The 137,359-nt window shown below is 41.6% G+C and overlaps 16 protein-coding genes and 3 long non-coding RNA genes across 66 annotated transcripts in view; 2 read left to right on the plus strand and 17 right to left on the minus strand.

The window, feature by feature from the left end:
- LOC135347019 (uncharacterized) overlaps positions 1-30 on the minus strand; it is a 3,463-nt gene extending 3,433 nt beyond the window's left edge. The window contains exon 1 of the mRNA XM_064544838.1: positions 1-30. This exon is cut by the window's left edge and continues 113 nt beyond it. The gene's annotated coding sequence lies outside the window, so the exon portion shown is untranslated.
- The window catches only part of LOC135347004 (uncharacterized), a 20,573-nt gene extending 15,814 nt beyond the window's left edge, over positions 1-4,759 (minus strand). Inside the window, exons 1-9 of the mRNA XM_064544813.1 lie at positions 3,064-4,759; positions 2,940-3,014; positions 2,829-2,894; positions 2,517-2,766; positions 2,325-2,393; positions 1,771-2,113; positions 1,268-1,713; positions 1,076-1,184; positions 733-863 (exon numbers count right to left, since the gene is read on the minus strand). Coding sequence (XP_064400883.1) covers positions 1,665-1,713; positions 1,771-2,113; positions 2,325-2,393; positions 2,517-2,766; positions 2,829-2,894; positions 2,940-3,014; positions 3,064-4,605 — 2,394 coding nt within the window. The 5' untranslated portion in view covers positions 4,606-4,759 and the 3' untranslated portion in view covers positions 733-863; positions 1,076-1,184; positions 1,268-1,664. The remainder of the gene's footprint in view (positions 1-732; positions 864-1,075; positions 1,185-1,267; positions 1,714-1,770; positions 2,114-2,324; positions 2,394-2,516; positions 2,767-2,828; positions 2,895-2,939; positions 3,015-3,063) is intronic.
- Positions 4,760-8,784: 4,025 nt separating this feature from the next.
- LOC135347003 (uncharacterized) lies at positions 8,785-12,781 on the minus strand. Of its 4 annotated transcripts, XM_064544809.1 has the most exons (10): positions 12,575-12,781; positions 12,132-12,444; positions 11,852-12,045; positions 11,599-11,756; positions 11,212-11,502; positions 10,928-11,126; positions 10,499-10,837; positions 9,942-10,385; positions 9,622-9,826; positions 8,785-9,508 (listed from the first exon to the last, which is right to left on the minus strand). In XM_064544809.1, exons 2-10 carry the CDS (start codon positions 12,361-12,363, stop codon positions 8,952-8,954), a joined length of 2,619 nt encoding a protein of 872 aa, XP_064400879.1. In that variant the 5' UTR covers positions 12,364-12,444; positions 12,575-12,781; the 3' UTR covers positions 8,785-8,951. The 4 variants fall into 4 exon arrangements, with proteins under 4 accessions (XP_064400879.1, XP_064400881.1, XP_064400880.1 ...); XM_064544811.1 differs by having other exon boundaries at positions 11,852-12,039; positions 12,132-12,781; XM_064544810.1 differs by having other exon boundaries at positions 9,942-10,382; positions 12,132-12,781.
- Positions 12,782-14,080: 1,299 nt separating this feature from the next.
- Positions 14,081-29,725, minus strand: LOC135346991 (uncharacterized). The gene is made up of 21 exons (XM_064544770.1): positions 27,184-29,725; positions 26,978-27,019; positions 26,468-26,669; positions 20,890-23,082; positions 20,763-20,834; positions 20,584-20,661; positions 20,428-20,481; positions 20,298-20,369; positions 20,112-20,195; positions 19,996-20,058; positions 19,883-19,945; positions 19,465-19,583; positions 18,926-19,190; positions 18,699-18,764; positions 18,463-18,537; positions 17,791-18,133; positions 16,730-16,802; positions 16,515-16,673; positions 15,776-16,017; positions 14,661-15,384; positions 14,081-14,264 (listed from the first exon to the last, which is right to left on the minus strand). Exons 4-20 carry the CDS (start codon positions 23,027-23,029, stop codon positions 15,351-15,353), a joined length of 4,002 nt encoding a protein of 1,333 aa, XP_064400840.1. The 5' UTR covers positions 23,030-23,082; positions 26,468-26,669; positions 26,978-27,019; positions 27,184-29,725; the 3' UTR covers positions 14,081-14,264; positions 14,661-15,350.
- A 102-nt stretch (positions 29,726-29,827) lies between these two features.
- LOC135346994 (NACHT, LRR and PYD domains-containing protein 3-like) lies at positions 29,828-60,606 on the minus strand. Of its 13 annotated transcripts, XM_064544778.1 has the most exons (19): positions 60,477-60,606; positions 55,920-58,565; positions 55,792-55,866; positions 55,676-55,741; positions 55,362-55,617; positions 54,956-55,042; positions 51,397-51,449; positions 51,090-51,345; positions 50,896-50,991; positions 50,213-50,555; positions 49,712-50,153; positions 49,189-49,261; positions 48,974-49,132; positions 48,205-48,465; positions 47,686-47,770; positions 46,599-47,508; positions 46,352-46,483; positions 46,084-46,130; positions 45,467-45,915 (listed from the first exon to the last, which is right to left on the minus strand). In XM_064544778.1, the coding sequence occupies exons 2-11, from the start codon at positions 58,449-58,451 to the stop codon at positions 50,120-50,122; spliced, it is 3,798 nt and encodes a 1,265-aa protein (XP_064400848.1). In that variant the 5' UTR covers positions 58,452-58,565; positions 60,477-60,606; the 3' UTR covers positions 45,467-45,915; positions 46,084-46,130; positions 46,352-46,483; positions 46,599-47,508; positions 47,686-47,770; positions 48,205-48,465; positions 48,974-49,132; positions 49,189-49,261; positions 49,712-50,119. The 13 variants fall into 13 exon arrangements, 5 of the variants coding, with proteins under 5 accessions (XP_064400848.1, XP_064400851.1, XP_064400850.1 ...); XR_010398181.1 differs by lacking the exons at positions 45,467-45,915; positions 46,084-46,130; positions 46,352-46,483; ... (14 more) ...; positions 55,920-58,565; positions 60,477-60,606 and adding exons at positions 29,828-29,999; positions 30,418-30,502; positions 30,624-30,708; ... (12 more) ...; positions 41,570-41,684; positions 41,771-41,896; XR_010398179.1 differs by lacking the exons at positions 45,467-45,915; positions 46,084-46,130; positions 46,352-46,483; ... (14 more) ...; positions 55,920-58,565; positions 60,477-60,606 and adding exons at positions 29,828-29,999; positions 30,418-30,502; positions 30,624-30,708; ... (12 more) ...; positions 41,570-41,684; positions 41,771-41,896.
- Positions 48,385-49,893, minus strand: LOC135346458 (eukaryotic translation initiation factor 4E type 3-like). The gene is made up of 4 exons (XM_064544078.1): positions 49,712-49,893; positions 49,189-49,261; positions 48,992-49,132; positions 48,385-48,465 (listed from the first exon to the last, which is right to left on the minus strand). The coding sequence occupies exons 1-4, from the start codon at positions 49,891-49,893 to the stop codon at positions 48,385-48,387; spliced, it is 477 nt and encodes a 158-aa protein (XP_064400148.1).
- A 202-nt stretch (positions 60,607-60,808) lies between the features above and the next one.
- On the plus strand, positions 60,809-61,838 carry LOC135347087 (uncharacterized). Its single transcript, XR_010398254.1, has 2 exons — positions 60,809-61,136; positions 61,274-61,838. It is a non-coding gene; the product is annotated as an uncharacterized LOC135347087 (long non-coding RNA).
- Positions 61,839-62,042: 204 nt separating this feature from the next.
- On the minus strand, positions 62,043-69,321 carry LOC135347075 (dynein axonemal heavy chain 12-like). Of its 4 annotated transcripts, XM_064544948.1 has the most exons (10): positions 69,131-69,321; positions 68,885-69,061; positions 68,614-68,669; positions 67,576-67,695; positions 67,354-67,519; positions 67,183-67,298; positions 66,678-66,870; positions 66,172-66,364; positions 63,200-63,279; positions 62,043-62,301 (listed from the first exon to the last, which is right to left on the minus strand). In XM_064544948.1, the coding sequence occupies exons 7-9, from the start codon at positions 66,800-66,802 to the stop codon at positions 63,256-63,258; spliced, it is 342 nt and encodes a 113-aa protein (XP_064401018.1). In that variant the 5' UTR covers positions 66,803-66,870; positions 67,183-67,298; positions 67,354-67,519; positions 67,576-67,695; positions 68,614-68,669; positions 68,885-69,061; positions 69,131-69,321; the 3' UTR covers positions 62,043-62,301; positions 63,200-63,255. The 4 variants fall into 4 exon arrangements, with proteins under 4 accessions (XP_064401018.1, XP_064401016.1, XP_064401015.1 ...); XM_064544946.1 differs by lacking the exons at positions 62,043-62,301; positions 63,200-63,279 and adding an exon at positions 65,124-65,307; XM_064544945.1 differs by lacking the exons at positions 62,043-62,301; positions 63,200-63,279 and adding an exon at positions 65,124-65,310.
- A 205-nt stretch (positions 69,322-69,526) lies between these two features.
- LOC135347068 (protein disulfide isomerase CRELD2-like) lies at positions 69,527-85,996 on the minus strand. 3 transcript variants are annotated; one of them, XM_064544930.1, is made up of 10 exons: positions 85,915-85,996; positions 85,721-85,829; positions 85,377-85,507; positions 84,532-84,629; positions 84,024-84,122; positions 75,274-75,606; positions 71,307-71,358; positions 71,102-71,215; positions 70,030-70,103; positions 69,527-69,884 (listed from the first exon to the last, which is right to left on the minus strand). In XM_064544930.1, exons 6-10 carry the CDS (start codon positions 75,284-75,286, stop codon positions 69,658-69,660), a joined length of 480 nt encoding a protein of 159 aa, XP_064401000.1. In that variant the 5' UTR covers positions 75,287-75,606; positions 84,024-84,122; positions 84,532-84,629; positions 85,377-85,507; positions 85,721-85,829; positions 85,915-85,996; the 3' UTR covers positions 69,527-69,657. The 3 variants fall into 3 exon arrangements, 2 of the variants coding, with proteins under 2 accessions (XP_064401000.1, XP_064401002.1); XM_064544932.1 differs by lacking the exons at positions 69,527-69,884; positions 70,030-70,103; positions 71,102-71,215; positions 71,307-71,358; positions 75,274-75,606 and adding exons at positions 82,178-82,343; positions 82,658-82,827; positions 83,290-83,487; positions 83,896-83,970; positions 84,346-84,483; XR_010398234.1 differs by lacking the exons at positions 84,024-84,122; positions 84,532-84,629; positions 85,377-85,507; positions 85,721-85,829; positions 85,915-85,996 and adding exons at positions 75,660-75,760; positions 76,323-76,431; positions 76,515-76,744 and having other exon boundaries at positions 71,307-75,606.
- On the plus strand, positions 78,863-80,168 carry LOC135346419 (uncharacterized). Its single transcript, XM_064544035.1, has 2 exons — positions 78,863-78,997; positions 79,149-80,168. Exons 1-2 carry the CDS (start codon positions 78,992-78,994, stop codon positions 80,166-80,168), a joined length of 1,026 nt encoding a protein of 341 aa, XP_064400105.1. The 5' UTR covers positions 78,863-78,991.
- On the minus strand, positions 80,792-101,206 carry LOC135347066 (eukaryotic translation initiation factor 4E type 3-like). Of its 8 annotated transcripts, XM_064544925.1 has the most exons (13): positions 100,207-100,857; positions 99,582-99,677; positions 98,928-99,269; positions 98,423-98,868; positions 97,900-97,972; positions 97,693-97,851; positions 96,961-97,214; positions 95,336-95,533; positions 94,805-94,889; positions 82,149-82,340; positions 81,642-81,771; positions 81,280-81,326; positions 80,792-81,102 (listed from the first exon to the last, which is right to left on the minus strand). In XM_064544925.1, the coding sequence occupies exons 4-7, from the start codon at positions 98,545-98,547 to the stop codon at positions 96,993-96,995; spliced, it is 579 nt and encodes a 192-aa protein (XP_064400995.1). In that variant the 5' UTR covers positions 98,548-98,868; positions 98,928-99,269; positions 99,582-99,677; positions 100,207-100,857; the 3' UTR covers positions 80,792-81,102; positions 81,280-81,326; positions 81,642-81,771; positions 82,149-82,340; positions 94,805-94,889; positions 95,336-95,533; positions 96,961-96,992. The 8 variants fall into 8 exon arrangements, with proteins under 8 accessions (XP_064400995.1, XP_064400992.1, XP_064400993.1 ...); XM_064544922.1 differs by lacking the exons at positions 80,792-81,102; positions 81,280-81,326; positions 81,642-81,771 and adding exons at positions 100,873-100,981; positions 101,070-101,206 and having other exon boundaries at positions 82,178-82,340; positions 100,207-100,496; XM_064544923.1 differs by lacking the exons at positions 80,792-81,102; positions 81,280-81,326; positions 81,642-81,771 and adding an exon at positions 100,107-100,153 and having other exon boundaries at positions 82,178-82,340.
- LOC135347042 (NACHT, LRR and PYD domains-containing protein 3-like) lies at positions 86,209-93,165 on the minus strand. Its single transcript, XM_064544847.1, has 8 exons — positions 93,097-93,165; positions 87,692-90,337; positions 87,568-87,642; positions 87,456-87,521; positions 87,144-87,393; positions 86,961-87,029; positions 86,405-86,747; positions 86,209-86,347 (listed from the first exon to the last, which is right to left on the minus strand). The coding sequence occupies exons 2-8, from the start codon at positions 90,212-90,214 to the stop codon at positions 86,299-86,301; spliced, it is 3,375 nt and encodes a 1,124-aa protein (XP_064400917.1). The 5' UTR covers positions 90,215-90,337; positions 93,097-93,165; the 3' UTR covers positions 86,209-86,298.
- On the minus strand, positions 94,195-107,016 carry LOC135347059 (pre-mRNA splicing regulator USH1G-like). Of its 4 annotated transcripts, none has more exons than XM_064544903.1 (8): positions 106,851-106,917; positions 106,606-106,782; positions 106,335-106,390; positions 105,965-106,026; positions 105,270-105,404; positions 104,839-105,008; positions 104,200-104,412; positions 94,195-94,411 (listed from the first exon to the last, which is right to left on the minus strand). In XM_064544903.1, exons 4-8 carry the CDS (start codon positions 105,965-105,967, stop codon positions 94,210-94,212), a joined length of 723 nt encoding a protein of 240 aa, XP_064400973.1. In that variant the 5' UTR covers positions 105,968-106,026; positions 106,335-106,390; positions 106,606-106,782; positions 106,851-106,917; the 3' UTR covers positions 94,195-94,209. The 4 variants fall into 4 exon arrangements, 3 of the variants coding, with proteins under 3 accessions (XP_064400973.1, XP_064400975.1, XP_064400974.1); XM_064544905.1 differs by lacking the exon at positions 94,195-94,411 and adding an exon at positions 101,320-103,556; XM_064544904.1 differs by lacking the exon at positions 94,195-94,411 and adding an exon at positions 101,320-103,559.
- A 210-nt stretch (positions 107,017-107,226) lies between these two features.
- On the minus strand, positions 107,227-114,534 carry LOC135347082 (uncharacterized). Of its 5 annotated transcripts, none has more exons than XR_010398249.1 (6): positions 114,409-114,534; positions 113,583-114,322; positions 109,010-113,529; positions 108,800-108,915; positions 107,731-107,808; positions 107,227-107,589 (listed from the first exon to the last, which is right to left on the minus strand). It is a non-coding gene; the product is annotated as an uncharacterized LOC135347082 (long non-coding RNA). The 5 variants fall into 5 exon arrangements; XR_010398246.1 differs by having other exon boundaries at positions 107,703-107,808; XR_010398248.1 differs by having other exon boundaries at positions 107,703-107,808; positions 108,772-108,915.
- A 4,038-nt stretch (positions 114,535-118,572) lies between these two features.
- Positions 118,573-119,499, minus strand: LOC135347088 (uncharacterized). The gene is made up of 3 exons (XR_010398255.1): positions 119,376-119,499; positions 119,037-119,072; positions 118,573-118,867 (listed from the first exon to the last, which is right to left on the minus strand). It is a non-coding gene; the product is annotated as an uncharacterized LOC135347088 (long non-coding RNA).
- Positions 119,500-120,481: 982 nt separating this feature from the next.
- LOC135346420 (dynein axonemal heavy chain 12-like) lies at positions 120,482-124,612 on the minus strand. Its single transcript, XM_064544036.1, has 9 exons — positions 124,565-124,612; positions 124,343-124,508; positions 124,141-124,287; positions 123,646-123,838; positions 123,137-123,329; positions 122,045-122,129; positions 121,753-121,887; positions 121,494-121,574; positions 120,482-120,680 (listed from the first exon to the last, which is right to left on the minus strand). Exons 1-7 carry the CDS (start codon positions 124,610-124,612, stop codon positions 121,874-121,876), a joined length of 846 nt encoding a protein of 281 aa, XP_064400106.1. The 3' UTR covers positions 120,482-120,680; positions 121,494-121,574; positions 121,753-121,873.
- Positions 124,613-126,402: 1,790 nt separating this feature from the next.
- LOC135347070 (uncharacterized) lies at positions 126,403-130,077 on the minus strand. Of its 2 annotated transcripts, none has more exons than XM_064544938.1 (3): positions 129,892-130,077; positions 128,418-128,591; positions 126,403-128,098 (listed from the first exon to the last, which is right to left on the minus strand). In XM_064544938.1, the coding sequence occupies exons 1-3, from the start codon at positions 130,072-130,074 to the stop codon at positions 128,063-128,065; spliced, it is 393 nt and encodes a 130-aa protein (XP_064401008.1). In that variant the 5' UTR covers positions 130,075-130,077; the 3' UTR covers positions 126,403-128,062. The 2 variants fall into 2 exon arrangements, with proteins under 2 accessions (XP_064401008.1, XP_064401007.1); XM_064544937.1 differs by having other exon boundaries at positions 126,403-128,095; positions 129,892-130,032.
- LOC135347069 (uncharacterized) lies at positions 130,077-131,294 on the minus strand. 4 transcript variants are annotated; one of them, XM_064544933.1, is made up of 5 exons: positions 131,169-131,294; positions 130,977-131,051; positions 130,721-130,860; positions 130,507-130,665; positions 130,077-130,181 (listed from the first exon to the last, which is right to left on the minus strand). In XM_064544933.1, the coding sequence occupies exons 2-5, from the start codon at positions 131,039-131,041 to the stop codon at positions 130,081-130,083; spliced, it is 465 nt and encodes a 154-aa protein (XP_064401003.1). In that variant the 5' UTR covers positions 131,042-131,051; positions 131,169-131,294; the 3' UTR covers positions 130,077-130,080. The 4 variants fall into 4 exon arrangements, with proteins under 4 accessions (XP_064401003.1, XP_064401005.1, XP_064401004.1 ...); XM_064544935.1 differs by having other exon boundaries at positions 130,507-130,651; positions 130,716-130,860; XM_064544934.1 differs by lacking the exon at positions 131,169-131,294 and having other exon boundaries at positions 130,977-131,079.
- The window catches only part of LOC135347044 (uncharacterized), a 33,634-nt gene continuing 27,553 nt past the window's right edge, over positions 131,279-137,359 (minus strand). For 3 of the 10 annotated variants that reach the window (XM_064544856.1, XM_064544857.1, XM_064544848.1), the window contains 9 exons: positions 134,080-136,179; positions 133,958-134,023; positions 133,789-133,857; positions 133,651-133,722; positions 133,402-133,470; positions 133,029-133,100; positions 132,305-132,444; positions 131,773-132,037; positions 131,279-131,656 (listed from right to left, as the gene is read on the minus strand). In XM_064544856.1, coding sequence (XP_064400926.1) covers positions 131,406-131,656; positions 131,773-132,037; positions 132,305-132,444; positions 133,029-133,100; positions 133,402-133,470; positions 133,651-133,722; positions 133,789-133,857; positions 133,958-134,023; positions 134,080-136,150 — 3,075 coding nt within the window. In that variant the 5' untranslated portion in view covers positions 136,151-136,179 and the 3' untranslated portion in view covers positions 131,279-131,405. Of the gene's footprint in view, positions 131,657-131,772; positions 132,038-132,304; positions 132,445-133,028; positions 133,101-133,401; positions 133,471-133,650; positions 133,723-133,788; positions 133,858-133,957; positions 134,024-134,079; positions 136,180-136,838; positions 137,010-137,359 lie in introns of all 10 variants that reach the window. The other 7 variants (XM_064544855.1, XM_064544850.1, XM_064544849.1 and 4 more) reach the window with 7 other exon arrangements.

Raw genomic sequence — 137,359 nt, forward strand, 5'->3', positions numbered from 1 at the left:
GTGTGGGTGGAGAGTGATGTAAGAGGAAATAAAGAATGCCATGGCACAGAAAGTTAAGGGTTAGCTAATTTAAGGGGCAAATGCACAAAATTACCGTGTTCGATACCGTGTTCGATAGCTAAACTAAAACTAGAGCACTAAAGTGCAAACCCTCGGCTGGTGACATGATAATAGAGTGATAATGCAGTGCATGTAGCATGTATGACTAGCAAGAGCAACTCAAAAGCAATAAAACTAAACCAGACTGGAGGCATGCTGAAACATTAGACATGCACTGCGGACAGGGATCACAGCAAAGAAGCCTGGAGTCTTAGACTTAGAGAAGTATGGCTCAGGCCAGGCTGGAGTATAGGATCCAGACAGCCAACAACCAGTCACAATTTTAGCTTTCTACTATAATTATATCTGGTAAGGATCACTTCAGCTGCAACTACGTAATCAAGGCCATGTGTAGCTAGCTAGCTGCCAACGTGCAAGTTCAAGCTTCTTAGCTTTTGCTCGACAATGAAGCTTTAACATCAAAATCTGCCACTATTTAAACCAAGATATTGTTCTGTGAAGGCTATCTGTGCTGTAAACGCAGCGCTGTGGCACCCAGGTGAGTAGATATACCTGTGACAAACAAACAAACAAACAGACCAACAGACTACTATACCCGTGGCCGCCCACGCGCCTCGGGTAACAATACATTATCTGGTGAGCAATATACAGTCATGGTGTTTCAGTACTCACACTGGTTGTAGCTACTAGGAAGGGGTAGTAGAACACACCCTCTCATTCCTGGTGGTCACACTTGACGGTCTTCCTGATGGAGACTGCTTCTCCCCTGAGCTCAGTGGAGATAGTCTGACCATCTGCACACACTGCATGGGGAGAATACACGGATAACTGCAAACACGCTATAGTGGAAATTATAATAATACGGACACTTTAACTAATGGAAAGTGAACTGTTTATTGTAGTGTGTCTGCTAATTTCATGTGCTTCTATTGAGTTGGGACTTCCCTGATTATAATGCCTGATTATAAGAGGTGTCTTTATTTCAAGGGTGGTCAGTGTAGCCACACCCCCTCACCCGTAATGGCGTGCTGTATCTTCATCTTCCTCTCTAGGATGTTCCTCTCCTGGTCCTCCACTGACTTGTGATACAGCTACTCACCACACAGCCTCATCTGACAACACACCTGAAACAGGGGACAACAATTTGTTATAATTATGTTGGAGAACAATAAATACTGTAATAGTGCTGCTCACAAGCATCACTTACAGGAAGATAGAGCCTGCACTCAGTATCCTAGCTGTCTCTTGCTTTACTCTTCTCTTTCTTCAGTGATCCACCACGTGGCATGATTTCCAGCCCAGCGAAGTAGTGGGAGGGGGAGGGGCTGGTGTTTTATTCATTTCCCTTGAAGATAGCTTGATCCACTGGCCATGGTAGTTGTATACTAAGCTATAGCTAGAAAGAAATATTCTCACACTCAACATTTTTTGTCTCTATCTCAAAATTACTTCTTTCAGGACACAATGAGCACCAATAATCCTACGAAATCAAACGATCTGTACAAACACTGGGATCAACTAATGCAGCAAGAAAATATTGATTCAATAAAACCGTATTTTTATCTCGAGCTCTCTACCTAAAAGGGGCTGGGAATGTTTATTGTTCAAATAGATCTTCTCCTGTTGCACACCACATCACACATCATTGGTTTCCTGCATGTGAAATAATTGCATGATGAAATTTAATTATAGGCCTATTGGTTCACTTACGTAGCTGCTGTCTGACACATTTTAAAGGCCAATTCTTCCTTTCCCAATCTCAACAGTATCTCCACCAGAGCTCTGTAAGTAGCGGCCCCTGGATTATGCTGTTTCCACAGTCTCAAGGCCTTGTCCATCGCTACTTGTGTGCCATTAGCAAGTTGAGCAATTCTGACATCACTTTGCTCTGCAGGACTCAGTCCCAGTTGTACAGCATAGGTGTCCACATTGTCAAAGTGAGCTGCCAGAATGATCATGTCAGTCTCTTTAATTTCAGTGTCAAGTTGAGAGTCTGTCACTTTTGCATGCTCATTCAATTCCTCAATGGTCACAGTCCTCGGTCCACCAGCTCCTAGGAGAAGGAAAGGAGTGTGGTTAATGGGCGGAATCTCTGAGAGTGAACAGAACTGTTTGTCAATGACAGAGACATGAAATTCCTAGCTCTCTTAAAAGCAGAACACATTAAATTTCTATATAGTTCCTAAGAACATAATTAATTACCCCAAATTCAATTATTTTATGCATGCATGGTTAACTGTAATCACGTACTGATCCACACATACCTGAGTGACTGGTGTGTGGATATGAAGTGAGTCCTTCAGTGACATCAGATGGTACAGCATCTGTCATTGCTGCATGTATTAATAATAACTGCTATAATTAATGCAGTGTAATATAATGTGTTCTGCTTTTAAGAGAGCTAGGAATTTCATGAATACGTAGATGTATATGGATTACCGACAAAGATGACTCACCTGTTGTATGTTGGTCTGTTCTGTGTGTAGACTGCAGGGCTGTAGTACAAGTAGCCTCGTCACTAGCTGTGGGGTGGTGCTCTACTGGTGATGCTTGAGAGAAGCTCTGTTCATTGATGAGAGTGTCTGGATCAGTGACATCACTAGGAGTGTCCACTGTATCAACAACCTCATAAACAATTCTGTTGTATTCCGCTGGTTCGTTAGCGGTTGACCATGAAAGGATACTGTCGAAAACAGCTGAAGATATCTATAATGGATAAGATCACAGTAAAAAGTTAAAAATAATGATGTATTAATTGCTACACTCACCGTTTGAGCCTCATCAATCATCTTCGACAGTAGCGTATCCCAAAGAGAATGGAAAGTACGATTCATCTAGGAAATTATAAGATAATTTTTATGCATGAATCAAGAACTCACCTCTTCATTTAGTGGAGGTAAACATGTTCTCTCCCACTCAGTCAGCACTGCAGAATTCCTTGATTCTCGTATGGTCTGTGTATTAAGATAAATGCAACATAATCATGAACTATTGAGTGAGTACCTTCAACTGTTCATTGCACATGAGTATCAACTCCTCGTTCACAGGATTACCATAGTGTCTAACACCGTCCTCCAGGTAACTGAACCCCTCCAGACTAGGGAACAGCTCTGGTAGACACTCAGTGAGAGCTATCACTCCCTCATCATCAATGGAATTGTGGTTGAGATCCAACCTTTTTAAATTCTTACATATCACATTAGCGAACTTGAGATGGTGGATAAGCATTATGATGTCGGCAGAGGTGAGAGAATAACGCCACCAGTAAAGTTGTTCCAGATATGGAAATGCTTGAAGAAACTTTGCCAGTAAGAGAGTTCCAGCAGTTCCACTGAAATTGGAACCAGACAAGTCCATCACAGTTAAACTGTTAGGGTTGATATTCAGCATCTCACAGGTGACTGTGTATTGAGATTCAGAGTGAAATGAAGTGGTGAGATGGGTAGCTGATAATTCAATCTTAGTCAATCGTAACGGAATGTTCTCCACAACTGAACATAATCCAGGTAAACCAAGATTATTATCAGAGAGGAGTAATTTTACCAGATCAGGACAGTGAGGGGCAATCGACTGTAAGAGGGTGGTCAGTAGAGCTCCATTGACGTCAGCATCATCAGTGAGGGTTTTGGCTAGCTTCAGTACCTTCAGGTTGATAAGAGCATCAGACAGTACAGCTGTCTCTAATGACTGTATGCCAGACACTCCAAGAGGATTGTGGGATAAGTTCAGTGTTGTAAGGCTCATACAAGATGTGTGTATGAATGACGACGTGACGTTAGTGAAGTTGTTATAAGACAACGAGAGGTAATCTAAAGTTGTAAAAGCAGCTGAGGCTCTCCTGAATAGATCAGCAACACCTTTGTCAGACAACTTAGTCTGCTGGAGGGATAATCGTGTGACTTGCAGTTTACCATTCGCATTGGAAAGTATGTCAGTTAGTTCCTTCAACAGTTTATCATCGATTGCACAATGGGATATTATGATAACCATATCATCACAATTTACAGCATGACGAAGAACATAGAACCCAGCTACACAGTCAAAAGTGGTGCTGAAATTATCGTCTAATAAATTTGCTCCATACAAATTACAAACTTTTGTGCAGAATCCAGAGTCAGAAGCTTCGAAAGCAGCATGACATAATAAAACCAACTTTTTAAGCTTTCCAGCAAACACAAATTGATCCGTCAAACCATGATCCAAACTGATCACCTTATCGCTATGACTACCATTGTACTTACTAGCAATACCAAACATAAATCTCCACACCATGTCAAACCGGCCACTGTCAGCATTAGTCTCAACAATCTTCAGTTTCTCTTCATTCGGTAGAGTAGCAAGATGGAGGGCAGCCAAGAACTCCTGGATGGTCAGGTGAGCAAAGTGAAAAGACAGGCCATGACCAACAGGTAGAAGTGATCGTGCAGACTGCAACAGACCAAAGCACAGCAACTTGTCACCAACTTCGGGTAAGCGAAAGGACAAATCATCTTCTGAGAAAACCAGCTGATCTAATAATAAGCACTCGTAGGCAAACTCACACATCAACCAAAATGTGTTTTGTAGATCATTCGGAATCTTGTCAAAGCTATTGCAGCTAATAGGACAATCAGGGAACTTCTTTTTGACATTACGAAGGATAATGTTAAGAATAATTTGAGTGTACAGCTCAGTTAGCGTACGAGGAAGCTCTTGGTCTAAAGTGTGCCACAAGTTACAAACAATGGCACAATTGAGGGGCACAGAACACACACTCTGAATGACTGGGTTGTTCTCAAGCTGCTTGATGAGAGAACTGGAAATTGCTCAAACTCTGATTCTATGTATTGCTTGATATTCTCCTCATTGAAACCAACTACCTCAACCAAACGGTTTACAGAGGGAAGGTCATGAAGAGGAGCTGAAGCAGAAGGTCGTGAGGTGAGGAGAACAGAAGCAAAAGGAAGAACATCACCAAAGAGAAGGTCATATAGAAATGAGGTTTCTAATTGATTGTCTTCACTAAGCTCGTCCCAGCCATCAGCTATGATGAGGACACTTTTTCCTTCTTTTTCTTCCAACTCTTCTACAACAGATTGGCGAATCCTCTCATTGGCATGAAGAAGTTTGAACAGCTCAGCGAGACTTGTGGCAGAGGACACTCGATTCTCTCTCAGTGGAAGCAACAGAACACAGTTGAATTGTGTCAGGATCTTGCCCTCTGCCCACCCTTCAGCAAGCATGGTACACAGTGTGGTTTTACCAATCCCAGCATTGCCTTCAACGATGAGCTTCTTGACTGGTTTCTTGCTTTCTTCGACTTTGAATAGGTTGCCATGGAGAATTGGAGTACGCTTGACCTTATCATCAGGTGCACCATGTTGTGGCAAGCCGGCTCTAAATCCTTCTTCTTTTTCAGCCTCCACTAACTGCAAGTTGATGAGCCTGTCTCCTCTAACTGGTGGCCATTGCTTTTGACGATTCAAGAGTCTTTCTATGTATTTCTGGCGAATGCTAGTAATGAATTTATCCATGTTCTGATCAATTTAGGAATTGTTTACAGCAAATACGAAATATTTGTATAGATTGGTTATTACTAATTTCAAGAGCGTAGTCGGAAGTGACCTGAGATGATGTAATAAAAGCAGCAACAACCTAGCAGAGGATAGAGAATTGAGATTTGATTACCGTACTTTATCTGACACAGTGTAGGATATGCCCCACCTACAAGGAGGATATACGGGGTGCATAATTATCCTCCTCGTATATGTGTAGTATATATCTGCATGACTTAATTATACATCTATATAGCTGCATGTTCCAATAAGAGGTGACGTATCAGTGTGGTAGGATTCGAATATTTCAGCGAACACTCTGGTGCTTTAACATATTCAGACATGAAAAGTTATAAAATACATTCCAAGCAACATAGCCAACAAGAGTGCTGTAGTTGTTAGTGTACTATTCAGTCACACACTGTTCTATTAAACTTAGCTATCTTGCTTGCATATAGCTGCTTTCCCAGCCTCGTTGTCTCTAAAACAATGCTAGCTATAGGACGCCAACTATGTAGGCCTGGTATTGATTGATTCTGGACGTGCATGGTTATAGGAACCAAAAAACAAAAGCAGAGAGATTTTGCAAAAACAACACACCGGCAGTGTTAGTCCATAGATACTATAAATTACATGGATATGAAACGACCGTAGTTTACAGTTAGTATGCGCACATTTTCTGGGACACTCACTGCCATGCTGTCAATGAGTTAGACAGAGTTGAAAAAAGAGCTATAGCTGTATGAAAAGAGCTGCAAATTCAACTAAAACACGACTGACTCTGCAACTAACTATCTGAAGTAAGTTTTGTCCGTGATTAGCTCGCTTAGTGCTTTTACAGCTGATTAATCATGATGTTTTACTGTAAAGGTGTGTTTCAACCTTTGTGACTCGAAATCTTAGCTTATAAGCGGATTGCTGTGTTTGTTTTACATCAAGCTGTTAGCTAATATATTATTGTTGTGCCTTCCATTATTATGATTTGGTTTTGTATCTGCTGTAACTTTCTGGATAAATTGTCACAATAGATGCTGTCAAGTAGGTCTCTTTGTGTCACTTAATTTATATGACCATCAACCTTCAATGCCTATAATTGTTTTTATCAGGTAGTTCAAAGGCATCTTCATGCCTTGCAGAAGGTTTTTTAGTATTGCAGTTGTCTCATTGTGGCTAGAAATCAACAAAATGTACTAGATGTTTTTCACCTTCAATGAATATTTGTGGTTGATTTATAATTATTATGAACTGAAGTAGATTATTCTTTCGTAATGTTACAATGTCATGCTGTTGACTTCGTTTATGTTTTCTTTTACAGCAGACTCTCGCCTCACAGGAAAAAAAAAGTTGGCGAGATTAAGAAAGAAGGAAAACCATTCATTGACCGGCAAAAGAACGACATGAGAAAGTGATGTCCACTGTCCATGTCGTTTGAGTTCAAAGCCTCTACTCCATATCAACAATTACGACAGCCAAGCATACTCGTCATTCATTCATGTATAATAATTGTAGTAGAATCTCTGAGATCTACAGTGGCGTAGCCAGGATTTTGGGAAGGGTAGGGCTCAAATCCATTGAGCAGGGCCAGAGCAGGCGCTAAATAGCTTGGAATTTTACCTAAAAAAAAGGTCATCATTATTTTTTTCATCAGCAGTAAGCATGCGCAGTAGATGGCCCTGCCCACATTTCCATTGAATGACATCATTCTAGTAACTACGCATGCAGTACAGTGCAGAAAAGATTGACAGATAAGGTGATTCAAGCTGGTTTGGAGTTGATGAAACACAAAAGGGGGGGGCTCTAGCCCCGTCAGCCCCCCTCTGCCTACGCCACTGATCTATATACATGTAAAATGCATCCTTGTCATGACTCAAGGCTATCTTAGAGCCTCCATCATCATTATTCTCATTCATAAATTCGTCAAAACTCTCTCAAATAACGCTCTCAGTGCTGGAACAACTAGTGACTCTCTTTGAGTAGCCATTTTTATTTGGAATAATCGTATAATTATATACTATACTGTAAACTTCCGCTACATCCGATGCAATGAGTGGGACAGCCAAAACACCGGAAACTACCGTCGTTTCATATCCATGTAAATTATAGTATCTATATGGTTAGTCCTACTAGCTTGTACAAGGGGCAGTACTTGAGAGCATATACGAAGCTAAATTATTAATACGGGGAAATAATTATGACAGGAAACAAAATGTGAAGAATCTCTGCATTTGTTTCCGGTTCCTGTCACGCCCAGATATACAATCAATGTCAGGCCATATTTTTCAACTTCTTTCTATAACGGCTTGGGATCGAGGCTACTTGCATGCAGCTGCATGCTTGTTCTAATTATTCCGGACATCTCACGTGCGCTACATCCATGTATAAAGCAATTATACCGGGTTTTTGTACAGTATATCGTATAGCGGCCGGGTTAATTTCGTATATTATTTTGTATGGAAGAGCATCATAATTATACAAACATTAAAACTACAACTGCATGCAATAGGTCCTGAGCTGTACGAATAATATTTAAATGGTTATTCATACGAATATTTGCACCAACGAAAATTACTCACTATACGATACTATAAAGTTATACCTCTATGGTTTAGATCACAGGTATCACATTGTCTCTCTACTGAGCAAGGTTAATGACAGCAAGGACACATTCTGTACACAAGACTTGACATTTATATACATGCCTATAGTCTTGTGGACCCAGACCCAGAAAGAGGGATGCAACATCTGCGGCTTGCAAGACTAATACATGCCGGTGTCATAGGAATGAATGACTCCCCTAAATAATGACTCCCGGTCACTCCTACCTAGGCACCAGTGACTCCCGGTCACTCACGCCTAGGAATAAATGACTCCCCCGGTCACTGACTCCTAGTCACGAATGACTCCCCCCTGGAAAAAATGACTCCCCCGAAATTTATATATGAACACTGATCCATAGAGCTAAAGAGACTTCAGGGGCTATACTAAGTACATGCATCCTCAAAACCTGTCACAGTGTGACTATACAATCAAGCTCAAGACTGTTATCAGGACTGCATGCATGCTATCTGTGAGAGACCTGTTTAATACATAGTATGACTATAATTACAGCTGTTCCTTATATACTGTAAACTGGTTCAGTTTAGCTATTAGTACCTATAGTACTTATACTACATTGTACACTCTGTTCACATTTTCACACGTCTCACGGTCACTGTAAAGCAAAACTTATAATACAACAACATCCATCAAAATAACAAATAGATCTACAGTGCATGAAAAACAAACAAAACAACAGTGCAAATTAACAGTGTATAAACAAAAACAGCTAGTGGAAGATAACGAAATGCTAAAAAAATTCTATCTAGATCTACAAGTAGGACAAAACCAATCTCCAAGTGGAGATACTTTAATACGAACACATTTATAATGATACCACACAGTACATGTGTCGCACTGGACCATTTCATCATAACAGTCAGGGCGGAGACAAGGGCAGTATATCGTAATTACTATGCTGGAAAATCTTTCTGGTCTCTTGCGGCTACTAACATCTTTTGACTTTGGAAATCTTCTGAGTTTCTCATTTTCAAAGCAACGCACAAGATGTGGCCTCATTTTGTCTTCATTTAGGGTGATGGTATCCAGATTGTCTCCTTGCAATGCGTGGTATGCAGCGGCAATTGCAAACAAACCACAGTTGTTACTGCCACTGCTCTGCTGTTGAATGGAGGCCACAGATAGTAACAGCCCATTGTGCGCTATTAAAGGCTTATACATCTGTGCGATTTGCAGCTCAGCACTTGGCTCCAGGTCTTTCCCATATTGGAAGCAGCTATCAAAGAGGAAAAGTTCCCCCTTGATGAGTGCTGTCGCAATCCAGTGATGCCTCTCTGTTACAAAGAATATCTGCACGGCTGTATAGGATATATATGATATAATTATTATACGGTACGGCCAAGGATGAGGATGAGGTATAATTATACCAATACTATAATAATACTACTATTAATTTAAGTAGAAATTATACCTGTGGCTTCACTACTAGTGACTGCAGGAAAGGACATCTTCTGAACCAGAAGAGTAGAATAACAGCCTTCAATATTTGGAAATTGCATTCGCATCAGTTTGTGCGCAGCATACATATGACGGTCAGAAAGCATCCCGCTCTCAGCAAGAACTACATCCTTGTCTCCCGTCCTCAGGTCCAAATCCTTCACCCAGTAACTTGAATTCTGTCGAATGTGCACACAATAATTATAATGAACGGTTTATAGTGTGCATGCACATAATTATTAATAATAATTGTAATTAACGATAGCTCCTGTTAACAAGTATATAACTATATACCTTTCTTGTTACAGATTGAGTAGTCCTTTGCTTCTTCAAAGGTGGCTCCATAGAGGATGCAGTCTTAACCTGAGAGAAGGGGGCGTCTCGCTTGCGAGAGGAGTGAGCATCTGGCTTGTGAGAGGAGGGGACGTCTGGCTTGTGAGAGGAGGGAGCGGCTGGCTTGTGAGAGGAGGGGACGTCTGGCTTGTGAGAGGAGGGAGCGGCTGGCTTGTGAGAGGAGGGGACGTCTGGCTTGTGAGAGGAGGGGACGTCTGGCTTGTGAGAGGAGGGAGCGGCTGGCTTGTGAGAGGAGGGGACGTCTGGCTTGTGAGAGGAGGGAGCGGCTGGCTTGTGAGAGGAGGGGACGTCTGGCTTGTGAGAGGAGGGAGCGGCTGGCTTGTGAGAGGAGGGGGCGTCTGGCTTGTGAGAAGAGGGAAAATCACAATTTTTTTCCCACAGCTTCTAAAAATGGAGTGTATAATTATAAAGAAACATGAAACATTAAATTAATATCGTAAAGAGAAATGTAATGTAATTATAATTAGCTTCAAAATCTAGAGACACATGCATTATACCTTGCTTGGGTCTTTCATAGGAGTACTCGTCAAAGAAGGGTTAAACTGATCGAGAGATTCATCGTGATGGTTGTCTGATAATTCGGAAGGATCCGAGAGAGAACTATGTTGATCAAAGATAGGTTTTTCGGAGTCTGAGCCATGGTAATGCTTTAACCGCTGTTGGTTAACAGCCTTTTTTAAGGTCTTTCCAGTCTTAGGGTTGGCAATCTTAAAGACTCCCTTGTCCAAGCACTCCACCACCGTGTATGGGCCTAACCACCGAGGCTTCAGCTTGTCTCCCTTCTTACATTCCCTGGCTGAATTCCTCAGCCAGACCAAAGTCCCAGTCTTAAACACCTATATAATTAGAAAAATGACATGGCTATGACATTAAACGAGTAATGAAAATAGCCATGCTACGCTCATACAATGATATAGCCTGCTCACCCTCTTGTCTGCATGCTTCCGATCATAGTACATCTTGTCCTTTTCTTGGGCATTGTCAATGTTCTTCTTGGCTTTGCTGTGGATATCATCCTTTAACTTTGTAACAGCTCGAGCATGGGTCATAATGGCACTAATGTCCCAGCTCTGCTCAAGTTCACCCTCGCTGCCTAACTCCAGTTGAATAGGGAGTACAGGTTTCCTGCATGTGGAATGTTATAACAATAATGCATGCATGCCAGATTATCATGTAATTATTATAATAATTATAATTATGAACAACTCACCGACAGAACATCAACTCGAAAGGTGAATACTTCGTTGCCTTTTGCTTACTCGTCCTATAAGCAAAGAGAATAGCGGGCAAGTGGTAGTCCCAGTCGGTCTGTGAGTCATTCACATATTTGAGTAGTGCTGTTTGAAGTGTTTGATTGAAACGTTCAGTTAGCCCGTTGGTTTGTGGGTGGTAAGCTGAAGTGACCCTGTGCTCTGTTCCAGTGAATCGAAAAAGCTCTGTGTTGACCTGATTAACAAACTCACGGCCTTGGTCCGATATCAGCACCTCACAAAACCCAAACCTGCGTGCATGTATAACCATAATCATTAAATACGTGTTATTATAATTATGTGTAGAGATGCATGTGATTACAATTTCACACACATGCATAGCTTACCGACAAAACAAGTTGTACAGGAACATTGCCACTCCAAATGCAGTTTTGTCAGGGAGTGGGGCTGCTTCAGCCCATTTGCTAAAATAATCGACCAATGTTACCACATATTTGCTGCCATTGGGTGTAATCGGCAAAGGTCCTATCAAGTCTATGCCAACCTATAAAGTGAATTACATAATTATAATTAATATATGATTGTGCTCAAAACAAATAATTATTATGCAATGCCATAAAAATTATAGTGTACATATACCTGATGCCAGACTTTGGGTTGTACAGATATCGGATGGAGTTTGGCATTTGTCTTTACAAATGCTGGGTTCATTCTCTGGCACTGGCTGCAGTTCTTTACATACTCTCGAATCTCCTCCACCATCGACTTCCAGTAGAATCTAGAACATATCTTGTCTATAGTTCTATCTCTTCCAAAGTGGCCACCAGCTGTTCCTGCATGCATCAATAGATTACAAGCATACATACATGCTCTATTACCTACTATTATCATTTTACCAAAGCCATAATAATTATTATACCTGCATGGCAATCTTCGAGGATTCTTGATTTCTCCTCATTGCTGCGCACACATATCCTCCAGTCAGCTGCATCAGCAGCTTTGGTGTGCTTCTTGTAATATAGGCTACCATTTTCAAACTTAAAGTTCTGCCTGCATTTTCTTCTAAAGTTTGCCTTCTCTGTTTTGCTGTTAATAGTAGGAGGGTATTCTCCTTTTCGTAAATAGTTTTCAATCTCTTGTAAATTCTCCATTTCTTGCTGCCTTCTTCAAATGACATGACTGTGAACGATCACTGGTTTTATACCATAGATCTAGCTGTCACTTGCTGTCAACTACAGGATAGAACAATTAACCTTGCAACTCTGCTCTTCACACATTTATAGGTCTACATTCCAGCTGTCACTTGCTGTCTACTACAGGATGAACACTTGCTTCATTGCTACCTTGCATGCTACTACTAACCTTGCTCTTCATCCTGCATGGCTCTTCATTCTCTACTATATGTCTATGAGGAGTGCATGAATGTACTCTTGCTACTATATACTTACATTGATGGCAACATTGGCGGAACAAACATGCGCATAGGGGAGTCATTTATTCCTGGGGGAGTCACCCACACCTTAGGCAGGAATGACCGGGGAGTCACTCCCACCGGGGAGTCATTTATTCCTCTGACACCGGTATAAAAACATACGCTATAAATTTATAAATTATAGACTATAGCTAAAGAGGTATCATGGACATGCATATAATTTATAATCACTTCAAGTTCTAATTCTCTGTCTAATTTACTGGCTTACCAACTGGTCTCAGTGGCTCAGAATAAATTTTTCAGGGCTTGTTGTTTATGTAAGGGAATTCCCCAACCTGGATAGGTGGGGCTCATCTGACAAATATTTGTAGAGTCTATACCATTATACTTCATTTGCTCTTTTTAATTCAGGACAGTAATACAATTAATTGTGACATGAAACACAGTAAAGGGGTAGAAACAAATAAAGTGTGGAAATTATGTTCAGTAAAAACGAGTTCAGCTAAAAATGAAGATAATGTGTAGCAGCTGTACAGACTCTGACCAACTTCTTTGAGGAGGGCAGCTGGGTACTTTGTGAAGTGCACTGTTGGCAGAATATCATCCTGTGTGTGTGTGTGTGGGGGGGGGGCGCAGTCATAGTGTGTGTGTGTGAGGGGGTGCAGTCAAAGTGTGTGTGTGTGGGGGGTGCAGTCATAGTGTGTGTGTGTGGGGGGGGGGTGCAGTCAAAGTGTGTGTGGGGGGGGTGAAGTCAGAGTGTGTGTGTGTGTGTGTGTGGGTGGGGGGGGGCAGTCATAGTGTGTGTGTGTGTGTGTGTGTGTGTGTGTGTGTGTGTGTGTGTGTGTGTGTGAATGCAGTCAAGTGTGTGTGGGGGGGGGGTGCAGTCATAGTGTGTGTGTGCGTGCGTGCGTGTGTGTGTGTGTGTGTGTGTGTGTGTGTGTGTGTTGTGTGGGGGGTGCAGTCATAGTGTGTGTGTGTGTGTGTGTGTGGGGGGGTGTGCAGTCATAGTGTGTGTATAGGTACACTAGTTATAATTCAAGCACAGACATGTTGCAGTAGTTGAACATCTTTCAGCAGCCATAACTTTAGTACCGTGACCCCATTTTCAAAAATTTGATGATTTTCGAAAGCTTAGAAAGAGACCTTTCAAATGATGTATTTCAATCCAATATTTAGATGTGGCCATAATTCAACTTTGAACCATGGGCTATTATTACATGGTATCGTGCCAAAATTGTCATCTCCCAAATATCTGGTACCATTTTAAAGGTCTTTTTCGTAAGCTTTGGGAAAATCATAAAATTGGATCCACGGAATTCAAGTTATGGCGACTGAACAAGTCCACTAACCAATTGATTAAACGGGGGACATGTACATGTAGTACATACCTGCACATTAATTTATACTATTCACTCACTCTAACACTTCTTGGGGGGTGGCTGTTCGATAGTCAATGGTATTATGGTCCTCCCCTTTATCTGCCGCCTCATGACCTCTGTCCTTTGACCCTCGCGACCTCTTCTTAGCAGCAAGATCTGGGGGTACAGGGGGACGATTGGAGGATCGTTAGGGGTAGTGGGTGGTTCAGGGGGCGCCTTCCGCACAGGTACTTGACCCCTGCTGGGGGGAGGGGGTTGATAATTAGCACAAGAATAATAAGAAGCACTAACAAGCTACGTACATGTAGCTAGCTGCTAGTAATAATTGTTTTTGGCTGCCACGTGCAGAAATGCTAGAGTCAATTGCGTCGTAACAAGAGTACAGTAGAGTACAGTATGCTTGGCATAATAATTAAAAGTCATAACTTGAGTTGGTGAAATCCATTTAATAAAACATGCGCTCTCTTTATGTCCTACATGTATCACATGGTGTAATAAATCTACCACCTTTTTATCTGGTGGAAGGGACCTGGCTCTAGCCTTGGTCAAATTACCCAGTTGGGTACAAAACTATCTCTGAGATAATCATCTCATGTTATATTTCTTAGAGCTACAAAAGCTAATAACGAGCCTGTACCTGAATGAGATGTAGTCCTGGGTGGTTGAGGAAGGTGACGACTCTCTTACTGTCCTCCTTGGACACGCTACTTGATAATCTGGACCTATAGAGGAGGATACAGGCACTGAGGCATAAATATAGAACCTTTTTGCAGTGCCTTACTGGGAAACCTATAGAACTACATTACATAAGCACAAATCAACAGTACGTGCACTTGCAACAGAGATTTGCAGAGCAAAACCACAATTACATTGTTAAATAATTTCGGCCATTTCTACAAAAAAAAGAGACAGAACCTAGTCTACCAAAAAGGGTAAGTTGGGTCGTCGCCCGGTTTCCGTGAAACTTTGTTTCACAGAAACCGGGCGACACCCCAACTTGTATGTACTTGAGAAGGAGTATGATGACTTCAAAATTTAGGGATATTATTAACTGATTTGTAAAGAAAGTCCCCAAGAAGGAATCGAACCCACGCCTTATCTATCATCTAATCTACTAAGCCACCACCCTAACCACTAAGCCACACCTATTCTGTCCCTAGTTATTACACCTCTTAGTCATCACATGTTGTGCTCCTCAACACAGGAAATGGGTGTAGTCTGAAACCACCTCCCAGAGAGAGACTTGAGAATTATCTTTGCCCAGTGATGCTTCTTTATTGGAACTCTTATGTACCTCATTCTCCCCTCCCCGGCCCCACCAGCACGGCTAGCAGGGGTCAAAGTGCACCACACACTCACACCTGTACAGCAGAAACAAAAGTACAGTACATCGATCAGCTCTGAAACTAGAGCTCAGATCACGAATCTGAATTCTGAAAGCTCTCGTTCAGATGGTATGCTCAAAACACAAATTTGTAACAGGCTATTTTCATAAAGACTATGGCCATGGCATAACAAGCCCACACAATTCTTCTGAAATAGACTCTTTGCTTTTAGAAATAATGTTATCTCAGTCTTCAAACAGCTCCACCACACAGAGCTCATCTTAACATCCTTCATTTCTAGGGTACTATAATCCGTCTCTGTAACTAGAGTTCTGATGGTCTAAATTGAAAGGGTTTTCTGTTAACACATCATCAAAAGGCCTCTTCCTAAGCAGATACTGAAATTAACGTTATTGTACCAACGCACCCTTCCAACAACTCCACCCCAGAGCTGATCTCCTCAGTGTTGATAAAGTTGAGGACCATTTCCTGTCCAACAGAACAGTAGCTCTTTGAGAGGACAGGCATGTCTTCATTCCAGATCTGTACGATTTCTTGATCGAACCCTCTTATCTTCACACTCACACCACACACACAGTCACCACCGCCCACACACTCTGAGAACTGCTCACCCACAGCAGCCAACAACAGCTCCTGCCATACCTTGGTCTGAGGGGGCGGGGGATTATGACATGATTATGATTGTGATTTCAAATGTAAACATTTTTCAGTGCTTGTATCTAAGCACACCATTGGAAAGTAATTCTGAGCTATCAGGGTTTCATACAGAGGGGGGGGGGGGCTGGGATCGCCCCCAGCCAAAACCCCCCCTAGAACTTTGACTGATGTAATAGCAAAATGTAAAATATCATGATTTGAAACACACGAAAAGCCCAAATTGCACCTCAGACGTAAAATCATTTTGTAAAATTTTACGATGATCATTTCGTAAAAAAAGGAACAACATCAACGTTTCCCCCTCCCAGCTAACAATCCTGTATGAAACCCAGGGTCTATTGAATGCAGCAAATTGGACAATATGAACACAAATTACGGTCTCTCAAAGATAGCTACCAAAAGACTGAAATTTGAAAAACAGTGTAAGGCTATCATAACATAGCCGTTGCTTATCACAGAACTTGTATACTATAATCATGGCGCCTCACTGTGTGCATCTTTCTGACTTTGAATGACCACAATCCACCATGAGCATTATCAGAGTCCTCCCAAATAGGTCTCCTATTCTCATTCCTCATAAGATGGTAGCTCTCTCTCTCGCCCAACTGCTCTATGGGACGAATATTGTTGACCACACCCCAAAATGCCTGTTGGTGGGTAGGGGGCGATGTATTGATATTATAATGAACGTGATGGACATCACCTTGATGGTCTTGACTGTACACAAAGGTTTTAGATTCTCAAAGAAATCTTTGGCAGTTGCTCCTCTTCGTGTACTGTATGAATAATGAGAACATTCACAATATAATTATAATAACACGCACACACCATATTATAGTACAGGGGCACAGCACAAAATACACTATAGAGTACAACACTAGTAGTAGATACAGCATGGGACAGAGGGCCAGTTGCCTGTATGACTATTGCATAAAACACGAGGATTCCCATGCTACATCTGTTTTATATCACGATGACCCCGTACCAAATCATGCCTCGAGGCTATGCGTAATATAACAGGGAAGGGAGTGTATGACTTGACTGCACCTTGTTACCTGGACACAGCACAACGCCGGATACTTTACAAGGAGGGGGACAGCACAAACACAGAACTGGCATAACTAGCTACACACACACAATGGCCACCGCCAGATATATAACTACACCATTTTGTCCCCCTCTCAACTATCCAGTTTCTACACACACACACACGTACGTACACACACTCACGCGTCATGCCAAAACGTCCACGGTGAGTTAAGGAGATAATTATCAGGGTCACCCCCACTAGGCTCATTCACAGCCACGGCATCTTCCCTTGCCTTCCTTGATAGCCTGGGAGAGCTGGTCCGCATCTCTTCACCACCTTGCCCTGTTCTTAGAGTGTCTTCTGCCACTGTATATACCGTACCGTCAGCTAGCTAGCCTCTCACCTCTTGTATATAGGGAAACAAGTGGGCGAAACTAGCAATGTATGTACAGTACATGTAATGAGGACCCTTTCCTAGCTTAACAAACAGTTTGTTCCTTGGACGACCTTTACCATTATTCTTGCACACTGGACCAATTTTTGCAATGCAATTTTTTGGAGGAATTCACACAAATAGCACAAATCAAGGAAATAAATTAAATTGACTAAAACAGTACAAGTATGACATGCACAATAATGAGTTAGGTTCTACTGCACATCACAGCTTCAGGTTTTCTGTGTATGAAATAATTGCATAATGATACTGAAACGCGATGACAGCATGATTCACTTACCTAGCTGCTGACTGACAAATGTAAGTGGCCAATTCTTCCATTCTCATATCCAGTACAATGTCCACTAGTGCTCGGTACGTGGCTGCACCTGGATTATGCTGTCTCCACACCTTTAGAGTATGAAACATTGCTGTTTGCATGTCATTCAGAAACAAAGCGTATTTAACATCTTTCTGTTCAGCAGGGCTCAGCCCCAACATAGCAGGGTAGGTCTCCACATTGTCAAAGTGATCTGCCAGGTCCCACATGTCTGTCTCTTCAATTTCAGTGTCAAGTTGAGAGTCGGTCACTTTTGTACGCTCCTTCAATTCCTCAATGGTCACAGTCCTCAGTCCACCAGCTCCTGGGAGAAGGAAAGGAGTGTGGTTAATGTGCATACAATATTTATTATGTTTTACATATAGACATGAAATTCCTATGGCTGTACAGAACACTACCTTGTATTGGGTACTAATTTTAGCGAATTTGTAATTAACGCTAAATTAAGTCCCCACTAATAATAAACGCATTTAGTTCTTTTTTTTCAAACTCTTGCTTGTACATCTTTTGACAAATATTGTGCTAATGAATTTGCTATAAATCTGCCAAAATGAGTACCCTAAAAACTGAAAACGTTCAAATTACTACTGTCTATAAATAAGGTATATAATTATATACAATGACTGCACATACCTGAGGGAATGGTGTGTGGATATGAAGTGAGGACATCTTGTGAGGTATCTCCTTCAGTGACATCAGCAGCTGTGTCTAATATTGAGATACAGTATTCAGCTGTATCTACACAACAACTACGTATATATTAATGACAACATGCAAAACAGCGTAAAACCATTACGTTGTAGTCAATAATGTTCCACATCATAATAGAGGTACTTTATAATGATTGTACATACGCTGTATGTACTTACTAGAGTATTGCTGCTGATCACATTTTCTCTCAGTACAAGTACCTCCCGTAGCAGACGATGGTTTTCCTAATTATGAGTAAAAATATCAATAAGTATAAGTATACTGAATTTTGAAGTGTTAATTGATAGAAGAAAAGCCCAATGCATGTGTCTCACTGTCCAGTACCTAGTTACTACTGATACGTGGTGAAGTGAAAAAAATGCACAAACACTGAAAATATAGTTACCTGTGATGCTATCAGCCAAATTGATGAGATCCACAGTGGGCCTTTTGAGAGCGTCTGACAGGAGACTCCATGTTACATGTTGTGTACTCAGGAGCTTGGCCAACATTTCACGCAAGGATGATACATTATCTTCACAACACTTGATATTGATCTTGGTGAGAACAGGATAAGTTAGACCTAGAGCCAATCCCAGATCGAACCAGTGAGGGCTGGCACTTTCATGTAGTTTCTCGTAAACATGTTGTAGATCGTTGATTGTCAAAGCCTGTACAAAAACAACAATCATGCAACAGGGTTTCATTTGGTGGGGATTGCCTCCTCGGAAATACATTCTAGAGGAAACTCAATGGGAATACAATTGAGGGGTTCTGGTGAACAATATTCTTAACAGGGCAGATATAGTAATGAATTCCTGGGGTCACGAACCCTCTAGATATATACATATCATCAACACCCTAATATCATGCACGTGCACCATTTGCTCCCCTTGCCAAAATGTCAGGAGGATAAGTAGATACAAGATTTAGAGTACTGCCTACCTTGTGCACGTTCAGCAGGTGAGGACATTTCCCCGCGATTAGAATGATGTCACTCTCAGGGATTTCTTGATTGAGTTGTTGGTCCCTCACTCCAGTCTTCTTACACACATCTTCCATTACTGTAACAGAGGACAATTTACCGGAAGCGAAGAAAGAAAAATATAACAAAGAAACAAGTAAAAATAATTATTGGGCCAAAAGTAAAAGTATTCTTTATAAACAACAGAAAAAACTTAATTACAGCAACCATTGGAGATATTTTAGGACACAATAAACTGTTAAGTCTGAGTTGGTGCTACAATTACATCAACTACACAGTATCAACTACACAGGCACTGACTTATACACGAGGATTAACATGATCAGGCACAGGACAAATTAATGATCATAACCTGTCGACCAAACGGCACTTTCTTACTGGTATGTTGATGTGGATCACTCGTTGTATTGACCACATGTTCCATTGCAGGAGACAATTTGTCTGAGGAGGGAAATGTTATAATACAAAAGTGATTACAAAACAAAGCTTACCAGAAATAATGTGCTGATCATGATCATGTACTTCCGTGCACACATCTTCCATTACAGAATTACCTGAGGAAAAGCAGACACAGCAGTTACGCTCATGTGGTACGTTTGTCAATTAACATGCTCACTCAAACAAGGCTGTTGATCACTCATTCCAGATCCAGTGCTACTAACAACATTGGCCAGAGTCCCACATTGATTGACTGAAAACAACAAGAATTACTATAAATTGACATCATGCACATTGAACCCTGAACCCTCATACATATACAGGTATATTATACACGTACGCTGTATGTACTTACTAGAGTATTGCTGCTGATCACTCTTTCTCTCAGTCTTCGTACAAGTACCTCCCGTAGCAGACGATGGTTTTCCTAATAGAAGAATTTGAGGAGAAACAAAATAATACTTATCCACCGGAAACTTTCTTACTGGTATATTGATCACTCATTCTACACACAGGTTCCATTACAGGGGACGATGGACCTGAGGGGGATAATACAATGATACGAAAATACTTTGTTATACTAATGTAGTACACAAAATAATAAAAGCTGCAAATATTTACGTATAGTGCTACATAACTACCAGAGTATTGCAGCTGATGTCTCTTTCTTTCAGTGTTAACATCTGAGGAGCCTTCACCAGGGAAACAAAGATAAACTTCTAAATAGTATATAGTTGCAATTTACCGGAAGGTAACAGATTTTCAGAATCAGTAATTTAGTAAGTCCTAAAGTGATGTATATGCCAATGCATGTACTTACCAGATTGTGGCTGCTGATCACTCTTTCTCTCAGTACAAGTACCTCCCGCGTACGTAGCAGACAATGGTTTTCCTAATTATGAGTAAATAAATTAACTTTTAATTATACAAAAAACTACTGTACTCACCAGAACCTTCGCTACTGTCCAGCCAGATTTTATGTTCATCACTGAGCTCTCCCCACACACGTGTCTGAAGGGAGCACTTCCAAAACTTACAGCCACTCCGTTCGATCACATCAGCAAGATGTAATTTGCCAGTGCTCTTCTTGCATGGGCAAAAGATGGCTGTCTTGGGTGTGTCGTTGTTGTAATGCAACACTGCACAGGACAATTTAATGCTGTGCAAAATTTCGTTTCGAATCATAGGGCATACTTCATTGCGAAGAGAAACAGGGATGTCGATATACACTTCCATATATGAGAAGGAGTCGATCAGAGTCACGGTACACGGGAGATCGGAGATTTCATACTGGATACAATTTTTAGCAAAAATGCTTGTTTCGCCAGAAGGGAGCAAAACTTTCCAGCCCACCCTCTTGATCATGTCCACAACTAGACAGCAAAAGACTCCAGAGCGAATACACCCACTACGAAAGTAGACAGCAAGGGGCGCTATTGTGAACGACGAACGAATTTTGTCTAACTCAGCAGGTGGGATAGATGTGAGTAGAGATGGCATGAAGAACTCGGCTTGGTGGGTAGTGGCCTCCACTAGTGCAATGGGAGCAATCACGAGAAGCTCTTTCATGATCAACAGCATGTCTTCTGGAGAAAAGATACCTTCAACGTAATGCTTCTTGAAAGGTCGTAGGAACTCTAAACTGACTATGCCTTTGTCTCGAAATCTCTTCCACTTGGCCTCAGTCCCTCTTGTGCTTAGAGTAGAGGATGATTTGACTTCAGGAGTCCTCAGAGAGATGGCGTACTGTGAGAGCTCAGTGATCTTGTCTAGTGGAATCTGGGCATCCACAAACACTGTGTTGGGGAGAATGGAGGGATAGTAGTGCGCTATACACACGTTGTCAAAGAAGACCAGAGCAGCTTCAAGATCTTGGAGCACGTAATGAAATCGAGTGGCTAATCGGAGACATTCTTGCTTGCTCAGTACACCTCGCTCGAGAGTGGCAGATAAACTCTGGAGAAGTGAATCCAAGAAGGACCACCAGATGGGCATTTTGACTTGTAGCGGAATAGAGCATTCAACAGCACTTCTAATCCTATCGGCAGTGGCCAGTGAATCGTCATCTCGGCTGATCGTGTTGAGACCAAAAATCAGATTGTTCAACGCAAGATCGTTGTACACCAATAGCTTCTTGATATCGGGTGGCAGCATGTCGAGAATCTCTTGATTCCTCTTGATAAGAGTATCCAAGCTCTTGAGCTGATCTAAGAACGTGCCCACAAAGATCATCTTTGGCTTCTTGTCTTGTGAGGTATGGGACTCAATGGATCGAATGAGACTCTGAAGTGTCTCCTCGAGGGTCATGTGAGATGCATGAGGACTACCAACAAGCTGCCCATCCTTGTAGTACTCGTCAGAAGGGAAACTGGAGAGTTCGTCAATCAAACGTAGGACTATCAACGCCACTGAAATGTGCTTGATGAAGAGAGGGCTGATGTCGTGGAATTGCGGCTGACCGCCGCAGTCGGTAACGTACACCCAGTTGGAATCAAACAGTTCTCCTTCTTGCTGGTCACTGCTCGACAGTTTGCGAGTTCTCTGTGTGGCTGGCTTCAGCTCTTCTGCCACACCACTCACTACACTCGCTATCACTTCATCGATGGCTTCGTCCAAAAATCTTGCAGAGCCAGAAAGTTCATCGGAATCGTTCGATGGGCTGGATTTGGAACCAGATTTTGTCTTGGTTGTGGTCATCCTCTTGGGAATCCTTAATGCCGTGATCATCTTTTTCAAGCTCTTGGCAATTCTTGATGCCGTGGATTGATCGGTGCTTCTTTCAACTAAACGATCGGTACTTTTTCCAACTAGGTGATCGGTGCTTTCTTTTGGTAGCTTGGCGATGATTTGAGCTAGTAGATTGAGCAGCTTTGACTGAGACATCTCTTCCCAGCCTCTTCCAGTTGTTTTGAATTTTGCATTGGACACGGGGCGAATGCGTACTGGCTTTTCCATACAAGGAGTGCTGTCACGCTGTAGTGGAGGGGGCTTGTCAGTTAGCAGGTGCTTGAGGTTGGTCTTCCCTGTTCCCGCCGGTCCAAACACGAGCATGTTGACAATGTTGACCAAGACGTGTCCGTGCTTCATCGCCTCATCAAACAACCGCTTTGATTCTAAACGTGCTAGATGTGCTAGATGTGCTATAGATGTATGTGTATGTGTGTATGTGGTGTTAGAAATGTTATCTATTATGACAAGATGGACTACCATAAAAATTGGATTATCAGCGCTTATTCGATTATAAGAGTACGTTTATTTAAGCGCATGCTCAACTGCAGGTTTTTTGTTTGAATTGAAGCGCTTTTCTTAAGTAATTCTCCTTCTTGCTGATCACTGCTCGACAGTTGGTCAGTTTCCTGTGTGGCTGGCTTCAGCTCTTCTGCCATACCACTCACTACACTCGCTATCACTTCATCGATGGCTTTGTTCAACTTTCTTGAAAGTGCATCAGAATCGTTGTTTGACGGGCACGAATTTGAATCAAAAATACGCTCAACGGAATCAGAAATTGGCTCGGCTGTGGTCATCTTCTTCAAGCTCTCAGCAATCTTTGATGCTTTCTTTTGGTAGCTTTGCAATGATTTGAGCTAGTATAGCTTGCACAGCTTTGATTGAGACATCTCTTCCCAGCCTCTTCCTTTGAATTTTGCGTTGGACACTGGTCGAATGCGTACTGGCTTTTCCATACAAGGAGTGCTGTCGCTGTAGTGGAGGGGGCTTGTCAGTTAGCAGGTGATTGAGGTTGGTCTTCCCTGTTTCCGCCGGTCCAAACACGAGCATGTTGACAATGTTGACCAAGAGGTGTCCGTGCTTCATCCCCTCATCAAACAACCGCTTCGATTCTAAACAGGATGTGTAAATGTAACTAACTATATGCAATACTTCAGAGCTAGGTGACAAGATGGACTACCATAGAAACTGGATTATTAGCGCATGCGCTCATGCATGGGGTCAATAGCAGAGCTCTATAATGCAGTCATATTCTAGCCCCACCCAGTAACCAGATATCTCTGTGACGAGTAATGTTTCGAGGCAAGCTAACTCGATCTATATCATAATTAATATTATGTTACAGTTTATTTTACAGTTCATTTCACATAAATTCATAATTATTATAAAAACAATTATATTGACCATGCAAGAACTTGGAACAAAAGGACGTCTCACATTCTCTCAGCATGATCAGACAAGGTAACAGCATGCCCAGAGAGTCCTTCCAGATACATGGATATCACCAGCTATAATTATAGCTACCATGCACTGTACAAGCTAGCTCATAGAAATCAATTTAAAATGTTCATCAAATAATTATTATTATCTTTCGCATGCCGTGTAAACGTAGCGGGTCATTTTCGTGGGGGAAAAATCCGTTCAACTCGAACAGGTGATGTTTGTGATCTTGAGTGAAAATGTTCATTGCCTGCACTGCATTGCATGCGTTCCAGTAAACCACGCCTAGGTCAGCTTTCCCACGAAAATGATAACGAATATCTTACCCCACAAAAATTATCTGCTATATGGTAGTCTGTCAATTGGCTTGGCATAATCAACCCTACAGGTTAGGTAGTCCATTGGTTTGGATATAGCCTCAACAAAACAAGTTATTAGTGTTTCAGATTTTGATGTTAAAGTCCCCCACAGGCCTCAGGGTTAAATGTATTGACATTCTGCGCAACCAAGACAGTGTGAAAACACAATACAATAACAGTACTTGTGATCACACATACATGTTGTATTGTAAACAAAATTACATCAAATCATACGTAACTTGGTGCATGTACAATAGAGTACATTGAGTGTGGAAGGCAACTAGGTAGCTCTAGTTATACAATAGAAAAGCATTTAATGGAAGGACCGGCATCGATCTGCTACAAACAATGGATACAGCAGCTGTACGTACATAAACCTTTAAAGCTTGCTAAGTGAGTGACCCACCAATGACAGGGAATGTGGCTGATCATTACAGGAATGTGCTATGAATGAATTAACATGATGATGTCACTAAGTACACAGTACAACGTTACCAACCCAATCACTCAATCACAGTGACTGTACATGTATGTGTGCATATTGATGCAATGTCTGATAAACAGTATCCATAATTAATTATAACACATGTACCACAGTGTGTGGAATATAGTCAAAGGAACAATGCTCTAGCTTGATCAAACCAGGACCACATGGAAGGGAGTAAGCAACTAATACACACCATATAAATACATGTCAGGTATGTCAAACACACTTGTAGTAATGTAATTTGTGTGTGTTGACCAAGGCTAGGCAGGCTAATCATAGATTAAGTCTACGCATGTGCTTGTGCAATTAATTCATGATTTGAGTGGTTGCATACAAACCTTATTAAGGTAATGAAAGAGGTGAAGCCAACAGTTTAATAAGAGCGGGATTACCAACATTGAAACATTGAGACAGCTCGCAACAGCTGTACGTACACACTACATGTATACAGTAGAGGACAAATTAAAGTTTATGATGCGTTTGTTAACCCGAGGCACTCCACAGGCTATAGTAGTCAATCTGTGTGTCTGTGGATATGAGTCTATACTCACCCGGATGTGATAGCACTGTATTGGTACCATGGATAGCCTCAACACAACAAGGTTTTATAATATTAAAGGTTAAAGCTTTGTTGTCGAGCAAAAGCTAAAAAGCATGAACTGCACTGCAAGTTGTCCTAGATGTACACGTGACTTTGACTCGAGGCTGTAAACGTATAGACCTCAAACTAACACCGAGGGTTTGCACTTCAGTTTGATTTTGTTGCACAAACAAAATAATTGTTTTTGTGCATGTGCGCTCAAGCTTGCAATATATAGGTACTGAGAGCAAAAACATTTTAACTTTCCTCGTAAATAATTGGAAAATGCAGAGCGGGATTACAAACATTGTACAATGGATTTTGTACGTACAGTCTACTAATAACTATAGTCACGGTAGAGGACAAATTAACGTTTCTGTTCTGTTTGCATATAATTATAGTCTCTGCATTTGTGCTGATTCTGTTGCAAAAGCCAGTGGGAAATGCAGTAGCTAGGAAGGTACTGAGAGCGAGCGGAAAACATTTGAACGCCCAAGCACAGGAAGCCACACCCACTTTCCTGCGCATGACAGGTGTGGTCACTAAACGTACAAAAGCTCAATCTGAATACCTAGTGCTGCTCACTGCTTATGAATAGCTCCACTTTAGCTTATACTATAAGGCCTAGAGGGGTGCTCATCTCATAGCTGGATAAGCAAAACAATTGTTTTTGTGCATGTGCAATCAAGCTTGCAATATCAAACCACTAATCATATTCATAGTAATTAAGGCTGATAATGTAAACACAGTAATCACTAAACTATGCACAGGTGGTACAGTCAAATTCCTCAGTCACCAAATATTCCAGTTATATGGTACTATATGCGAACGAAACAGAAACTTTAATTTGGCAAGTTGCTACAGGTACGAGTGATTGCAACTATGAGCATCAACACTCACTGTACTATAAAGTTCCTTGCTCCCCTCACCTTCCTTTCTCCGCCTCTCCTCTGGTCTTCCTCGTATCTCAGCAATCTTATTCTCACTGTTATGTATGAACCCCTCACGCCTTTGTATCTCTGAGACACACTTCTTGATCTTCCCCTCCACCTCCTCCAGCTCTCCCTGCAGTTGTCTCCGGTCCTGGTCAGTGATGTCACCAGACAGTCTCTGTTGGAGGGCAGCTCTTCTCTGGGGGAGTAAAGAATATATATACGACTGAATGAACATTCCACCAAATAGAACATGCAGCTGATACAAATCACTACTGCACGTTATAAGGTTAACAAATTGCGTGCAATCCACATAACAAAATATAAAGGTCAGCAACCACTAACCTATTCAATCAGTAAAAGTGGACTTATAAAACATACACAAAGGTAGACAAAAAGCAACCATTCATCATACAATGGACAGTACATGTACACACATTGTCGTTCTGCTAGACTACGTGTACCACTCTAACCACGAGAGTAGTAAGTGCAACTGTCAACACTCACCGTCTTTTGACTCTTGAGTTTACTCTCATTAATAGCATTCCTCTGGACAAGGTGAACAAGACAAGAGTGATTAGACTGTGTGTTTATGGTCACACATTATGAGTTGTCTATAGGTGTCGCTACGAGGGTCAGGTAAGGATATGAGACTATTACAAACTGAATGCACATGAGGTGTACGGTATGTTTGCCAACATTGTTTGACTCACTCTCTATTGTTCCAGATATTCAGTAACCATGGAAATGTATGGAGAGAAAAGAATATAATCACAAACCTGTACACTATGATGTCAATAATTTATATTACACGGCATGTTCTCATACGTACAAATCAAACATTACTGACACAAGTACAGTCACAAGTCAGTGCAGTGTCCCGCTCACCTTCTGTTTAGTCCAATGAGACACCAGCGTAAGACACACATGGAAACAGAGAGAGGGGGATGATGGTAGGAGCAGTGAGTGCATTCATACATGTCTGTATACTGTAACTTACATTCTGTTGTTCCAGTAATCATTAGCAGTAGTCACATTAACAAGCAGTAGGACACGGACATGTAGAGAAATGAACATGTTCAAATACACGAATGCATTCACACACGTATACATCAATTATTGCAAGTACACGTCTGTACAGCATGAAACTATCAAGAGCAGTACCAATCCTAAATAAAGCCACACAATTTCTGCCTTCATGCAGTAGTACATGTACACAAGTCAGTCTAGTTTGCCATTAAATATATAATGCTCAGCTAGCGCACACTGACAATAATAAACTCACAGTCTGTTGTTGAGTAACAGTCCACAGAGGGTACATGTGAGAAGAGAGGGATATGAACACACTGGTAGTAAATCAGTACACACACTGGCTAGTACACACACAGGTACTTAGTACTAGCAATGGCAGATAATGGAAGGGTCAGTGGGTGGGTCAGTGAAAGGGACGGTAAACGGTACAACAAGCATCTTACATGTACAACTTTGATACGTATGATTTTGTTTGTCGTACAATACAACACACGCACTCCATGAGACACACACACAATCACAACATACCTCAATGGTACTCTGAGAGACATCAAATGGTACATGTGAGGGAGAGATTTAATCTTAACACACATACAAGACATCAGATCAGTTGAACGCTGGTGTGTATGGGACTGACTACACATAGCAACAAGTGGAATACATCTAGACCTGGCACATTAAAGCTCTTGGGAACAATCTTGAGAAACCAAGAACTTAATTAGTTGGGGAATTTACATGTACACAATGTACACAATGCATGTACATGTGTGGTATTTCTAAATTGTGCGTAAAAATAATTGGACTATGAATAGTACAAGGTTACTGTTCGGAAATTTACCTACATGCAGATTTAGGAAAGTTAGTCAGTACAAACATTTTGGGCAAGTTTGGAGCATGTGTAATGTGCCCTGGCCTACACCTGGGGTAACCACAAACTGGGAGGCTGATATCGTCCTCGTAGCCGTGGTCTACCCTATACGAGGGAGAGGGTCAGCTCTAGAGGACAAGGGACACACTAGTCATGCTAGGTAACCAGTACATCCGTACACATTGCAGCTGAACCATTTTAGTGTATGGACATTGAGTACCCGTAAGAAGCTCACCTTCTACAGTAGTCCAAATCAGTGTGAGGTCCAACATAGGAATGAGTGTGTGCATGGGAAGAGACAAACACGATAATGTACCAACTTAGATGCATATTCTATGAACCAACAAAAGTATTAAAAGTACAACCTAAATTAAATTAAATTAAATAAGTTTTGTAGTTGGCAATATGCAAATTGAGAGATAAAGACATTTTATGATTTCCTACAATTAGTGTAGGAGTTCCTATAGTAACCATTAAAATAAGTGTACACGTGCAAACACAACTTACATGCTGTTGATCCAGAGAGGGAGAGTCCACAGGGCAAACACGTGGGAAGATAGTAAATGAATGATTACGAGATTGAATGTGATCATACTAAATATTTCCCTATATAACACTATGGCACTGCACACACACAAGAGTAATAATGGGGAAGTAGAAACATCACAGAATATGCAACAGGCACTAAATACTCTGACAACACACACCAACTTACAATCTGTTGTTTCAGAGGGTCAGTCAAAGGTGAGGTGGAGATGCATGAAATGGAAGGAAGAGAACATTAGTGCAGTGATAAAGCCAAACATGCAGACTGAAACACTTGATTAACCATGCATACTTTCAGGGAATACTATACGAGTAGATCTACTGGTCTCAATTAAGGAATAGTATCACATTCAGTTATCCGTATGTGCTCTTCTTTACACTGTCTACCTCCTAACAACAAGTGCTCAGAGCACAAGCATGTCAGCTTGGTAGAATGTGATTGCACACAACGTACCTCAATGTTCCACTGTTGTCCATCCAGAGAGAGTGGTACATGTGGAGAGAACAACAACATGAGATAAAACACCTCACACTGACAGGGTAGAGTGTAGGCACTATACTGTGATGAATGAATGATGCCAAGTGTGTTTATGGGTGGTCAACAAGTACATCTAGGCACTAGGAGAATGAACTGATCATTGAATATCTATCTATCATGTGAATATCATACCCTATCCCAATCATCGGGAGTGAGTCCGTCCATCAACTGTGGGGAACTAGCAGCATTCAGTGTTGTAGATTCAGCCATTTTCAACCTCAAATTAGTTCTTTGTTGTTCAAGGGCTAGTTCAAAGATGGGCGTAGCTTGTAGGTTAAATGAGGGAATTCCCCACAGCAGCCAATTATGTAAGGGAATTCCCAGCAAGGAATTTGCTGAAATTTCATGCACATTAAAATTGTAGACCACAGTCAATAATTGTATCAAATGATCACTTGAGGACAACACAATGAATGAGGTATAATTATACAAAAACAAAGTGTGTAAATTATGTTCAGTTCAAGTCCTGGAAGCAGCTGTCACAGACTCTGACCAACTTCTTTGAGGAGGGCAGCTGGGTGCTTTGTGAAGTGCAGAATATCATCCTGTGTGTGTGTGTGTGTGTGTGTGTGTGTGTGGGGGGGGGATCCATTAATTAATTAATGTCTGAACATACGTAACAGTACATACATGACTGTACATGTAGACACGGCTTATAATAATCATCTGTTGGAATCTACAGGTAGGCAGTGGTATCCATTAGTATGTGTTACTGAGGTATGCACTAGAATAGCCGAGCGTATATAGACTAACAGGGAATTAGTATCTGTGAGGTATGCAACGGAATAATAGCCCATACACTGCATGTAGCAAACAGCCTTATTCTATACACTACTGCAATTACCAGCTAATTAAAAGCAGAACAGGGAGTTAGATACGTGTGCAATCCTGTACAATGATAGCGTTCTATTAGAGAAACATGGTCGAATAAGCACACGCCCACACACTCACACGCCCACTCACCCACACAGATGTTCTCCTCCATCCTGTAGCTACTCTTACACTCATCACAGCCCTCGCTCCAGAGCAGCTCAGCTGACAAGAGACGCTGTGTGTGTGTGTGTGTGTGTGTGTGAGTGTTAGCTAGTACCAGCCAATCAAGTCATAGCCTTCTATTAGAGAAACATGGTCGAATAAGAACATGCCCACACACTCACACGCCCACTCACCCACGCAGATGTTCTCCTCCATCCTGTAGCCACTCTTACACTCATCACAGCCCTCGCTCCAGAGCAGCTCAGCTGACAAGAGACGCTGTGTGTGTGTGTGTGTGTGTGTCCTAAAATCCTTATCATTACCACAAAATCATCATAGAATGTTGCTATTCTAACAACATCCTGAGCAATGATGGCTTCCAGAAGTTGTATGGTACTTTTTGAGGGCTAATACTTTCTGGCTAATCTGTGAGATAAAATTAGACCCTCGACAATTCCCCGCTATAAGGTGGTATCAATGGTAGATGCTCTTATCTACTCTTGGTGGTATGGAAACTCATATACAAATTATGGTGGGGATTTGAAGTAGAGTATGGGGTGGGACTAGCTTGCATATACCAGCAGATATACCTGTATAGCTACTAATCTGTCCACTGCATGTATGGAAAGCAGTGTGAAGGCTGAACAGCATGCAAGTCTCAGCATAAAGTGTTAATTGGTAGATCCCTACTGTTCTACATGGTCGAATAAGCACACGCCCACACACTCACACGCCCACTCACCCACGCAGATGTTCTCCTCCATCCTGTAGCCACTCTTACACTCATCACAGCCCTCGCTCCAGAGCAGCTCAGCTGACAAGAGACTGTGTGTGTGTCCTAAAATCCTTATCATTACCACAAAATCACTATACAATGTTGCTATTCTAACAACATCCTGAGCAATGATGGCTTCCAGAACTTGTATGGTACTTTTTGAGAGCTAATATTTTCTGGCTAATCTGTGAGATAAAATTAGACCCTCAACAATTACCCGCTATAAGGTGGTATCAATGGTAGATGCTCTTATCTACTCTTGGTGGTATGGAAACTCACATACAAATTAATTATGGTAAGGATTTGAAGTGGAGAATGGGCTGGGACTAGCTTGCATATACCAGCAGATATACCTGTATAGCTACTAATCTGTCCACTGCATGTATGGAAAGCAGTGTGAAGGCTGAACAGCATGCAAGTCTCAGCATAAAGCGTTAATTGGTAGATCCCCACTGTTCTATGAGTTCCCATAGTCTAGTTCTAGAAGCCATCATTGCTCTTCTTATTTATAACTATACTACATGCATGTACATGTATTTATACTATTTGCATAGCAACATTGTATGGTGGTTTGTGGTAATGCAGTGAATGATTTAGCAAGGTCTGTGCTAACATAGGGATTGGAAACGGAAGTAGCGTCACGTGACATTTTACATTGAATTTGCAGCATGGCACCAGAGAGCCTTTGATGTCAATCCGTGTTACGGTTGCTCAACACGCGGGAAACAATGTTTCATGAATTATGATCACTACAAGATATTCAGAGCCTCCCTAAAACGTCATTCTCATGCCCACTAATGATGAGCATAAGTTGGAAAAGAAAAATACAATTTTGACTTTGTGAAGATAGCTAGAGGTACAAAATGTTCTTCGTCACGCTATGAAATCTTTATGTACCTAGAATGTTTCTAATATAGCTAAGACTGTGCAACTCATCGGTGTACTGTGTCCCACCCCATATGGTCTCAAGTGTCAGTTGGAAGTGCAAGTTTTAGTACAAATGTAGTAGCAGACAGTCGAAGGTACTATCTAGCCTAGATTTTACTAACGTTAGATACACAGCCTCGATTACACCCCGGCGTAATGCGGATATAATTCGGGGAACTTCCGTTTCCAATCCCTCTCCCTATTCAATCTATAGTAGCACTCACTGTACCTGTAGTCCTGCCTGCAGCTGTTGGGTCTGTCCTGCCAGACAAGAACTCTCTTGTATCAGCTCCTGTCTTCCTCACTATCCTGTGAGGGTGTGTGAGGTATGTGTTGAGTGTGAGGGTGTGTGGAGTGTGTGTGGGGGTGTAGGGTGTGTGGAGTGTGTGGGGTGTGGAGTGTGTGAAGGTTACCAATTATATGACAGATTTTCATCAACAATTCAAGGACTAGTAAAAAACAAAAATTAAGAGGGAGGTTTTAGATGGTATAGTTGGTTATTTTCGAGGTTTTCGAGGATTGACCCAGAAACAGGCAGGCTGGTAAAAAAATTAAACGAAAAGGGACATCGAGTTTTTAGATAGTTTCTGCACATAGAGAATGTGTTAGGCTTTCCCGAACATGTTGTGGTAACAACAGTAGTTGTTGGGTTAACAAAAGGGACCATGAAACTTGTAGCTTCCAAAACAGGGAAGCTAAAGCTGCACCAAATAGCAGTGTGTGCTGACTGGAGGTCACAGGTCAAGTGCACCAAATTGAGTTGATTAAAGTATCAAGTCTCCAATGGATACGATAGATACATGTACAATGGAGACACAAGACTAACAACCAAAAGAGTCTGTTTTTACCCAGCGTATACGTTACATTAGAGACAAGTTGTCCTAGGAACAAGCAATGCAATAGCAACCTATAACTAGGTATACACACACGCATGAACAGCTAGTAGGACAATACGCACAATTAGCGAGTGCTACAACAATACACAAACAAACAAACTAACAACAACACATTGCTACCAATCAGCACACACTCACACTCATCAATACCATATAGCTATTTCAAAGGGATACAAAATGAATCTTTTGATCGTGAAAATGCATAATTCAAGTTATGAGCACTCAAAGTTAGCTATCAAAACGCAAAGCTTCTAATCAGAAAAATCACAAGCTACAAAGGAAGTCAGCCCTTTCTAGTAACCACGCTTCCTGTGTTAACTTACCATCGAGGTTAGTTGAGCACAACGACTACTTTAGATCATCATAGCCCTCCTCCTTATGTCTCCTGTGTGCAGGGACACTACATTAGTCACACCAACTACAACCCCAGAGGAGGATCGTCAGGGTCAAAAGGTCTAGTCTTAATCCTAAAACTGCTTCTGGGGACTTTCCACTCAGCTATTGACCCTGACAATCCTCCTCTGCTCCAACCGCATGTGCAAATTCAACAGTCTCTTGTACAACACTTAGTATAAGTCACTTAATTCAACACCAGTTTAACAACTTCCTTTCTCAAATTCAGGCGTTATTTTAACAACTTTACACACACAGTCAGAGTCACATATTCAACACAACCGTTGTATTACTGGCTGTTGTAAATGAACTCACAGCTTGAAGCACCATCTCTCAATATCCTCCTCATAATTCTCCAGCAGTCGATGGCACTGCATTGAAACACACACAGCTTTATACATACATTGCAGGCACTCGTGTATGTATGTATGTCACTATATAACTCCCTAACAACCAATGAGGAGCATGGATACATAGTGACAGAGCTTACACACATTTTTATACATTGCAGGCACTCGTGTATGTACGTATGTCACTATATAACTCCCTAGCAACCAATGAGGAGCATGGATACATAGTGACAGAGCTTACATCATAATCTGAATGTTTACAAACATCGTCCAGCATCTCGATCAATCGAACCTCACTGCAAGAAAATAAAATCAACTTTTTAAGAGTGTTAGTGCAATTAGATGGAGGCTACCTGTTAGCGTAGGAGCCGAGTTTCTCCTGCTCCTAATTCGTGTCCCCACCAGCAAAGTTTGACTTGGCCGTGTCGTCCATCCTCTGGGGGGAGGGGCAGCGTATGAATTACCCCATACACCTCAACACATTTTAATAGATGTTCACACTCACTTTGTTGAAGGCTTGGACAAAATCTTTGCATACTTTACATGATGGTTTGACAGCCAGAGAGTAGCTGCCAGGAGGAGGACAATGAGTACCAAGGATCTGTCGAGTGTATTCATACCCTTAAGCTGGCGTAGCTGTGATAGTCACTCAACTCAGTTTAGAATGTAGAAAATGTGAAGATTGGTACGGGTCGTTTCACCCACCTGAATATTATAGCCTCGATCCCAGGCCGCACTTCCTATGCATGGGGCCAGTGATGATGAAGGTACTCCAAACATGTGTTCAGTCTCTTGACTATAGAATCAATTGCAAGGCCAGGTCTTAGTGATTAATCGTGTGAGCGTTGCTATAGTGTTCATAATAATGATTGCGCATGCTCTTTTCACATTCCATCACAATAATTATAAGCAGACACATAAAACAGCATCAATAAAACAAAACGTTAAAGTAATTATTTCAGTTTTGTTCAGTTCTGCAATGAATCTACAAATGTGTGTAGCAGTGTCTCCTCTTTGCTACACTCTCAATGCATGAGCCACTCCAGTTTGATTGCCTTCGTACTTTCTCTTTCGAGTAGCATCGCTTTTTTCAGCAGTAGTGAGTTCGAGTCTTCCAAGCATGCTGGGTGTCATCTCAGCTACACAGTAGATGTCACTGTTGGGGATTTCTTGATCGAGCTGCTGATCAGTCACTCCAGTCTTCCTGCACACATCTTCATTACAGAGGATGATTGCAATTTACATGAAGTTCAAAATCACTTTAAAGTCCTCCAAAAATCGTAATTGACTATTTATTGAGCAATGTATATAGCGCTATGTACTTACTATGATCATACACGTACGCTGTATGTACTTACCAGAGTATTGCTGCTGATCACTCCTTCTCTCAGTCATTGTACAAGTTACCTCCCGTAAGCAGAGGATCGTTTTCCTAATTATGGGTAAGCAAGTACGTACATGACATTGTAAGTACTTGTAATTGCTGTACAAGTACTTGTATAGTTTACTCATAATTTGAATCTCATATCTGCACAGCAGGTCAGGTTAAACAGCTAGCCACCACACCTATTTGCAAAGCACCATAATGCATATAATTATGTATGACCTGCATAATTATAGCTTCAACAAAAATTATACAACTAGCTTCATAATTCCCAGCTCCTGAACCTCCATAAACATGCAGGACAAAGTTTATAGGCCTCTGAAGTGTTCTCTTCTAAGTATGAACTCCCCCCTGTGTTGCTACACCTAGCTTGAGGCATTATAATTAAGTTACTACCCACAGGCACTTGACTCAAGAGGTTGGTATAGTAGGTTGGTACACAATCATTATTGTAAGGAATGAGCAATATAACTTGGTATAGCACGTACACTATATATGCAGACTACAACTTGATCTACTCAAGAAGTGAAAAAGCAGTACTGTAACATACATAGCTATAGCAATCAAGCAATAACTTGATAGGAAATTTAGGTGGTAGCAATTCCACCATACACAAAACCAAGAGTTCATTAGGAAGAGTATGCAACTCCACTTAAAACTGTAGTATAGGCGTTTCTTCCAACCTACGTCACAACCACCTAATGAACCTCTTGGCAAAACTAACTTAGGAGCTAGACAATAATTATGTACCACTATAGCGTGTACAGTACTTGCATGTACTATTGATGTGCTTGCAGTCAGTGCTCTAACAAGGTCATCAGTTATCATCAAATCTTACTCTACAGCCCACCCTAATCCTATACGTGTACAGTGCTTTTCAAGTAGGCATGCACAGACATGTTCAACCCATCAACAAAAACTTGGAAAGACAATCACCCATTAAATGTGGATTCTGAAATAGCACCTTCTATATAAATCTTACAGGACATTCCCTATTATAACTTATGCTAGTACCAGCACAGCACCCACTGAAATATCATTTATAGGCTCCCTGTACCGTATTGTTGTCATGGTGAGTATATGGCCATGATGATTGCTGGCCCCATTCAGATCGTTACTATACGTACATGTACGTGGTGACCCTCAAGCTGTAATGTCCAAGTACTTGCAAATCTGCAGAGGAACAAACAAAATCATGAATAGGCCTAGTAGGTTTAGCAAGAAAAATTGAGCACAAGTATAGTGATGACACGAGAACAAAGAGCACCTGAGTGACTTGCAGAGAGCCAGCTTCTTCTTCAGTTCTGTGCATTGATTGTCTGATTGCAGATAGCAGGATGGAAACATACATTATTCTGTGTACAGCGGCACACCCACAAAATGATTGTGAGCGTATTTCAATATTATTATGAAAAGAAGTGGCAGTACTGAGGAATTGGTGTGCCCACGATGTTATATACAGCCTGGAGCTCCCGTGATCATAAGAAGCGCAAAATTAAACTTAGCACGCAGTCTAAGTTGATTTATAGCTATTTTATGTCATGTGCATGCGTACGAAATTGTGTCGCTATGATAAAGCTTGTATTTCATTCCATACAGACGAAGTTTACATGGAAAGATCCAATTGATACCAAGGATCATTCCTTTTGAACCGCCATGCAGTCTTCATAAAGCACTTGAAGGAAGTTCATAGTAAGTTTTGACTTTCATGGCAGATATTATAATGCCATTTCCATTACGCCGACTAATTGCATGGCTGCAAGCGTTGCACTGCTGGCGTATATGCGTAGACAACATTTTGAATTTCCCGCTTGCCATTTTTCTTTTTGCAAAGAGTCACGTGATGGTTGCTATAGCTAGATACAACGACAAATCCAGTTAATTTCAAGACATTGTATGTAAGCAAGCTTAGAGTGGTCAGGCCAACTTATGTCTAGGTATCAAGGCTAACTATTTTAATTACAAAATTTAAATTGACGATCATTACCAGGAAACCTGGCTACATGTATAGAATCTCGAACATAATATACAATTTTTGCCATTCCATCTTTTACTAATAATGTATTTTCTCCCAGGCATTTCTGGATGCTTGTAAGACTGGTAATGTGGGTGTGGTTCTGGAGCTCATAATTTCAACATAATCACGACCATTACCTATGATGTCAGTAACGACTGCATGCAGTTGGGATCCATGTAAAGCCGTATTTGCTAAGTTTGTTATGCTTGACAGTCCACTCCTTTAATTGTATGTGGTTAAGGACTGATCAACTTCCGAGCCTTTTTTTATCCGTGATCTTTTTATCTATGATTCTTCAATTTACAGACGCCCTCGTACCCAGCCCCAACATAAAGTTTGTTGAAAATCAACTCCGAAACTTAGACTATGCAATTTGGCTACGATCTACCAAATATCCCACGGACATAGAAGATCAAGGAGGTACGGACTTAGGCACGGCCGCGGGTTCGGGAGGGCAGGGACATAATTATAACAACAGTAGAGCGGCTTCTCGAAACTAACGTAAGTTTATTACAGACATGATCGATTATTCATCGCTATATAACATTTTTTTTACTCATGTTAACGATTATTTATCACAATATTTTATTTTCTTGCAGAGGGAGCTACTACGAGTAATACGAGAGGTAGTAAGTTTGGTCCCGTGCATACCTCCACGGCTTTCCACCAACATAAACTCTTTAAGAGACTACTCGTATTATAGTGGATCGATGGCAACAAACACCCCGACAACGACTACTACCAATAAGCCACTAGCTATGTGCGATGCTATTACTACTGATAAATCTACGACACACACCATCAAGGATCGGCCCACTCCCCAAAGTACAAGGCAAGATTACCAGATTGAGCAGAAGAACTAAATCCAAACTCGTCAGGGAGCCCCATGCATACTACAACATTATAAAATTAAACATCAAACAACTAAAAATCAAAAAATCAAGCAACAAACACAAACATGAAAATTACGGGAGGGCAGGCAATTACTATCAAAATCTTTTTTGGGGGGAATCTTTTTTTCCTTCTTTTTGCCTAGGCTTTTGAGGGGACCTCAAAATAATAATAAAGTTCAAACCAGCTACACCAGTTCAACGACAATGTTCAATCCACAATAGTCACAAGACATCTCAGGTTTCCAGGACATAAAGACCAGTTAACACATCTCAGAGATACAAGAGGACAATAAGACCATCATGCAGCTAACAACGCTCATAAGAGGTTTCCAGGACAACAATACCGTTAACACATCTCAGAAGTTTCCAGGACAACAAAGACCGTTTAATAACACATCTCAGAGGTTTCCAGGACAACAAGACCGTTAACACATCTCAGAGGTTTCCAGGACAATAAGACCGTTAACACATCTCAGAGGTTACCAGGACAACAAAGACCGTTTAATAACACATCTCAGAGGTTATACCAGGACAACAATACGGTTACACATCTCAGAGGTAGTTTTCAGTACAAGCACTATTATCAAATCATTTTACTTTAATGGCAGACCACACTACTATAACTTAAAATAGTAAAAAATGGGTAGTGACCCCATAATACTATAATTAGAATATGCACATGGCAATTGAGATGGTGAGATGCTGAGTCAGCTAGTAGATGTTGCCGTGCTCACGAGTTCAAGTTGTCTTCGTTTCAATCATCAGGGGAGGTGACCCAGTATTAGGTGTTGCCGTGCTCACGAGTTCAAGTTGTCTTCGTTTCAATCATCAGGGGAGGTGACCCAGTAGGTGTTGCCGTGCTCACGAGTTCAAGTTGTCTTCGCTTCAATCATCAGGGGAGGTGACCCAGTATTAGGTGTTGCCGTGCTCACGAGTTCAAGTTGTCTTCGCTTCAATCATCAGGGGAGGTGACCCAGTATTAGGTGTTGCCGTGCTCACGAGTTCAAGTTGTCTTCGCTTCAATCATCAGGGGAGGTGACCCAGTATTAGGTGTTGCCGTGCTCACGAGTTCAAGTTGTCTTCGCTTCAATCATCAGGGGAGGTGACCCAGTATTAGGTGTTGCCGTGCTCACGAGTTCAAGTTGTCTTCGCTTCAATCATCAGGGGAGGTGATTTAAAATTATGTTTATCCAGCGAAATGATCGACATATCCATATTGTGGTGGTGTCAAAGATTTGAGACTATTAGTGACGATCGAGACATCAGGAGATAGCGAAAATTAAGCCCCTCGAAATTTTTCCCTATACGGTAGGCTTCTGCTTTACATCAAAGAGCGATCGAGGTCCGGTGGTAAGTTGTGTGTACTTTCACTAGCATCAAGTTCATAAAATGTCCCAGTATAGCGTTGAGAAGTATTAGTGGCCATAGGTGGGAGGGGTCAGGGCTGCAATTGAGATTTATCCCACATGCACTGAATGATATAGCGGAGGTCTTACATCTGGAGGAGGCTTTTGCAACATCGTAAGGAGAGGGAAATTACATAATTATAGTCATATCAGTTGAAAGTTGAAATTTGAGATGAATCCGGTAGTTTCTGGCCTGACATCAGTTGAGCGATAGCATCGAAGAATGTCACCCAAGGAGAGTATGAGAGATGGAATGATATCACAAATGTGGAGCATAACATAATTATGACGAGGGGGGTGAAAGTAATCATGACTGTACAACGAATGCTGTAGTTTGCCTTAGTTAACATGAGAGATAGAAATAGCTCTAGGTTTTGCATGCTAATTATAAGGATGATCAAAAATAATGTGGAAGACAATGTGACATCAGGGATAAAGTCATGACAACACAAAGTGTTAGAGACAAAAATTAACAACGAGCTTGAAATGATATGGTCTATCACCGAATTACAAACTGATAATGTGGGTGAGTTAACGACAGTTAATGCATGTAATGATGTGTAGACCACATTGGAATTAGTATCAAAATAATAATAATAATAATAATAACAATATTATAGCACATGGCCTGCCTTATTTTTAGGGAGAAATTGAAGATTCCATTTTATATCTCTCCACGATCCCGAGAAACAACCAGTCCAAGAGACAGCTAAATTTAAGCAACCAGTCTAAGCTCGGCAATAAAAAGCACCTATCGTATAACAGAGTACGTTACATCTATTCCAGTCAGTGTAATCAACTTCCCGTCAAACGATATTCCGCAATAAAAAGTACCCATAACCTAATACTTACAAGCACAATCCATACGTAGGAATAGAGAGATCCACCAAAGAAACTGCACAACCTATGTATTCCATCGAAATAATTTATAATTAAACTTAAAATTGGTCCCCTTCTAATTATGAATATTAATATTTAGCCTGCCCTGAAATCAAACAACTTACAAACATCAATTGTCCCTCCCACAAGCACTGCTGTATATGTCCTTTGCGCGTATTCTTAGCGTGATATTCTTAGCGTGTATTATTCCGATATTTTTTTAAGTACAATCCGTACGTAGCAATGGAGATCCACCAAAGAAACTGAACAACCTATGTATTCCCTATACAATCGAAATAAACTTAAAATTGGTCCACTCCTAATTATGAACATTAACAAAAGCTTGCCCTCAAATCAAACAACTCACGAACATCAATTGTCCCTCCCATAAGCACTGCTGTATAATTATGTCCTTTGCGCGTATTCTTAGCGTGTACTATATTATTATAATATAACACCCTGACAGCGATGTTTCCCCGGGGTGTTGAGACAGTAGGTACCCCAGATGGAGTCATCTTCTCTACACTCATCAATATCTGGTGGGCCAGGGTGAGTCACACTGTGTACTAGTACAAGCCAGTCTCCTCACCTGTACAAGATCCCTCCACCTCCTCATATCACAGGGCACACTCCTTACAGCTGTCAGCCCCCAGACCACCACACTCTGTCAGGCATGCCCTATCACACACTGCATGGATGCATGTGCGTGGGTGTGCGTGGGTGTGTGTGTGGGGAGATGGTGAAAGTACATGTCACTGTGGGTCACATGTAAATTATGACATTATTATGTTGAAGAGCTTACGGTTGAGTCATGTGACCACCACCTTAGGGTCCCGCCCACACCACAAGATCTGGTGCATGAGTGAGAGTTTGAAATAAAAGTATCGCCATGGCACAAAAAGTTAAGGGTTAGCTAATTTAAGGGGCTCTCCCTGCAAGTGCAGAAAATTACCGTTCGATTAGTTAATGCTTAACTACATTTTCTGGTGAGCATATACAGTCAGTGGAGATAGTCCGACCATAGGGAGAATACACGGATGACTGCAAACATGTTATTAGCGGAAATTCTAAGACTTTAACTATGGAAAGTGAACTGTTTATTGAAGTGTGTCTGCTAATTTCATGTGCTTCTATTGAGTTGGGACTTCCCCTGATTATAATGCCTGATTATAAGAGGTGTCTTTATTTCAAGGGTGGTCAGTGTAGCCACACCCCCTCACCTGTAATGGCGTGCTGTATCTTCCTCTTCCTCTCTAGGATGCTCCTCTCCTGGTCCTCCACTGACTTGTGATAGAGCTACTCACCACACAGCCTCGACCTCATCTGACAACACACCTGAACGTCGAACAGGGGACAATGGCAATTTGATTATGTTGGATTAAATAAATGCTGTACTAGTGCTGCTCATAGACCACACTTACAGGGTAGACTCTCTTTAAGCCTGCAATCAATATCCTAGCTGTCTCCAGCTCTTCATCCTTCATTGATTCTTGCTTCTTTTGTTTCTGATCCACGTGGCATATCGCATGATGCTAGCCAGCAAAAGTAGTGGGAGGGGAGGGGCTGGTGTTTTATTCTTCATTTCCAAACACCAGCCCCTCCCCTCCCACTAGAAAAGGCCTGTATAGATCTATTTCTCTGGATCTATTTAGGCCTTTCTGTGATCTACAATTGTTAATTGTCTCTCAAAAATGATAGCTGCAAGAGAATGCAGTCTGCCGCCTTTATGCAGCTTTATGCAACTTATACTGCCTTTATGCAGCCTGTGCATACGCAGCCACTGCCTTTATGCAGCCGGGTGGACTGGCCATCCGCTTTGTTTTTACTTACGTATAATTATACGATCTCTTTTTTATTTCAAAAAAGGCGCCAGACATGAATAGAAGCAACATAAATTTATTGTAAGCAACATGATACTGCCTTGATGCAGTCTGTTGTGCCTTATATATGCAACCTGCTGCCTTGATTGCAGCCTGCTGCCTTATATGCAATTAACCTTCTGCCTTGATGCAGCCTGTTGCCTTGATGCAACCAAATTTATTGTAAGCAACATGATACTGCCTTGATGCAGTCTGTTGTGCCTTATATGCAACCTGCTGCCTTATATGCAATTAACCTTCTGCCTTGATGCAGCCTGTTGCCTTGATGCAACCTATACTGCCTTGATGCAGTCTGTTGCCTTTATAATTAACTAGATAACTTATAAGACAACAGAAAATGTATTACACTTTAGTATAGCTGACTGTTAGTGATACACCATTATATCCATAGATACTGTAATTTATAGTATCTATGATTATATCTATGGCAAAACTTCATTAATCCAAGTTTCCGGTAATCGCTATAATATACATGCATGTATATAGTTACACATAATGTTATTACAATAGTCACGCTTAGAAACAAATTTATGCAATGAATAAAGTAGCTATTATATGGAGCTAATAATCTGAGACCTGTAACAACACATTATTATAATAATTATTATTACCATACATGCACTTAAACTAGTTGAAGAAACTGTGTCACAGAGTTCAAAGCGTTCGTATCGAATTTTAGTGAGTTCCATTCTCTAATAAATATTATTCTTGGGAAACAAGAGTAATCATTATAGTATATACCGTATATAGCGGGTATATTTCGATGGTATATATTTTCGCGGATGTGGCTTTAGAAAGGTTTTCGCGGATTTAATTTTCGTTGAATAGCGCCTTTTTTGCAGCATGCATGATGAAATATTAAATTCGCGGTTATAAATGTTCGCGGTTCATGCCTAATCCGCGAAAACCACGAACATTTATACCGTCGAAATATACTGTGTTAGCATATCTGCATGTGATGATACTGGGCTCTCTGTATAATTATATAAAACCATGCAGTTTGTCTTTTTGCACTTTCCCTTATGTGCAGTGACCAATTCAAGATAGGTCTGCCGAAAAAATTATACCAAGGTATACTAACCAGTAGCTATTTGGTTGTTATTATCGTCGAGTGGAATAGCTGATTCGAAAAACCATGCGCTTAACAGCATTTATAATTACCATTTTTTCAATCGCATAAAGATAATAATACAGTAGATCTATTATAGCACACAATTTTGGAGGAAATGTTTTTAACAACAATCATGGTCATGCAATCATTACCCAACCGAACTTTTAACAGTGAATGTGTTCGGCATGCACACTTTGATGCCTGGCATGGCATGCAGCAATGCAAAAATGCTCATTTATGATAATTATAATAATACAAAAAAAACCTATTGCTAATAATTATATAATTATGCTAGCTATATATAATTATAGTAGCTTTATTTTTTTTAAATTGACATCTCTACCGAGGCATCAGCAACCGTGGTGCTTTCATTATAAGTGATATATCCTACAACAATTCAATATTAAACAAACATCTCTTTGGGAATAGCTATATTATGTCTCTTTAGTAATCATTTTTCAGATAGTTTCGTCAGTGCTGAAAAAGTTGTTAAAAAGTTGCTGAAGAGACGTGTGAAGAAAACGAGATCGCCTGATTGATACACTGCGCTTGATTTGATCATGATGTTTATCAAGATCAACACCATCTACTCGGCTATTGTTGGGATGACACAATCCACTGATTTCTGCAGCAGCACTGAAGTTGCTGCAAGCTCAGTTTTCCTGTCCATCTGTGTTCTACTGGGAATTGCTAGCGAGTTAATCGATGCTTTGGATACGAATTTAAAGAGCAGCAAAGAATACCGTATATATTATATATAGAGAGTATAATAATGTTCGTGGTTTTCGCGGATTAAGCATGAACCGCGAACATTTATAACCGCGAATTTAATATTTCATGCATGCATGCTGCAAAAAAGGCGCTATTCCACAAAAATTAAATCTGCGAAAACTTTTCTAAAGGCACATCCGCGAAAATTTATACCCTCGAAATATACCCGCTAATATACGGTATATCAATAAGTCATTCAATCAATTGGTAACTATCGGCATGATTCTTATTGTCACTATTTGCCTTCCCTTTTATTTACTGGCCGATAATTTCCAGCCTCTCGATTGTGCGTTCAGTTATGACACTATTGTTGCTAATGCGACCATCAGCACAACCACATGCAACCGGACGGCCAACAGTGGAGTTAGACTGGGGTTTACCCTAACCGCACTTATTATCGTCCTCATCTTCTCCGGTGTTTATTTCTATCATGTTCGATTAGCTGAAAAATAAATCGAAAAAAGCTGAAGAGTAATTACTGGAAAAGAAACAGTGGTGTAGAATTTTAAATTTTTCATTATAATTATCAAGTTGTATTGTCATAATTATATCCTTTTTCTCAGAATTAACTATAATCAGGAGTAGCTATACATAAAGCTAATTAAACTTAATGATTCAAAGTTCCTAATATGTAGGTATGCAGTGAAAGTGATATAAGGTCTGAAGTGGTGTGGTCCATATTGTGCCCCACATTATCACTCCTAAAAGGGGTGGGGCTGGTCTTGCAGGTACAGTAGACTTTCGCTATTCCGGCTCTCTGGAGTAAGGCCACCTCGATATACCGGCCATTTGGCTTGGCAAGGAATGCTAGCTATATGTTTACTGCAAACAACTCACCCTGAACTACGGCCACTCGCTATTCCGTTTACCGGCCAGTGCTGGCTGTCAGGTTTTCAACGTAATTTTATACGAATATTTCGGCCGGATATGACGTTTTGGGTGTGGTTTAGCAAATAAAATTGAGAACAGAATGATTCCTTATCCCTCGAGACAAGAACTGCAAAAGTAGTATTAGATTCGAGGTAAGGTCGTTAAGCCGCGGCTATTTCCTGAGCTGCAGCCACCTCGCTATTCCGGCCAAGCTGCGCTGCATGAGTGACCGAGAGTCTACTGTACACTGTTATAGGAATGCTATGAACTTTACTTCCAACTTTAGGTATTGAAGAGTCTCACACTAGGCCCTCATAACATTATTTTTACCATTATTCTATTAATTCTCAGATCGAAAAATGTGCTTATTATTAAAAATCCAAAAATTAATGCGACATAATAATTATAACATAAACACAGCACACATGCAAAGCTAACTGACACATGTACACGACATTATTAATATAATCATGATTCTCATAATATTGGTGATAATCCTTCAAGCCATGAAAAAATTGTTATGCAAAACTTAATGTAATGATCTTTACCAAAAATGGACATTGACGCTATTAATTTATCTACACCTATAATGCTAAAAATTATTCCGAGCATAATTTATCAGGGCCTACATTACACACTGTGCATATGGCAAATGACACTATCATTAGTAACATACAAATCTTGAGTATAAGCAATAAAAATAATGAACAGTTTGTGCTATGCTAATAATAATTTTTTTTTTCTGATGTGTTCCGAGCTTTCACCTTTGACCCTCAGCGAGTCCCCATCCAACTTGCCATGGTGACTATGGGACGGACTTTAACCTGGGCTTGATACTGATTTGATCTCTGTTGGGTTGTCATAGCGACTGTAGTCTGGAAACTCGGTAATAGTTTTAGAGAACTTGACTTTCGGAGCCGATCTCCTAGCGTCTCTACAGTGTGTGGGCGTGTGTGGGTGGGGGGTAATTTATAAAGAACAGAAATAATGCTGCAACTAAAGTGACTGCTATAGTGTACATACACGATTGGTAATACACAGTGACACTAGCAAGTGTATGCAATGGCCGAGTGGTCTCCCAGTAAAGTGTAGGATAACTCACTCTGTGTGTCTCTGGCTCCTGGAGGACCTCTCACTCTTGCTATCAGCCTGGGCACAGAAATCAAACAATGTAGGTAGCTACTAAAGTCTATACTGTTGGCTACATTGAAACCTGTCTATACCCTACAAGTAGCGTCTATAATACAGCCAGGTTAATGGACCTCCAAACCTCTGCCCGGTGCATGGCCACTACCAAACAGGTATGATACAGTGCGTACGTAACTCTACTGTATTGCACACAAGCTACACACATGTACAGTGTCTCTCACCTCATGTGACTTGCTGTAGAGGCGCTGTATGATAGGAGTGAGGGGGGAGAAGGTTCAGGTCATACCACCACCACATTTACGAGCCTCTCCATTAGCATTCATACGCTGAGCTACTGACGTCTTATATGCTTCCTGTGTGTGGTGGGAGGGTGTGTGTGTGTGGGAGGGTGTGTGTGTGTGTGGATGGGGGGGTATGCGTGTGAGTGTGTGGTGGGGGGGGGTGCAGTCATAGTGTGTGTATAGGTACCTAGTTATAATTCAAGCACAGACATGTTGCAGAAGTTGAACATCTTTCAGCAGCCATAACTTTAGTACTGTGACCCCAATTTGATGATTTTCTGAAAGCTTAGAAAGAGACCTTTCAAATGATGTATTTCAATCCAATATTTAGATGTTGCCATAATTCGACTTTGAACCATGGGCTATTATTACATGCAGGGTTTCATATAGTGGGGGGGGGGGCGGGAAGCTTCCCCCCCAAAAGAAAGGGGAGAGTTTGAGTACTAGACCCAACACACGTCTTTTGCTAGAGGATGATTGTCTGTCTTACCACAAATCTATTCATTGCTTTTGGTACATGTGGTTTCTAGTGTTGTATACGGTGCACAATTACAACCAGCATACCAAGTTACATGGAGTTGCTAATAGGCACCAACAACAAGGGTGTGGTAACCAGAAGTTGGCGTGGCCTCCAAACTTTCACGCTGGCGTGCGCGGTTTTCCCCCCCAAACTTAAAATCCTAGATGAAACTCTGACATGGTATCGTGCTAAATCTGACATCTCCCAAATATCTGGTACTATTTGAAAGGTTTTTTTCTAAGCTTTCAGAAAATTATAAAATTGGATCCACGGAATTCAAGTTATGGCAACTGAACGAGTCCACTAACCAATTGATTAAACGGGGGACATGTACATGTAGTACATACCTGCACATTAATTTATACTATTCACTCACTCTAACACTTCTTGGGGGGTGGCTGTTCGATAGTCAATGGTATTATGGTCCTCCCCTTTATCTGCCACCTCATGACCTCTGTCCTTTGACCCTTATGACCTCTTCTTAGCAGCAGGATCCGGGGGTACAGGGGAACGATTGGAGGATCGTTTAGGGTTAGTGGGTGGTTCAGGGGGCGCCTTCCGCACATGTACTTGACCCCTGCTGGGGGGAGGGGGAAGGTTGATAATTCAAATTAAAAGTCGTAATTTGAGTTGGTGAAATCCAAACATGCGCTCTCTTTATGTCCTACATGTATCACATGGTGTAATAAATCTACCACCTTAATCATCTTATGTTATATTTGTTAGAGCTACAAAGCTAATAACGAGGCTGTACCTGAATGAGATGTAGTCCTGGGTGGTTGAGGAAGGCGACGACTCTCTTACTGTCCTCCTTGGACACGCTACTTGATAATCTGGACCTATAGAGGAGGATACAGGCACTGAGGCATAAATATAGAACCTTTTTGCAGTGCCTTACTGGGAAACCTATAGAACTACATTACATTAGCACAAATCATTAATTATTTTAATAGTACAATAATAGTATACAGTACGTACACTTGCAACAGAGATTTGCCGATCAAAACCACAATTACATTGTCAGCTATAAAGATTAAATAATTTCAGCCATTTCTACAAAAAAAGACAGAACCTAGTCTACCAAAAAGGGTAAGTTGGGTCGTTGCCCGTGAAACTTTGAACTGGGCGACGCCCCAACTTGTATGTACTTGAGAAGGAGTATAATGATTTCAAAATTTAGGGAAATTACTAACTGTTTTGTAAAAAAAGTCCCCAAGAGGGAATCGAACCCATGCCTTATCTATCATCTAATCTACTAAGCCACCACCCTAACCTTCCAACAACTCCACCCCAGAGCTGATCTCCTCAGTGTTGATAAAGCTGAGGACCATTTCCAGTCCAACAAAACACGAGAGAATAGTGAAATCCTCGAGCTCTTTGAGAAGACAGGCATGTCTTCATTTCAGATCTGTACGATGTCTTGATCGAACCCTCTTATCCTCACACTCAAACTTCACACACAGTCACCACCGCCCACACACTCTGAGAACTGCTCACCCACAGCAGCCAACAACAGCTCCTGCCATACCTTGGTCTGAGGGGGCGGGGGATTATGACATGATTATGATTGTGATTTCAAATGTAAAATACTTTTTTTAGTGCTTGTATCTAAGCACACCATTGGAAAATTAATTCTTAGCTACATGTATCAGGTTTCATACAGAGGGGGGGGCTGGGATTTCCCCCCCCCTTGAACTCTGAATGATGTCATAATAAAATGTATACTAGTAAAATGTCATGATTTGAAACACACGAAAAGCCCAAGTTGCACCTCAGATGATCATTTCGTAAAATCATTTCGTAAAATTTTACGATGATCATTTCGTAAAAAAAGGAACAACCTCCCTGAAATAAACGTTTCCCCCTCCCAGCTAAAAATCCTGTATGAAACCCTGGGCCTGTTGAATGGACAATATGAACACAAATTACGGGCTCTCAAAGATAGCTACCAAAACGACTGAAATTTGGAAAACAGTGTAAGGCTATCATAACATAGCCGTTGCTTATCACAGAACTTGTATACTATAATCATGGCGCCTCACTGTGTGCATCTTTCTGACTTTGAATGACCACAATCCACCATGAGCATTATCAGAGTCCTCCCAAATAGGTCTCCTATTCTCATTCCTCATAAGATGGTAGCTCTCTCTCTCGCCCAACTGGTCTATGGGACGAATATTGTTGACCACACCCCAAAATGCCTGTTGGTGGGTAGGGGGCGATGTATTGATATTATAATGAACGTGATGGACATCACCTTGATGGTCTTGACTGTACACAAAGGTTTGAGATTCTCAAAGAAATCTTTGGCAGTTGCTCCTCTTCGTGTACTGTATGAATAATGAGAACATTCACAATATAATTATAATAACACGCACACACCATATTATAGTACAGGGGCACAGCACAAAATACACTATAGAGTACAACACTAGTAGTAGATACAGCATGGGACAGAGGGCCAGTTGCCTGTATGACTATTGCATAAAACACGAGGTTTCTCATGCTACATCTGTTTTATATCACGATGACCCCGTACCAAATCATGCCTCGAGGCTATACGTAATATAACAGGGAAGGGAGTGTATGACTTGACTACACCTTGTTACCTGGACACAGCACAACGATACTTTACAAGGAGGGGGACAGCACAAACACAGAACTGGCATAACTAGCTACACACACACAATGGCCACCACCAGATATATAACTACACCATTTTGTCCCCCTCTCAACTATCCAGTTTCTACACACACACACACGTACGTACACACACTCACGCATCATGCCAAAACGTCCACGGTGAGTTAAGGAGATAGTTATCAGGGTCCCCCCCACTAGGCTCATTCACAGCCACGGCATCTTCCCTTGCCTTCCTTGATAGCCTGGGAGAGCTGGTCCGCATCTCTTCACCACCTTGCCCTGTTCTTAGAGTGTCTTCTGCCACTGTACCGTCAGCCATCTTGTAGGGAAACAAGTGGGAGAAACTAGCAAAACACAGATGTAGTTTATTAGACTAACGACCTTTTCCTAGCTTAACAAACAGTTTGTTCCTTGGACGACCTTTACCATTATTCTTGCACACTAGGCCAAGCAATGGGCAATTTTTTAATGAATTCACACAAATAGCACAAATCAAGGAAATAAATTGACTAAAACAGTACAAGTATGACATGCACAATAATGAGTTAGGTTCTATTGCACACCACAGGTTCAGGTTTTCTGTGTGTGAAATAATTGCATAATTATACTGAAACACGATGACAGCATGATTCACTTACCTAGCTGCTGACTGACAAATGTAAGTGGCCAATTTTTCCATTCTCATATCCAGTACGATGTCCACTAGTGCTCGGTACGTGGCTGCACCTGGATTATGCTGTCTCCACACCTTTAGAGTATGAAACATTGCTGTTTGCATGTCATTGAGAAACAAAGCATATTTAACATCTTTCTGTTCAGCAGGGCTCAGTCCCAGCATAGCAGGGTAGGTCTCCACATTGTCAAAGTGATCTGCCAGGTCCAACATGTCTGTCTCTTCAATTTCAGTATCAAGTTGAGAGTCGGTCACTTTTGTACGCTCCTTCAATTCCTCAATGGTCACAGTCCTCGGTCCACCAGCTCCTGGGAGAAGGAAAGGGGTGTGGTTAATGGGTGGAGTCTCTGATACAATATTTATTATGTTTTACATAATTATAGATATGAAATTCCTATAGCTGTACAGAACACTACCTTGTAACGGGTACTAATTTTAGCAAATTTGTAATTAACGCTAAATTAAGTCCCCACTAATAATAAACGCATTTAGTTCTTTTTTTCAAACTCTTGCGTGTACATCTTTTGACAAATATTATGCTAATGAATTTGCTATAAATCTGCCAAAATGAGTACCCTAAAAACTGAAAACGTTTAAATTACTACTGTCTATAAATAAGATAATTATATATACAATGTATGCACATACCTGAGGGAATGGTGTGTGGATATGAAGTGAGGACATCTTGTGAGGTATCTCCTTCAGTGACATCAGATGGTACAGCATCAGTCAGTACAGTAGAGGCTGTGTGTATTCATTAATAATATAACTGTCATTGTGAAAATACACTATACATCCTGCGTGCAAGTATATAGATTGCCGACAAAGATAGCAACACTCACCTGTTGTATGTTGGTCTGTTCTGTGTGTAGACTGCAGGGCTGTAGTACAAGTAGCCTCGTCACTAGCTGTGGGGTGGTGCTCTACTGGTGATGCCTGAGAGAAGCTCTGTTCATTGATGAGAGTGTCTGGATCAGTGACATCACTAGGAGTGTCCACTGTATCCACAACCTCATCTATTGGGTGGTGTTCTACTGGTTCGTTAGTGGAATACCATGAATCAATGCTGTCATCATCATCATCATCATCGGAAGAGATCTACAATAAGATCACGATAAGTGTTAAAGAATGATATGACACAACACTCACTTGAGTATGCTCCTTCAATTCCTCAATGGTCACAGTCCTCGGTCCACCAGCTCCTGGGAGAAGGAAAGGGGTGTGGTTAATGGGGCGGAATCTCCGACAGTGAACAGACATTTAATATCCTAACTCTCTAAAAGTACACCCAGATATACAAATTCAATTTGAATTAACAGAAGCATACTTTACATCATTATAATAATTATTGTATACTGTATAGCGCGAAATTTTCAAGGGGCTTAACCCTTTCCCCGTTGAAGCCGTCATATGACGGCCACTCTAGTGGTCATTTTCAAAAATTCGTTGTGCCCACTGTGTTGGAGCTATGCACACACTGTAGGTAGCAGCACATGCGCATTGAGCTGCTCTTTCACATGGTATCTTTAATATGCTGCCTTGAGGTACGCTTTGTACAGTAATGTCGAAAGAAAAGTGACCGTTTGATAATGTTTCAAGATCTTCGTAGTACAATCTCAGTGAGGTTCTAAAGTAGCTAGACAGTGAGAATATCGATGCTTATGGCCTTGTTGAGTGAGAGGACTGTGACTGGGATCATAGCTAGATAAAAAGCTACCTCAAGCTAGAAAATATAGAGCCTGAAGGCCTGAGGAAGAAGCTCTTGCGATGGAACAACTTCTTGGATCTGGTAAGTCTAGAGTAGCATCTGTAGTCTTGATAGCTTCAGTATAACTGTATTTAGGCTAGTTAGTACAGCAGTGGACATCATGAGCCACCATTGAACTTGTAAACCTGTGTGTAGGTGAAGAAAACATTTCCCGGGAAAAGGGCGTCTGCTGATACGACCTCGCAGAGAACTTTCTGCAGATCCTGATTGAACCATGTCACTGTGAGAACATTGAGAACACTTATTTAGTGTCTTTAGCCACTCTGTGCCTTCATACAATATTATTTGTGTACATAGTTGTGAATGTTTGTAAACAATTGCTAATTAGTGGGGGTGGTCAGTTGCTAGGTAACGAAGATGGTGTTAAGATACCTCTGGGGTCTGCGCTACCTGTAGGAAATAGTTACAAGTCATTTCAATGTATGGTTCATGACATACAAATTTTTAAAGAAAATTGTTATTTATTCTGTATTTTCTTGTTTTAATTAAAACGGGGAAAGGGTTAATTTTCGTTGATTTCGTGGGTTAGCAATCCTACACGAAAATGAAGTCCACGAAAATTGTTTTTTAATTAGAATTATCTGCTATAACATGCAAAGATTTAAAGGCGTGGATTCCGGTAAGCAGCTATTTCCACGAACATTGTGCAACGAAATGCTTTAAGATCTATAGGCTATTCCACGAAATATAAGTGCCTCAAAAATTTTGCGCTATATATACGGTACGTAATTCACACCTACCTGAGGGATGGTGTGTGGATATGAAGTGAGGACATCTTGTGAGGTATCTCCTTCAGTGACATCAGCAGCTGTGTCTAATAATGAGATACAGTATTCAGTATCTACGTTACAACTATACGTATATATTAATGACAACATGCATAACAGCGTGAAACCATCACGTTGTAGTCAATAATGTTCCACATAATAATAGAGCTACATATAATAATTTTACATACACTGTTCTGTACTTACCAGAGTATTGCTGCTGATCACTCTTTCTCTCAGTCTTCGTACAAGTACCTCCCGTAGCAGACGATGGTTTTCCTAAAAATATAATTATGTATACTGAATTTTGAAGTGTTAATTGATAGAATTAAAAAAAGCCCAATGCATGTGTCTCACCGTCCAGTATCTAGTTACTACTGATACATGTGGTGAAGTGAAAAAAATGCACAAACACTGAAAATAGTTATATACCTGTGATGCTATCAGCCAATATGGTGAGCTTCACTGTGGGATTATTGAGACCATCTGACAGGAGACTCCATGTTACATGTTGTGTACTCAGGAGCTTGGCCAACATTTCACGCAAGCATGACACATTATCTTCACAACACTTGATATTGATGTTTGTGAGAATAGGATGAGTTAGACCTAGAGCCAATCCCAGATTGAACCAGTGAGGGCTGGCACTTTCATGTAGTTTCTCGTAAACATGTTGTAGATCGTTGATTGTCAAAGCCTGTACAATAAACAGAGTTTCATTAATTTTGGTGAGGGTTGTCCCCTCGGAAATACCTTCTAGAGGAAACTCAATGGGAATACAATTGAGGGGTTCTGTTGAACAATAGTTATGCCTCGGTGCGCATGCGCAAGAGAGGTATATACGGTAGTGTGTTTGTGTGTCTGTGTGTGTAGACTATTTCAGCTGCTCAAGGATCAATGAAGTGCAAGTAAGAGTTTCTATAGGCTTCTAGTCATGATTTCTTGGCTTGCAATGGTTGGATTTTGCAAAATAAAGCTTCGTTCTCGAGTTATGCCTAGTTTTGTTTACTTGGAATGCCATTGCAGCCTGTTCAGAAGAGTCCGTAGCAAAAATTTTTCACCGAGTGTTGCTACTCTACTTAGTAGTTAGCTCTGCACTAGAACGCTAGCTATATTGGTAGCTGCAAGAGTGAGAAGAGAGCTGCAAGGCTCTGCGACGTACTTGCCATCAGATTTTAACTTTTGGCATCGATCGTTTTTAACAACAATCATGGTCGATCATTACCCACTATTTCCCGCATACACAACATTTTCATCATGATAAATTAATTATAATCAATGTGTGTATAAAAGCTAGCTATAATTATGTTATGTAGCTTTGGCACCTCCACCGAGGCATCAACAACTGCGGTGCTTTCATCTTAACAGGGCAGATATAGTAATGAATTCCTGGGGTCACGAACCCTCTAGATATATACATATCATCAACACCCTAATATCATGCACGTGCACCATTTGCTCCCCTTGCCAAAATGTCAGGAGGATAAGTAGATACAAGATTTAGAGTACTGCCTACCTTGTGCACGTTCAGCAGGTGAGGAAATTTCTCTGCGATTAGAACAATGTCACTCTCAGGGATTTCTTGATTGAGTTGTTGGTCCCTCACTCCAGTCTTCTTACACACATCTTCCATTACTGTAACAGAGGACAATTCACCTCAAGAAAAGAAAAAAGAAACAAGTAAAAAATATTGGGCCAAAAGTACAAGTATTATTCTTTATAAGCGACATAAAAAACTTACTCACAACAACCATTGGAGATATTTTAGGACACAATAAACTGTTAAGTCTGAGTTGGTGCTACAATTACATCAACTACACAGTATCAACTACACAGGCACTGAATTATACACGGGGATTAACATGATCAGGCACAGGACAAATTAATGATCATAACCTGTCGACCAAATGTGCACTTTATTACTGGTATGTTGATGTTGATCGCTCGTTGCATTGACCACATGTTCCATTGCAGGAGACAATTTGTCTGAGGAGGGAAATTTTATAATACAAAAGTCGTTACAAGTATATAATTATAGCTAGCTCTCCAAAGTATGCAGATCGAACCTCCGACAGTGAACTTTTTAATTCTAACATACACCAAACAGGCTCTATAACTATGTTTATGATATACATGCATGCACTGTATAATCACGTAGATAATCCACACATACGTGAGTGTGGATATGAAGTGAGGACATCTTGTGAGGTATCTCCTTCAGTGACATCAGATGGTACGGCATCAATCAGTACAGTAGAGGCTGTGTGTAAACATAAATAATTATGCCTACTGGCAGATGCTTTATGGAGCATGATATTATTTCCAGTACATGCATGAGTTGGTATATCGATCAAGATGTGGTAGCAATATCACCCAAGTGGGTAATACATCACCATGTAACCACCGCCCTTGAACTTGCATCCCTTTGGAACCGGCTTTTGTGATTACCGAATGTAGTTTTACTAATAAGCAGGGAACATGGATAACTACGGCGAAATGATGTCATGCCCTGGCTCGTGCGTGAGTAATAACCTAAATCTATACGTATACAAAACACTGACAAAGATAGCAATGCTCACCTGTTGTATGTTGGTCTGTTCCGTGTGTAGACTGCGCACGCAGGGCTGTAGTACAAGTAGCCTCGTCACTAGCTGTGGGGTGGTGCTCTACTGGTGATGCTTGAGAGAAGCTCTGTTCATTGATGAGAGTGTCTGGATCAGTGATATCACTAGGAGTGTCCACTGTATCCACAACCTCATAAACTATTCGGTTGTATTCCGCTGGTTTGTTAGCGGTTGACCATGAAAGGATGCTTTCAGAAACAGCTGAAGATATCTATAATGGATAAGATCACAGTAAAAAGTTAAAAATAATGATGTATTGCAACACTCACCGTTTGAGCCTCATCAATCATCTTCGACAGTAGCGTATCCCAAAGAGAAGGGAAAGTACGATTCATCTAGGAAATTATGAGTATAGTTTTTAAGCATAAATCAAGAATTTACTGACCTCTTCATTTTGTGGAGGTAAACATGTTCTCTCCCACTCATTCAGCATTGCAGAATTCCTTGATTCCCGTATGATCTGTGTATTAAGCTAGATAAATGCAACATAATCATGAACTGTAGAGTGAGTACCTTCAACTGTTCATTGCACATGAGCATCAACTCCTCGCTCACAGGATTATGACTGACATCAACACCGTCCTCCAGGTAACTGACATGGAACCCCTCCAGTCTAGGAAACAGCTCAGGTAGACACTCAGTGAGAGCTATCAATCCCTCATCATCAATGGAGTTGTTGTTGAGATACAACCTTTTTAAATTCTTACATATCACATTAGCGGACTTGAGATGGTGGATAAGCATTATGATGTCAGCAGAGGTGAGAGAACAACCCAAGCAGTAAATATATTTAAGATATGGAAATGCTTGAAGAAACTTTGCCAGTAAGAGAGTTCCAGCAGTTCCACTGAAATTGGAATCAAACAAGTAAATTGTTGTTAAACTGTTTGGGTTGATATTCAGCATCTCACAGATGACTGTGTATTGAGACTCCGAGTGAAATGAAGTGGTGAGATGGGTAGCTGATAATTCAATGTCAGTCAATCCTAACGAAATATTCTTAACAACTGAACATAATCCAGGTAAACCAAGATTATTATTAGAGAGGTATAAGTATTCCAGTTTAGCACAGTGAGAGGCAATCGACTGTAAGAGGGTGGTCAGCAGAGCTCCATTGACGTCAGCATCGTCAGTGAGGGTTTTGGTTAGCTCCAGTTTCGTCAGGTTGATAAGAGCACCAGACTGTACAGCTGTATCTAATAACTGTATGCCGGACACTCCGAGAGGGTTGTGAGATAAGTTCAGCCGTGTGAGGCTCGTACAAGATGTGTGCATGAATGAAGACATGACGTTAGTGAAGTTGTTATGCTCCAACAAGAGTACACGTAAAGCTGTAAAAGCAGCTGAGGCTCTCCTGAATAGATCAGCAACACCTTTGTCAGACAACTTAGTCTGCTCGAGGGATAATTGTCCGACTTGCAGTTTACCATTCGCATTGGAAAGTATGTCAGTTAGTTCCTTCAACAGTTTATCCTCGATTGCACAATGGGATATTATGATAACCATATCGTCACAATTTACAGCATGACGAAGAACATAAAACCCAGCTACATAGTCAAAAGACTTCGTAGTTGTCCTGAAATTATCGAGTAATAAATTTGTTCCATACAAATTACAAACTTTTGTGCAGAATCCAGAGTCTGAAGCTTCGAAAGCAGCATGCCATAAAACCAACTTATTAAACTTTTCAGCCAACACAAATTGATCCGTCAAACCATGATCCAAACTGATCACCTTATCGCTATGACTACCATTGTACTTACTAGCAAGACCAAACATAAATCTCCACACCATGTCAAACCGGTCACTGTCAGCATTAGTCTCAACAACTTTCAGTTTCTCCTCATTGGGTAGAGTAGCAAGATGGAGGGCAGCCAAGAACTCCTGGATGGTCAGGTGAGCAAAGTGAAAAGACAGGCCATGACCAACAGGTAGAAGTGATCGTGCAGACTGCAACAGACCAAAGCACTGCAACTTGTCACCAACTTCAGGTAAGCGAGAGGACAATTCAGCTTCTGAGAAAACCAGCTGATCTAATAATAAACACTCGTAGGCAAACTCACACATCAACCAAAACGTGTTTTGTATATCATTCGGAATCTCGTCGAATCTATTTAGGCTAATCGGACAATCGGAGAATTTCTTTTTAACATTGCGAAGGATAATGCTAAGAACAATTTGAGTGTACAGCTCAGTTAGCGTACGAGGAAGCTCTTGGTCTAAAGTGTGCCACAAGTTACAAACAATGGCACAATTGAGGGGCACAGAACACACACTCTGAATGACTGGGTTGTTCTCAAGCTGCTCGATAAGAGAAGAAGCTTTCTCTGGGAATTGCTCAAACTCTGATTCTATGTACTGCTTGATATTCTCCTCATTGAAACCAACTACCTCAACCAAACGGTTTACAGAAGGAAGGTCATGAAGAGGAGCTGAAGCAGAAGGTCGTGAGGTGAGGAGAACAGAAGCAAAAGGAAGAACATCACCAAAGAGAAGGTCATATAGAAATGAGGTTTCTAATTGATTGTCTTCACTAAGCTCGTCCCAGCCATCAGCTATGATGAGGACACTTTTTCCTTCTCTTTCTTCCAACTCTTCTACAACAGATTGGCGAATCCTCTCATTGGCATGAAGAAGTTTGAACAGCTCAGCGAGACTTGTGGCAGAGGACACTCGATTCTCTCTCAGTGGAAGCAACAGAACACAGTTGAATTGTGTCAGGATCTTGCCCTCTGCCCACCCTTCAGCAAGCATGGTACACAGTGTGGTTTTACCAATCCCAGCATTGCCTTCAACGATGAGCTTCTTGACTGGTTTCTTGCCTTCTTCGACTTTGAATAGGTTGCCATGGAGAATTGGAGTACGCTTGACCTTATCATCAGGTGCACCATGTTGTGGCAAGCCGGCTCTAAATCCTTCTTCTTTTTCAGCCTCCACTAACTGCAAGTTGACGAGCTTGTCTCCTCTAACTGGTGGCCATTGCTTTTGACGATTCAAGAGTCTTTCTATGTATTTCTGGCGAATGCTAGTAATGAATTTATCCATGTTTTGATCAATTTAGGAATTGTTCACAGCAAATACGAAATATTTGTATAGATTGGTTTTAACTAATTTCAAGAGCGTAGTCGGAAGTGACCTGAGATGATAAGCAGCAACAACCTAGCAGAGGATAGAAAATTGAGATTTTATTACCGTACTTTATCTGACACAGTGTAAGATATGTGCCACACCTACGAGGAGGATATACCACACCTATGAGGAGGATGTGCCGCACCTACGAGGAGGATATACCGCACCTACGAGGAAGATATACCACACCCACGAGGAGGATATACGGGGTGCATATAATTATATCCTCCTCGTATGTGTAGTATATCTGCATACTTATACCATTATGACCAAAGCACTATAAAAGGACCTCCCCTTATAGCAACAATTCAATCCACGACAAGTTTTTGTACATGCAAATGTTGGTTTGAAATCTGTGCATGCCCTGTGGTTGTATGTTTTATTTTATCTATAGCAGCATGTTGACCAATGAGAGGTGACGTAAGTGAGGTATGACAGTGGCGGATCCAGAGAAGGGTCCATGGGGTCCCTTGACCCCCCCTTTTGAAGTTAACTTTAGAAGGCTTAATGACAGCAGCTATAGTTATTTATCAGTTTTTGTAGCTATTGTAATTTGATTCAATGATTGTACCTGTTGTTTTGATGTATCAACTGCCAAAGGAGTGTTCAGGTTAGCCTAGCGCCTAGGCAGCTAGCTAGCTCTTCTTACGCAAGTCTATTATGGGACTTCCCCTGGCTGAGTACGGGATTTTCCCTAGTCACGTGTGACCGGAAGTGGGTCTAACCCCAAAAAATTCACGCTGCGCGCTTGTTAGTTTGGAACCCCCCTTTCATTTTTCCTGGATCCGCCACTGTATGATTCGAATATTTCAGCGAACACTCCGGTGCTTTAAACATATTCAGACATGAAAAGTTATAATCCAAGGAACATAGCCAACAAAAGTGCTGTAGTTGTTGGTGTACTATTCAGTCACACACTGTTCTATTAAACATAGCTAGCTTGCTTGCATATAGCTGCTTTCCCAGCCTCGTTGTCTCTAAAACAATGCTAGCTAGGATACCAACTATATAGGCCTGCATGGTATTGATTTTTATCTGGGTGTGCATACATGGTTATAGGAACCAAAAAACAAAGGCAGAGAGATTTTGCAAAAACAACACCCTGCCGACAATGGCCGGCAGTGTTAGTCCTAGCTTGTACAAGGGGCAGTACTTGAGAGCATATACGAAGCTAAATTATTATACGGGTGAATAATTATGCAAAATGTGAAGAATCTCTGCATTTGTTTCCGGTTCCTGTCACGCCCAGATACAATCAATGTCAGGCCATATTTTTCAATATAACGGCTTGGGATCGAGGCTACTCGCATGCAGCTGCATGCTTGTTCCGGACATCTCACGTGCGCTACATCCATGTATAAAGCAATTATACCGGGTTTTTGTACAGTATATCGTATATTTTGTATAGAAAAGCATCATACAAAGTTGAACATTAAAACTACAACTGCATGCAATAGGTTCAAAGTCACTATCCTGAACTGTACGAATAATATTTAAATAGTTATTCAGAACATTTGCACCAACGAAAATTACTCGCTATACGATACAATAAAGTTATACCTCTATGGTTTAGATCACAGGTATCACAGTCATTAATTGTCTCTCTACTGAGCAAGGTTAATTGTAGAATGACAGCAAAGGACACATTCTGTACACAAGATTTGACATTTATATACATGCCTATAGTCTTGTGGAGTGGACCCTAGCCTCGAGACCAGGCCGATTAAAATACATATTTTAATCGGCCTGGTCTCGAGGCTATGTGGACCCAGACCCAGAAAGAGGGATGTAACGTCTGGCTTGCAAGACTAATACATGCCGGTATAAAAACATACACTATAAATTTATAAATTATAGGCTATAGCTAAAGAGGTATCATGGACATGCATATAATTGATAATCACTTCAAGTTCTAATTCTCTGTCTAATTTACTGGCTTACCAACTGGTCTCAGTGCTAGTGGCTCAGAATAAACTTGTTCAGGGCTTGTTGTTTATGTAAGGGAATTCCCCAACCTGGATAGGTGGGGCTCGTCTTCCACAATAAATATTTGCCCAACCTGGTAGGTGGGGCTCAGAGGAGGTACGACAGTAGCCTCGATCCCAGGCCGATCCGTCTCTAATTGAACGCTAGGTCGCCTCGTGAACGCTAGGTCGCCTCCTCAAGGAGGCGACCTAGCGTTCAATTAGAGACGGATCGGCCTGGGATCGAGGCTAGTACGACAGGAAGCGATGTATCACTGCTAAATTGACATTCTTTAAATAACGCGCACACTTGCCACAAACAAAATGTCTTCCCAGCAAAACGTAGACAGCGAGATTGCTAGTCCTTTGTCAGTCTCTAGTCCCTTTAGAAATTGGACTTGACAGATTGATCACTATTTTGAAGATAGGAATAAAGTTTGCTTATATCATCCCGTCCTTCTCAGTGATCTATGTGGCAAATCGACAAGTTAGAATTCAGTTCCTTGATAAAGAAGACCAAGACAGTGCTAGTGACTCTCCTGTTGTAATGATGGATGCCTTCATCAGAGCTGATCCCGAGCTAGACAAAATAGTACCTCCTCTCACTATTCAACTCAAAGATTACTGCTTCGTATCGGTAAGAATTCCGTCCACTACATTAAACTGATATAGTACTAGTGATCATACAAACTATAATTATAGAGACGCATAATTATATGAAATTGTGTACATCATACATGTAGTTTATAGTACAAATAATTATTCCGAATGTAGGTGTGTATGTCAAACACCTTGAATCTACACCAGATGGACTCTTCATTATCTGGGGATGGACAGAAGAGAGTATGGATGAGAAAAATGCCTCTGATGACGATCCAGCGTTGATGTCTGACAGTTTGTCAACAGAATCAGATAAAAGTGATGACGAGTGTGCAGTCTCAAAAGAAATTAGCTACCGTTAATTTTAAGTGTGTTGGTGTCACTCGTGACCCTTTGTATCAAGAAACTTTGAAGCTAGCATTTGATATGTTGATCAACGAAAAAAAGAATGTTCCAGTGAGATTAAATCCCGAACCTAACAATCCGTATGATTCTCATGCAGTGGCATTTGAGTGTGAGATAATTGCTGGCTGTTGGAAGGTGTTTGGGTATGTACCCAAGGAACTGTGTGATTTTGTATTGAGTGCTATCGACAAGGGGGACATTCTTAACGTTGAATTTTCATGGATTAAATATAAAATTATTCGAAGTACCACTCTAGCTCTATCAGTATGTGCACTGCAACTTCTGTCAGATCTACTTCCATTCCCAGTTCTTCTGCGTTTAGCTCTGTTCATTGCACTGTTTATTTCAGAGGTTATTTGGGGTTAATCTCTCCAAGTGTGTTGTTAGTAGAAGTACTTGCTTGGTACCAAATATCAACTGCTAATTGTGTACGTATTGAAGTAATACAAGAGCCAAATCCAATAATTATGTTTTCAATGTAAAAACAGAGCAACAAAACTAATTAAAATGGATCTCGTGACCGTGTCGCACCTCCTCTGGGTGGGGCTCGTTGGCTTCCATGCACAATGTTTCATTTGCTCTTTTTAATTCAGGACAGTACTACAATTAATTGTGACATTGAAACACAGTATATAAAGGGGTAGAAACAAATAAAGTGTGGAAATTATGTTCAGTAAAAACGAGTTCAGCTAAAAATGAAGAAAATAATGTGTAGCAGCTGTCACAGACTCTGACCAACTTCTTTGAGGAGGGCAGCTGGGTGCTTTGTGAAGTGCACTGTTGGACAGAATATCATCCTGTGTGTGTGTGTGTGTGTGTGTGTGTGTGTGTGTGTGTGTGTGTGGGGATCCATTAATTAATGAATGTCTGAACATACGTAACAGTACATACATGACTGTACATGTAGACACGGCTTATAATAATCATCTGTTAGAATCTACAGGTAGGCAGTGGTATCCAGTTACTGAGGTATGCACTAGAATAGCCGAGCGTATAATCTGATATTACCCGATACACAAAACAAGGAACTTAAGCTGCACCAAATAGCAGTGTGTGCTGACAGGAGGTCAGAGGTCAAGTGTATACCCAAAGGCAAATAAAACCAAATCGAAAGTATCAAGTCTCCAATGGATACGATAGATACATGTACAATGGAGACTCAAGGCTAACAACCAAAAGAGTCTGTTTTTACCGAGCGTATACGTTACATTAGAGACAAGTTGTCCTAGGAACAAGCAATGCAATAATGAGACAGACATTGTTTGCTATTGGCTGATAGTGAATACCGTATATGCTTGATCAGGAGCCGCGGCTACTAAATGTTTCATTTTGCTGGAAGAGGAGGCTACAATTCAAGAGAGGCCACTGTTCAAGAGCGGCGTTTATTAGCTCCAGATAATTTAGTTTGTCATCAAAAGTTGTTTTCACCTGCATAAACTTGAACTCTGCCATGATAAAGTCTTTGTGAAGCACTAACAAGCTGTAGCAACGTACATGTAGCTAGCTGCTAGTAATAATTTTTGTTGGCTGCCACGTGCAGAAATGCTAGAGTCGAAGTTCACTGAGGCTACTATTTGAGAGCGGCTACTAAATGTTTCATTTTGCTAGCAAGGGAGGCTACTATTTGAGTGCGGGCCTTTATACAAGAGCGGCCTCTGATCGAGCATATACGGTACCTAGTAGCACTCACTGTACCTGTAGTCGTGCCTGCAGCTGTTGGGTCTGTCCTGCCAGACAAGAGCTCTCTTGTATCAGCTCCGGTCCTCATCACTATCCTGTGAGGGTGTGTGAGGTGTGTGTGGAGTGTGTGTGTGGGGGGGTGTGTGTGGAGTGTGAGGGTGTGTGTGTGTGTGGGGTGTGTGTGTGTAAGGAGTGTGTGTGGGGGTGTGGGGTGTGTGAAGGTTACAAATCATAAGAAAGATTTTCAACAATAATTAATATTGATGGATCAGTAAAAACAGGAGCCCATAAATAAGAGAAGGAGCGGCTGACTACGGGGATCACATCTCGTAAGTGGTTATGACCGCATTTCCATATATGCAGGGTCACTAAGTGGTTGAATCCCTACACGTGTTATACGCAATGCAGGGGTGCGGTTTGCAAGCACTTAGTCACTTCCATACAAGGAAGTGCGGTTTCACCGGCAATTACGAGATGTGATCCCGAGTATACCTTGAAGTTAGCCGCTCCTTCTCTTATTTTGGGCTCCTGGTAAAAATAAGAGGGAGTTTTTAGATACCGTATAGCTGGTTATTTTAGAGGCAAGACATTTTCGAGGTTTTCGAGGATTGACCCAGAAACACAAACATTAAATGACTCGAAAATTGGTTTACATCCAGTATATTGAAACCTCTCTACTGTAGGGGTGTGGACATTTGAACCTCTATCCTCAAAATGTTTTGTTTGAACAATTTAGTGTCTTGAAAATAACCCGCTATACGGTAGCTCTTAGAGAATTTGTTAGGCTTCCCCAAACCACACTGGTATGTAACTAATAAGCCTTATAAGGAAGTCACATGTAGTGGCTGAAAAAGGGACCCCATGAAACTTGTAGCTTGCCTGAGTGTGTGAAACAGGTGAGTGTTTGGTAGGCAATGCAGGAGAGTGTCAGTACTGAAGTGACTCACTTGTTTAGTAGCGTCTTCTTGTCTTCTTGCAATGCATTGTTGATCCTGTTCAATTCTGAACAAACAAAAACAATATCACAACACATTACCATAGCAACCTGTACAGTGTCTCTCACCTCATGTGACTTGCTGTAGAGGTGCTGTATGATAGGAGTGAGGGGGGAGAAGGTTCGGGTCATACCACCACCACGTTTACGAGCCTCTCCATTAGCATTCATACGCTGAGCTACTGACGTCATCTGCTTCCTGTGTGTGGTGGGAGGGTGTGTGTGTGTGTGTGGGGGGGTGCAGTCATAGTGTGTGTGTGTGTGGTGGGAGGGTGTGTGTGTGGGGGGGTGCAGTCATAGTGTGTGTGTGTGGTGTGTGTGTGGGGGGTGCAGTCATAGTGTGTGTGTGGTGTGTGTGGGGGGGGTTGATAACAGTCAAATATTCGTGATGCACATACCTAGTTAGGGGTGGGGGGGGTGCAGTCATAGTGTGTGTGTGAGTGTGTGTGTGTGGGAGGGTGCAGTCATAGTGTGTGTGTGTGTGTGGGGGGGTGCAGTCATAGTGTGTGTGTGGGGGGGGGGGGGTGCAGTCATAGTGTGTGTATAGGTACACTAGATATAATTCAAGCACGGACATGTTACAGTAGTTGAACATCTTTTAGCAGCCATACTTTAGTACCGTGACCCATGGCCAATTTCAAAAATTTTATGATTTTCTGAAAGCTTAGAAAGTGACCTTTCACATGATGTATTTCTTTAGGTGTGGCCATAATTCAACTTTGAACCCTGGGCTATTATTACATGGTATCGTGCTAAAATTGTCATCTCCCAAATATCTGGTACCATTTGAAAGGTCTTTTTCTAAGCTTTCGGAAAACCATAAAATTGGATCCACGGAATTCAAGTTATGGCGACTGAACGAGTCCACTAACCAATTGATTAAACGGGGGACATGTACATGTAGCACATACCTGCACATTAATTTATACTATTCACTCACTCTAACACTTCTTGGGGGGTGGCTGTTCGATAGTCAATGATATTATGGTCCTCCCCTTTATCTGCCGCCTCATGACCTCTGTCCTTTGACCTCTTTGCAGCAGGATCTGGGGGTACAGGGGGATAATTGGAGGATCGTTTAGGGGTAGTGGGTGGTTCAGGGGGCGCCTTCCACACAGGTACTTGACCCCTGCTGGGGGGAGGGAGTTGATAATTCACTTTTGGCATCATTTGATAGGATATAAAGAGAGCTACAGAAAACTCTATTTATGACAATTACCGTATATGCTTGATCAGGAGCCGCGGCTACTAAATGTTTCATTTTGCTGGAAGAGGAGGCTACAATTCAAGAGAGGCCACGTACTGTTCAAGAGCGGCGTTTACTAGCTCCAAAATATTTAGTTTGTCATTAAATTGTTGTTTATAAACTTGAACTCTGCCATGAGAAAGTCTTTGTGAAGCACTAACAAGCTGCTACTTGTAGCTACGTACATGTAGCTAGCTGCTAGTAATAATTGTTTTTGGCTGCCACGTGCAGAAATACTAGAGTCAAAGTTCACTGTGGGGTTGTGAGGGTGCGAAGTTTACCAAGTACATGTATAAAAAATTATTTCATCAACAATTCATGGACTAGTAAAAAATAAAAATTAAGAGAGAGAGTTTTTAGATGGTATAGCTGGTTATTTTAGAGGCACAAACTTTTCGAGGTTTTCGAGGATTGACCCAGAAACAGGCAGGCTGGTAAAAAATTAAATGAAAAGGGACATCGAGTTTTTAGATAGTTTCTGCACATAGAGAATTTGTTAGACTTCCCCAAACTATGTTGTGGTAACTAATAAGCCTTATAAGGAAGTAACAGTAGTTGTTGGGTTAACAAAAGGGATCCATGAAACTTGTAGCTTCTAAAACAGCTGCATTTCTAACATCTTTATTAGATACAATAGTACAGCACTCACTGATCTAAGCACATCATTAGATAGACCAATCAATTCAAGCCCAAGCGGGGCCCAAGCCAGGCCAAGCGCAATTCAAGAGTGGTGTTATGTAGACTCACTGAGGCTTGTGACAGATCATCTGCTTCAAAGATGAGGTTCATACAGTTGCTCATTTGAATGATCTCCCCCGACATGAGACACAGCTTCTTGTTGTTATCCAGTACAGTGTTCATGGACTCCATCCACAGAGTGTCTATAGGACCATCAAACACCACCCACTTACGGTCATCACTTTGTGCAGGTGCAAACTCCCTACACACACAGATATAAGCACTGATCAACCACGCAATGATACGTACGTAGCTATCAAAATGGCTGTAAAAGCGCAAGGCTATTATATACTTTGCTTTTGCTAAAATTGCCAGATTTCTACTAATCGCAAACTTACATCTACATGTAAGCACACCATTGGAAAGGTTGTTCTCAGAGCTAGCAATTAGATTTGAAATTAGAGAATTTCAACAAAAATTACAGGCTACCAAAAACAGCTGAATTGTTGAAAAGCTATAGCCTTGTGCTTTTGTTACAATAGAGCGCAACTATATATGCACACGCTTAGGCTCACCTGAATGTGTTGGCTACCACACCATCAGTCCACTCGTGTGACACAGGGTCAAACTGACCAAACAGTTGACCCTTAGTGACAGTCTTGGGGTTGATGACTCTATAACCTGTCTTGTTCTCTTCCATCTGTCCCCTCTCATTGAGTAGTGTGAGTGTGTCAGCTAGTACATGTAACACTAGGATCTTGGTCTTGCCTGGTGTGTGTGTGTGTGTGTGTGTGTGTGTGTGTTATGGTAGATGAATAGCAATGGTATTGTATATAGGAGGGAGGTTGTTAAAACACTTTAAATTCCACTACAACATGACCTTAGAAAGTACAAGTGGCACTGGGGCTCTTAAAACGGCCATAACTTTAGTTGTAATTTCAAATTTTGGGGGATTTTCAGAAAGCTATGATTTGTTTAAATCCAAGATTTGGTAGGGGAACAGTTAGATCGCAAAGATTATTTACCGGCAAAATATTCTAGCCATACGGTAGGCCTCTCCTAGCTTATAGTATACCATACCTTGGGTAGGTTGACGTCCATGATGGATCTGAGCAGTAACACGTCTTCATGTTCGTTAGGGTACTTCAGTTTCAGATGACCGGCTGCCACCAACACTGACTGGACTGCACGCATGCCTACAGTGTACAATAGTGAGTAGGTCGAGTATACAGTACAGTGGGTTGTACCCACCATAGTCAGAATGGAGTTGGCTGGAGAGTTGCTCTCAACACAGTCCATAGGTCATGACAATCTTGACGGCCAGATTACGAGCATCCACAAAACCATAAGAGTAGAGAGAGATCTCTCCAATCATGGCATTGTCTGGCACCATCATGGCCACTGTACGAAACAACACCTACAGAGAGAAATATTGAAATGCATAGAGGCTAAATAGAAAGTACTGATACTTACCTTTAGATTGTCTGGTAGATCAGAGTAGCCAGTTCATGGTAATTGCCGCAGGTTCAGAGTAGTGCCCTCAAATACAAATGTCTTTAGATGAGTTTTCACTGCTCTCAAGATGGACAAAATCTATAGAGTAATTATAGGGATTGTTGAACGGCCATAATAATTATGTTATAGTTATAACACGGGCACAAGGGATGTATGGAATATATTGCACTGAAGCACGAGGGCGTAAGCCCCGAGGGCTGAGTGCAATATATTCCATGCAGCCCGAGTGCCCGTGTTATAACTAGTTTATATCCCGAGGGCATAGCAACATAACACTGTCCTAGTAACACAATATAAACTGCACAAAAAAGACAGAGACAACTCTAGACACAGCTCCATCTCTTCTCTCTGCTAGACGCCAGTATCTGCAGCGTATAAGATTGGCATGACCGACGAATGGCTTGACACAAAATTGTTGGAGTTCCAACGCTGAAATCTGCAAAACAGCCCCACCCCACTTCTGGTGCTGCAAAACAGCCCCGCCCCACTTACTGCTGCAAAGAAACAGCCCCACCCCACTACTCAGTGAATACATGTATTAGCTGCTGGTACATGGTCTACGCTCGGCCTCATAACCAAGCCAATTGCAAGAAAGCTCGCTTCTACACTGCTGCAAAACAGCTCATGCCCCCAGCAAAAAGAGCACAACCACTGCTTTAGATCATCATAGCCCTCCTCCTTATGTCTCCTGTGTGCAGGGACACTACATTAGTCACACCAACTACAACACCAGAGGAGGATCGTCAGGGTCAAAAGGTCTAGTCTTAATCATAAAACTGCTTCTGGGAGACTTTCCACTCAGCTATTGACCCTGACAACCCTCCTCTGCTCCAACCGCATGTGCAAATTCAACAGTCTCCTGTACAGTATAAGTCAACACCAGTTTAACAACTTCCATTCTCAAATTCAAGCGTTATTTTAACAACTTTACACACACAGGCAGAGTCACTTATTCAACACAACTGTTGTATTACTGGCTCTTGTAAATGTACTCACAACTTGAACCACCATCTCTCAATCTCCTCCTCATAATTCTCCAGCAGTCGATGGCACTGCATTGAAACACACACAGCTTTATACATTGCAGGCACTCGTGTATGTACGTATGTCACTATATAACTCCCTAGCAACCAATGAGAGCATGGATACATAGTGACAGAGCTTACACACAGCTTTATACATTGCAGGCACTCGTGTATGTACGTATGTCACTATATAACTCCCTAGCAACCAATGAGGAGCATGGATACATAGTGACAGAGCTTACATCATAATCTGAATGTTCGTCCAGCATCTCGATCAATCGAACCTCACTGCAAGACAACTTTTTGAGAGTGTGAGTGCAATTAGACGGAGGCTACCTGTTAGCGTAGGAGGCGAGTTTCTCCTCCTCCCAATTCGTGTCCCCATCAGCAAAGTTTGACTTGGCTGTGTCGTCCATCCTCTGGGGGGAGGGGCAGCGTATGAATTACCCCATACACCTCAACACATTTTAATAGATGTTCACACTCACTTTGTTGAAGGCTTGGACAAAATCTTTGCATACTTTACATTATGGTTTGACAGCCAGAGAGTAGCTTGCCAGGAGGAGGACAATGAGTACCAATGATCTGTCGAGTGTATTCATACCCTTAAGCTGGCGTAGCTGTGATAGTCACTCAACTCAGTTTAGAATGTGGAAGATGTGAAGATTGGTACGGGTCGTTTCACCCACCTGAATATAATTTTTGTATAGCCTCGATCACAGGCCACACTTCCTATGCATGGGGCCAGGCCAGTGATGATGAAGCAATATGTGTTCAGTCTCTTGACTATAGAATCAATTGCAAGGCCAGGTCTTAGTGATTAATCGTGTGAGCGTTGCTATAGTGTTCATAATAATGATTGCGCATGCTCTTTTCACATACCATCACAATAATTATAAGCAGACACATAAAACAGCATCAATAAAACAAAACGTTAAAGTAATTATTTCAGTTTTGTTCAGTTCTGCAATGAATCTACAAATGTGTGTAGCAGTGTCTCCTCTTTGCTACACTCTCAATGCATGACCCACTCCTGTTTGATTGCCTTCGTACTTTCTCTTTCGAGTAGCATCGCTTTTTCAGCAGTAGTGAGTTCGAGTCTTTCAAGCAGGCCAGGTGTCATCTCAATGTGTTCAGCTACACAGTAGATGTCCTCAATGTGTTCAGCTACACAGTAGATGTCACTGTTGGGGATTTCTTGATCGAGCTGTTGATCAGTCACTCCAGTCTTCCTGCACACATCTTCCATTACAGAGGATGATTGCAATTTACATGAAGTTCAAAATCACTTTAAAGTCCTCCAAAAATCGTAATTGACTATTTATTGAGCAATGTATATAACGCTATGTACTTACTATGATCATACACGTACGCTGTATGTACTTACCAGAGTATTGCTGCTGATCACTCCTTCTCTTAGTCTTTGTACAAGTTACCTCCCGTAAGCAGAGGATCGTTTTCCTAATTATGGGTAAGCAAGTACGTACATGACATTGTAAGTACTTGTAATTGCTGTACAAGTACTTGTATAGTTTACTCATAATTTGAATCTCATATCTGCACAGCAGGTCAGGTTAAACAGCTAGCCACCATACCTATTTGCAAAGCACCATAATGCATATAATTATGTATGACCTGCATAATTATAGCTTCAACAAAAATTATACAACTAGCTTCATAATTCCCAGCTCCTGAACCTATAAACATGCAGGACAAAGTTTATAGGCCTCTGAAGTGTTCTCTTATAAGTATGAACTTCCCCTGTGTTGCTACACCTAGCTTGAGGCATATAATTAAGTTACTACCCACAGGCACTTGACTCAAGAGGTTGGTATAGTAGGTTGGTACGCAATAATTATTGTAAGGAATGAGCAATATAACTTGGTATAGCACGTACACTATATATGCAGACTAGCAACTTGATCTACTCAAGAAGTGAACAAGCAGTACATGTATAGCTATAGCAATCAAGCAACAACTTGGTAGGAAATTTAGGTGGTAGCAAATCCATCATACAAAACCAAGAGTTCATTAGGAAGAGTATGCAACTCCACTTAAAACTGTAGTAGGCGTTTCTTCCAACCTACGTCACAACCACCTAATGAACCTCTTGGCAAAACTAACTTAGGAGCTAGACAATAATTATGTACCACTATAGCGTGTACAGTACTTGCATGTACTATTGACATGCTTGCAGTCAGTGCTCTAACAAGGTCATCAGTTATCATCAAATCTTACTCTACAGTCCACCCTAATCTTATACGTGTACAGTACTTTTCAAGTAGGCATGCACAGACATGTTCGACCCATCAACAAAAACTTGGAAAGACAATCACCCATTAAATGTGGATTCTGAAATAGCACCTTCTATATAAATCTTACAGGACATTCCCTATTATAACTTATGCTAGTACCAGCACAGCACCCACTGAAATATCATTTATATAGGCTCCCTGTACCGTATTGTTGTCATGGTGAGCATATGGCCATGATGATTGCTGGCCCCATTCAGATCGTTACTACGTACATGTACGCGGTGACCCTCAAGCTGTAATGTCCAAGTACTTGCAAATCTGCAGAGGAACAAAAAAAATCATGAATAGGCCTATAGTAGGTTTAGCAAGAAAAATTGAGCACAAGTGATGAAACGAGAACAAAGAGCACCTGAGTGACTTGCAGAGAGCCAGCTTCTTCTTCAGTTCTATGCATTGATTGTCTGATTGCAGATACCAGGATGGAAACATACATTATTCTGTGTACAGCGGCACACCGACAAAATGATTGTGAGCGTATTTCAATATAATTATGAAAAGAAGTGGCAGTACTGAGGAATTGGTGTGCCCACGATGTTATATACAGCCAGGAGCTCCCGTGATCGTAAGTATAGCGCAAAATTAAACTTAGCACGCAGTCTAAGTCGATTTATAGCTATTTTATGTCATGTGCATGCGTACGAAATAGTGTCGCTATGATAAAGCTTGTATTTCATTCCATACAGACGAAGTTTACATGGAAAGATCCAATTGATACCAAGGATCATTCCTTTCGAACCGCCATGCAGTCTTCATAAAGCACTTGAAGGAAGTTCATAGTAAGTTTTGACTTTCATGGCAGATATTATAATGCCATTTCCATTACGCCAACTAATTGCATGGCTGCAAGCGTTGCACTGCTGGCGTATATGCGTAGACAACATTTTGAATTTCCCGCTTGCCATTTTTCTTTCTGCAAAGAGTCACGTGATGGTAGCTATAGCTAGATATAACGACAAATCCAGTTAATTTCAAGACATTGTATGTAAGCAAGCTTAGAGTGGTCAGGCCAACTTATGTCTAGGTATCAAGGCTAACTATTTTAATTACAAAATTGAAATTGACGATCATTACCAGGAAACCTGGCTACATGTATAGAATCTCGAATATATACAATTTTTGTCATTCCATCTTTTACTAATAATGTATTTTCTCCCAGACATTTCTGGATGCTTGTAAAACGGGTAATGTGGGTGTGGTTCTGGAGCTCATAATTTCAACAGTCTCAAGGCTAACTATTTTCATTAATCGATTACAAAATTGACGATCATTACCAAAAAACCTGGCTATATAGAATCTTGAACAGTATTATAACATGTACATACAATTTTTGTCATTGGGTGTTTACTAATAATGTATTTTCTCCCAGGCATTTCTGGATGCTTGTAAGACAGGTAATGTGGGTGTGGTTCTGGAGCTCATAATTTCAACATAATCACGACCATTACCTATGATGTCAGTAACGACTGCATGCAATTGGCATCCATGTAAAGCCGTATTTGCTAAGTTTGTTATGCTTGACAGCCCACTCCTTTAATTGTATGTGGTTAAGGACTGATCAACTTCCGAGCCTTTTTTTATCCGTGATCTTTTTATCTATGATTCTTCAATTTACAGACGCCCTTGTACCCAGCCCCAACATAAAGTTTGTTGAAAATCAACTCCGAAACTTAGACTATGCAATTTGGCTACAATCTACCAAATATCCCACGGACATAGAAGATCAAGGAGGTACGGACTTAGGCACGGCCGCGGGTTCGGGAGGGCAGGGACATAATTATAACAACAGTAGAGCGGCTTCTCGAAACTAACGTAAGTTTATTACAGACATGATCGATTATTCATCGCTATATAACATTTTGTTACTCATGTTAACGATTATTTATCACAATATTTTATTTTCTTGCAGAGGGAGCTACTACGAGTAATACGAGAGGTAGTAAGTTTAGTCCCGTGCATACGTCCACGGCTTTCCACCAACATAAACTATAAACTCTTTAAGAGACTACTCGTATTATAGTGGATCGATGGCAACAAACACCCCGACAACGACTACTACCAATAAGCCACTAGCTATGTGCGATGCTATTACTACTGATAAATCTACGACACACACCATCAAGGATCGGCCCACTCCCCAAAGTACAAGGCAAGATTACCATTTTGAAGCAGAAGAACTAAATCCAAACTCGTCAGGGAGCCCCATACTACAACATTATAAAATTAAACATCAAACAACTAAAAATCAAGCAACAAACACAAACACGAAAATTACGGGAGGGCAGGCAATTACTATCAAAATCTTTTTTTGGGGGAATCTTTTTTTTCCTTCTTTTTGCCTAGGCTTTTGAGGAGACCTCGAAATAATAATAAAGTTCAAACCAGCTACAGTTCAACGACAATGTTCAATCCACAGTAGTCACAAGACATCTCAGGTTTCCAGGACAAAAAGACCAGTTAACACATCTCAGAGATACAAGAGTACAATTAAGACCATGCAGCTATATAACAACGCTCATAAGAGGTTTCCAGGACAACAAAAACAGTTTAATAACACATCTGAGAGGTTACCAGGACAACAAGACCGTTAACACATCTCAGAGGTAGTTTTCAGTACAAGCACTATTATCAAATCATTTTACTTTAATGGCAGACCACACTACTATAACTTAAAATAGTAAAAAATGGGTAGTGACCCCATAATACTATAATTAGAATAATAATGCGCATGGCAATTGAGATGGTAAGATGCTGAGTCAGCTAGTAGATGTTGCCGTGCTCACGAGTTCAAGTTGTCTTCGCTTCAATCATCAGCTAGGGGAGGTGACACAGTATTTGGTGTTGCCGTGCTCACGAGTTCAAGCTGTCTTCGCTTCAATCATCAGCTAGGGGAGGTGACCCAGTATTAGGTGTTGCCGTGCTCACGAGTTCAAGTTGTCTTTGCTTCAATCATCAGCTAGGGGAGGTGACCCAGTATTAGGTGTTGCCGTGCTCACGAGTTCAAGTTGTCTTCGCTTCAATCATCAAGGGAGGTGACCCAGTAGGTGTTGCCGTGCTCACGAGTTCAAGTTGTCTTCGCTTTAATCATCAGGGGAGGTGACCCAGTATTAGGTGTTGCCGTGCTCACGAGTTCAAGTTGTCTTCGCTTCAATCATCAGGCCGGGGAGGTGATTTAATGTTCATTATGTTTATCCAGCGCAATGATCGTCATATCCATATTATGGTGGTGTCAAAGATTTGAGACTTCCCACAGTATTTAGTGACAATCGAGACATCAGGAGATAGCGAAAATTAAGCCCCTCGAAAATTTTGCCCTATACGGTAGGCTTCTGCTGTACATCGGAGAGTGATCGAGGTCCGGTGGTAAGTTGTGTACATGTACTTCCACTAGCATCAAGTTAATAAAATGTCCCAGTATAGCGTTGAGAAGTATTAGTGGCCATAGGTGGGAGGGGTCAGGGCTGCAATGGAGATTTATCCCACGTGCACTGAATGATATAGCGGAGGTCTTACATCTGGAGGAGGCTTTTGCAACATCGTAAGGAGATAGCAATTAAATATAGTTGCAAGGGGAGTGCATGCCATATCAGTTGAAAGTTGGAGCGGCAAATTTGAGATGAATGTTACGGTCCGGTAGTTCTTGGCCTGACATCAATTGAGCGATAGCATCGGAGAATGTCACCCAAGGAGAGTATGAAAGATGAAATGATATTACAAATGTCATAATTATGACGAGTGGGATGAAAGTAATCATGACTGTACAACGAATGCTGTGGTTTGCCTTATATAGCAAGATAAGTAGTTGACGTGAAGGATAGAAATAGCTCTATAGGTATTGCACGCAAATATCTAATTATAAGGATGAACAAATAAAGTGGAAGACAATGTGACATCAGGGATAAAGTCATGACAACACAAAGTGTTAGAGACAAAAATTAACAACGAGCTTGAAATGATGTTGTCTATCACCGAATTACAAACTGATAATGTGGGTGAGTTAACGACAGTTAATGATGTAATGATGTGTAGACCACATTGGAATTAGTATCAAAATAATAATAACAATAATAACAATATTATAGCACATGGCCTGCCTTTTTTTTAGGAAGAAATTGAAGATTCCATTTTATATATATCCACGATCCCAAAAACACCAGTCCAAGAGACAGCTAAATTTAAGCAACCAGTCTAAGCTCGGCAATAAAAAGCATCTATCGTATAACAGAGTACGTTACATCTATTCCAGTGAGTGTAATCAACTTCCCGTCAAACAAAATATTCCGCAATAAAAAGCACGTACCCCATAACCTAATACTTACAAGCACAATCCATACGTAGGAATAGAGAGATCCACCAAAGAAACTGCACAACCTATGTATTCCCTATACCATCGAAGCAATTTATAATTAAACTTAAAATTGGTCCCCTCCTAATTATGAATATTAACAAAAGCCTTCCCTCAAATCAAACAACTCACGAACATCAATTGTCCCTCCCACAAGCACTGCTGTATAATTATGTCCTTTGCGTGTATTCTTAGAGTGTATTATAATATTATAATATAACACCCTGACAGCGATGCTTCCCCGGGGTGTTGAGACAGTAGGTACCATCAGAACAGATGGAGTCATCTTCTCTACACTCATCAATATCTGGTGGGCCAGGGTGAGTCACACTGTGTACTAGTGCAAGCCAGTCTCCTCACCTGTACAAGATCCCTCCACCTCCTCATATCCCAGGGCACACTCCTTACAGCTGTCAGCCCCCGGACCACCACACTCTGTCAGGCATGCCCTATCACACACACTGCGTGGATGCATGTGTGTGTATGTGGGCGGGTATGGGTGTGGATGTGTGTGTGTGGGGGTGGGGAGATGGTGAAAGTACATGTCACTGTGGGTCACATGTAAATTATGACATGCATTCACATTATTATGTTGAGGTTGAGTCATGTGACCACCGCCTTAGGGTGCCGCCCACACGACAAGATATGGTGTGCGTGAGTGATAGTTTGAAATAAAGTATGCATTTGCCGCCATGGCACAGAAAGTTAAGGGTTAGCTAATTTAAGGGGCTCTCCCTACAAGTGCAGAAAATTACCGTTCGATGAGTTAATGCTTAACTACATTTTCTGGCGAGCACATACAGTCAGTCGAGATAGTCCGACCATAGGGAGAATACACGGATAACTGCAAACATGTTATTAGCGGAAATTCTAAGACTTTAACTATGGAAAGTGAACTGTTTATTGAAGTGTGTCTGCTAATTTCATGTGCTTCTATTGAGTTGGGACTTCCCCTGATTATAATGCCTGATTATAAGAGGTGTCTTTATTTCAAGGGTGGTCAGTGTAGCCACACCCCCTCACCCATAATGGCGTGCTGTATCTTCCTCTTCCTCTCTAGGATGCTCCTCTCCTGGTCCTCCACTGACTTGTGATAGAGCTACTCACCACACAGCCTCATCTGACAACACACCTGAAACAAGGGACAACAATTTGTTATAATTATGTTGGAGAACAATAAATACTGTAATAGTGCTGCTCACAAGCATCACTTACAGCTAGACTCTTTAAGCCTGCACTCAGTCTTCTTGCTTTGAATACTTTTCTCTTTTGTTTCTGATCCACGTGGCACCATCAAAAGTCAGAAGTAAGGAGAGGAGGGGGCGGGGCTGGTGTTTAATTCATTTCCCTTTAGCCTAAGAGGGAAACACCAGCCACTAATTAATTGTCTCAAAAGTCAATGACAATGACAATAAGTAGCACCAATATAAATGAAAGCACCGCGGGTGCTGATGCCTCGGTGGAGGTGCCAAAGCTACATAACATAAAAAACTACTAATAGCTAGCTTTTATACACACATTGATTATAATTATCATGATGAATTTTGCTGCATGCGAATAGTGGGTAATGATCGACTATGATTGTTGTTAAAAACGATCGATGCCAAAAGTTCAAGTCTAAAATTAATGGCTGCAAGTCAGCAGAGCCTTGCAGCTCTCTGCTCACTGTTGCAGCTACCAATAGCTAGCGTTCTAGTGCAGAGCTAACTACTAAGTAGAGTAGTAACACTCGGTGAACAAGTTTTGCTACGGACTCTTCTGAAAAGGCTGCAATAGCATTCCAAGTAAGCAAAACTAGGCATAACTCGAGAACGAAGCATTATTTTGCAAATCCACGAATTAAAATCCAAGTAAACATGACTAGAAGCCTATAGAAACTCTTACTTGCACTTGATTCATCCTTGAGAAGCTGTAGCGGTCTACACACACACACAGACACACAGACACACAACCGTATCCTCGCTTGCGCATGCGCACCGAGGCATAATGATGAACAACAGACAAATAATAGCTGTAGATTTTACTATAAATTACAGTGATTGATCAAACTACTGATCTATGCAATCCCTATAATTTTTTGACAGTTTTTTGCTACCAACTCTTGCTAGCAACCTTGTTTTTATGCCTCGGTGCGCATGCGCAAGCGAGGTATTGTGTGTGTGTGTGTGTGTGTGTGTGTGTGTGTGTGTGTAGACTGCTACAGCTGCTCAAGGATGAATATCAAGTGCAAGTAAGAGTTTCTATAGCCTATAGGCTCTTAATCATGTTTATTGGACTTTAATTTGTGGATTTGCAAAATAATGCTTCGTTATGCCTAGTTTGTTACTACTTGGAATGCCATTGCAGCCTTTTCAGAAGAGCACGTAGCAAACTTGTTTACCGAGTGTTGCTACTCTACTTTAAGTCTTAGTAGTTAGCTCTGCACTAGAACGCTAGCAGCTGCAAGAGTGAGAAGAGAGTTGCAAGGCTCTGCTAATGTAGCCTCGATCCCAGCCCCTCTCACATCTTTCTCAATTGAGAGCGGCCTGGAATCGAGGCTACTGCTAATGCAGCCATAATTGTAGACTTGAACTTTTGGCATAGATCGTTTTTAACAACAATCATGGTCGATCATTACCCACTCCCTGAGATTTTGTGCAGCAAAATTAAATTATTTATCATGTGTATAAAAGCAGGGGCGTAGCTACCATTGTTTCCTGGTTGCCCAGAAACCCCCCCAGGAGCTGCTGAGAAAATTGGGCAGGGCTCCCTATAATTGAATCATGCAGCCCTGCCCATCTTTTCACACGTGGCTGCAAATCAATAATCAGAGCACCACCGTGAAGCGTTTCACTTTGGCTTTGTCTCAGCTAGTTAGTCTCAGCTAGCTAGCTACCTCAAACAAAGAAGACCAAGACTTAAGTTCTAGATCTAGTATCAATCCTGAATGCTCCAGTATTCTCAGACTCAGCTCTAAGCACAACTTTATTCAGGAAGTGTACAAGTTTAGAACAATCTCAGCCACATGAAACCTCTCAGGTAAATGACATTTAATTGTTGCTCAGCTAGACTAGCAATACACAATTGGCACCTGCATGCCTATAGTATGTTACGTCTATAGCTAGCTAGCTTCTCACAAACATGTAAAAAAGTCATGAACAATAGTCAATAAGCAGTAGGTGTGCCCCAATCAAGAGGGTGTGGTACCGGAAGTGGGCGTGACCAAAAATTTCGCGGCGCTATCGCGCCGCAGATTTTTCTAAAGAAACCCCTGTCTCAAAAGTCTGGCTACGCCCCTGAAAAGCTATTATATAGTAGCTTTATGTTATGTAGCTTTGACAATCTCCACCGAGGCATCGATCAGCACCTGCGGTGCTTTCATTTTTAATAACTTGTATTTGGGCTTTGTTCAACAAAGAAAGGAGTTGTTTGTTAGACTCGCAAGCCGTCACTGTTGCAAGCAAACAGTGACGGCTTGCGAGTCTAGTTGTTTGTTTCTATTAAAAGTAAGGGAATTCCCCAAACTGCACAGAGGTGGGGCTCATCCATAATTATGCATTCCGTATTTCTTGCGGCTGAGCACCCCTTAATCCCCTGCACCCACACCATCCTTTCTCCTTTCAACTTAACAACAATTTTAGGTCACTGTCACCAGGCAAAAGCAAAGAACTGATCAGCTCTAAATCTATGCAGTCTAAGTCCAGACATTAGCAATGCCAGTGAGTGCATATAATTACAGTACAGGCTACTGCATATAGATCTATTATAATTATTACAATTATATACAAGCTATAAAGTGGATGTGCATATGAGCATGACCTCCTATAAACTAATAGTCTTCTTAAGCTACAGCTCTCCCTCCCCATGTAGGGCAAGCGTCCGATAGCTCAGAGCAAGGTTGTCTTTATCTCACTCCTAGTGGTGGACATGCTCAACACCATCCTGCAAGAGACCATCACACTCTCCAAGGGTGATCGAGTAGCAAGTGCCCGAGCTGCCATCATTGTCTTTGTTCTCTGTATCATTATATTATTTGGCCCGTTAACGATTGGCCATTATGTCTATCTCTGCATAGCAAGAAAAAATCCAGTCAGTTTTATTACATCTCTCCTTGAAATTATGGGAGTGCTTTTCTTTTTCTATGGCAACAATATCACAAGTATTATCAACAACTGGAGAATTGAGTTAGGTTGTGACTCTCAATGCGTCCTTGATAATCAAATAGCAGCTGCTTTCTCTTTGGGAATGTCTCTAATCATTTTTCAGATAGTTCCGTCAGTTCTGAAAAAGCTGTTAAAGTTGCTGAAGAGAAAACAACAACATGTGAAGAAAACGAGATCGCCTGATTGGTACACTGCGCTTGATTTGATCACGATGTTTATCAAGATCAACACCATCTACTCGGCTATTGTTGGGATGACACAATCCACTGATTTCTGTAGCAGCACTGAAGTTGCTGCAAGTTCAGTTTTCCTGTCCATTTGTGTTCTACTGGGATTTGCTAGCGAGTTAATCGATTATTTCTATGCTTTGGACACGAATTTAAAGAGCAACAAAGAATACATCGACAAGTCATTCAATCAATTGGTAACTATCGGCATGATTCTTATTGTCACTATTTGCCTTCCCTTTTATTTACTGGCCGATAATTTCCAGCCTCTCGATTGTGCGTTCAGTTGTGACACTATTGTTGCTAATGCGACCATCAGCACAACCACATGCAACCAGACGACCAACAGTGGAGTTAGACTGGGGTTTACCCTAACCACGCTTATTATCGTCCTCATCTTCTCCGGTGTTTATTTCTATCATGTTCGATTAGCTGAAATAAATCGAAAGAAGCTGAAGAGTAACATTGTTATAATTACTGGGAAAGAAACAGTGGTGTAGAATTTTTAAATTTACCATTATAATTATCAAGTTGTATTGTCATAATTATATGCTTTTTCTCAGAATTAACTATAATCAGGAGTAGCTATACATAAAGCTAATTAAAATTAATGATTCAATAATTATGTATAGGTTTGCAGTGGGAGTGATATAGGTCTGAAGTGGTGTGGTCCATAATTATTGTGCCCATTATAATTATAGTCACTCCTAAAAGGGGTGGGGCTGGTCTTGCAGGTATACCTGCAAGACCAGCCCGCTGTTATAGGAATGCTATGAACTTTACTTCCAACTTTAAATTATTAGGTATTGAAGAGTCTCACACTAGGCCCTGATAACATTATTTTTACCCATTATTAACCCTATTCTCGAAAAATGTGCCTATTATATTAAAAATCCAAAAATGAATGCGACAAAAATAATAATTATAGACTAAATTAACATAAACACAGCACACATGCAAAGCTAACTGACACATGTACACGACATTATTAATATAATCATGATTCTCATAATATTGGTGATAATCCTTCAAGCCATGAAATGTCGTTATGCAAAACTTAATGTAATGATCTTTACCATTGATGCTTTAGACACTATTATGCTAAAAATTATTCCGAGCATAATTTATCAGGGCCTACATTACACACTGTGCATATGGCAAATGACACTATCATTAGTAACATACAAATCTTGAGTATAAGCAATAAAAATAATGAGCTATGCTAATAATAATAATTTTTTTCTGATGTGTTCCGAGCTTTCACCTTTGACCCTAAGCGAGTCCCCGTCTAACTTGCCATGGTGACTATGGGATGGACTTTGACCTGGGCTTGATACTGATTTGATCTCTGTCGGGTAGTCATAGCGACTATAGTCTGGAAACTCGGTAATAGTTTTAGAGAACTTGACTTTCGAAGCCGATCTCCTAGCGTCTCTACAGTGTGTGGGCGTGTGTGTGGGTGGGGGGTAATTTATAAAGAACAGAAATAATGCTGCAACTAAAGTGACTGCTATAGTGTACACACACGATTGGTAATACACAGTGACACTAGCAAGAGCAAGTGTATGCAATGGCCGAGTGGTCTCCCAGTAAAGTGTAGGGATAACTCACTCTGTGTGTCTCTGGCTCCTGGAGGACCTCTCACTCTTGCTATCAGCCTGGGCAGAGAAATCAAACAATGTAGGTGGCTACTAAATAAGTGTATGCTGTTTGTTACATCGAAACCTGTCTATACCCTACAACTAGCCTCTATAATACAGCCAGGTTAATGGGCTCCATAGCATGTGTTTGGACTTGTGTTAGCAGGCCACCCTCTATAATACAGCCAGGTTAATGGGCCCCTAAGTCTCCGGAGAGCATGTGTCCCTCTATAATACAGCCGGGCCCCAAATCTCTGCCCGGTGCATGGCCACTACCAAACAGGTATGATACAGTATTGCACAAAAGCTACACACATGTACAGTGTCTCTCACCTCATCTGACTTGCTGCAGAGGTGCTGTATGATAGGAGTGAGGGGGGAGAAGGTTCGGGTCATACCACCACCACGTTGACGAGCCTCTCCATTAGCATTCATATGCTGAGCTACTGACGTCATCTGCTTCCTGTGTGTGTGTGGGGGGGTGTGTGGTGGGAGGGTGTGTGTGTGTGTGTGTGTGTGTGATGGGAGGGTGTGTGCGTGTGTGTGGTGGGAGGGTGTGTGTGTGGGGGGGAGGGTGTGCGTGTGAGTATGTGTGTGTGGGGGGGTGGTGCAGTCATAGTGTGTGTATATTATTACATGACATGGTATCGTGCTAAATCTGTCATCACCCAAATATCTGGTACCATTTGAAAGGTCTTTTTCTAAGCTTTCGGGAAATCATAAAATTGAATCCACGGAATTCAAGTTATGGCGACTGAACGAGTCCACTAACCAATTGATTAAACGGGGGACATGTACATGTAGTACATACCTGCACATTAATTTATACTATTCACTCACTCTAACACTTCTTGGTGGGTGGCTGTTCGATAGTCAATGGTATTATGGTCCTCCCTTTATCTGCTGCTTCATGACCTCTGTCCTTTGACCTTCGCGACCTCTTCTTAGCAGCATGATCCGGGGGTACGATTGGAGGATCGTTTAGGGGTAGTGGGTGGTTCAGGGGGCGCCTTCCGCACAGGTACTTCACCCCTGCTGGGGGGAGGGGGTTGATAATTAGCACAAAAATAATAAGAAGCACTAACAAGCTGCTACTTGTAGCTACGTACATGTAGCTAGCTGCTGGTAATAATTGTTTTTGGCTGCCACGTGCAGAAATGCTAGAGTCAAAGTTCACTGAGGCTACTATTTGAGACTGAACTACGAATATTTTACCCCCCGAAAATTACCGGCTATACGGTAGACACTAGCAGTAGCAATTCTCCCAGTGACACACTCTCATACAGACTTGCACACACACCACCATACACACACACTACACAATCCCTAATTAAAGGGCCTCCACTTACATAGCGAGCTGCTCGGCCATGTGTGTCAGCTATCCGGAGAGTGCCCAACAAGTCTCGTACATCATGAGATAGAGGACACAGATATTCTGACCCATAACATCGGCCCAATCCACCGGCCTCTGGTTCTCCCTGTCCGTGTGGACCATGCTGTAGCCAAAGTCCATGAGCAGCTGTGTGTGTGTGTGTGTGTGGGTGGTGTGTGTGTGTGTGTGTGTGGGTGGTGGTGTGTGTGTGTGTGTGTGTATGTGTGGGTGGTGTGTGTGTGTGGGTGGTGTGTGTGTGTGGGTGGTGTGTGTGTGTGTGTGTGTGGGGAGTGATACAGAAACTAAATAACCAAAAATATGATAATCAGTTATCGTTGCTACAGTAGCTATGCAATCGAAACTTATGTTATGGAGCCACTGGAGGTGACTATAAATATACTAGCTTATGTTTTATTATCCCTGGGCTTACGTTATTGGTCTCACTTGTTAAGTTGGATTTGGCCGAATATAGTCAGCTACAGAATGCACTTTTATTGTGTGTAACTACTCTAACCAGGCTAAGCTTAAGTATGTCAGTCTAAATTAGCGACTAAATGTTAGTGTCAAACAGACAACCAGTAACTGCCTATTAGTAAGTGTGCCCTGTACCTGTATAGCAAGCATGTCGGGTGTGTCATCTGGTATCTGCAGTGCGGAGGAGGGCAGTCCACTCTCCACTAGGAACTGTATGTGGGCAGGCGGCCATGGAGGGCAGTCTTGTGGGCCAGACTGAAGTGGTGCTCGTTACTAGAATAGTGAAATCCTCGAGCTCTTTGAGAGGACAGGCATCCAGTTTAGCCCTCATACCTGCAGTGGGAAAACAAGAGTCTCAATTAAAGTGGATTAATCAATACATGTATAGGTACAGTGTAGGCAGGCCTTCATACTTGTGTACTAAGCAAAGCAATTAGTGAAGGAGCTTGTACATTAAAGAGCCCTAACAGATAGTTAACGCATGGAAACAGTACAGTACATGCACAGACTATAATTATGTAATACAATGTTTCTGATACCAATTAACAATATCCAACAATATCCTTCAGCTCATGAGGACAGTGAACGTTGCATCAACTAAACAGGAAAGCTGGAGCCTCCAAAATGCACGATTTACATATTGATTATTTAGCCTACTTGAATAAACAGTATTGAACATGTCACTAGAGAATTAGCTGCTTCCTCTGAATGTGAGGTGACTTGTGTTGAGTTATTACTCACCCTGACAGCCCGGGGTGTTGAGACAGTAGGTACCATTAGAACAGATGGAGTCATCTTCTCTACACTCATCAATATCTGGTGGGCCAGGGTGAGTCACACTGTGTACTAGTACAAGCCAGTCTCCTCACCTGTACAAGATCCCTCCACCTCCTCATATCCCAGGGCACACTCCTTACAGCTGTCAGCCCCCGGACCACCACACTCTTTCAGGCATGCCTTATCACACACTGCATGGATGCAGGTGTGTGTGGGGGTGTGTGCGTAGGGGGGGGGGGGGGCTGTGAAAGTAAATAGTTAATCAGTGCAGCTTGGCCGGAATAGCCACGTGGCTATTTTTCAGACAATATAGCCATGGCTAAAAAGCGGTCTCTACCTCGAATATAATGACTAATTTTGCAGTTCTGTCTCCAATGAACAATTAATTTATGCTCTCTATCTGCTAGACCTCACCTAAAATGTAATATTCAGCCGTATAAAATGACATCAAAAACCTAGTTTGGGCAGCCAGCATTGGCCAGTATACAGTGGCTGCATTTCAGAGTAGCAATCCGTGCCAGACCAAATTAATGGCCGGTATGTTGAGGTGGCCTTTAGAGAGCCAGAATAGAGAGAGTCTACTATAATTATGTTGATTACCTTCGTGAATTGTGAGTTTAGTGCTCGGGTCATGTGACCACCACCTTAGGATCCCGCCCACACATACTCATCATCCTTGTAAGTCTGGGCCGCAAGATCTGGTGTGTGTGTGTGTGTGGGTGGAGAGTGATGTAAGAGGAAATAAAGAATGCCATGGCACAGAAAGTTAAGGGTTAGCTAATTTAAGGGGCAAATGCACAAAATTACCGTGTTCGATACCGTGTTCGATAGCTAAACTAAAACTAGAGCACTAAAGTGCAAACCCTCGGCTGGTGACATGATAATAGAGTGATAATGCAGTGCATGTAGCATGTATGACTAGCAAGAGCAACTCAAAAGCAATAAAACTAAACCAGACTGGAGGCATGCTGAAACATTAGACATGCACTGCGGACAGGGATCACAGCAAAGAAGCCTGGAGTCTTAGACTTAGAGAAGTATGGCTCAGGCCAGGCTGGAGTATAGGATCCAGACAGCCAACAACCAGTCACAATTTTAGCTTTCTACTATAATTATATCTGGTAAGGATCACTTCAGCTGCAACTACGTAATCAAGGCCATGTGTAGCTAGCTAGCTGCCAACGTGCAAGTTCAAGCTTCTTAGCTTTTGCTCGACAATGAAGCTTTAACATCAAAATCTGCCACTATTTAAACCAAGATATTGTTCTGTGAAGGCTATCTGTGCTGTAAACGCAGTGCTGTGGCACCCAGGTGAGTAGATATACCTGTGACAAACAAACAAACAAACAGACCAACAGACTACTATACCCGTGGCCGCCCACGCGCCTCGGGTAACAATACATTATCTGGTGAGCAATATACAGTCATGGTGTTTCAGTACTCACACTGGTTGTAGCTACTAGGAAGGGGTAGTAGAACACACCCTCTCATTCCTGGTGGTCACACTTGATGGTCTTCCTGATGGAGACTGCTTCTCCCCTGAGCTCAGTGGAGATAGTCTGACCATCTGCACACACTGCATGGGGAGAATACACGGATAACTGCAAACACGCTATAGTGGAAATTATAATAATAAGGACACTTTAACTAATGGAAAGTGAACTGTTTATTGTAGTGTGTCTGCTAATTTCATGTGCTTCTATTGAGTTGGGACTTCCCCTGATTATAATGCCTGATTATAAGAGGTGTCTTTATTTCAAGGGTGGTCAGTGTAGCCACACCCCCTCACCCGTAATGGCGTGCTGTATCTTCCTCTTCCTCTCTAGGATGCTCCTCTCCTGGTCCTCCACTGACTTGTGATAGAGCTACTCACCACACAGCCTCATCTGACAACACACCTGAAACAGGGGACAACAATTTGTTATAATTATGTTGGAGAACAATAAATACTGTATAATAGTGCTGCTCACAAGCATCACTTACAGGAAGATAGAGCCTGCACTCAGTATCCTAGCTGTCTCTTGCTTTACTCTTCTCTTTCTTCAGTGATCCACCACGTGGCATGCGAAGTAGTGGGAGGGGGAGGGGCTGGTGTTTTATTCATTTCCCTTGAAGATAGCTTGATCCACTGGCCATGGTAGTTGTATACTAAGCTATAGCTAGAAAAAAATATTCTCACACTCAACATTTTTTGTCTCTATCTCAAAATTACTTCTTTCAGGACACAATGAGCACCAATAATCCTACGAAATCAAACGATCTGTACAAACACTGGGATCAACTAATGCAGCAAGAAAATATTGATTCAATAAAACCGTATTTTTATCTCGAGCTCTCTACCTAAAAGGGGCTGGGAATGTTTATTGTTCAAATAGATCTTCTCCTGTTGCACACCACATCACACATCATTGGTTTCCTGCATGTGAAATAATTGCATGATGAAATTTAATTATAGGCCTATTGGTTCACTTACGTAGCTGCTGTCTGACACATTTTAAAGGCCAATTCTTCCTTTCCCATTCTCAACAGTATCTCCACCAGAGCTCTGTAAGTAGCGGCCCCTGGATTATGCTGTCTCCACAGTCTCAAGGCCTTGTCCATCGCTACTTGTGTGCCATTAGCAAGTTGAGCAATTCTGACATCACTTTGCTCTGCAGGACTCAGTCCCAGTTGTACAGCATAGGTGTCCACATTGTCAAAGTGAGCTGCCAGAATGATCATGTCAGTCTCTTTAATTTCAGTGTCAAGTTGAGAGTCTGTCACTTTTGCATGCTCCTTCAATTCCTCAATGGTCACAGTCCTCGGTCCACCAGCTCCTAGGAGAAGGAAAGGGGTGTGGTTAATGGGCGGAATCTCTGAGAGTGAACAGAACTGTTTGTCAATGACAGAGACATGAAATTCCTAGCTCTCTTAAAAGCAGAACACATTAAATTTCTATATAGTTCCTATAAGAACATAATTAATTACCCCAAATTCAATTATTTTATGCATGCATGGTTAACTGTAATCACGTACTGATCCACACATACCTGAGTGACTGGTGTGTGGATATGAAGTGAGTCCTTCAGTGACATCAGATGGTACAGCATCTGTCATTGCTGCATGTATTAATAATAACTGCTATAATTAATGCAGTGTAATATAATGTGTTCTGCTTTTAAGAATTTCATGAATACGTAGATGTATATGGATTACTGACAAAGATGACTCACCTGTTGTATGTTGGTCTGTTCTGTGTGTAGACTGCAGGGCTGTAGTACAAGTAGCCTCGTCACTAGCTGTGGGGTGGTGCTCTACTGGTGATGCTTGAGAAAAGCTCTGTTCATTGATGAGAGTGTCTGGATCAGTGACATCACTAGGAGTGTCCACTGTATCAACAACCTCATAAACAATTCTGTTGTATTCCGCTGGTTCGTTAGCGGTTGACCATGAAAGGATGCTGTCGAAAACAGCTGAAGATATCTATAATGGATAAGATCACAGTAAAAAGTTAAAAATAATGATGTATTAATTGCTACACTCACCGTTTGAGCCTCATCAATCATCTTCGACAGTAGCGTATCCCAAAGAGAATGGAAAGTACGATTCATCTAGGAAATTATGAGTGTAGTTTTTATGCATGAATCAAGAACTCACCTCTTCATTTAGTGGAGGTAAACATGTTCTCTCCCACTCATTCAGCACTGCAGAATTCCTTGATTCTCGTATGATCTGTGTATTAAGATAAATGCAATATAATCATGAACTATAGAGTGAGTACCTTCAACTGTTCATTGCACATGAGTATCAACTCCTCGCTCACAGGATTACCATAGAGTCCAACACCGTCCTCCAGGTAACTGAACCCCTCCAGACTAGGGAACAGCTCTGGTAGACACTCAGTGAGAGCTATCACTCCCTCATCATCAATGGAATTGTGGTTGAGATCCAACCTTTTTAAATTCTTACATATCACATTAGCGAACTTGAGATGGTGGATAAGCATTATGATGTCGGCAGAGGTGAGAGAATAACGCCACCAGTAAAGTTGTTCCAGATATGGAAATGCTTGAAGAAACTTTGCCAGTAAGAGAGTTCCAGCAGTTCCACTGAAATTGGAACCAGACAAGTCCATCACAGTTAAACTGTTAGGGTTGATATTCAGCATCTCACAGGTGACTGTGTATTGAGACTCAGAGTGAAATGAAGTGGTGAGATGGGTATCTGATAAACCAATCTCAGTCAATCCTAACGGAATGTTCTCCACAACTGAACATAATCCAGGTAAACCAAGATTATTATCAGAGAGGAGTAATTTTACCAGATCAGGACAGTGAGGGGCAATCGACTGTAAGAGGGTGGTCAGTAGAGCTCCATTGACGTCAGCATCATCAGTGAGGGTTTTGGCTAGCTTCAGTGCCTTCAGGTTGATAAGAGCACCAGACAGTACAGCTGTCTCTAATGACTGTATGCCAGACACTCCAAGAGGATTGTGGGATAAGTTCAGTGTTGTAAGGCTCATACAAGATGTGTGCATGAATGATGACATGATGTCAGTGAAGTTGTTATGCTCCAACCACCAGAGTGAATGTAAAGCTGTAAAAGCAGCTGAGGCTCTCTTGAATAGATCAGCAACACCTTTGTCAGACAACTTAGTCTGCTGGAGGAGTAATTGTCGTACTTGCAGTTTACCATTCGCATTGGAAAGTATGTCAGTTAGTTCTTTCAACAGTTTATCATCGATTGCACGATTGGATATTCTGATAACCATATCGTCACAATTTACAGCATGACGAATAACATAGAACCCAGCTACACAGTCAAAAGTGGTGCTGAAATTATCGTCTAATAAATTTGCTCCATACAAATTACAAACTTTTGTGCAGAATCCAGAGTCAGAAGCTTCGAAAGCAGCATGACATAATAAAACCAACTTTTTAAGCTTTCCAGCAAACACAAATTGATCCGTCAAACCATGATCCAAACTGATCACCTTATCGCTATGACTACCATTGTACTTACTAGCAATACCAAACATAAATCTCCACACCATGTCAAACCGGCCACTGTCAGCATTAGTCTCAACAATCTTCAGTTTCTCCTCATTCGGTAGAGTAGCAAGATGGAGGGCAGCCAAGAACTCCTGGATGGTCAGGTGAGCAAAGTGAAAAGACAGGCCATGACCAACAGGTAGAAGTGATCGTGCAGACTGCAACAGACCAAAGCACAGCAACTTGTCACCAACTTCGGGTAAGCGAAAGGACAAATCATCTTCTGAGAAAACCAGCTGATCTAATAATAAGCACTCGTAGGCAAACTCACACATCAACCAAAATGTGTTTTGTAGATCATTCGGAATCTTGTCAAAGCTATTGCAGCTAATAGGACAATCAGGGAACTTCTTTTTGACATTATGAAGGATAATGTTAAGAATAATTTGAGTGTACAGCTCAGTTAGCGTACGAGGAAGCTCTTGGTCTAAAGTGTGCCACAAGTTACAAACAATGGCACAATTGAGGGGCACAGAACACACACTCTGAATGACTGGGTTGTTCTCAAGCTGCTTGATGAGAGAAGAAGCTTTCTCTGGAAATTGCTCAAACTCTGATTCTATGTATTGCTTGATATTCTCCTCATTGAAACCAACTACCTCAACCAAACGGTTTACAGAGGGAAGGTCATGAAGAGGAGCTGAAGCAGAAGGTCGTGAGGTGAGGAGAACAGAAGCAAAAGGAAGAACATCACCAAAGAGAAGGTCATATAGAAATGAGGTTTCTAATTGATTGTCTTCACTAAGCTCGTCCCAGCCATCAGCTATGATGAGGACACTTTTTCCTTCTCTTTCTTCCAACTCTTCTACAACAGATTGGCGAATCCTCTCATTGGCATGAAGAAGTTTGAACAGCTCAGCGAGACTTGTGGCAGAGGACACTCGATTCTCTCTCAGTGGAAGCAACAGAACACAGTTGAATTGTGTCAGGATCTTGCCCTCTGCCCACCCTTCAGCAAGCATGGTACACAGTGTGGTTTTACCAATCCCAGCATTGCCTTCAACGATGAGCTTCTTGACTGGTTTCTTGCTTTCTTCGACTTTGAATAGGTTGCCATGGAGAATTGGAGTACGCTTGACCTTATCATCAGGTGCACCATGTTGTGGTAAGCCGGCTCTAAATCCTTCTTCTTTTTCAGCCTCCACTAACTGCAAGTTGATGAGCCTGTCTCCTCTAACTGGTGGCCATTGCTTTTGACGATTCAAGAGTCTTTCTATGTATTTCTGGCGAATGCTAGTAATGAATTTGTGCATGTTCTGATCAATTTTTAGGAATTGTTTACAGCAAATACGAAATATTTGTATAGATTGGTTATTACTAATTTCAAGAGCGTAGTCGGAAGTGACCTGAGATGATGTAATAAAAGCAGCAACAACCTAGCAGAGGATAGAGAATTGAGATTTGATTACCGTACTTTATCTGACACAGTGTAGGATATGCCCCACCTACGAGGAGGATATACGGGGTGCATAATTATCCTCCTCGTATATGTGTAGTATATATCTGCATGACTTAATTATACATCTATATAGCTGCATGTTCCAATAAGAGGTGACGTATCAGTGTGGTAGGATTCGAATATTTCAGCGAACACTCTGGTGCTTTAAACATATTCAGACATGAAAAGTTATAAGATACATTCCAAGCAACATAGCCAACAAGAGTGCTGTAGTTGTTAGTGTACTATTCAGTCACACACTGTTCTATTAAACTTAGCTATCTTGCATTGCATATAGCTGCTTTCCCAGCCTCGTTGTCTCTATAACAATGGTAGCTAGGACACCAACTATATAGGCCTGGTATTGATTGTATCTGGACGTGCATGCATGGTTATAGGAACCAAAAAACAAAAGCAGAGAGATTTTGCAAAAACAACACACCGGCAGTGTTAGTCCATAGATACTATAGATTACATGGATATGAAACGACCGTAGTTTACAGTTAGTATGAAGACATTTTCTGGGACACTCACTGCCATGCTGTCAATGAGTTAGACAGAGTTGAAAAAAGAGCTATAGCTGTATGAAAAGAGCTGCAAATTCAACTAAAACACGACTGACTCTGCAACTAACTATCTGAAGTAAGTTTTGTCCGTGATTAGCTCGCTTAATCATGATGTTTTACTGTAATGGTGTGTTTCAACCTTTGTGACTCGAAATCTTAGCTTATAAGCGGATTGCTGTGTTTGTTTTACATCAAGCAGTTAGCTAATATATATTGTTGTGTCTTCCATTATTATGGTTTGGTTTTGTATCTGCCGTAACTTTCTGTCACAATAGGTGCTGTCAAGTAGGTCTCTTTGTGTCACTTAATTTATATGACCATCAACCTTCAATGCCTACAATTGTTTTTATCAGGTAGTTTAAAGGCATCTTCATGCCTTGCAGAAGGTTTTAGTATTGCAGTTGTCTCATTGTGGCTAGAAATCATGCAGTACTAGATGTTTTTCACCTTCAATGAACATTTGTGGTTGATTTATAATGATTATGAACTAAAGTAGATTATTCTTTCGTAATGTTACAATGTCATACTGTTGACTTCATTTATGTTTCCTTTTACAGCAGACTCTCGCCTCACAAGAAAAAAGAAGTTGGCGAGATTAAGAAAGAAGGAAAACCATTCATTGACCGGCAAAAGAACGACATGAGAAAGTGATGTCCACTGTCCATGTCGTTTGAGTTCAAAGCCTCTACTCCATATCAACAATTACGACAGCCAAGCATACTCGTCATTCATTCATGTATAATAATTGTAGTAGAATCTCTGAGATCTACAGTGGCGTAGCCAGGATTTTGGGAAGGGTAGGGCTCAAATCCATTGAGCAGGGCCAGAGCAGGCGCTAAATAGCTTGGAATTTTACCTAAAAAAAAGGTCATCATTATTTTTTTCATCAGCAGTAAGCATGCGCAGTAGATGGCCCTGCCCACATTTCCATTGAATGACATCATTCTAGTAACTACGCATGCAGTACAGTGCAGAAAAGATTGACAGATAAGGTGATTCAAGCTTGTTTGGAGTTGATGAAACACAAAAGGGGGGGCTCTAGCCCCGTCAGCCCCCCTCTGCCTACGCCACTGATCTATATACATGTAAAATGCATCCTTGTCATGACTCAAGGCTATCTTAGAGCCTCCATCATCATTATTCTCATTCATAAATTCGTCAAAACTCTCTCAAATAACGCTCTCAGTGCTGGAACAACTAGTGACTCTCTTTGAGTAGCCATTGGAATAATCGTATAATTATATACTATACTGTAAACTTCCGCTACATCCGATGCAATGAGTGGGACAGCCAAAACACCGGAAACTACCGTCGTTTCATATCCATGTAATTTATAGTATCTATATGGTTAGTCCTACTAGCTTGTACAAGGGGCAGTACTTGAGAGCATATACGAAGCTAAATTATTAATACGGGGAAATAATTATGACAGGAAACAAAAATTAATGTGAAGAATCTCTGCATTTGTTTCCGGTTCCTGTCACGCCCAGATATACAATCAATGTCAGGCCATATTTTTCAACTTTTTTCTATAACGGCTTGGGATCGAGGCTATACTTGCATGCAGCTGCATGCTTGTTCTAATTATTCCGGACATCTCACGTGCGCTACATCCATGTATAAAGCAATTATACCGGGTTTTTGTACAGTATATCGTACAGCGGCCGGGTTAATTTCGTATATTATTTTGTATGGAAGAGCATCATAATTATACAAACATTAAAACTACAACTGCATGCAATAGGTCCTGAGCTGTACGAATAATATTTAAATGGTTATTCATACGAACATTTGCACCAACAAAAATTACTCACTATACGATACTATAAAGTTATACCTCTATGGTTTAGATCACAGGTATCACATTGTCTCTCTACTGAGCAAGGTTAATGACAGCAAGGACACATTCTGTACACAAGACTTGACATTTATATACATGCCTATAGTCTCGTGGACCCAGACCCAGAAAGAGGGATGCAACATCTGCGGCTTGCAAGACTAATACATGCCGGTATAAAAACATACGCTATAAATTTATAAATTATAGACTATAGCTAAAGAGGTATCATGGACATGCATATAATTTATAATCACTTCAAGTTCTAATTCTCTGTCTAATTTACTGGCTTACCAACTGGTCTCAGTGGCTCAGAATAAATTTTTCAGGGCTTGTTGTTTATGTAAGGGAATTCCCCAACCTGGATAGGTGCTCATCTGACAAATATTTGTAGAGTCTATACCATTATACTTCATTTACTCTTTTTAATTCAGGACAGTAATACAATTAATTGTGACATGAAACACAGTAAAGGGGTAGAAACAAATAAAGTGTGGAAATTATGTTCAGTAAAAACGAGTTCAGCTAAAAATGAAGATAATGTGTAGCAGCTGTACAGACTCTGACCAACTTCTTTGAGGAGGGCAGCTGGGTACTTTGTGAAGTGCACTGTTGGCAGAATATCATCCTGTGTGTGTGTGTGGGGGGGGCGCAGTCATAGTGTGTGTGTGTGAGGGGGTGCAGTCAAAGTGTGTGTGTGTGGGGGGGGCAGTCATAGTGTGTGTGTGTGGGGGGGGGGGTGCAGTCAAAGTGTGTGTGGGGGGGGGTGAAGTCAGAGTGTGTGTGTGTGTGTGTGTGGGGGGGCAGTCATAGTGTGTGTGTGTGTGTGTGTGTGTGTGTGTGTGTGTGAATGCAGTCAAAGTGTGTGTGGGGGGGGGGGTGCAGTCATAGTGTGTGTGTGTGTGTGTGCGTGCGTGTGTGTGTGTGTGTGTTGTGTGGGGGGGGGTGCAGTCATAGTGTGTGTGTGTGTGTGGGGGGGGGGGGAGTGCAGTCATAGTGTGTGTATAGGTACACTAGTTATAATTCAAGCACGGACATGTTACAGTAGTTGAACATCTTTCAGCAGCCATAACTTTAGTACCGTGACCCCATTTTCAAAAATTTGATGATTTTCGAAAGCTTAGAAAGAGACCTTTCAAATGATGTATTTCAATCCAATATTTAGATGTGGCCATAATTCAACTTTGAACCATGGGCTATTATTACATGGTATCGTGCCAAAATTGTCATCCCCCAAATATCTGGTACCATTTTAAAGGTCTTTTTCTTAAGCTTTCGGAAAATCATAAAATTGGATCCACGGAATTCAAGTTATGGCGACTGAACGAGTCCACTAACCAATTGATTAAACGGGGGACATGTACATGTAGTACATACCTGCACATTAATTTATACTATTCACTCACTCTAACACTTCTTGGGGGGTGGCTGTTTGATAGTCAATGGTATTATGGTCCTCCCCTTTATCTGCCGCCTCATGACCTCTGTCCTTTGACCCTCGCGACCTCTTCTTAGCAGCAAGATCTGGGGGTACAGGGGGACGATTGGAGGATCGTTAGGGGTAGTGGGTGGTTCAGGGGGCGCCTTCCGCACAGGTACTTGACCCCTGCTGGGGGGAGGGGGTTGATAATTAGCACAAGAATAATAAGAAGCACTAACAAGCTACGTACATGTAGCTAGCTGCTAGTAATAATTGTTTTTGGCTGCCACGTGCAGAAATGCTAGAGTCAATTGCGTCGTAACAAGAGTACAGTAGAGTACAGTATGCTTGGCATAATAATTAAAAGTCATAACTTGAGTTGGTGAAATCCATTTAATAAAACATGCGCTCTCTTTATGTCCTACATGTATCAGGTGTAATAAATCTACCACCTTTTTATCTGGTGGAAGGGACCTGGGCTCTAGCCTTGGTGAAATTACCCATTTGGGTACAAAACTATCTCTGAGACAATCATCTCATGTTATATTTCTTAGAGCTACAAAACTAATAACGAGGCTGTACCTGAATGAGATGTAGTCCTGGGTGGTTGAGGAAGGCGACGACTCTCTTACTGTCCTCCTTGGACACGCTACTTGATAATCTGGACCTATAGAGGAGGATACAGGCACTGAGGCATAAATATAGAACCTTTTTGCAGTGCCTTACTGGGAAACCTATAGAACTACATTACATTAGCACAAATCATTAATTATTTTAATAGTACAATAATAGTATACAGTACGTACACTTGCAACAGAGATTTGCCGAGTAAAACCACAATTACATTGTTAGCTATGAATATCACATTATCTATATATAATTTCTGCCATTTCTACAAAAAAAGACAGAACCTAGTCTACCAAAAAGGGTAATTTGACGCCCCAACTTATATGTACGTACTTGAGAAGGAGTACGATGACTTCAAAATTTAGGGAAATTATTGTAAAGAAAGTCACCAAGAGGGAATCGAACCCATGCCTTATCTATCATCTAATCTACTAAGCCACCACCCTAACCACTAAGCCACACCTATTCTGTCCCTAGTTATTACACCTCTTAGTCATCACATGTTGTGCTCCTCAACACAGGAAATGGGTGTAGTCTGAAACCACCTCCAGCCCGTCATGTGACTTGAGAATTCTCTTTACCCAGTGATGCTTTTTTATTGAAACTCTTATGTACCTCATTCTCCCCTCCCCCGGCCCCACCAGCGCCGGCTAGCAGGGGTCAAAGTGCACCACACACTCACACCTGCACAACAGAAACAAAAGAACAATAGTAAATCGATCAGCTCTGAAACTAGAGCTCAGATGGTGTGCTCAAAACACAAATTTGGAACAGGCTATAACATGGCATAACAGGCCACACAATTCTTCTGAAATGGACTCTTCGCTTTCAAAAAATAAGGTTATCGAACTCTTCAAACAACTCCACCACAGTGTTCATCTTAACATCCTTCATTATGCCTCGGTGCGCATGCGCAAGCGAGGTATACGGTAGTGTGTTTGTGTGTCTCTGTGTGTGTAGACTGCTACAGCTGCTCAAGGATGAATCAAGTGCAAGTAAGAGTTTCTATAGGCTTCTAGTCATGTTTCCTTGGATTTTAATTCGTGGATTTGCAAAATAATGCTTCGTTCTCGAGTTATGCCTAGTTTTGCATACTTGGAATGCCATTGCAGCCTTTTCAGAAGCACGTAGCCAAACTTGTTTACCGAGTGTTACTACTCACTTAGTAGTTAGCTCTGCACTAGAACGCTAGCTATTGGTAGCTGCAAGAGCGAGGAAGAGAGCTAAGGCTCTGCTGATGGCAGCCGTTATAATTTTACACTTGAACATTTGGCATTGATCGTTTTTAACAACAATCATGGTCGATCATTACCCACTCTTTGAGTTTGCATGCAGTATTGCAAAAATGTTCATCAGCTATTAGTAGCTTTTATGTTATGTAGCTTTGGCATCTCCACCGAGGCATCAGCACCTGCAGTGCTTTCATTATGCCTCGGTGCGCATGCGCAAGCGAGGTATACGGTAGTGTGTTTGTGTGTCTGTGTGTGTGTGTAGACCGCTACAGCTGCTCAAGGATGAATCAAGTGCAAGTAAGAGTTTCTATAGGCTTCTAGTCATGTTTACTTGGATTTTAATTCGTGGATTTGCAAAATAATGCTTCGTTCTCGAGTTATGCCTAGTTTTGCTTACTTGGAATGCCTTTTCAGAAGAGCCCGTAGCAAAACTTGTTCACCGAGTGTTATTACTCTACTTAGTAGTTAGCTCTGCACTAGAACGCTAGCTATTGGTAGCTGCAAGAGTGAGCAGAGAGCTACAAGGCTCTGCTGACTTGCAGCCATTAATTTTAGACTTGAACTTTTGGTATCGATCGTTTTTAACAACAATCATGGTTGATCATTACCCACTAGATTTATATTTGGCATGCAGCAAATTATGATAATTATAATCAATGTGTGTATGAAAGCTAGCTATTAGTAGTTTTATGTTATGTAGCTTTGGCACCTCCACCGAGGCATCAGCACCCGCGGTGCTTTCATTCTAAAGTACTATAATCCGTCTCTGTAACTAGAGTTCTGATGGTCTAAATTGGAAGGGTTTTCTGATTGATCTTAACACATTATCAAAAAGGCCTCTTTCTAAGCTTTTACTAAAATTAACGTTATTGGACCAACCTTCCAACAACTCCACCCCAGAGCTGATCTCCTCAGTGTTGATAAAGTTGAGGACCATTTCCAGTCCAACAAAACACGAGAGAATAGTGAAATCCTCGAGCTCGGACAGGCATGTCTTCATTCCAGATCTGTACGATGTCTTGATCGAACCCTCTTATCCTCACACTCACACCACACACACAGTCACCACCGCCCACACACTCTGAGAACTGCTCACCCACAGCAGCCAACAACAGCTCCTGCCATACCTTGGTCTGAGGGGGCGGGGGATTATGACATGATTATGATTGTGATTTCAAATGTAAAATACTTTTTTCAGTGCTTGTATCTAAGCACACCATTGGAAAGGTAATTCTGGGCTACATGTATCAGGTTTCATACAGAGGGGGGGGGGGGGCTGGGATCCCCCCCTCCCTCTAGAACTCTGAATGATGTCATAACAAAATGTATTAAGAAGCTTACTAGTAAAATGTGAAACACAAAAAAAGCCCAAATTGCACCTCAGATGATCATTTCGTAAATTTTTTTCCAGGGAGCGGCCTCCCTGATATAAACGTTTCACCCTCTCAGCTAAAAATCCTGTATGAAACCCTGGGTCTATTGAGTGCATCAAATTGGACAATATGAACACAAATTACGGTATCTCAAAGATAGCTACCAAAACAATTGAAATTTGGAGAACAGTGCCGTTGCTTATCACAGAACTTGTATACTATAATCATGGCGCCTCACTGTGTGCATCTTTCTGACTTTGAATGACCACAATCCACCATGAGCATTATCAGAGTCCTCCCAAATAGGTCTCCTATTCTCATTCCTCATAAGATGGTAGCTCTCTCTCTCGTCCAACTGCTCTATGGGACGAATATTGTTGACCACACCCCAAAATGCCTGTTGGTGGGTCTGTATTGATATTATAATGAACGTGATGGACATCACCTTGATGGTCTTGACTATACACAAAGGTTTTAGATTCTCAAAGAAATCTTTGGCAGTTGCTCCTCTTCGTGTACTGTATGAATAATGAGAACATTCACAATATAATTATAATAACACGCACACACCATATTATAGTACAGGGGCACAGCACAAAATACACTATAGAGTACAACACTAGTAGTAGATACAGCATGGGACAGAGGGCCAGTTGCCTGTATGACTATTGCATAAAACACGAGGATTCTCATACTACATCTGTTTTATATCACGATGACTCTTTACCAAATCATGCCTCGAGGCTATGCGTAATATAACAGGGAAGGGAGTGTATGACTTGACTACACCTTGTTACCTGGACACAGCACAACGATACTTTACAAGGAGGGGGACAGCACAAACACAGAACTGGCATAACTAGCTACACACACACAATGGCCACCACCAGATATATAACTACACCATTTTGTCCCCCTATCAACTATCCAGTTTCTACACACACACACACGTACGTACACACACTCACGCGTCATGCCAAAACGTCCACGGTGAGTTAAGGAGATAATTATCAGGGTTGCCCCCACTAGGCTCATTCACAGCCACGGCATCTTCCCTTGCCTTCCTTGATAGCCTGGGAGAGCTGGTCCGCATCTCTTCACCACCTTACCCTGTTCTCAGAGTGTCTTCTGCCACTTGCACTGTACCGTCAGCCGGCCATCTTGAGCTTGTAGGGAAACAGGTGGGCGAAACTAGCAAAACACAGATGTAGTTTATTCTAATGACGACCCTCTCCTAGCTTAACAACAGTTTATTCCTTGGACGACCTTTACCATTATTCTTGCACACTGGGCCACTTTATAATGACAAATATATAGCACAAATCAAGGAAATAAATTGACTAAGACAGTACAAGTATGACATGCACAATAATGAGTTAGGTTCTATTGCACACCACATGCAGGTTCAGGTTTTCTGTGTGTGAAATAATTGCATAATGATACTGAAACACGATGACAGCATGATTCACTTACCTAGCTGCTGACTGACAAATGTAAGTGGCCAATTCTTCCATTCTCATATCCAGTACGATGTCCACTAGTGCTCGGTACGTGGCTGCACCTGGATTATGCTGTCTCCACACCTTTAGAGTATGAAACTTGCTGTTTGCATGTCATTGAGATACCAATCAAGTTTAACGTCTTTCTGTTCAGCAGGGCTCAGCCCCAACATAGCAGGGTAGGTCTCCACATTGTCAAAGTGATCTGCCAGGTCCAACATGTCAGTCTCTTTAATTTCAGTGTCAAGTTGAGAGTCGGTCACTTTTGTACGCTCCTTCAATTCCTCAATGGTCACAGTCCTCGGTCCACCAGCTCCTGGGAGAAGGAAAGGGATGTAGTTAAATGGGCGTACAAGTTTTACATATAGACATTAAATTCCTATAGCTGTACAGAACACTACCTTGTATTATAAACGGGTACTAATTTTAGCGAATTTGTAATTATTAAGTATCCGCTAATAATTTCTTCTTTTTCTAACGTTTAAAACTCTTACTTATACATCTATAATTATTGTGCTAATGAATTTGCTATAAATCTGCAAAAATGAGTACCCTAAAAACGGTGAAAACGTTCAAATTACTACCCATCTATAAATAAGGTATATACAACTGATATAATTATGCATACCTGAGGGAATGGTGCGTGGATATGAAGTGAGGACATCTTGTGAGGTATCTCCTTCAGTGACATCAGATGGTACAGCATCAGTCAGTACAGTAGAGGCTGTGTGTGTATTCATTAATAATATGAAAGCACCGCGGGTACTGATGTCTCGGTGGAGGTGCCAAAGCTACATAACATAAAACTACTAGCTAGCTTTTAAATTATCAATATCATGATGAATTTTGCTGCATTGCAATCACAGGGAAACTCAAATAGTGGGTAATGATCGACCGTTAATTAATGGCTGCAAGTCAGCAGAGCCTTACAGCACTCTTCTCACTCTTGCAGCTACCAATAGCTAGCGTTTTAGTGCAGAGCTAACTACTAAGTAGAGTAGCAACACTCGGTGAACAAGTTTTGCTACGGACTCTTCTGACAAGGCATTCCAAGTAAGCACAACTAGGCATAACTCGAGAACGAAGCTTTATTTTGCAAATCCACAAATAGCATGCCAAGAAAACATGACTAGAAGCCTATAGAAACTCTTACTTGCACAGATGGAGTCGATCATCTTCTCTATATACACTCATCAATATCTGGTGGGCCAGGGTGAGTCACACTGTGTACTAGTGCAAGCCAGTCTCCTCACCTGTACAAGATCCCTCCACCTCCTCATATCCCAGGGCACACTCCTTACAGCTGTCAGCCCCCAGACCTGTCAGGCATGCCCTATCACACACTGCATGGATGCATGTGCGTGGTGTGTGGGTGTGTGTGGGTGTGTGTGTGGGGGTGTGTGTGTGGGGGTGGGGAGATGGTGAAAGTACATGTCACTGTGGGTCAAACGTAACTTATGACATGCATTCACATTATTATGTTGAAGAGCTTATGGTTGAGTCATGTGACCACCGCCTTAGGGTCCCGCCCACACCACAAGATCTGGTGTGTGTGAGTGAGAGTTTGAAATAAAGAATGCATCGCCGCCATGGCAAAGGGTTAGCTAATTTAAAATTTAAGGGGCTCTCCCTGCAAGTGCAGAAAATTACCGTTCGATTGCTTAACTAAAACAATACATTTTATGGCGAGCACATACAGTCAGTCGAGATAGTTCGACCATAGGGAGAATACACGGATAACTGCAAACATGTTATTAGCGGAAATTCTAATACTTTAACTATGGAAAGTGAACTGTTTAATGTAGTGTGTCTGCTAATTTCATGTGCTTCTATTGAGTTGGGACTTCCCCTGATTATAATGCCTGATTATAAGAGGTGTCTTTATTTCAAGGGTGGTCAGTGTAGCCACACCCCCTCACCTGTAATGGCGTGCTGTATCTTCCTCTTCCTCTCTAGGATGCTCCTCTCCTGGTCCTCCACTGACTTGTGATAGAGCTACTCACCACACAACCTCGTCTGACAACACACCTGAAACAAGGGACAACAATTTGTTATGTTGGAGAACTTTTAATACTGTAATACTTATATCATAGTGCTGCTCACAAGCATCACTTACAGGAAGATAGACTCTTTAAGCCTGCACTCAGTATTGTATTCATTCTTGCTTTGAATACTTTTCTCTTTAGTTTCTGATAGATCCATGTGGCACCATCAAAGCAAAGCAAAACTCAAAAGTAGGGAGGGAGCTGAGGGGGAGGGGCTGGTGTTTTATTCATTTCCCTTTAGCCTATGAAGGGAAATGAATAAAACACCAGCCCCGCCCCCTCCCACTAATTAATTGTCTCTCAATTAAGAACTTATGACAATGACAATTTATAGCACCAATAGAACAACAGACAAATAGTAATAATTAATGTCCAAAATTGTAGACCACAGTCAATAATTGTATCAAATTATCACTTGAGGACAACACAATGAATGAGGTATAATTATACAAAAACAAAGTGTGTAAATTATGTTCAGTTCAAGTCCAGGAAGCAGCTGTCACAGATTCTGACCAACTTCTTTGAGGAGGGCAGCTGGGTGCTTTGTGAAGTGCACTGTTGGCAGAATATCATCCTGTGTGTGTGTGTGTGTGTGTGTGTGTGTGTGTGTGTGTGTTTGAGAATGGTATATACAGAAGTATAGGGGGTGGGATCGGGCTTTCCGACACATAATTACTGACTCAGCCTAAAACTTAGAAACAGCTCAAAGTTATAAATGCAATCCGATCTGTATCTAGGTTATTTTGCATATAGTCTATCACAGTGTGTCTACATTATTTTGGGAAGCTCTTCAGTAATAGTTAAGGGACTATAGAAAAAAAAAAGGAAACAAAAGAACAAACAGCACAAAACCATACTGGTAGAAAAAAAGCAATCAGATGCCCGACCTTGAGAGTCGAGAATGATGGGTTAAAGAGTCTTTAACGGTGCACCAACCCTCCCCATTCATCTGTTGCATTCAGAACGACTAGTATACTCAATAATTATTGTTAGCTACTCACTTGGGGCCATGCTGATTGTAAGCTATATTCACATTGGAGGTAATGCTGACATAAAGTATAGAACTTATCTTAGACTTGATATTGGCTGCTGTAATACTTTAACTTAGCTTGTGCATGGCTTGTGTCAACTAAATCTGACCTTGAGGGAGGCTTAATTTATAAGGTACAGGCCTGTATTGTCTGGGCCAGGTTTTGTGGTGGTAGAATCTGATAATGGGGATGGGTCTATGTGGTTCTTCTATAGGTGGCAAGCACAAAACAATCTAATTTTGGTTCTTAGAATTAGCACAAGGCATTAGTCAAAATAAATAGATAGTAGTGTGTGTGTGTGTGTGTGTGGCTAAATCTGACCTTGAGGGAGGCTTAATTTATAAGGCCTAGGAACAGGCCTGTATTGTCTGGGCTAGGTGGTTTTGTGGGGGTATAGTATCTGATAATGGGGATGGGTCTATGTGGTTCTTCTATAGGTGGTGGCAAGCACAATCAACCTCTTCTTAGAAATTAGCACAAGGCATTAGTCAAGATAGTAGTGTGTGTGTGTGTGTGTGTGTGTGTGGGGTGTCCTAAAATCCTTATCATTACACAAAATCACCATAGAATGTTGCTATTCTAACAACATCCTGAGCAATGATGGCTTCCAGAACTTGTATGGTACTTTTTAGGGCTAATATTTTCTGGCTAATCTTCGAGACCCTCGACAATTCCCCGCTATAAGGTGGTATCAATGGTAGATGCTCTTATCTACTCTTGGTGGTATGGAAACTCACATACAAATTATGGTGAGGATTTGAAGTGGAGAATGGGCTGGGACTAGCTTGCATACATGTATACCAGCAGATGTGGTGGGAGGGGGGCGCAGTCATAGTGTGTGTGTGTGTGTGTGGTGTGTGTGTGGTGGGAAGGTGTGTGTGTGGTGTGTGTGTGTGGGGGGGGGGGTGCAGTCATAGTGTGTGTATAGGTACACTAGTTATAATTCAAGCAAGGACATGTTGCAGCAGTTGAACATCTTTCAGCAGCCATAACTTTAGTACCGTGACCCCGATTTCAAAAATTTGATGATTTTCTGAAAGCTTAGAAAGAGACCTTTCAAATGATACATTTCAATCCAATATTTAGATGTGGTCATAATTCAACTTTGAACCCTGGGATATTATTACATGGTATCGTGCTAAATCTGTCATCTCCCAAATATCTGGTACTATTTGAAAAGTCTTTTTCTAAGCTTTCGGAAAATCATAAAATTGGATCCACGGAATTCAAGTTATGGCGACTGAACGAGTCCACTAACCAATTGATTAAACGGGGGACATGTACATGTAGTACATACCTGCACATTAATTTATACTATTCACTCACTCTAACACTTCTTGGGGGGTGGCTGTTCGATAGTCAATGGTATTATGGTCCTCCCCTTTATCTGCCGCCTCATGACCTCTGTCCTTTGACCCTCGTGACCTCTTATTAGCAGCAGGATCCGGGGGTACAGGGGGACGATTGGAGGATCATTTAGGGATAGTGGGTGGTTCAGGGGGCGCCTTCCGCACAGATACTTGACCCCTGCTGGGGGGAGGGGGTTGATAATTCACTTTTTGTATCATTTGATAGGATATAAAGAGAGCTACAGAAAACTCTATTTATGACAATTACCGTATACGCTTGATCAGGAGCCGCGGCTACTAAATGTTTCATTTGCTGGAAGAGGAGGCTACAATTCAAGAGAGGCCACGTACTGTTCAAGAGCGGCGTTTATTAGCTCCAAAATATTTTGTTTGTCATTAAATTGTTGTTTATAAACTTGAACTCTGTCATGAGAAAGTCTTTGTGAAGCACTAACAAGCTGCTACTTGTAGCTACGTACATGTAGCTAGCTGCTAGTAATAATTGTTTTTGGCTGCCACGTGCAGAAATGCTAGAGTCAAAGTTCACTGAGGCTACTATTTGAGAGCGGCTACTAAATGTTTCATTTTGCTAGCAAGGGAGGCTACTATTTGAGTGCGGCCTTTATACAAGAGCGGCCTCTGATCGAGCATATACGGTAATACAAGAGTGCTCTTGTTTGATAAAATTGGGTCAAATGGACCACGGATAATTACTAACTTTGGGCACAAAATAATTTCTGAGATACACCCACGGTTATATATACGAACACAAGGAAATAATTACGTGTGTAGAATAATCATTACAGAGTGATTGCACTTACTTCTTATTGGCTGATGGTGTAGTAGCCCCTCCCCCTCCAGTGGGCGGAGTGTCCTGGTTCATGTGCAGTATTGATGCCATGAGGTCGACGTGATGTTCCCTCATCTTAGTCAGTCTCTCCTCGTGACTAGTCAGCAGTTTAGTAATGGCAGATTCATGCTCTTTCTCTAGACTGGAGAATGCATCTCGTAACTGTCCATTCTCCTTCTGTACACTGAGGGGGTGTGTGGGTGTGGCAAGGGGGAGGGGCTTATTACAGTAACAGTGCAGACAATTGAGTGGTGTAGTTAGGTTATCAAAAAATAACAAATACCGTATAGCGGGTAATTTTTATGGGGCAAAATATTCGTGGTTTTCGTGATTGAACACTAGCTGGACCACGAATATTTTACCCACGAATGAAGCGACCTTGACCACCTTTACACTGTACCTGCAGTGAAAGCAGCAACTACGAACATACTATCCACAAAGTGACTAAATATTGCTCAACCACGAATATTTTGCCCCTACTGAAAATTACCGGCTATACGGTAGACACTAGCAGTAGCAATTCTCCCAGTGACACACTCTCATACAGACTTGCACATACACCACCATACACACACACTACACAATCCCTAATTAAAGGCCCTCCACTTACATAGCGAGCTGCTCGGCCATGTGTGTCAGTTCTCCGGAGAGTGCCCAACAAGTCTCGTACATCGTGAGATAGCGGACACAGATATTCTGACCCATAGCATCGGCCCAATCTACCGGCTTCTGGTTCTCCCTGTCCGTGTGGACCATGCTGTAGCCAAAGTCCATGAGCAGCTGTGTGTGTGTGTGTGTGTGTGTGTGTGTGTGTGTGTGTGTGTGTGTGTGTGTGTGTGTGTGTGTGTGGTGTGTGTGAGCGGTGTGTGTGTGTGTGGGTAGGGGAGTGATACAGCTAGACTTAGAACTCTAAAACCAAAAACATGATTGGAGTTATCGTTGCTACAGTAGCTATGTGATACACACGTTTCAGACTTGAGCAAGCACTTATTACACTAACAGCACACATCCACCCACCCACTCATACATCCGCCCACTCACCTGTAGATAGTCGAGGTGTCCTCCCTGTGCTGCAAAGTGGGCGGGGGTCACACCGGACTCATCCAGTATCTCCGTCACTTCCGACTGTTCGTTCCTCTTCTTCACCGTCTTGAGAAGCCACTCAAGGCACTTGGCCTGTCATGTGACGAGCACGTATACCATATTAATATCATGTGACAAATAGAATAAGTTATGGACAGTCTAAGTTAGCAAATAATTATTTCGAAAAGTAGTGGCTATTTTTATTTCTAAATCTCCCCTAAAATGTAGAGGCCGGTGGTTAGTACCAATCACCACCACCGACCAGTGTGGGCACATCAATAGCAACCTATAACTAGGTATACACACACGCAAGAACAGCTAGTCGGACAATACGCACAATTAGCAAGTGCTACAACAATACACAAACAAACAAACTAACAACAACACATTGCTACCAATCAGCACACTCATCAATACCATATAGCTATTTCAAAGGGCTACAAAATGAATCTTTTAATCGTGAAAATGCATAATTCAAGTTACATACAAAAATTAAAATTCATGAACCATGGCACTACAATACTTGAACAATATTTGAATATTTGCGAGCACTCAAAGTTAGCTATCAAAATGTAAAGCTTCTAAACAGAAAAATCACCAGCTACAAAGGAAGTCAGCCCTTTCTAGTAACCACACTTCCTGTGTTAACTTACCATCAAGGTTAGTTGAGCACAACCACTGCTTTAGATCATCATAGCCCTCCTCCTTATGTCTCCTGTGTGCAGGGACACTACATTAGTCACACCAACTACAACACCAGAGGAGGATCGTCAGGGTCAAAAGGTCTAGTCTTAATCATAAAACTGCTTCTGGGAGACTTTCCACTCAGCTATTGACCCTGACAACCCTCCTCTGCTCCAACCGCATGTGCAAATTCAACAGTCTCCTGTACAGTATAAGTCAACACCAGTTTAACAACTTCCATTCTCAAATTCAAGCGTTATTTTAACAACTTTACACACACAGGCAGAGTCACTTATTCAACACAACTGTTGTATTACTGGCTCTTGTAAATGTACTCACAGCTTGAACCACCATCTCTCAATGTCCTCCTCATAATTCTCCAGCAGTCGATGGCACTGCATTGAAACACACACAGCTTTATACATTGCAGGCACTCGTGTATGTACGTATGTCACTATATAACTCCCTAGCAACCAATGAGAGCATGGATACATAGTGACAGAGCTTACACACAGCTTTATACATTGCAGGCACTCGTGTATGTACGTATGTCACTATATAACTCCCTAGCAACCAATGAGGAGCATGGATACATAGTGACAGAGCTTACATCATAATTTGAATGTTCGTCCAGCATCTCGATCAATCGAACCTCACTGCAAGACAACTTTTTGAGAGTGTGAGTGCAATTAGACGGAGGCTACCTGTTAGCGTAGGAGGCGAGTTTCTCCTCCTCCCAATTCGTGTCCCCATCAGCAAAGTTTGACTTGGCTGTGTCGTCCATCCTCTGGGGGGAGGGGCAGCGTATGAATTACCCCATACACCTCAACACATTTTAATGATGTTCACACTCACTTTGTTGAAGGCTTGGACAAAATCTTTGCATACTTTACATGATGGTTTGACAGCCAGAGAGTAGCTTGCCAGGAGGAGGACAATGAGTACCAATGATCTGTCGAGTGTATTCATACCCTTAAGCTGGCATAGTCACTCAACTCAGTTTAGAATGTGGAAGATGTGAAGATTGGTACGGGTCGTTTCACCCACCTGAATATAATTTTTGTATAGCCTCGATCACAGGCCACACTTCCTAGGGCCAGGCCAGTGATGATGAAGCAATATGTGTTCAGTCTCTTGACTATAGAATCAATTGCAAGGCCAGGTCTTAGTGATTAATCGTGTGAGCGTTGCTATAGTGTTCATAATAATGATTGCGCATGCTCTTTTCACATTCCATCACAATAATTATAAGCAGACACATAAAACAGCATCAATAAAACAAAACGTTAAAGTAATTATTTCAGTTTTGTTCAGTTCTGCAATGAATCTACAAATGTGTGTAGCAGTGTCTCCTCTTTGCTACACTCTCAATGCATGACCCACTCCTGTTTGATTGCCTTCGTACTTTCTCTTTCGAGTAGCATCGCTTTTTCAGCAGTAGTGAGTTCGAGTCTTTCAAGCAGGCCAGGTGTCATCTCAATGTGTTCAGCTACACAGTAGATGTCCTCAATGTGTTCAGCTACACAGTAGATGTCACTGTTGGGGATTTCTTGATCGAGCTGTTGATCAGTCACTCCAGTCTTCCTGCACACATCTTCCATTACAGAGGATGATTGCAATTTACATGAAGTTCAAAATCACTTTAAAGTCCTCCAAAAATCGTAATTGACTATTTATTGAGCAATGTATATAGCGCTATGTACTTACTATGATCATACACGTACGCTGTATGTACTTATCAGAGTATTGCTGCTGATCACTCCTTCTCTCAGTCTTTGTACAAGTTACCTCCCGTAAGCAGAGGATCGTTTTCCTAATTATGGGTAAGCAAGTACGTACATGACATTGTAAGTACTTGTAATTGCTGTACAAGTACTTGTATAGTTTACTCATAATTTGAATCTCATATCTGCACAGCAGGTCAGGTTAAACAGCTAGCCACCATACCTATTTGCAAAGCACCATAATGCATATAATTATGTATGACCTGCATAATTATAGCTTCAACAAAAATTATACAACTAGCTTCATAATTCCCAGCTCCTGAACCTATAAACATGCAGGACAAAGTTTATAGGCCTCTGAAGTGTTCTCTTCTAAGTATGAACTTCCCCTGTGTTGCTACACCTAGCTTGAGGCATATAATTAAGTTACTACCCACAGGCACTTGACTCAAGAGGTTGGTATAGTAGGTTGGTACACAATCATTATTGTAAGGAATGAGCAATATAACTTGGTATAGCACGTACACTATATATGCAGACTAGCAACTTGATCTACTCAAGAAGTGAACAAGCAGTACATGTATAGCCATAGCAATCAAGCAACAACTTGGTAGGAAATTTAGGTGGTACCATACACAAAACCAAGAGTTCATTAGGAAGAGTACGCAACTCCACTTAAAACTGTAGTATAGGCGTTTCTTCCAACCTACGTCACAACCACCTAATGAACCTTTCGGCAAAACTAACTTAGGAGCTAGACAATAATTATGTACCACTATAGCGTGTACAGTACTTGCATGTACTATTGACGTGCTTGCAGTCAGTGCTCTAACAAGGTCATCAGTTATCATCAAATCTTACTCTACAGCCCACCCTAATCCTATACGTGTACAGTGCTTTTCAAGTAGGCATGCACAGACATGTTCAACCCATCAACAAAAACTTGGAAAGACAATCACCCATTAAATGTGGATTCTGAAATAGCACCTTCTATATAAATCTTACAGGACATTCCCTATTATAACTTATGCTAGTACCAGCACAGCACCCACTGAAATATCATTTATAGGCTCCCTGTACCGTATTGTTGTCATGGTGAGTATATGGCCATGATGATTGCTGGCCCCATTCAGATCATTACTATACGTACATGTACGTGGTGACCCTCAAGCTGTAATGTCCAAGTACTTGCAAATCTGCAGAGGAACAAACAAAATCATGAATAGGCCTAGTAGGTTTAGCAAGAAAAATTGAGCACAAGTATAGTGATGACACGAGAACAAAGAGCACCTGAGTGACTTGCAGAGAGCCAGCTTCTTCTTCAGTTCTGTGCATTGATTGTCTGATTGCAGATAGCAGGATGGAAACATACATTATTCTGTGTACAGCGGCACACCCACAAAATGATTGTGAGCGTATTTCAATATTATTATGAAAAGAAGTGGCAGTACTGAGGAATTGGTGTGCCCACGATGTTATATACAGCCTGGAGCTCCCGTGATCATAAGAAGCGCAAAATTAAACTTAGCACGCAGTCTAAGTCGATTTATAGCTATTTTATGTCATGTGCATGCGTACGAAATTGTGTCGCTATGATAAAGCTTGTATTTCATTCCATACAGATGAAGTTTACATGGAAAGATCCAATTGATACCAAGGATCATTCCTTTCGAACCGCCACGCAGTCTTCATAAAGCACTTGAAGGAAGTTCATAGTAAGTTTTGACTTTCATGGCAGATATTATAATGCCATTTCCATTACACCGACTAATTGCATGGCTGCAAGCGTTGCACTGCTGGCGTATATGCGTAGACAACATTTTGAATTTCCCACTTGCCATTTTTCTTTTTGCAAAGAGTCACGTGATGGTTGCTATAGCTAGATACAACGACAAATCCAGTTAATTTCAAGACATTGTATGTAAGCAAGCTTAGAGTGGTCAGGCCAACTTATGTCTAGGTATCAAGGCTAACTATTTTAATTACAAAATTGAAATTGACGATCATTACCAGGAAACCTGGCTACATGTATAGAATCTCGAATATATACAATTTTTGTCATTCCATCTTTTACTAATAATGTATTTTCTCCCAGACATACATTTCTGGATGCTTGTAAAACGGGTAATGTGGGTGTGGTTCTGGAGCTCATAATTTCAACAGTCTCAAGGCTAACTATTTTCATTAATCGATTACAAAATTGACGATCATTACCAGGAAACCTGGCTATAGAATCTTGAACAGTATTATAACATGCACATACAATTTTTGTCATTGGGTGTTTACTAATAATGTATTTTCTCCCAGGAATTTCTGGATGCTTGTCTTGTAAGACAGGTAATGTGGGTGTGGTTCTGGAGCTCATAATTTCAACATAATCACGACCATTACCTATGATGTCAGTAACGACTGCATGCAGTTGGCATCCATGTAAAGCCGTATTTGCTAGTTTGTTATGCTTGACAGCCCACTCCTTTAATTGTATGTGGTTAAGGACTGATCAACTTCCGAGCCTTTTTTTATCCGTGATCTTTTTATCTATGATTCTTCAATTTACAGACGCCCTCGTACCCAGCCCCAACATAAAGTTTGTTGAAAATCAACTCCGAAACTTAGACTATGCAATTTGGCTACGATCTACCAAATATCCCACGGACATAGAAGATCAAGGAGGTACGGACTTAGGTACGGCCGCGTGTTCGGGAGGGCAGGGACATAATTATAACAACAGTAGAGCGGCTTCTCGAAACTAACGTAAGTTTATTACAGACATGATCGATAATTCATCGCTATATAACATTTTGTTACTCATGTTAACGATTATTTATCACAATATTTTATTTTCTTGCAGAGGGAGCTACTACGAGTAATACGAGAGGTAGTAAGTTTAGTCCCGTGCATGCCTCCACGGCTTTCCACCAACATAAACTCTTTAAGGGACTACTCGTATTAGTGGATCGATGGCAACAAACACCCCGACAACGACTACTACCAATAAGCCACTAGCTATGTGCGATGCTATTACTACTGATAAATCTACGACACACACCATCAAGGATCGGCCCACTCCCCAAAGTACAAGGCAAGATTACCAGATTGAAGCAGAAGAACTAAATCCAAACTCGCCAGGGAGCCCCATACTACAACATTATAAAATTTAACATCAAACAACTAAAAATCAAGCAACAAACACAAACACGAAAATTACGAGAGGGCAGGCAATTACTATCAAAATCTTTTTTTGGGGAATCTTTTTTTCCCTTCTTTTTGCCTAGGCTTTTGAGGGGACCTCGAAATAATTAAAGTTCAAACTAGCTACTACTATTGTTCAACGACAATGTTCAATCCACAGTAGTCACAAGACATCTCAGGTTTCCAGGACAAAAAGACCAGTTAACACATCTCATGCAGATCGAGATACAAGAGGACAATAAGACCATCATGCAGCTAACAACGCTCATAAGAGGTTTCCAGGACAACAATACCGTTAACATATCTCAGAGGTTTCCAGGACAACAAAGACCGTTTAATAACACATCTCAGAGGTTACCAGGACAACAAGACCGTTAACACATCTCAGAGGTAGTTTTCAGTACAAGCACTATTATCAAATCATTTTACTTTAATGGCAGACCACACTACTATAACTTAAAATAGTAAAAAATGGGTAGTGACCCCATAATACTATAATTAGAATAATAATGGACATGGCAATTGAGATGGTGAGATGCTGAGTCAGTAGGTGTTGCCGTGCTCACGAGTTCAAGTTGTCTTCGCTTCAATCATCAGGGGAGGTGACCCAGTATTAGGTGTTGCCGTGCTCACGAGTTCAAGTTGTCTTCGCTTCAATCATCAGCTAGGGGAGGTGACCCAGTATTAGGTGTTGCCGTGCTCACGAGTTCAAGTTGTCTTTGCTTCAATCATCAGGGAGGTGACCCAGTATTAGGTGTTGCCGTGCTCACGAGTTCAAGTTGTCTTCGCTTCAATCATCAGGGGAGGTGACCCAGTATTAGGTGTTGCCGTGCTCACGAGTTCAAGTTGTCTTCGCTTCAATCATCAGGGGAGGTGACCCAGTATTAGGTGTTGCCGTGCTCACGAGTTCAAGTTGTCTTCGCTTCAATCATCAGGGGAGGTGATTTAAAATTATGTTTATCCAGCGAAATTGTTTATCCAGCGAAATGATCGACATATCCATATTGTGGTGGTGTCAAAGATTTGAGACTTCCCACAGTATTAGTGACGATCGAGACATCAGGAGATAGCGAAAATTAAGCCACTCGAAATTTTTCCCTATACGGTAGGCTTCGATCTGCTTTACATCGGAGAGCGATCGAGGTCCGGTGGTAAGTTGTGTGTACTTTCACTAGCATCAAGTTCATAAAATGTCCCAGTATGCGTTGAGAAGTATTAGTGGCCATAGGTGGGAGGGGTCAGGGCTGCAATTGAGATTTATCCCACGTGCACTGAATGATATAGCGGAGGTCTTACATCTGGAGGAGGCTTTTGCAACATCATAAGGAGAGGGCAATTACATAATTATAGTCATATCAGTTGAAAGTTGAAATTTGAGATGAATCCGGTAGTTTCTGGCCTGACATCAGTTGAGCGATAGCATCGAAGAATGTCACCCAAGGAGAGTATGAGAGATGGAATGATATCACAAATGTGGAGCATAACATAATTATGACGAGGGGGGTGAAAGTAATCATGACTGTACAACGAATGCTGTAGTTTGCCTTAGTTAACATGAGAGATAGAAATAGCTCTAGGTTTTGCATGCTAATTATAAGGATGATCAAAAATAATGTGGAAGACAATGTGACATCAGGGATAAAGTCATGACAACACAAAGTGTTAGAGACAAAAATTAACAACGAGCTTGAAATGATATGGTCTATCACCGAATTACAAACTGATAATGTGGGTGAGTTAACGACAGTTAATGCATGTAATGATGTGTAGACCACATTGGAATTAGTATCAAAATAATAATAATAATAATAATAACAATATAGCACATGGCCTGCCTTATTTTTAGGGAGAAATTGAAGATTCCATTTTATATCTCTCCACGATCCCGAGAAACAACCAGTCCAAGAGACAGCTAAATTTAAGCAACCAGTCTAAGCTCGGCAATAAAAAGCACCTATCGTATAACAGAGTACGTTACATCTATTCCAGTCAGTGTAATCAACTTCCCGTCAAACGATATTCCGCAATAAAAAGTACCCATAACCTAATACTTACAAGCACAATCCATACGTAGGAATAGAGAGATCCACCAAAGAAACTGCACAACCTATGTATTCCATCGAAACAATTTATAATTAAACTTAAAATTGGTCCCCTTCTAATTATGAATATTAATATTTAGCCTGCCCTGAAATCAAACAACTTACAAACATCAATTGTCCCTCCCACAAGCACTGCTGTATATGTCCTTTGCGCGTATTCTTAGCGTGATATTCTTAGCGTGTATTATTCCGATATTTTTTTAAGTACAATCCGTACGTAGCAATGGAGATCCACCAAAGAAACTGAACAACCTATGTATTCCCTATACAATCGAAATAAACTTAAAATTGGTCCCCTCCTAATTATGAACATTAACAAAAGCTTGCCCTCAAATCAAACAACTCACGAACATCAATTGTCCCTCCCACAAGCACTGCCGTATAATTATGTCCTTTGCGCGTATTCTTAGCGTGTATTATATTATTATAATATAACACCCTGACAGCGATGTTTCCCCGGGGTGTTGAGACAGTAGGTACCCCAGATGGAGTCATCTTCTCTACACTCATCAATATCTGGTGGGCCAGGGTGAGTCACACTGTGTACTAGTACAAGCCAGTCTCCTCACCTGTACAAGATCCCTCCACCTCCTCATATCCCAGGGCACACTCCTTACAGCTGTCAGCCCCCAGACCACCACACTCTGTCAGGCATGCCCTATCACACACTGCATGGATGCATGTGCGTGGGTGTGCGTGGGTGTGTGTGTGGGGAGATGGTGAAAGTACATGTCACTGTGGGTCACATGTAAATTATGACATTATTATGTTGAAGAGCTTATGGTTGAGTCATGTGACCACCACCTTAGGGTCCCGCCCACACCACAAGATCTGGTGCATGAGTGAGAGTTTGAAATAAAAGTATCGCCATGGCACAAAAAGTTAAGGGTTAGCTAATTTAAGGGGCTCTCCCTGCAAGTGCAGAAAATTACCGTTCGATTAGTTAATGCTTAACTACATTTTCTGGTGAGCATATACAGTCAGTGGAGATAGTCCGACCATAGGGAGAATACACGGATGACTGCAAACATGTTATTAGCGGAAATTCTAAGACTTTAACTATGGAAAGTGAACTGTTTATTGAAGTGTGTCTGCTAATTTCATGTGCTTCTATTGAGTTGGGACTTCCCCTGATTATAATGCCTGATTATAAGAGGTGTCTTTATTTCAAGGGTGGTCAGTGTAGCCACACCCCCTCACCCGTAATGGCGTGCTGTATCTTCCTCTTCCTCTCTAGGATGCTCCTCTCCTGGTCCTCCACTGACTTGTGATAGAGCTACTCACCACACAGCATCATCTGACAACACACCTGAACGTCGAACAGGGGACAATGGCAATTTGATTATGTTGGATTAAATAAATGCTGTACTAGTGCTGCTCATAGACCACACTTACAGGGTAGACTCTTTAAGCCTGCAATCAATATCCTAGCTGTCTCCAGCTCTTCATCCTTCATTGATTCTTGCTATCTTTTGTTTCTGATCCACGTGGCATATCGCACGCTAGCCAGCAAAAGTAGTGGGAGGGGAGGGGCTGGTGTTTTATTCTTCATTTCCAAACACCAGCCCCTCCCCTCCCACTAGAAAAGGCCTGTGTATAGATCTATTTCTCTGGATCTATTTAGGCCTTTCTGTGATCTACAATTGTTAATTGTCTCTCAAAAGTGATAGTTGCAAGAGAATGCAGTCTGCCGCCTTTATGCAGCTTTATGCAACTTATACTGCCTTTATGCAGCCTGTGCATACGCAGCCACTGCCTTTATGCAGCCGGGTGGACTGGCCATCCGCTTTGTTTTTACTTACGTATAATTATACGATCTCTTTTTTATTTCAAAAAAGGCGCCAGACATGAATAGAAGCAACATAAATTTATTGTAAGCAACATGATACTGCCTTGATGCAGTCTGTTGTGCCTTATATATGCAACCTGCTGCCTTGATTGCAGCCTGCTGCCTTATATGCTTCTGCCTTGATGCAGCCTGTTGCCTTGATGCAACCAAATTTATTGTAAGCAACATGATACTGCCTTGATGCAGTCTGTTGTGCCTTATATGCAACCATAGATTGAAGAGTTAGAGGGATAGGAAACGGAGTGGTGCACGTGATGATTTTACATTGAATCTGCAGTGGAGCCTCGAAAATTATCCGCGCTACGCCCTATGAACGAGGCTATTAACCACATTTTTGCCGGGTAACTCCCAAAGCTGTGTTTCCTCGAGACATCATCTCTTTCAGCAACTTATAACACGCCTAGTCCATGAGCCACATGTAGTACTTGCTAATGACTGACCACACCCAGTAAAAAGAGACTTTCCAATAAAGTTATATGTTCCCAATGCTGTTTTAGAGCTATTGGAACATGTAACGTGTAAGCGTGCTGGTTATGACTACTACAATAGGTATAGACCTTGAAATATAAGTGAGTTGCACGGACTAAGCACAGTTACTTGTAGTTTATTATGCACTGAGTGTAGAAATAGATATTGTTGTGATGGCCTCGATTAAACCGCAGCGTAGCGCGGATGTTACTCGAGATACCAACCGTTTCCTATCCCTCTAACTCTTCAATCTATGATGCAACTAGCCTCCTACAAGGCCTAATTATTAGAGGAAGAGCGGCCTGGGATCGAGGCTAATATGCAACCTGCTGCCTTATATGCAATTAACCTTCTGCCTTGATGCAGCCTGTTGCCTTGATGCAACCTATACTGCCTTGATGCAACCTATACTGCCTTGATGCAACCTATACTGCCTTGATGCAACCTATACTGCCTTGATGCAACCTATACTGCCTTGATGCAACCTACTGCCTTGATGCAACCTACTGCCTTGATGCAACCTATAGCTACTGGCTTGATGCAACCTACTGCCTTTATGCAACCTACTGCCTTGATGCAACCTATACTGCCTTGATGCAGCCTGTTGCCTTTATAATTAACTAGATAACTTATAAGACAACAGAAAAGTACTACACTTCAGTATAGCTGACTGTTAGTGATACACCATTATATCCATAGATACTGTAATTTATAGTATCTATGATTATATCTATGGCAAAACTTCATTAATCTAAGTTTCCGGTAAGGTTTTCGCTATATATATATACATGCATGTATATAGTTACACATAATGTTATTACAATAGTCACGCTTAGAAACAAATTTATGCAATGAATAAAGTAGCTATTATATGGAGCTAATAATCTGAGACCTGTAACAACACATTATTATAATAATATTATTACCATATACATGCACTTAAACTAGTTGAAGAAACTGTGTCACAGATTTCAAAGCGTTCGTATCGAATTTTAGTGAGTTCCATTCTCTAATAAATATTATTCTTGGGAAATAAGAGTAATCATTATAGTATATACCGTATATAGCGGGTATATTTCGATGGTATAAATTTTCGCGGATGTGGCTTTAGAAAGGTTTTCGCGGATTTAATTTTCGTTGAATAGCGCCTTTTTTTTGCAGCATGCATGATGAAATATTAAATTCGCGGTTATAAATGTTCGCGGTTCATGCCTAATCCGCGAAAACCACGAACATTTATACCGTCGAAATATACTATGTTAGCATATCTGCATGTGATGATACTGGGCTCTCTGTATAATTATATAAAACCAGTTTGTCTTTTTGCACTTTCCCTTATGTGCAGTGACCAATTCTAGCCTCGATCCCAGGCCGAGTTTTCGCTTTTAGCCTAACCGTTATAAAAGCGAAAACTCGGCCTGGGATCGAGGCTATGACCAATTCAAGATAGGTCTGCCGAAAAATTATACCAAGGTACTACTAACCGTGCAGTAGCTATTTTCGGTTGTTATTATTGTCGAGTGGAATAGCTGATTCGAAAAACCATGCGCTTAACAGCATTTATATACCATTTTTTCAATCGCATAAAGATAATAATACAGTAGATCTATTATAGCACACAATTTTGGAGGAAATGTTTTTAACAACAATCATGGTCATGCAATCATTACCCAACCGAACTTTTAACAGTGAATGTGTTCGGCATGCACACTTTGATGCCTGGCATGGCATGCAGCAATGCAAAAATGCTCATTTATGATAATTATAATAATACAAAAAAACCTATTGCTAATAATTATATATGCTAGCTATATATAATTATAGTAGCTTTATTTTTTTTAAATTGACATCTCTACCGAGGCATCAGCTACCGTGGTGCTTTCATTATAAGTGATATATCCTACAACAATTCAATATTAAACAAACATCTCTTTGGGAATAGCTATATTATGTCTCTTTAGTAATCATTAATTTTTTCAGATAGTTTCGTCAGTGCTGAAAAAGTTGTTAAAAAGTTGCTGAAGAGACGTGTGAAGAAAACGAGATCGCCTGATTGGTACACTGCGCTTGATTTGATCACGATGTTTATCAAGATCAACACCGTCTACTCGGCTATTGTTGGGATGACACAATCCACTGATTTCTGCAGCAGCACTGAAGTTGCTGCAAGCTCAGTTTTCCTGTCCATCTGTGTTCTACTGGGAATTGCTAGCGAGTTAATCGATGCTTTGGATACGAATTTAAAGAGCAACAAAGAATACCGTATATATATATATAGAGAGTATAATAAAATTCGTGGTTTTCGCGGATTAAGCATGAACCGCAAATTTAATATTCCATGCATGCATGCTGCAAAAAAGGCGCTATTCCACAAAAATTAAATCCGCGAAAACTTTTCTAAAGGCACATCCGCGAAAATTTATACCCTCGAAATATACCCGCTAATATACGGTATATCAATAAGTCATTCAATCAATTGGTAACTATCGGCATGATTCTTATTGTCACTATTTGCCTTCCCTTTTATTTACGGCCGATAATTTCCAGCCTCTCGATTGTGCATTCAGTTGTGACACTATTGTTGCTAATGCGACCATCAGCACAACCACATGCAACCGGACGGCCAACAGTGGAGTTAGACTGGGGTTTACCCTAACCACGCTTATTATCGTCCTCATCTTCTCCGGTGTTTATTTCTATCATGTTCCATTAGCTGAAATAAATCGAAAGAAGCTGAAGAGTAATTACTGGAAAAGAAACAGTGGTGTAGAATTTTAAATTTTTCATTATAATTATCAAGTTGTATTGTCATAATTATAATTATGCTTTTTCTCAGAATTAACTATAATCAGGAGTAGCTATACATAAAGCTAATTAAACTTAATGATTCAAAGTTCCTAATATGTAGGTATGCAGTGAAAGTGATATAAGGTCTGAAGTGGTGTGGTCCATATTGTGCCACACATTATCACTCCTAAAAGGGGTGGGGCTGGTCTTGCAGGTACAGTAGACTTTCGCTATTCCGGCTCTCTGGAGTAAGGCCACCTCGATATACCGGCCATTGGCTTGGCAAGGAATGCTAGCTATATGTTTACTGCTTCAAGCCATGAAAAAATTGTTATGCAAAACTTAATGTAATGATCTTTACCAAAAATGGACATTGACGCTATTAATTTATCTACACCTATAATGCTAAAAATTATTCCTAGCATAATTTATCAGGGCCTACATTACACACTGTGCATATGGCAAATGACACTATCATTAGTAACATACAAATCTTGAGTATAAGCAATAAAAATAATGAACAGTTTGTGCTATGCTAATAATAATTTTTTTTTCTGATGTGTTCCGAGCTTTCACCTTTGACCCTCAGCGAGTCCCCATCCAACTTGCCATGGTGACTATGGGACGGACTTTGACCTGGGCTTGCATGATACTGATTTGATCTCTGTTGGGTTGTCATAGCGACTGTAGTCTGGAAACTCGGTAATAGTTTTAGAGAACTTGACTTTCGGAGCCGATCTCCTAGCGTCTCTACAGTGTGTGGGCGTGTGTGGGTGGGGGGTAATTTATAAAGAACAGAAATAATGCTGCAACTAAAGTGACTGCTACAGTGTACACACATGATTGGTAATACACAGTGACACTAGTAAGTGTATGCAATGGCCGAGTGGTCTCCCAGTAAAGTGTAGGGATAACTCACTCTGTGTGTCTCTGGCTCCTCACTCTTGCTATCAGCCTGGGCACAGAAATCAAACAATGTAGGTGGCTACTAAATAAGTGTATGCTGTTTGTTACATTGAAACCTGTCTATACCCTACAAGTACATGCAGCCTCTATAATACAGCCAGGTTAATGGGCCCCAAAGTTTCCATAGCATGTGTTTGGACCTGTGTTAGCAGGCCACCCTCTATAATACAGCCAGGTTAATGGGCCCCAAACCTCTGCCTGGTGCATGGCCACTACCAAACAGGTATAATACAGTGCGTACGTAACTCTACTGTATTGCACACAAGCTACACACATGTACAGTGTCTCTCACCTCATCTGACTTGCTGTAGAGGCGCTGTATGATAGCAGTGAGGGGGGAGAAGGTTCGGGTCATACCACCACCACGTTTACGAGCCTCTCCATTAGCATTCATACGCTGAGCTACTGACGTCATCTGCTTCCTGTGTGTGGGGGGGGGAGGGTGTGTGTGTGTGGGGGGGGGGTGCAGTCATAGTGTGTGTGTGGTGTGTGTTTGGGGGGGGGGTGCAGTCATAGTGTGTGTGTGGTGTGTGGGGGGTGCAGTCATAGTGTATGTGTGGTGTGTGTGGGGGGGTGCAGTCATAGTGTGTGTGTGGTGTGTGGGGGGGGGTGCAGTCATAGTGTGTGTGTGGGGGGGTGCAGTCATAGTGTGTGTGTGGGGGGGTGCAGTCATAGTGTGTGTGTGTGGTGTGTGTGTGGGGGGGGTACACTAATTACATTAATTAATTCAACTTTGAACCCTGGGCTATTATTACATGGTATCGTGCTAAAATTGTCATCTCCCAAATATCTGGTACCATTTGAAAGGTTTTTATACCTCGGTGTGCATGCGCAAGCGAGGTAACTTACGTACGGTAGTGTGTTTGTGTGTCTGTGTGTGTGTAGACTGCTACAGCTGCTCAAGGATGAATCAAGTGCAAGTAACAGTTTTAAGTTAGCCAAACTTGTTTACTGAGTGTTGCTACTCTACTTAGTAGTTAGCTCTGCACTAAAACGCTAGCTATTGGTAGCTGCAAGAGTGAGAAGAGAGCTGCAAGGCTCTGCTGATGGCAGCCATTAATTTTAGGCTTGAACTTTTGGTATCGATCGTTTTTAACAACAATCATGGTCGATCATTACCCACTCCTTGAGTTTCCCTGGATTTTGCATGCAGTAAAATAATGATAATCATGATAGAATCAATGTGTGTAGCTTAGTAGCTTTATGTTATGTAGCTTTGGCACCTCCACCGAGACATCACTATGACTGCGGTGCTTTCATTTTTTCTAAGCTTTCGGAAAATCATAAAATTGGATCCACGGAATTCAAGTTATGACGACTGAACGAGTCCACTAACCAATTGATTAAACGGGGGACATGTACATGTAGTACATACCTGCACATTAATTTATACTATTCACTCACTCTAACACTTCTTGGGGGGTGGCTGTTCCATAGTCAATGGTATTATGGTCCTCCCCTTTATCTGCCGCCTCATGACCTCTGTCCTTTGACTCTCGCGACCTCTTCTTAGCAGCAGGATCCGGGGGTACAGGGGGACGATTGTTTAGGGGTAGTGGGTGGTTCAGGGGGCGTCTTCCGCACAGGTACTTGACCCCTGCTGGGGGGAGGGGGTTGATAATTAGCACAAGAATAAAATAATAAGAAGCACTAACAAGCTGCTACTTGTATCTACGTACATGTAGCTAGCTGCTAGTAATAATTGTTTTTGGCTGCCACATGCAGAAATGCTAGAGTCAAAGTTTACTGAAGCTACTACAGGGATTTGAGGAGTTCTTGCAACTGTGATGTCGAGAGCGGAAGTACCTGTCACGTGAACCGTTACGTAACAAGATTAAATTTTGGCTCATTCCAATCCAATTTTTCTCCAATAGAGCCTATTTAATTTATTAAACTGGGAAAACATCGACTTACATAAGCTTTGGCAAAGGCTTTGCACCACCACAGTATGCCGCTGAAGCTATCCTTGAGATTCTAATCGTTTTGTGAGCTACTACTTGCCCCAGCATGCCCGTAAGCTGTTGAAAAGTGTATCATTACTAGTGACTTTACTGACACTAAGTACGTCTCAGTAAAATCTCTCTTAGCAGCTGGATACACAGTTCTGTGACACAGGTTGTGTGACAGACTAATAGTAGTAGCTCACAAAACGATTGGAAATGCTCAAGGATAGCTTTAGCTAGCTAGCTAGCTGTGGTGCAAAGGCTTGCTCGATTTTTTCCCAAAATAAATAAGGCCTAAATGCTTTATTGGAGAAAAATTGGTTTGGAATGAGCCAGAATTATGTAACTGTTCACGTGACAGGTACTTCCGCTCTCGACATCACAGTTGCAAGAACTCCTCAAATCCCTGTATTTGAGACTGAATATTGCTCAACCACGAATATTCCCCCCCCCCCCTCGAAAATTACCGGCTATACGGTAGACACTAGCAGTAGCAATTCTCCCAGTGACACACTCTCATACAGACTTGCACACACACCACCAAAGTCCTGTGTGTGTGTGGGTGTGTGTGGGTAGGGGAGTGATACAGCTAGACTTAGAACCTAAAACCAAAAACACGATTGCAGTTATCGTTGCTACAGTAGCTATGCGATACACACGTTTCAGACTTGAGCAAGCACTTATTACACTAACAGCACACACCCACTCACACATCCGCCCACTCACCTGTCGATAGTCGAGGTGTTCTCCCAGTGCTGCAAAGTGGGCGGGGGTCACACCGGACTCATCCAGTATCTCCGTCACTTCCGACTGTTCGTTCCTCTTCTTCACCGTCTTGAGAAGCCACTCAAGGCACTTGGCCTGTCATGTGACGAGCACGTATACCATATGAATATCATGTGACAACTAGAATAATATTTTAATCAATGCTGTCAGTGTAGTGTACAAGAACAGTGGATTTGACTAATTTTTGCGTTCTATTAGACAAACATGGTCGAATAAGCACACGCCCACTCACCCACGCAGATGTTCTCCTCCATCCTGTAGCCACTCTTACACTCATCACAGCCCTTGCTCCAGAGCAGCTCAGCTGACAAGAAACGCTGTGGGAATGTGTGTGTGTGTGTGTGTGGGTGTGAGATACCACACAAGTCTTGTGTGTGTGTGTGTGTGTGTGTGTGTGTGTGTGTGTGTGTGTACCACGGTACACCAGATTATTTGGGCCTGAAGGCAATCACTGATCTCTAAACATATCATTATTTCACTGATCTCCATTAGATGGTATTTCAAAGGGAAATGAAAATAATTCTAGTTCAAGGTTATACTGTACAGCTCAGGTATACAGCTGTTTGCATACAACTTGCAAACCTAAAATACTAACTGCATTACCACAAAACCATCATACAAGTGTGTGTGTGTGTGTGTGTGTGTGTGTGTGTGTGTGGGGTGTGTGTGTGCGTGTGTACCACAGTACACCAGAATATTTGGGCCTGAAAGCAATCACTGATCTAGAAACACAATCATCATTAGATGGTATTCCAAATGGAAACGGATCTTTTAACTAATACCAGTACAGCTGTTTGTATAGACCTTGCAAATGCTAATACATTATCATAATCAATATCACCATACAATGTTGAGCAATGATGGCTTCTAGAACTTGTATGGTTACGCCCACGCTCAACGTTATTGCAGAGTACGAAATGTTCAAGGTTTTCGAGGATTGACCTAGCCTCGATTCCAGGCCGGCCTTGAGAAGGAGGCTAGGATTGACCCAGAAACAGGCAGGCTGGTAAAAAAATTAAATTAAAAGGGAGATCGAGTTTTTAGATAGTTTCTGCACATAGAGAATTTGTTAGGCTTCCCTGAACATGTTGTGGTAACTAATAAGCCTTATAAGGAAGTAACAGTAGTTGTTGGGTTCACAAAAGGGACCCATGAAACTTGTAGCTTCTAAAACAGCTGCATTTCTATTATAGTACAGCACTCACTGATATGATCTAAGCATATGCATCATTAGATAGACCAATCAATTCAAGCCCAAGCGGGGCCCAAGCGCAAGCCAAGCGCAAACCAAGCGCAATTCAAGACTGGTGTTATGTAGACTCACCGAGGCTTGTGACAGATCATCTGCTTCAAAGATGAGGTTCATACAGTTGCTCATTTGAATGATCTCCCCCGACATGAGACACAACTTCTTGTTGTCATCCAGTACAGTGTTCATGGACTCCATCCACAGAGTGTCTATAGGACCATCAAACACCACCCACTTACGGTCATCATTTTGTGCAGGTGCAAACTCCCTACACACACAGATATAAGCACTGATCAACCACGCAATGATACTTTACGTAGCTATCAAAATGGCTGTAAAAAGCACAAGGCTATTATATACTTTGCTTTTGCTAAAATTGCCAGATTTCTACTAATCACAAAACTTACATCTACATGTAAGCACACCATTGGAAAGGTTGTTCTCAGAGCTAGCAATTAGATTTGAAATTAGAGAATTTGAACAAAAATTACAGGCTACCAAAAACAGCTGAATCGTTGAAAAGCTATAGCCTTGTGCTTTTGTTACAATAGAGCGCAACTATATATGCACAGGCTTAGGCTCACCTGAATGTGTTGGCTACCACACCATCAGTCAACTCGTGTGACACAGGGTCAAACTGACCAAACAGTTGACCCCTAGTGACAGCCTTGGGGTTGATGACTCTATAACCTGTCTTGTTCTCTTCAATCTGTCCCCTCTCATTGATTAGTGTGAGTGTGTCAGCTAGTACATGTACCTCTAGGGCCTTGGTCTTGCCTGGTGTGTGTGTGTGTGTGTGTGTGTGTGTGTGTGTGTGTGTGTGTGTGGGGGGGGGGGTTACTACGGTAGATGAATAGCAATGATATTGTATATAGGAGGGAGGTTGTTAAACACTTTAAATTCCACTGCAACATGACCTTAGAAAGTACAAGTGGTACTGGGGCTCTTTAAACGGCCATAACTTTAGTTGCAATTTCAAATTTTGGGGGATTTTCTGAAAGCTATGATTTGTTTAAATCCAAAATTTGGTAGGGGAATAGTTAGATCGCAAAGATTTTTTACCGGCAAAATAGCCATACGGTAGGCCTCTCCTAGCTTATAGTACCATACCTTGGGTAGGTTGACGTCCATGATGGATCTGAGCAGTAACACATCTTCATGTTCGTTAGGGTACTTCAGTTTCAGATGACCGGCTGCCACCAACACTGACTGGACTGCACGCATGCCTACAGTGTACAATAGTGAGTAGGTCGAGTATACAGTACAGTGGGTTGTACCCACCATAGTCAGAATGGAGTTGGCTGGAGAGTTGCTCTGAACACAGTCCATAGGTCATGACAATCTTGACGGCCAGATTACGAGCATCCACAAAACCATAAGAGTAGAGAGAGATCTCTCCAATCATGGCATAGTCTGGCACCATCATGGCCACTGTACGAAACAACACCTACAGAGAGAAATATTGAAATGCATAGAGGCTAAATAGAAAGTACCGATAGTTACCTTTAGATTGTCTGGTAGTTCAGAGCGGCCAGCATAACCTGGGTTCATGGTTCATGGTGATGCAGACAAAGCACGATGGCCGCAGGTTCAGAGTAGTGCCCTCAAATACAAATGTCTTTAGATGAGTTTTCACTGCTCTCAAGATGGACAAAATGTATAGAGTAATTATAGGGATTGTTGAACGGCCATAATAATTATGTTATAGTTATAACACGGGCACAAGGGATGTATGGAATATATTGCACTGAAGCACGAGGGCGCACAATTGCAAGAAAGCTCGCTTCTACACTGCTGCAAAACAGCTCATGCCCCCAGCAAAAAGAGCCACTTCTAGTGCTAGGGTGAAGCAGAATTGACATGCATCATGAGGTCGAGGACTAGGTCGATCTAGGAACACAGAATCTTCCACAAAATGAATCTTGGACAATTTTAAAACCTGCATGGTTGAAAGAAGAAACTCCAGCAGTGCTGAACATTCATTCCTGCATGGCTGCATGGACATACTTTGATACTTGTTATTTCTCATGCGTATTAATTTAATTTTAATTTAATTATCTGTCTATAATGCCAGAGGGGCGTTTTGTGGTCAGTGCAATATGACTTTCAGCAGTGCATTATGCTGCATATTGCACTTGGCAACAACGTAGCAACGGGATATAAATATATAGATAATAAAATTATACTATGATTGAAACAATTAAATGGCTACAAAATGCATCTCTTAATTGTGAAAATGCACAATCCTAACTCAAGTTATGAGCACAGGCAAAGTTAGTGGATCATGTGCCTACCTTTACAGTCATGTGACCTGGCAGTATTCTCACAGTAGGTACCACTAGAGCACAACGACTCCACCTCACACTCGTCCACATCTGGGGAGATAGTCTGATCATCTGCACACACTGCATGGGGAGAATACACGGATAACTGCAAACACGCTATAGTGGAAATTACAATAATACGGACACTTTAACTATGGAAAGTGAACTGTTTATTGTAGTGTGTCTGCTAATTTCATGTGCTTCTATTGAGTTGGGACTTCCCCTGATTATAATGCCTGATTATAAGAGGTGTCTTTATTTCAAGGGTGGTCAGTGTAGCCACACCCCCTCACCTGTAATGGCGTGCTGTATCTTCCTCTTCCTCTCTAGGATGCTCCTCTCCTGGTCCTCCACTGACTTGTGATAGAGCTACTCACCACACAGCATCATCTGACAACACACCTGAAACTAGTTGGGCGGAGCCCGACCGTCCCTGACGGGAGGTCGGGTTGCAAGCCTATCTGAAATTTGTTCTGCGCATTATGTAGTACTGCTATGAATATTATTATTCTCAAGTGGGTGTTAACCGACTTGATGACGTGTAAACCACAGCAATACTGCATGCGGTTTTGCAACTCTGAAGTGTAACCAAGCCACGTGAAAAATGCTGCAATCTGATAGGGCGCCACTATAGTGGCGCTAGAACAAATCCCAGATAGGCTTGCAACCCGACCTCCCGTCAGGGACGGTCGGGCTCCGCCCAACTAACCTGAAACAAGGGACAACAATTTGTTATAATTATGTTGGAGAACAATAAATACTGTAATAGTGCTGCTCACAAGCATCACTTACAGGAAGATAGACTCTTTAAGCCTGCACTCAGTATTGTATTCATTCTTGCTTTGAACACTTTTCTCTTTCTTTTCTGATCCACGTGGCACCCATCAGCAAAACTCAAAGTAGGGAGGGAGCTGAGGGGGAGGGGCTGGTGTTTTATTCATTTCCCTTTAGACTATGAAGGGAAATGAATAAAACACCAGCCCCTCCCCCTCCCATTAATCAATTGTCTCTCAAGAACTTATGACAATGACAATTTATATATATATAGCACTATTGATGATGAACAACAGACAAATAGTAATAATTAATGTCCAAAATTGTAGACCACAGTCAATAATTGTATCAAATTATCACTTGAGGACAACACAATGAATGAGGTATAATTATACAAAAACAAAGTGTGTAAATTATGTTCAGTTCAAGTCCAGGAAGCAGTTGTCACAGACTCTGACCAACTTCTTTGAGGAGGGCAGTTGGGTGCTTTGTGAAGTGCACTGTTGGCAGAATATCATCCTGTGTGTGTGTGTGTGTGTGTGTGTGTGTGTGTGTGTGTGTGTGTGTGTGTGTGTGTGTGTGAGAGTGTGTGTTTGTGGGTGTGTGTGTTAGGGTGTGTGTGGGTGGGTGAGAGTGTGTGTGTGTGTGTGTGTGTGTGTGTGTGTGGCTAAATCTGACCTTGAGGGAGGCTTAATTTATAAGGCCTAGGAACAGGCCTGTATTGTCTGGGCCAGGTTTTGTGGTGGTAGTATCTGATAATGAGATGGGTCTATGTGGTTCTATAGGTGGCAAGCACAATTAACCTCTAATTTTGGTTCTTAGAAATTAGCACAAGGCATTAGTCAAGATAGTAGTGTGTGTGTGTGTGTGTGTGTGTGTGTGTGTGTGTGTGTGTGTGTGTGTGTGTGTGTGTGGCTGGGGTGTCCTAAAATCCTTATCATTACACAAAATCACCACAAAATGTTGCTATTCTAACAACATCCTGAGCAATGATGGCTTCTAGAAGTACTTTTTGAGGGCTAATATTTTCTGGCTAATCTGCGAGATAAAATTAGACCCTCAACAATTCCCCGCTATAAGGTGGTATCAATGGTAGATGCTCTTATCTACTCTTGGTGGTATGGAAACTCACATACAAATTATGGTAAGGATTTGAAGTAGAGAATGGGCTGGGACTAGCTTGCATATACCAGCAGATGTGGTGGGAGGGTGTGTGTGTGTGGAGGGGGGCGCAGTCATAGTGTGTGTGTGGTGTGTGTGTGTGTGGGGGGCGCAGTCATAGTGTGTGTGTGTGTGTGTGTGGTGTGGTGTGTGTGGGGGGGGGTGCAGTCATAGTGTGTGTATAGGTACACTAGTTATAATTCAAGCACGGACATGTTACAGTAGTTGAACATCTTTTAGCAGCCATAACTTTAGTGCTGTGACCCCAATTTCAAAAATTTGATGATTTTGTGAAAGCTTAGAAAGTGACCTTTCAAATGATGTATTTCAATCCAATATTTAGATGTGGCCATAATTCAACTTTGAACTCTGGGCTATTATTACATGGTATCGTGCTAAAATAGTCATCTCCCAAATATCTGGTACTATTTGAAAGGTATTTTTCTAAGCTTTCGGAAAATCGATCCACGGAATTCAAGTTATGGCGACTGAACGAGTCCACTAACCAATTGATTAAACGGGGGACATGTACATGTAGTACATACCTGCACATTAATTTATACTATTCACTCACTCTAACACTTCTTGGGGGGTGGCTGTTCGATAGTCAATGGTATTATGGTCCTCCCCTTTATCTGCCACCTCATGACCTCTGTCCTTTGACCCTCGTGACCTCTTCTTAGCAGCAGGATCTGGGGGTACGGGGGGACGATTGGAGGATCGTTTAGGAGTAGTGGGTGGTTCAGGGGGCGCCTTCTGCACAGGTACTTGACCCCTGCTGGGGGGAGGGGGTTGATAATTAGCACAAGAATAATAAGAAGCACTAACAAGCGGCTACTTGTAGCTACGTACATGTAGCTAGCTGCTAGTAATAATTGTTTTTGGCTGCCACGTGCAGAAATGCTAGAGTCAAAGTTCACTGAGGCTACTATTTGAGACTGAATATTGCTCAACCACGAATATTTTACCACCCAAAAATTACCGGCTATACGGTAGACACTAGCAGTAGCAATTCTCCCAGTGAAACACTCTCATACAGACTACACCACCATACACACACACACTACACAATCCCTAATTAAAGGCCCTCCACTTACATAGCGAGCTGCTCGGCCATGTGTGTCAGTTCTCCGGAGAGTGCCCAACAAGTCTCGTACATCATGAGATAGCGGACACAGATATTCTGACCCATAGCATCGGCCCAATCCACCGGCTTCTGGTTGGTTCTCCCTGTCCGTGTGGACCATGCTGTAGCCAAAGTCCATGAGCAGCTGTGTGTGTGTGTGTGTGTGTGTGTTTGTGTGTGTGTGGGTGGTGTGTGTGTGTGTGTGTATGCATGGTGATACAGGTTGACTTAGAAACTAAATATCTAAAAACCAAAAATATGATTGCATTTTTTTCAGTTATCGTTGCTACAGTAGCTATGCGATACACACGTTTTAGACTTGAGCAAGCACTTATTACACTAACAGCACACATCCACCCACCCACTCACACATCCGCCCACCCCTATAACGCAGCGTGATGCATGAGAGTCTCTCCCCCAGTGTCCCTCACTTGGAAGGGGATCTTAGCCTCCTCCACTAACCATTGGAGACACTCCACTGAACCACCCTAGTGGAGGGGGGGCAATGGTAGTCAATTATTAGGAGACTGAACACAAAATTGCAAAATAATTTTCAAACACAATTAATTTTATGATAGCGGGTTATTTTCAAGGCATTAATTTTTCAGGCTGCCCAAACTAAACATTTCGAGATTTTCAATGATATACAGAAATGTCAGTGTCAAACGGACAACCAGTAACTGCCTATTAGTACCGTACCCTCACGAAAATACGCCCACCCTTTTCTGCAAGAAGTCTAGGCTTATTAGGGGACTGGGCGTTTAATCGCAAATGGCGAGTTTTCATTCGAACATACGCCCACCCGCGGCCTCAAATCGAGGTTTACACTTGCTCTATGCCAATTCTTTATTAATTTATTGTATTTTCATTTTAATACATAGTATGAACATTTTATCGACAACAACAATGTTATAAACTAATGCATGAGTATGATTAAAGCATGACAAGAGAATGAACATGAAGAAGTGGACTCTGACTCTATTCGTTGATGTTAGATGTATATGTAGCAGAAACTTCTCAAAGGATGGTAGGTCATACTCTTACAGAGCAGCTATTAGGTACTTTGTTTCAGAAAACCAAGGCAAGGTAACCTGCAAAATTAGCCTGTGTGATAACTTTCTTGGACTTGTGTTTTCCGCATATAGGACTACTTGTTCCCTGCATCTTCATCTTCAGGGGGCAAACAGATCCATACAGAGAAAGTTATAATGTCTGATCTTGGTCCAGCAAGGAGTATAGTCTTACTAGCTACTACCTAAAACTTCCTTTCTTTAATAGTGAACATGTGGCATTCAGCTACTGCGCATGCTCAACTTCTTATTCTGGGTGGGCTTATAATCGAGTGAAAATACCCTTGTGCAAGAACTTCGAAGCAAAAGAGGGGATGGGCGTTTATTCAAGATGGGCTTATTTTCGCGAGGGTACGGTAAGTGTGTTCCCTGTACCTGTATAGCGAGCATGGCGGGTGTGGTGAATGAGTCATCTGGTATCTGCAGTGCGGAGGAGGGCAGTCCACTCTCCACTAGGAACTGTATGATGGGCAAGCGGCCACGGAGGGCAGTCTTGTGGGCCAGACAAAAGTGGTGCTCGTTACTACCGTACGTGTCCACCTCGTGACTGCCCAACATGTGATGCTATGTGGGGGGTAGGACCATTTCCAGTGCAACAAAACACGAGAGAATAGTGAAATCCTCGAGCTCTTTGAGAGGACAGGCATCCAGTTTAGCCCTCATACCTGCAGTGGGAAAACAAGAGTCTCAATTAAAGTGGATTAATCAATACATGTATAGGTACAGTGTAGGCAGGCCTTCATACTTGTGTACTAAGCAAAGCAATTAGTGAAGGAGCTTGTACATTAAAGAGCCCTAACAGATAGTTAACGCATGCATGGAACCATTGTCTAGTGTAGCATCTTCAGACGCCCATAACTTGTTACAATGATCTAATTTCAACCACTTTTGGAAAGCTATATAAAAGGAGCACTGTTTAACGTTACACACACATGTACATTAATAAAGAGCCCTAAACTGAGCTACTACAATTAAGACAACTATCATCACCTGACAGCAACTCCCGGGCGGTGTAGAGGGAGCGAAATGGTTCCTCTGGTGGATCTTTCTTACTCTCCTCCATCCTGAGTTGAGTGACAGTCGTCCAATCGGCTGCTAGATGGTCCGCTATCCACTCCCAGAGGTCACTGTGAAGGTCACTCTCCATAACTTAGGTCAAATGAACACGACTGTCTTTAATGATGTAACTGATTAGGGAGCTCACTCTCGAGTAGTGGTTCTCTCCACGTCTCCTCAATCTGACGGAGGCTCAGGTTGTCTTGGTGAAGTTTCTCCTCACCCACACCATCTGGTAATGGCAGCTCGTATGTACGTAGGTACCTCAATGTCCACCACTGGAAGCCTGCACATGAGGATCACATGATCATTACTATACATACGGACATTGAACAAACGTACACACAACATAGAATGTTTAGGGTAGGTGTGATTGTGCTATAATGAAGGAGCTGCTTTCACTAGTCTTTTCTCCAGGCCTTGTCCACAACTCTCTCTCCAGGAGCCCAGAATTATATACGGTGTGCATAAGACAACTTGCTGGCCATTAGCCTCGATCCCAGGCCGATCCGTCTCCAATTGAACGCTATATAGGTCGCCTACTAGTATTTTCAACTTCGTTCTATTAAAAAAAAATCGGCCTGGAACCGAGGCTAGCTGGCCATGTGTTCAGTCCTCTTTGATCGAGTCTTTGATTGACCTATGAGAGTTGATTGTGTGGGTGTTGCTAATAAGTACGTGTACATACTGCGCATGCTCAGTTCAATTTAATTTTCACAGACTATAATTCTACCACAACAATTCGAAAAAAGCACAGCATCACTAATAAGCTCACACATTATAATTACAGAGACACAAACAACATCAAAGTAAAGAACAGTTAATTATCAGTTTCAGTTTCGGTCCGTATTGTCTACAATGAATCTACAAATGTCTGTAGCAGTGTCTCCTCTTCTCAGTCCTATGGCAATTTCCACCAAGGCCCTGAAGGTAGCTCTGGAAGGATTCACTCTTTGCCACGCTCTCAATGCATGAGCCACTCCAGCTTGATTGCCATAACGACGTGTAACATCAGTTACATCACCGAGGTCGGCTGGGGTGAGGTTGAGTCCATCGAGCAGGTTAGGAATTGCAGATTGATTGACTGCATGAAGAAATAAAGACATCACTAAAACGACAATTTACAATTTTCGTGATAGTCTATAATATCTAAAAATGACACAGGCGAATAAAAAAATGCACGAAAATGAAAATAGTTACCTGTGATGCTGTCAGCCAAATTGATGAGCTCCACTGTGGGCTTTTTGAGACCATCTGACAGGAGACTCCATGTTACATGTTGTGTACTCAGGAGCTTGGCCAACATTTCACGCAAGCACGATACATTATTTCCACGATGCTCGCTATTGATGTTGGTGAGAACAGGATGAGTTAGACCTAAAGCCAATCCCAGATTGAACCAGTGAGGGCTGGCACTTTCATGTAGTTTCTCGTAAACATGTTGTAGATCGTTGATTGTCAAAGCCTGTACAAAAACAACAATCAACAGGGTTTCATTTGGTGGGGATTGCCCCTCGGAAATACCTTCTAGAGGAAACTCAAGGAATACAATTGAGGGGTTCTGGTGAACAATATTCTTAACAGGGCAGATATAGTAATGAATTCCTGGGGTCACGAACCCTCTAGATATATACATGTCATCAACACCCTAATATCATGCACGTGCACCATTTGCTCCCCTTGCCAAAATGTCAGGAGGATAAGTAGATACAAGATTTAGAGTACTGCCTACCTTGTGCACGTTCAGCAGGTGAGGAAATTTCTCCGCGATTAGAATGATGTCACTCTCAGGGATTTCTTGATCTAGTTGTTGGTCCCTCACTCCAGTCTTCTTACACACATCTTCCATTACTCTAACAGAAGACAATTCACCTGAACATAACAAAGAAAAACAAGTAAAAACATTGGGTCAAAAAGTAATTATTCGCGACATATATATTATAAGCGACATAACAACAACCAATGGAGATTTTTTAGGACACTGTTAAGTCTGAGTTGGCGCTACAATTACAGTGCAGCATCCATGCAGCTTATAGAGAGTAGATTACCACAACTGTGTGAGTGGCTGTACTTAAATTAATGTTGATAATTATCTTTTGATTGAAACCTTTCTAAGAAATAGTGCTGATACCATTGTGTAGGTGAATGACCAAGCTACAAAAATGTTTCTATGGAAACACGAGGTGGTGGGTTTGGGGGATTAATAAGCAAATTGTTATAGTGGGTAATCGGTTAAAAGACTAACCTTAAACAGCTAAGGTCTCAGACTTCATAAGTTAAATGGTTTAGGTATCCTTTATGGGTCTACAAATGTCCACAATGTATATAATTCATGATTTACTGGTTTTTAGGTATATTTTTGGTTAGAGTAATAACTTCTGAAAAATTAATAGCTTCTATAATATTATAGCTTTCAAATTTCTGTAAGTAAGTTCACAGATAAAGGGGCTACATACCGGAGTATTGCTGCTGATCACTCTTTCTCTCAGTCTTCATAAGAGTATCTCCCGTAGCAGACAATGGTTTTCCTAATAATTGAAGGGAAACATAATTATAATAATTGTTACAGTAATGAAAGCACCGCGAGTGCTGATACCTCGGTGGAGGTGCCAACGCTACAAAACATAAAGCTGCGAATAGCATTAATGGCATGCAGGCAGAATCCTGAGCAGAGTCCAAAATCACAAGGAAACTCAAAGAGTGCATGGGTAATGATCGACCACGATTGTTCAAGTATAAGATTAATGGAAGCATCAGCAGCTCTCTTGTGAAACAGTATGACTATTCAGTATCGTAATCTAACAAGTGATAGTAAAGCCATGTACTTACCAGATTGTTGCTGCTGATCACTCAATGTCATCTTTGTACACATGTCTCCCGTAACAGAGGATGACTCACCTAATTCAGTGGGAGAGATAATAGAGCTGCTACATAAAGATAATAATGAATGTTATGAAAGTACTTCCATCACAATATATACACAGAATGTCATCTAACCTCAGATAATTATTTAATTGCTTTCATTGTCATCTAACCCGGTGCTTTCATTACTGTATACATACGCTGTTCTGTACTTACCAGAGTATTGTTGCTTATCACTCTTTCTCTCAGTCTTCGTACAAGTACCTCTCGTAGCAGACGATGATGCACCTGATAGAAGGATTTGAGGAGAAACTAATTAATAATTGTAATGATCAAGTAAAATAACTTATCCACCGGAAACTTCCTTACTGGTATATTGATCACTCATTCTACACACAGGTTCCATTACAGGGGACGATGGACCTGAGGGGAATAATACAATGATACGAAAATACTTTGTTATACTAATTCAGTACACAAATATAAAAGCTGCAAATATTTACGTATAGTGCTACATAACTACCGGAGTATTGCAACTGATGACTCTTTCTTTCAGTGTTCAGATCTCTCGTAACAGAGGAGGCTTCACCTGTAACATAGGGAAACAAGGATAATTTTTTTAACATTGCTGAACAATGCACTTACCAGAACCTTCGCTATTGTCCAGCCAGATTCTATGTTGGTCACTGAGCTCTCCCCACTCTCGTGCATGAAGGGAGCACATCCAATAGCCATCCACACTCACATCGGCAACGTGCAACTTGTTTCCACTTTTCTTGCACGGGCAAACAATCGCTGCTTTAGGTGTGTCATTGTTGTAATTCAAAACAACACAAGCAGCTTTGATGGATTCCATTAGTTGAGAACAAACCATAGGACACAACACTTTGCGTAATGGAGGGGGGGCTTCGACATACACTTCCATACGGGAGAAGGAATCAAGCAATGAGATGACACAAGGACGATTCGGAATTCGAAATTGAATACAATTCTTAGCGAAAAGTATTGGACCACTTGAAGGGAGAACAGCTTCCCAACCAAGCCTCCGCATTACATCAACAACCGTACAGCAGAAGACACCTGAACGAATACACCCACTAGGGAAGTGAATAGCGAGGGGGACAGATGAGGAACGGACTTTGTCCAGTTCAGCAATGGGAGCAGATTTGAGTAGAGATGGCATGAAGAACTCAGCTTGATGGGTAGTGGACTCCACTAGTGGAATGGGAGCAATCACGAGAAGCTCTTTCATGATCAACAGCATATCTTCTGGAGAAAAGATACCTTCAACGTAATGCTTCTCAAAGAATCGTAGGAACTTTAAATTGATTATGCCTTCGTCTCGAAATCTCTTCCATTCGGCCTCGATCCCTACTGAGCTTAGAGTAGAGCGTGATTTGGCTTCAGCATTCCTCAGGGAGATGGCGTGCTGTGAGAGCTCGGTGATCTTGTCTAGTGGAATCTGGGCATCCACAAACACTGTGTTGGGGAGAATGGAGGGATAGTAGTGCGCTATACACACCTCGTCAAAGAAGAACAGAGCAGCTTCAAGATCTTGGAGCGCATAACGAAATCGAGTGGCTAATCGGAGACATTCTTGCTTGCTTAGTACACCTCGCTCGAGAGTGGCAGATAAACTCTGGAGAAGTGAATCCAAGAAGGACCACCAGATGGGCATTTTGACTTGTAGCGGAATACAACGCTCAACAGTAATTCTAATCCTATCGGCAGTGGCCAGTGAATCATCATCTCGGCTGATCGTGTTGAGACCAAAAATCAGATTCTTCAACCCAAGATCTTCGTACACCAATAGCTTCTTGATATCGGGTGGCAGCATGTCGAGAATCTCTTGATTCCTCTTGATAAGAGTATCCAAGCTCTTGAGCTGATCTAAGAATGTGCCCACAAAGATCATCTTTGGCTTCTTGTCTTGTGAGGTATGGGACTCAATGGATCGAATGAGACTCTGAAGTGTCTCCCCGAGGGTCATGTGAGATGCATGAGGACTACCAACAAGCTGCCCATCCTTGTAGTACTCGTCAGAAGGGAAACTGGAGAGTTCGTCAATCAAACGCAGGACTATCAACGCCACCGAAATGTGCTTGATGAAGAGAGGGCTGATGTCGTGGAATTGGGGTTGTCCACCGCAGTCGGTAACGTACACCCAGTTGGAATCAAACAGTTCTCCTTCTTGCTGGTCACTGCTCGACAGTTGGTCAGTTCCCTGTGTGGCTGGCTTCAGCTCTTCTGCCACACCACTCACTACACTTGCTATCACTTTATTGATAGCTCTGTCCAACCTTCTTGCAGAGCCAGAAAGTGCGACGGAATCGTTGCTCGATGGAGTCGATTTGAAACCAGAAATTGGCTCATCAGAAACAGAAATTAGCTCGGTTGTGGTCATCTTCTTCAAGCTCTCGGCAACCCTTAATGCCGAGGATGGATCGGTGCTTTCTTTTGGTAGTTTGGCGATGATTTGAGCTAGTAGCTTACGCAGCTTTGGCTGAGACATCTCTTCCCAGCCTCTTCCAGTTGACCTGAATTTTGCATTGGACACGGGTCGAATGCGTACTGGCTTTTCCATACAAGAAGTGCTGTCTCGCTGTAGTGGAGGGGGCTTGTCAGTTAGCAGGTGCTTGAGGTTGGTCTTCCCTGTTCCCGCCGGTCCAAACACGAGCATGTTGACAATGTTGACCAAGACGTGTCCGTGCTTCATCCCCTCATCAAACAATCGCTTCGCTGATTCTAAACAGGATGTGTGAATGTAACTAACTATATGCAATACTTCACAGCTAGGTGACAAGATGAACTACCGTAGAAACTGGATTATTAGCGCATGCGCTCATGCATGGGGTCAATAGCAGAGCTCTATATGCTTATATTCGAGAATGCGCCTATAATGCAGTCATATTCTAGCCCCACCCAGTAACCGGATGTCTCTGGGACGAGTGATGTTTCAAGGCAAGCTAACTCGATCTATATCACAATTATATGTTACAGTTCATTTTACACTTCATTTTAAATTCATATCGCTTATAAAAATATTCATATTGACCAAGAACTTGAAACAAAAGGACGTCTCACATTCTCTCAGCATGATCAGACATGGTAACAGCATGCCCAGAGAGTCCTTCCAGATGGATATCACCAGCTATAATTATAGCTACCATGCACTGTACAAGCTAGCTCATAGGAATCAATTCAAAATGTTCACCAAATAATTATTATTATCTTTCGCATGCCATGTAAACGTAGCGGGTAATTTTCATAAGGTAAAAATTAGTTCAACTTGAACACGGTGATGTTCGTGAGTCAAAATGTTCATTGCCTGCACTGCATTGCATGCGTTCCAGTAAACCACGCCTAGGTCAGCTTGCCCACGAAAATAATAACGAATATCTTACCCCAAAAAAATTATCCGCTATACGGTAGTCTGTCAATTGGCTTGGCATAATCAACCCTACAGGTTAGGTAGTCCATTGGTTTGGATATAGCCTCAACAAAACAAGTTATTAGTGTTTCAGATTTTGATGTTAAAGTCTCCCACACGCCTCAGGGTTAATTGTATTGACATTCTGCGCAACCAAGACAGTGTGAAAACACAATACAATAACAGTACTTGTGGTCACACATACATGTTGTATTGTAAACAAAATTACATCAAATCATACGTAACTTGGTGCATGTACAATAGAGTACATTGAGTGTGGAAGGCAACTAGGTAGCTCTAGTTATACAATAGAAAAGCATTTAATGGAAGGACCGGCATCGATCTGCTACAAACAATGGATACAGCAGCTGTACGTACATAAACCTTTAAAGCTTGCTAAGTGAGTGACCCACCAATGACAGGGAATGTGGCTGATCATTACAGGAATGTGCTATGAATGAATTGACATGATGATGTCACTAAGTACACAGTACA

Source organism: Halichondria panicea, chromosome 13 (genome assembly GCF_963675165.1).
Source record: "Halichondria panicea chromosome 13, odHalPani1.1, whole genome shotgun sequence".
Taxonomy (NCBI): Eukaryota; Metazoa; Porifera; class Demospongiae; order Suberitida; family Halichondriidae; genus Halichondria; species Halichondria panicea.

Coding starts and splice junctions, on each gene's coding strand:
- LOC135347075 (XM_064544945.1), bottom strand. CDS start 66,802: ATGGAAGAGAACAAGACAGGTTATAGAGTCATCAACCCCAAGACTGTC. Junction 66,365..66,677: donor GTGGTAGCCAACACATTCAG/GTGAGCCTAAGC, acceptor CTGTGTGTGTAG/GGAGTTTGCACCTGCACAAA. Junction 65,311..66,171: donor ATGATCTGTCACAAGCCTCA/GTGAGTCTACAT, acceptor CCCTCCCCCCAG/CAGGGGTCAAGTACCTGTGT.
- LOC135346458 (XM_064544078.1), bottom strand. CDS start 49,893: ATGGCTGACGGTACAGTGGCAGAAGACACTCTAAGAACAGGGCAAGGT. Junction 49,262..49,711: donor TGGACGTTTTGGCATGATGC/GTGAGTGTGTGT, acceptor TTATTCATACAG/TACACGAAGAGGAGCAACTG. Junction 48,466..48,991: donor GTGGATTGTGGTCATTCAAA/GTCAGAAAGATG, acceptor CCGCCCCCTCAG/ACCAAGGTATGGCAGGAGCT.
- LOC135346991 (XM_064544770.1), bottom strand. CDS start 23,029: ATGAAGCACGGACACGTCTTGGTCAACATTGTCAACATGCTCGTGTTT. Junction 19,191..19,464: donor ACCTGCTGAACGTGCACAAG/GTAGGCAGTACT, acceptor GTTTTTGTACAG/GCTTTGACAATCAACGATCT. Junction 15,385..15,775: donor GGGGTGGAGTTGTTGGAAGG/GTGCGTTGGTAC, acceptor TCTGCTGTACAG/GTGTGAGTGTGTGGTGCACT.
- LOC135347069 (XM_064544933.1), bottom strand. CDS start 131,041: ATGCACACCGTATATAATTCTGGGCTCCTGGAGAGAGAGTTGTGGACA. Junction 130,666..130,720: donor GAGAGAACCACTACTCGAGA/GTGAGCTCCCTA, acceptor ATTTGACCTAAG/TTATGGAGAGTGACCTTCAC. Junction 130,182..130,506: donor CGCCCGGGAGTTGCTGTCAG/GTGATGATAGTT, acceptor TTCCCACTGCAG/GTATGAGGGCTAAACTGGAT.
- LOC135347068 (XM_064544930.1), bottom strand. Junction 71,216..71,306: donor GCTCTCTGCAAGTCACTCAG/GTGCTCTTTGTT, acceptor GTTCCTCTGCAG/ATTTGCAAGTACTTGGACAT. Junction 69,885..70,029: donor TGATCAGCAGCAATACTCTG/GTAAGTACATAC, acceptor CTGTAATGGAAG/ATGTGTGCAGGAAGACTGGA.
- LOC135346420 (XM_064544036.1), bottom strand. CDS start 124,612: ATGAACCCAGGTTATGCTGGCCGCTCTGAACTACCAGACAATCTAAAG. Junction 124,509..124,564: donor AACTACCAGACAATCTAAAG/GTAACTATCGGT, acceptor TTCTCTCTGTAG/GTGTTGTTTCGTACAGTGGC. Junction 124,288..124,342: donor CCAACTCCATTCTGACTATG/GTGGGTACAACC, acceptor TGTACACTGTAG/GCATGCGTGCAGTCCAGTCA.
- LOC135347070 (XM_064544937.1), bottom strand. CDS start 129,929: ATGACTCATTCACCACACCCGCCATGCTCGCTATACAG. Junction 128,592..129,891: donor CCGCCATGCTCGCTATACAG/GTACAGGGAACA, acceptor ACACACACACAG/CTGCTCATGGACTTTGGCTA. Junction 128,096..128,417: donor ATGGCCGAGCAGCTCGCTAT/GTAAGTGGAGGG, acceptor TCCCCCCAGCAG/GGGTCAAGTACCTGTGCAGA.
- LOC135347066 (XM_064544925.1), bottom strand. CDS start 98,547: ATGCGGACCAGCTCTCCCAGGCTATCAAGGAAGGCAAGGGAAGATGCC. Junction 97,973..98,422: donor TGGACGTTTTGGCATGACGC/GTGAGTGTGTGT, acceptor TTATTCATACAG/TACACGAAGAGGAGCAACTG. Junction 97,852..97,899: donor GTATAGTCAAGACCATCAAG/GTGATGTCCATC, acceptor ACCCACCAACAG/GCATTTTGGGGTGTGGTCAA.
- LOC135347042 (XM_064544847.1), bottom strand. CDS start 90,214: ATGCACAAATTCATTACTAGCATTCGCCAGAAATACATAGAAAGACTC. Junction 87,522..87,567: donor TACCTCCACTAAATGAAGAG/GTGAGTTCTTGA, acceptor ATAATTTCCTAG/ATGAATCGTACTTTCCATTC. Junction 86,348..86,404: donor ATGTGTCAGACAGCAGCTAC/GTAAGTGAACCA, acceptor TTTCACATGCAG/GAAACCAATGATGTGTGATG.
- LOC135347059 (XM_064544903.1), bottom strand. Junction 104,413..104,838: donor ATGGCCGAGCAGCTCGCTAT/GTAAGTGGAGGG, acceptor ACACCCCCTCAG/TGTACAGAAGGAGAATGGAC. Junction 94,412..104,199: donor ACACCATCAGCCAATAAGAA/GTAAGTGCAATC, acceptor CCCTCCCCCCAG/CAGGGGTCAAGTACCTGTGC.
- LOC135346994 (XM_064544778.1), bottom strand. CDS start 58,451: ATGGATAAATTCATTACTAGCATTCGCCAGAAATACATAGAAAGACTC. Junction 55,618..55,675: donor TGATTGATGAGGCTCAAACG/GTGAGTGTTGCA, acceptor TATCCATTATAG/ATATCTTCAGCTGTTTCTGA. Junction 50,992..51,089: donor AACAGACCAACATACAACAG/GTGAGTGTTGCT, acceptor GAATACACACAG/CCTCTACTGTACTGACTGAT.
- LOC135347003 (XM_064544809.1), bottom strand. CDS start 12,363: ATGGAGAATTTACAAGAGATTGAAAACTATTTACGAAAAGGAGAATAC. Junction 12,046..12,131: donor CCTCGAAGATTGCCATGCAG/GTATAATAATTA, acceptor TGATGCATGCAG/GAACAGCTGGTGGCCACTTT. Junction 9,827..9,941: donor CTCAATCTGTAACAAGAAAG/GTATATAGTTAT, acceptor CACATTCGACAG/AATTCAAGTTACTGGGTGAA.